Source organism: Alosa sapidissima, chromosome 12 (assembly GCF_018492685.1).
Source record: "Alosa sapidissima isolate fAloSap1 chromosome 12, fAloSap1.pri, whole genome shotgun sequence".
Lineage (NCBI taxonomy): Eukaryota > Metazoa > Chordata > Actinopteri > Clupeiformes > Clupeidae > Alosa > Alosa sapidissima.
Genome location: NC_055968.1, coordinates 19016490 through 19123941, shown reverse-complemented (window position 1 = coordinate 19123941; position 107452 = coordinate 19016490). Strand labels below are relative to the sequence as shown.

Below are 107452 nucleotides of genomic sequence, written 5' to 3'. Positions count from 1 at the left end.
ATTGCACTGGCCACATAGCATACAGCGCGTTTTAAATAATATAGGCCTATGAACTTTTATGGAACTGTATCATCTTTTAAAGAGGCGCGCCTATCTTTTTCTAACCCGAACTACAGGTGTGAACTGGTTGTGTTTATTACAACAGGTTGGTTGCAGCATAAATACGGGCAAAGACAGGCGATTTTACAGTTGAAATTAAGTATCTCAACACGTATAGCTCTTTTAGCTTATTCACTGTTTTTAACAATTGAAGCCTACGCTTCCAGATGTGACGAGGAAAAAAAATATATTATCGAATTTCTAATATCCAGGAAAGGTTGAAATATGGTGGTTACTGTTTCGCACCCAAATCAGGTTATCTGCGCTCACGATGTTTCAAAATCAGCTCATAAACAAGACTCAACTGCATGACTTTTTTTTATTTTCTAATAGGCTATGAAAACAGTAGAAAATACAACATAACAACAACAACGATAGTGATAATAATATGCCTAATAAAACTGGAAGCTGCACTATTAAGACATTTGCCAGTATTCTCCAACAGCCTGTGATGGCGTGGTGGTTTGGTGTAGGCTATATTTTAACGGCATGTAACGGCTCCATAAAGTGCTTTTTGCCTTTGGCTATTTTACTGGAAATCTGATAGCAGACCACAGGAATAAGTCGAGTGTCACAAAGACTGTATTCAGGAGCCGTCAAGCCCTGGAAAGGATTAGATTTAGGTTTAGTGTTCTTTTATTATTTATAAAGCGCACCATCTTTTCAAAGGTGAAATGAAACATAACGATACTTTTAGCTTTTTACTGGTGAAAACCGTTTTGCTAATATTATAATTACTGATAACATTAGAGCTCAATTCTTTTCGAGGAACTAAATAGCTTGGCCCTCCAGAAGAAATCGGATTCTCATCCTTGGTTTTCCATTTTAATAAGCTTTTAATCAGCTGAACACATGTAGGCCTACTGACCAATTGTTTGTTATAAATGGCAAGACCCGTAGCCTAAATAGCCCAGCTAACGCAAAGTTTCCAAATAAGACCTGATAAATCTGAAACAATAAATCGGCGACACGAGAATTTGACACGAGCATGGGCGCCTCTTAGGTAAGACACTTTGTTTTTACAACCACAACAATTTTTTGTTGGTGTTTATACTTAAACAACCCTGATAGTTACCTGTTAACAGGTAAAAAAGTGAACGTCTATTTGACGGTTAGAGTTTGTTTCACGCCTGCGGAACATATGGACAGAGGCCAAAACATTAAAGGTCTCACCCATCACAACATGCCCCCGGGGCATGAACTCTCCTCGGGGAAACAGTAAAGTGTCCATTCCTCATAGTCAGCGCGGCCCCCACCCCAACTTCATGATAAATTGACGCATCGTTATTAATATAGCCTAGTTAAATATATTGACATCCACAGCACATAGCAAACAAGTCAGTGTGCAAAGAGAAAAGCGCATTCGCTTCATTTTAAAATAGGCCTACAAAGCACCAGTTTTGCCATTTTGGTCTGTCTCTGTGGCAGCATAAACAGAACCGTGCCTAGCCTACTTAAAGACACAATCACACTACTCTCCTCTACATTGATTGAAATCACTGACTCACAAGGATTTTTAATGCCTCAGTTACCCTAAATCTTACAACTTCGCGGCCTGCGAAAATACTGAATATTTTAAACCCCCGAAGAATATACTAAGAAGAACAGGGAAATGCATCGAAAATGTGTGGTTAGTAGAGAGGGGGATAGAAAGAACGAAATAGATAGAGAGAAAACAACACGGGAAGCCTCCACAGCCTACTTTATTCAGCTGCCCTGCTGATAGCCGAACGGATGAACGGAATTATGGAGGGTTCCCATAACTGCAGTCTGTGCCAACCTCTGGAAGCTCAATATGTTCGGATAGTGGTGCTGCCAACAAAACAAATGAATTAAACCTTTATTTACCTTTATTTACCTTAGAGTGTAAATAAGGACACAATTAGATGTTTCTCTCCATATGTCTGAAAAATATTATAGCCTAGAGAAATATAAATGTTGCAAAGTGTTGAATCATTTATCACCTTGAGCCATGTTTTTAATGACTGAACATTAGCCCACAATAAGTTAGCATTAAAATAACAAACAAATGCGTTCTTGCAATGTGATCTGCCCATAATGAGTGAACACATTACCAAACAGAATATATTGGATAGTGACATGTTGGACTCACTCGTGGTAGGCTAGTAATTATGCCATATATTGAGGATCCTCTGCTCTTAGTCTTAGGTGCCCTCTTTCGTTTCCATTCAAAGGGTTCATTAGGCTGACTGTTGCCTTTATTCATCTAGTCAAAGAGTCATTTGACGTCCCAAATTTGCAATAAAGTTATAAAGCAGCATAAACATCAAAGACGGAGTGTGTGTAGTCACCATCATTAGGGTCACATTTCAGCACATCTCATTTCAGTGACCGGTTTGGCCATTTGCTCCCTGCTCACCTGTACAGACTGCCACAAACAGCATGACATGACGTGACGTGAAGGACTGAGTCACAACAGTGGAAATGTCGCTGTCACCGATGGTCATGTTTGTGACAAACATGGCAGGATGTTGATCACTTGACTGGAAGAGAGGTCAGAAAATGGAAATGGCTTCCAGTCATTTCTGATGATATAGCCTACTGAAATGTGTGTCGTGTCTCAAATAGGGTTGAACCTAGCACAGCCACATGTCACAGTTCTGAGATGTTACTGTCTGGTCACAATTTCTGTTGTGATATGACATATATTACATTACATTACATTACATTACATTTGGCTGACGGATATATATATATATATATATATATATATATATATATATATATATATATATATATATATATATATATATATATATATATATATAAATAATTCGTTATATTAGTTATTATATATTCACACTGAAAAACTTATATTTAAAAAAAAATCAAGTAAAAATATGAATTATAAAAAAGTAGTGTTAGTGCTATAATAAACATCACAAATGTAGTGATTTTACTGTCTACTAATCAACTACCAAGAGGAGACTACATGAATTTGTTTCCACTGTAGACCTACATTATAAGTGTATAGTAAAAGACTACTAGTAGAAATGTGCTCACTGTATTTAACAAACAACCCTTAAAAATCACATCTAAAATGCCTCTGCGAGCGGGAGCACTTACACTCATCCAGACAGTAGCTTTTCCCTCCTTCACCCCTGGCCTTTTAAGCTCCTGTGTTTGTTTACGAGGAACAGGCCAGCCTGAGCCTGTGCAGCTTGATTAGTGTATGGGGTCCATGGGCAGGCGAGCCATCAGGCGGGCCAGATTTCTGGGCCCAGGGTTTGAGAGCTGTTAGACCACTGCCCCCAGGCATATGAAATATGAATAGGAGGTCTTGAAACAGCCCGATCAATTGGAGTGGGCGAGTAATCAGAGCAAGGCATTCTGGGGCCACACATCCAAGCTTTTTTCTCTCTGTCTGAACCCTATAACGCAAACTCAGGCAACAACACTGCTTTGTATGCATGCACTGATATGTGTGTGTGCTCACACAGAGATGCATGCATGCATGCACAGACACACAAGCATGCAGGCATGCAGTGACACTGGGAAAACAGAGAGAAACAAACTAACAGGCTAAACATAAACATTAACACTCATAAAACAGTTATTTGTAGTGTTGTGGAAGTGCACGATGTAAAAAGTAAACAGGATTAATAATATCTCACTGCTGGTGACAAGATTGTGCAATTAGGCTATGAAAAAAATGCAGCGCTTCATGGGTTTTTGGCAACATATATAATTGATGTGAAACATAACATGAAATATAAAAGAGACTCTGCTTATTTTATGACCAATCTTTTGCAAGACTGAAAAGATTCATAAGCCTGTGCTTGTTGAATTAGTGTAAAGTTTGTTTTTAACTTTAACTTTTTTAACTTATTGATAAATAAATGAGAATTAAACACATATTGTTGCAATTTTTTTTAATAAGAAAGACCCATCACCATCACCAAGGGCATCTTACCCAGGCTCCTCAGGACATATGCTGCCTGACCAACAGTCCTCCAGGGACTCACAGCTGACATTTAGCCCATGCAGCAGCTTTTCTGCGCCCCACCGGCACTCCAAAGCCCATGTAAACAAACAGCCATATCAGGGCCACAGGGCCTACCTGCCGTGTTGATTCAGAGGTGCGTGATGAGTCCTACCTGCAGCATGAAAAGGAAGACCAAATCACACACAGCCACCTGACTCAGCAACAGAACAATACAGGCCCAGTCACGGATTGGGCAGAGCATCTGCAGAATGGTGACTGGCACAGACAAAGCACATCACATCTGTTATCAGCTATGGGGACGAATACAGAGAGAGAGAGAGAGAGAGAGAGAGAGAGAGAGAGAGAGAGAGAGAGAGAGAGAGAGGGAGAGAGAGAGAGGGAGAGAGTATGCGTGGGTGGGTGTGTACTTGTGCAACATAATGATAGAAAAGCCCTGAGGCCTCTAAACATTAAAGCACACCACCTCATTGGAAGTGTTTTGACTTCATACACACGTCACACTGTTCACACTGGCACCTGGTTAAAACTAAGGCCCTCCTAGAAAACTGAAGTCTAGAGATAAGAATCTCAGTCGTAAATCTGAATCTGAAAACTGTTGTGTCTTGAGTACCCTCACATGGAAAACCTCTCCTGTGTTCACAACAACAGAGCCAAGATGGAAGTGAAAAGATAAGAGGATCCCAGTAACTTTCGACTGAGATTGATCAGCGTGTAACGCATACATCACAGAAAGGAAAAACTCAACAGTATTCAGACAACTCTGTTACCTTAAAAGATAAGTGCAATTGAATACAATGGCTAGTTTGTTTGAACAAAAATGAGAAACCCCTGACTGTGATGCCTTTTAAGAACACTAATTAATACCTCAAAACAATAATAATGATTAAAAAATCTGCCAGTACTGTTTAAAATACTACATTTTATGCTATGACATGAAGTAAAGGCGCAAGTCCATTTCAGTCTACGCAGGTAGGCCCACATCACATCACAAGGGATGGAGAGTGAGAGGGCAACTTTTAGCCCCTCACCTGTCCATCCCCTCTGTCCCCCCACCTCTCTGTGTTGGATGCGTGGAGAGGAGAGTTACACAGCCATCAGGGAGGTGGGACTCAGCCTAGGACAGGTTCTTTTGTTGCACGAGGGCCTTATCCATTATTCACCTCGGAGCTGAAAAATAGACTGCAGGCCAGCCGCACAGCTGTCACCAGCCAGTGAGGCGAAGGCACAAATTATTCATGATTCTGGATGTAGACAAAAAAAAATGGAGGAAGAGAATGAGACGTAAAAAAAGACAACATAGTCTTTAAACAAATTAAAGTTTCTTTCTCTTGAAGTGTTCTGTGATTCAGTTCAAGTTGTATGGACTTCACTAACTCCTACTGAAGATTATACAGTGGTTTTGAAGAAGCATACAGATTTAGGCAAAAATACTGAACAAGATTTTTAATTTTGTGATAACTGTATCAATATCAAGTCATGTTTTTTTTTAAATTAAATGAACTAGAGAGTGGGCCAAACTGAATGGTTTGACAGTTAAAGTAAGTTTATGTCCTCCACTCAGAGCCTTGGACACCTCGAGGAGACAGTGCCCACTCATAAGTCAAATAGGCAGCTAACAACGGCCTTCTGGGCTGGCACCATTGCACTAGAATTTGGACCAACGCGTCCCTCCCCCAGCTCATCTTAAGGCTGACTGGCGAAGGGGTTTGTGCCTGGTCATCAACGCTGCCATCACACCCACACCCCACCTCCAGACTTCCCAGCTGGAGATGACACCTCTGTTCTGGTGCACTGGGAGAAGGGTGGCTGGCTGGCTGGCTCACAGGACACATGGTTCCCCCTCTTTATCCTCCCACCCTCCTCTCTCTCACTGTCTCTCCTTCTCTCCTCACACACGCATGCTGCACACTTTGTTCTGCAGTCCTTGTTGTTTTCAGGACTGTTTAACATGGCAGGTCCCTGGGCTCCCCCCTCACTCCCAAAGCACTCTAAAAGTCCGTTTTGAGAGGAGGGGGCTATTGGTTGAGTGAGTGTGTGTGTACGTGTGTGCGTTCGCGTGTGTCCTCGGAGAAATTGAAGCGGGTGGGGACAGTTTTTGTGTGTGTGTGTGTGTGTGTGTGCATGCATGTGCGTGAGCACATGTTTGAAGTGGGGTGGGGTGGGAGGTGACTTAAGAGTAGGATGGGCCGGCAGCAGTGACCGCAAGCCAGTGGCATCTCAGCCTGGCCACAGTGGCCCAAATGTGAGCCGACGTGCTTCTGGAGCTTAAAGCTCTGAAAGCTTTCCATTAGCCCCCCAACGCAGAGGGGGTCTCCAGGGCCTCAGACAGCATGCATCCGGCAGAAAGCAACCCCCCCCCAACCCAGCCCCGATGAAAGGGAGGTTTGCAAGGTCGCCTGCTCATTTAAAGACATGTTTATCCGCCTGGTTTAGCATTACATATCACTACACTATTTGGATGCTAGCTGTCGCTCTGGTGGAGCGAGTGTGTGATGTGTGTGTGTGTGAGTGGGTGGGGAGATTGGTGGATGGAAGGGGAAGAGGTTGTGAGAGAAGTCTCTGAATCTGCTTTGTTAAGACAAAAACACTCTTGCTTTCTTTTATATCATTTTTTTTTACAAAGATGAGCTCAAACCAATTGGGCTACAAATTTGTCAATATTTATTTTAAAAAGACCCATCATAACTCTTAAATGTTGTGTAGGCTCTAAGCCTACTGTCAGAATTTTTGTCTGTAGGACAAGATGTTTTCAAAAACGGTATTTTAGGCTACAAATATTCTACTCTTGTGTGTTTCTCATGAGTAGGTCTGTCTGACAGCTGATGAATCTAGACTTGGGAGCTAAAAGGATTCAGTTTGGTAGGCCTAAGAGGGTTGAATAACAAAGGACTTTTTTTTAGGAAAAAGATACGATGTGACAGCACCATCCTAGAAAACACACATGCGACATGGATAAGAGCTTTGTACAAATCTTTTATGTAAGAACCACACTCGCTTTCCGTCGATAATGATGCTGAGTCGTACGTGGGCTTGTCAAAGTCGGGTATGCACGAGCACAGGGGTGGACAAGCACCAACGAACAGTTACACATCCCTCCTCACGTATCAGCATGGGGAATTATCAGAGCCAGCGACCAAAAAAAAAAAACAGGAAACTTGTAAAAACCCTAGTGTGGTTTGCTGTCAAACCCCACATTTACATCTTTCAAATCTCCTCAAATCTATTCCGCTCAAAGTGAGTGTGATTTCATGAGGAAGGGGAGTTCAAGCATGTGAGAGCAAACACAAGACAGATGATTTTGCCCTCTCGTACACTCTCTCACTTAACATGTCTGATTGCAGCTATGAATCTCATTGAAAAATTCATAAGATCCATTTCACAAGAGTAGCAAGCCAGGCATGCAGGTGGAAATATGAGGTTAACGTCAGAGAGAGGCAGGTAAGATGAGGGGAGTGGAGGAGCAAGGATGACGGAGGAGTGGAAAAAACGAGAGAACCAGAAGAGCCTGAGAGAATGTTAGAGGGGGTGGGGGGGAGTAAGGAAGAGAGAAAATGACAAAAGATTTATTCTCAGAGCTGATAAAAAATTTATGCTGGGGCATTCAAGTAAAGTTGCTTTTGATGTTGTGATTTAATGAATGATTGGAGCATGCTGCAGCACTGTGGTGAGGCCTATACTAATGCCCACCCATGTGTCATTCTCCACCAGGATCAAATTCCCTATGACACAGAGAAAGAAAGACCTAGGGTGAAAAAGAGGAAGTAAAATATAGTAAGAAAAGGGTGGTGAAAAGGGAAAAAGGACACTTTACCAAAGTTGCTGCAGTTTTACATATGCACTTACCAATATCCACATTCTGTAGGCCTACAGCATCCTGTTTGCCAGGAACACCATACAGCCCATCAAATTCTCAAATACCATGGTATAGCGTGTATTTTATGCATTTTTAGTAGCTTATTGAGTGCCGATAAGCAGGGGTTCCAGCAGAGAGGGTGTGGATGACAAAGGGCCCAGAAATGACAGGAGGCCCCCAGAGAGCCCCCCCAAGAAAACTACCGGTATATATTATCAGGGGGCCCAGAATTATTGTCTGTTACAGGGCCCAAATTATTTAGCAGCGCCCCTGCCAATAAGCATTCAATTGAAGGATGATTTAGTTTGTGTTTTGTGGGTTTTAGCACCCTCAACAGAGACTGAATAAAATGTATGCAGGTTAATTCAAATTGGATCAGAGCCATGAAGCAGCAGCCCATTTGCATTTACACTTTTAATCTGATCAGAGTAAGCTAATGGCTCAATCCGAATTTAAATGCCTCATGTAGCCTAAACACCTCAACCGATCAGATTCAGCCCAATCTGACTCCATTCTGATAATCCAATCGATTGAAAATTCCACCCATGTAAACAGGTAGGCTACTCCGTTTGTGGGAGGATACATTTCTTATTTCTGTGCAGGTGTTCCCTATGTGTAGCGTAAATGATGCACAGTGACGTAATCAAATAAGTTTCCATGGCAGCAGTACAGGACAAAGATCCTTGATTTGTCTACTTCAACACTCTATGACAGCTTCTAAAGGACTAATGCTTGTTCCATGTAAATGCATATTCCAAAACCAATCACTTTATTTATCATTCATGTAAACAGTTCGGTTTAATCAGGTTAATTTCAATCTGATTGAAAGAAAAAAACATCCACGTAAACGTGGCTAAAGTTACACATTGTAGATACCCCTTTAACATTTACACTGAGAGAATAGAGTCTAATAATGTTTGAATGCATTGTATTCCCCCAAATGTAGAGGGTGCCATTTGGTGATCAAGAAATCTTGATCTCCTCACAGAAGGTCATTGGTGTGGTGAAGTCCACATGTACAGTGAAGTTCTTGTGAAACGACCATTCATCACTGTACAAGAGGAAGTGCTGCCATGTACTGTCTTTTGAGTCTGCCTTCTGTGAAAAAAGGAGCCAGCTGCACTTGAGAGTGGAGGCAGGAAAAAAGAAACAAAACAAAGATGTTTACGGCAGCATCTCCTTCCCCTTGATAGAGTAGCAAAGCCTACTGCATACCACAACACTATTTAAACAAAACAAAATGTACAAAAGCAAGGGACATAAGCAAGGGAATCACAGTCTCAATAATAAAAAAAAACATTGTAATCCAAAAAATCCATTGTAGAATTTATCTTAAGTACATCATGTAAATGTTGAAAAAAGAAATCCCTCCCTCTGAGTAGAAAACTGCCAAATCAGTTTGATTAATTGTACCTCAGCATTTCCGGAATGGAAATCTACCTATCTGGATCAAAAAGGACCTATCCTCCTATCCCTTGGTTAAGCTGCCTGATCCCGAAGACATAGGCAGTTGATATAGATTGGGGATGCAGCCAGCATCATTCATTCCTACCGCCTCCATCCCCCATCATCCGTACAGCGGTGAGCTGAAAAGGCGAGGGTGGAGTGGCCGGGAGGTGGGGGGTAACAGATCTGCAGTGCCAGTGGGCTGAGAGACATATCTGTGCCAGAGTTGTGACTCGAGCCCAGGCCCCTGTTTCCCCGCTGGCGGCCCGTTAAACTTTCATGATTGCAGGAGGAACCCGATACGACCACAGACGCTCCTGAATTTTCCTACCGGCAGGGCAGAGATGCTGCTCCTCCCAATCTGGGAGAGGAGTCTGGTAAAGGCTGTGTAGTCATGGTAAGGGCTCACAGGGTTGGCCTCGACCTAGCTGTAGCTGTGCACTGGTATGTGTGCATAATTGAAATGTGATTGAAAGCAAGGTGAATTATCTATTTATTTATTTTTTATTTTCTAAAAATAGATACATTGCGTGACAATAAAGGAATGCAAACAGTTGTGTCAGCATGCAAGTTCAAATCTGGAAAACATCAATTACATTTATATTAAGATTAGCCCATCAAGTGAATCACTCAGTGACAATTGCTCTTAATGAAAAGATATGGTCACACCAACACAAGAATGAATGAATGACAGTCAACTGTCAGCAGTTCATGAAACTGTAAATCTCCCAGCTGTATGTTTATGAAAGTGCAAATCTCCCAGCTCCAACAATGGAAATGAAAAGCAAAATGCAGAAGATGAAAGACAGAAAGCAAGCAAGAGGGAAACATAAATGAAAAGGCAAAAGGTGTTCAGGCAGCTGGGTGAATATACAGGAGGCGACACGGAGACATGTGCAACAGAAACACTAACACATGAGCAAGCACTCAGCTGGATAAAGGGAGTGTTTAGAGAGAGAGAGAGGGGGGCAGAGAAAAAAACAGAAAAGGCTAAAAGCCTCCATCACATTGAACAAGACACTGGGAGCCCCCACTCCACTCCACCCCACACCCTGCTCCGGTGGCCCCCTAAACGCAGTGTGTCAGCATCTCCAAAAGGCGGTGGGGAGCGGCGGATGACTAAATCACTCTGACAGCCTGGCTCACATGTAGCGGCCCAGACTGGGCCACTGCGGGGTGCTGCCATGGGAGACGAGGCTCCTTCACTGGGGGTAACGAAGCCTTACGCACCAGCAGAGAGAAAGACAGAGAGAGGGAAAGGGAAAGAGAGAGAGAGAGAGAGAGAGAGAGAGAGAGAGAGAGAGAGGGATGGGTAGGGGAGGAGGAAAGGAGGCAGGCATGAGTCGGACTGCTAGGCAACACAGCTGGTTATTGATCAGTGCCAGACACGCTCTCACAAGCGTGTGTCTCTCTGTGTGTGTTTGTTGTCTATGACTGGAGTATGCTGTTCTCTGTGTCGATAAAGTCCTCCCGCTCTATACTATATTGATTGGGAACAAACTTGACACTGGTTATTGCCATCAAAATGCTGATTTACAGACAGGCAAGCAGGCTTTGCAAGGACTGTCACAGTGCAGGACTATGGATCCGTTGTACCCTGTTCCTCCCATTGGCCCTCTGACACCTGTAGTGTGAGTCAAAACAGGAAGTGTTTTCAGGTCTTTTTCCTTATCGAACACTGGGACGAGAGGCCAAAACTTAGCATCTTTAACCTGACAGACAACTCAGGCAAACACAACTGGGATGCCAATACAGGCAAAAACACTGTAAGCAAGTGAAATGTTTTATGTCATAAAGAATGGTATGTGTGCACAAACATAGGTTTTCTTTCTGAATCATTTGGTTTGTATGGAAATGGCAGTTTCACAGAAAAGACAACTGGGCTGTTACTTGAGGTATGAGAGTTTCTTTTCTTATTTTAAACAAAGGCTGTAATTATTGTTTGTTTCTGTTTCTATTATTAAAGGACTGGGTCTCCCTGATAGGTTGAGACTGAAACTATTCATTCCAACAGTTTAAACTCCAATAAAACCATTACAAAATGTTTTTGTCTAATTCTAATTTTGTATATGAAAATAAAATGATTTTGCCACTCTGAATTATGGATTGATGCCTTTCTGTGATCTATGAGGACAATGAAATCTCAACATAAGCTTTAGGCAAGTGCATCAATCTTTAGAAAAGGGGAAAAAAGATTCATGGGTAAATAAAATATGGTGGCATGATCTTTCAATCCACCAAACTGCAGGCTACATCTCCATATACATCTTCTATACCTCAGCCTATCCACTCTCCAAAACACACATACTTGTCTGAGTGGTTCAAATCTGGGCCGAATGAATATTTCCTCTTTCTGAAATCAGAAGAAATCCATCGCTAGCAACCAAAAAGCAGACCGACAGGCTGGAGCAGTGACCCAGAGGAGAGGCCCTGAGCATGGCTGTTTTTCCTGACATGTGGACTGGGGCCTGGGGAGGTGGAGGGCAGTTAGGCAGCTCTGGCCAGTCTCCCGGGGGTCTTTGAGACTCACTCTGGTTAAAAATGGCAACTCTCACATAGACACAGCTGAATGGAGATATATAATGGAAAATGAAATACAGTGCAAAACCTAAAAGTTAAACACTGCATTAGGAATCAAAACAAATTAAACTGTTTTTAGATAGCCTATTCTGTGTAAAGGTTTGTTAGTAACCAATATGATGAGATAATGATAAGATGATATGATAAGAAATTAGTGAATTCACATTCACTAAATACATTTTCCTATGTTATTTCCCGGTCCTCAGAATAAGACATCTCCACATATCCTTCTTTTTCACAACCTTTCAGACGTTCAGCCCTGAACAGTGATGAGTTCATCAGGTCGTCAGGTTACACAATTGTTTTCTGGTTGCTGGTGCCTATTAAATATACAGCAGATAGCCATGTGATAGCAGTGACCTAAGCCTTGCCTCTCAGTGGCCGGCTGTTCTCTAAATGCCTTCAGCCCACTGACTCTGATGCCAGATCAGGTGAGGCGCAAACACAAACAGGGTTTAAAATATATTTTAGGAATGTCAAAGAGTGTGCCCATTTAATTAACAAAACCATCAAAGAAGAATGAATGCGACTACTAGAAGTTTGTTCATGAAGCTGGCCTAGGCCTACCATCTATTTTTTTACATTCTTGAATCTGGGCAGCATTGAGTAGCCTACATACAGAGTCCTGATCACCTCAGTGAGGATGGATGATAAATAACCACGAAAGGAATTAATGGGGTCACCATAATGGCATTTCCTCCCTAGATTAAAACACACAGCACAAAAAGATACCACTGCCCTCCAGAGTTACTGCAAGTTACTGCAAGTCTGCAGGATGAATTTCGAGCTGTAAAATATTCATAAGAGTTTGAGTTGATCCTTTTCAGAAGAGAGCGCAGACACAAATAGGTACGTAAACAAGACCCCGTTCCCTCTATTCCGGTCATATTCACACCCTTGTGTGTAGCCTAAAGAATGTCTATTCAACGAACTATTTCTGAAATACTTGAAAGCCATAAACAATTCACATTAGCTCTCCAGGCAAAGGATTTTGTTAAATGTGTTCAAAGTTAATATCGCATTAGAGAATTCAGTCCTCCTTCACAGGTGTCATTAGGCATAGGCCTACACATCTGACCTTAAATCGGATCTGCATCTTATGGTGGATAGTGAATGATTGTACCGGTAGGTCTACAAAACCAGAATAACAGCACCGACCAGACCCCTGACAGCTGTTGAGCTGTGCTTCAAAATCCCGGTGCTGCACTGCTGTCCTTGAGTAGGCTACCGCTTCCTCAGTGGCCTTTCATCTCGTGAAATATGATCAACACGAAAGCCGTGGGTCAACATCTGACAATGTGAAACCCCATGTCTGTAATATATCTTTGTCCGTGTACCTAGGCCTACAACTAAGAAAGTGTCAATAACTGCAAAAACAACAAATCACCAGTTTGCAATTAACCACCCCCCTCGCATTTGACTGGACAGTCTTTTGTTATCAGCCTTTCAGCGGAGCGCAATAGATTGAGCAAACCAAACCAGCAGCTGTGGACAGAAATCCTGGCGCTCAAACATACAGGCTTCTTCACTTTGAAATCAGTAGGCTACATTGTCGAGGGCCTCTGTGCACAGCCATCGGGCCCGTTACAGGAAATTTGAAGGATGCGCGCGGGTATCACCTTACGCGCGTGTTTGGAGAAGCATCATTGAACGAGGCCTGTAGCCTGCATGAAAGAGACGAATAGACAAGCTATAACGACCTGTATTTATTCTGCACACAATGCCACCTGTTTGAACAACCAATTGCTCATCCATCAAGAGGTCTCATTAACTAGACTATAGTTGGTTGAAGGTTTCTTTCAAGCTCAATTCTACACTCTTGTTTTTGATAGCTAGGTTAGGCTATCAAACGCATGGCAAGAGGCAATATATTTTCTTTGGTGGGAGGTGTTGCGGGTAAGTTGGTTCACCTTTTCAGCCAACAGCATAGTAGGCCTAACCTAATCTAAGTTTTAGTTTACCAATGGGTCGCGAGTATGCCACCCAGATAGGCTAGAGGCTGACTGACCACTGTCGGCCCACTGGGGGCAGATCTGGCGGTCCGCTGACGTTTTGTGCATCGGTTCTCTGGCGGTCCGCTGGAGGGTTGCAGACAAATTGCCCAATATTTTGGCACTATTAGTCTAAAATCTTTTTTATTTGTTCAGTTATACACTGCAAAAACTGCTTATCTAACAAAATCTAACCAAGTGTTATTACTCTTATATCAAGATAAAAACTAGTTGGTATTGTTTTCAGTATAAAGAGACTTACCTGGCGCTTTCTTGTGAAATCATTTGACTTAATTAAAAAAAAAAAAGACTTATTTTAAGACATCTCATCTTGAAAACAAGCAAATTTGTCTGCCAGTGCGTTAAGCAAATTTGTCTTGATAAGACTCCTTAAAATAAGTTAAAGTCTTCTTAAATTAAGTCAAAATGATCTTTTGAGGGGGCGCTAGGTAAGTCTTTTCATATAAGATCAATAACACTTGGTTAGAATCCATTTTTTGCAGTGTAGGCCTAATCCATACATCATTTTAATAGCATTTCATGTATTTTCTTAATATTCATGACAAGTTACATTTAAAGAGATGGTGGTACAACGGCGGACCACAAGTGGCACACCGGCGGCATGACCAGCGGACGCTATCTGCCGATCTGATAATATTTGCGTTTTTAGCGGCAGTTGGGAATAGGCCTAGAAGTCTAGCGCTTGAAATGTCTTGGTGAACCAACCTAGGTCGCACGTCTTGTCCCACTCGTCTCGGCTCTTCCATTCTAGAGGTTTCTATCCGCCCTCTGTCCATGTTACATCGCCCAGTCATAATCCTATTAGTACTCAGGCACTCTGCTTTGATAAGAGCTTTACAGAAGAGCGCCTGTCATTGCTCAGTGTCGACGGCTTACTTCAGCTAGTCGTGAGCTTAGCAACAGGCGACGCTTTGTTTTTAGAAAACATTCGTTTTCTCTGGGCTGTGCGTATCTGTAGGCTAATTGTGGTCTAAATAAGTGGTCATCACAAGAGGAATTGGAAAGTGTACACTTTATGCAATGCCAAAATTCAAAGACGTCGTAGAGAAATGGGTGAGTGAATGATCTACATCACCAGAATGACACCATTGTCAGAGAATCGGACGTTTTCGCTTTAGAGGGATAAAACAAAACTCAGTTGATCTAGGACCATTGCAGTCATGGCCTGTGGCACTATGCTGGGCCGGACTCCCTCAAGTATCAGTAAACTTCAGTAATTTTATTTCTTCTTTAATAATATAAAATGAACTCAATCACCAACACTGTCAAATAATTGTATGCAACTGGTGTGCTAGAAATCACTAAGCCTATTGCATTTAGGCTACCAATTGGTCTCTCATGGTTAAAATAAAATTGCGGTTCTTCTTCTGTGATGATCACAGCGGAAAACGCCAGAGAACAAATTCAAGCAAAAGGACCGTGAACTCTGTATCCAAATTGGCAGTGCCTGCATTGATCAAGGAGAGAGTGCTAAGGTACTGGACTTCATCAAAGAAGAAAAGAACCAGGTAGGCCTAAATATGAAATATGTGAAATATCAATATTCTGGGTGAAAACTGCAGTCCCTATCTTTTTACAGTGTTCTTCAAAAAAAGGAAACCTACAAAGAACATGTGAAAGATACATAGGCTATTGTGCATTATGAACAAGCCTCTGTTCTGCTTTCTTAACTGAACAGGAAATCCATGCCTATATGAGGGAAATCTGTGGCTGGACTTCATCTTTAAAGAGGGATGTTGGAGGGTAATAGTGCAGGGCCTCCATTCTCCTTTCTCTGAGAAATACCACAGCCTTTAAGTCATTAGAGTGGACAAAATGTGCTGGTCCACTGGGAACAGACCAGGACCTATTTCACTGATGCCCTGGATGCACTATGCCTCTCCTCCTCCTCTTGCCCATGGCACTGACCTCTGACCCCAAGGTGTTTTTGAGGTCCAGTCAGATTTCTCGCTCTGCTGGCAGCCTTAAGGGACACTCAGTTCAGAGTGTTGCTATATGAAAAAGGACAGAATAGTTTAGGGATTTTTACAAAACATTGTGGTTCCGAATGTGTTTAAAATATGCAATTTCCTGTCAATGTGCAGTTTTAAGACTATCAACGAATGCATTATTTCATTCCATCCATCCATTATTCTTTAGTCCTTGCTGTTGCTACACACATTTTTTCCATTTCATTCTCCCAGAGGCATCCAAGCACTAAAGTTCCATACCTACATTGTAGCTTTTAAACACATGCTGTGTTAACTCTTTTTGGTTGTTGTTCCCTCTACTTTCCTCCCTGTGTTGCAGGGTATAGTCAGGGCTCTGGGTCTTGGGCTGCTACAGCCACTGGTCAAAGAGGTTCTGAAGAGGAAGCGGAACCCTGTGCACTGTGAGGCTGCGGTCACCCACCTAGTGCAGGTAAATTATTTTTTTGGTGGGCATTATAGAACATATCCCGTACCTCTGCAATGTAATCGTAATACTAATGTGAATCTCAATGCTCTGTTCAGGCTTGTAAACCAAAGGAAGTCTTTGACAACTTGTTTGGACAACTGGAGGACTGCGATCCAGGATTCATTGGCGAGACAGTTATATTTCTCCTCCCACATCTCCAGACAGGTGATAAACTGTCAACAGCCTACCTGCCTGACCCTAATCTTTGCCACAATCATATTTTATGTCAATATAGGTGTGCCATTTCAAAATAAGCCATTCATTTGAACCAGGAGTAAACAAATGTCAGACTTTTCTAAAGAGGGCAACATTGTACCCATGACACATTGCCTCTGTGTCCCCCTGCTGGTGACGAACTATAAGTGCAGCTAACAAGTCCAGGCTTCTTTCTCATTCGGCAGTGATGCTGCAGCTGGGGGATGACAGGGGCCCGTGTGTGGGTGCCGTGCTGGAGGTTGCCCAGAGGCAGGTGGCCCGGCTGCCCGTGCCCTACACTAGGCAGCAGGAGAAGACCGACGTGCACGGCCTGTGCAAGTGCTGCGCCGTCCTGCTGGACTTCCTGCAGCCCTTTGTGGTGGAGGTGAAGACGGTCGACTCTAAGAAAGGAGCAGCATCTGCTGCAAAGGGCCCAGTGAACGACAGGCTGAGAGAGGATATAGTCAAATTGTGAGTCTTCTCTGTGTCTCAGTGCTTTGCCATTTATGAAAACAATGCTAAGTTCAGGAGAGGAGATAACTACAGGTGGGAGAAAGCAATCAGTGTAGTATCGCAATATTTTTTCAGTACAGCAATTCCATATTGGATTATCCTATGGATTTAGAATAGGATGTCTTTAAAGTTGCAGTGTGCGTAGTGGCAGGGGTCTCAATACTTTTGTCTACATAGTGTATATGAATACTAGGTGTTGCTATATTGATTTATTTAATTTCACACTCTGATAACATCGCAAGTCCGCAACATAGTGCAAGACCTCATTCTTCTGTTGCATCACAGTGGAACTGGAAAAGGAAGTCAGAGTTGACAACAATTTTACCTCCCTGAAGTTTGTTTCAGAGACTCACAACATACAACTCATGATATATTTTGGAAATAAATCCTGATGCATCAGCAAGTATTAAGATTCAATTTTATGATACACTAGGATTTATTAACTCTGACTTCCTTTCCATGTTCCACTGTTATAAGCACTGGCCGTGTTAGTGCAAAATAAATTGACTGATTGACTGAGACCTTTTCGCTCACGGTCTCTTCCACTGCCCTCAGTTGCATGATGAGCCTACGAGAGCCGCTGCTGCAGGCGATACTGCAGGATCCCAGTAGCCCCTTCTGGACCTTTGCCACTGGCATTACGGTAAGCCACATCTTCCACATGATACTACAGGGCTGGATCTCACTGTTCACAGAGAGCTGCGGTTTGAACGGGGTCTTGTTGCAACCCATAGCTCGAGTGAATGAATTAAATGTGTTGATTGACCTGAGGGTTATTTCATCTTGTGTGTGGTCAGACTTACCACCCAATGAAAAGTTAACTGTAGATGAGAGCTTCAAGGAAGGGTGTTTGCCTGCCTCTGCAAACCTGTGTTTTGTTTCTTCTGAGCAATGCCATTTTACGACAAAATGTATTTTTATCACAAAAATGATTAGTTGTCCAAGTTGTCCAAGTTGTCCAAATAGTCGGGGTGAAGTCCAGAAATAAACTGTTCAATATGATGATCTAAATGTGACACATATCCTGTTAAAAAGTGACAAATGACGTGGCTACAGTATGCACTCGAAACCAGTAGTTTGTTTGAACCCTTTTAGGCCATACTAACTGCGATCCATAAGCCCCTGCCGGTCCTCCTGTTCCACCAGCCAATGAGGAGGGGAGATGAGTTCATCTCTAAGGCTGCCAGCTACTCTGAAGAGTCTCGTGCCTGTCTCGCCTACCTCCTCTTTGTCCAGCTTATTGCCATGGAGACGTTTCCTGCCATCTTTAGGTAGGTAGGCCAGCAGCCAGACCAAAGCGCTTTGGGTGCGTTGAAAAGCACTTTATTAAAAATGTTGTTGTAGCAGTTGTAGATATTTGGAAAAGATTATTCGCTTTATAGTCTGCCAAAAGGCTTGTTTAACATACATTCATCCAGCATAGGTCAAGAGACTGCATAGTAGCTGAACACACACAAATCAAAAGTGCACTGGTTTGAAGTCAACTCCCCTTTCACATTTTGAATGCTGGAAGAAAAGGCCAGTTACTGTTTTAGCCCTTTTTAGCATTATTATGACCGCTGCGCATATTAACTGACTTAACTGAGATTTTTTTTCCTAGTTACAAATGAAAAAGCAAAAATGAGGTGTTGTAATCGCAGGTATCTCTGGCTGACAGGTTCAAAATTGCACTGAATTTGAAGTGTAGGATCATTATGACACCCAAGTTTTGTGGAATAAACACACGCAAACACACAGATACATGCATGTACACACACACACAGAGACACAGACACACAAACACAGACAAGTGCACACACAGACACACACATAAACACACACGCATACACAAACAGTAGACATGCACGCACGCACATTCACACACACAGGCATGCATGCACAGACTCACATGCACATACTTACACACACAGGCACAGAAAAAGGTGCACGCACACACATACATAAACACGTGCACAAACCCACACACACGCACGCACACACAAACACATATGCGCACACACACACAAACACGCACACACACATGAAGGCAAGCACACACACACACACACACACACACACACACACACACACACACACACACACACTCACAAGCTCGCACATACATTCCTGTAAAACTGTCAGGTGTCCCTTGTGGCCTACTGTGCGTACGATGTTGAAGCCACTAGAACAGTCACAGACAGAAGACAGACGTACATATCTCTAAGTGGAGGAGGTTAATTTGGCTTGGTGTCCTAGGCTAAATTTAAAAGCCTACAATCTTGCTTCAAAATGTCACACAAAATAACTAACACGTGACTTATGTACTCTCTCCTCTTAGCCCTGTTTATCTACTGCAGCGCAACATGGATTACGTAAACCTTTTGTCAGCTAGGTATGCTGCCAAATGCATGGAGTTACATTATGTTAACTTATGAAAATTCAATAATAACAGAAACATCGGTTCCAAGTGATAATATTGATAACAGTGTTAATTATTTTTCTCTGACAGGAAAGATGAATCTTGGCTTACAAAAGGCCTGGTAAGGATACTTCAGTCCACATTTGGTATCTACTGTAGGACAAGGAGTGTTTGAGGTTTTGAGTAAAACCCCTCGATCAAAGTTGAAAAAGTATGCACACAGAACGCACAACCCTTTATGTGTGTTGTGATCTTAGGATCTGTGTGAGAAGAGTTTGGAGCGAGTGGAAGGCTGCACCCTACCAGTGGAGATCCTGGAGCTCAGGTCCTTCTACACTGTCCCCCAGGTGATTGCAGGTGTACTGAGAAAAGAGGCAACTAGATACATAAAATGTAAAACACAGATTGCATATCCTCTAAACAAACTGCATAAAAATCTATAGATCTGTATCCTTAGATACCCTTCAAAATATGCAATCCCATCCCTTCAAATGTTAAATACATATCTACTTAAAATCCTTTTTTTTAGGTAATAATATTTTTATCTCCTACAGAACTTGGTGCAAATCATGACTGTTTGTCCAATTAAGCATTTGGTAAGTTTTGCAACAAGACTATCACAAATGAGAGTGTATGACCCCAGATTAAAACTAGCCTTGGTCATGTCATCTCTTCACAGAAAACAAGGGCACTGCATGTATTCCAGCTCTTCATAGATAAACTGAATGGGGAAGCCAAACACAGATTCTTCAGGTAAGAAAACAAAAAATCTCAAGTAACTCCAAATGGTGATTTTCTTTTTTACACTTAAGTACTCACACAGAAAATAAACACAGTCTGTATAGTAGGTTACCACAGGTAAGAGATTGTACTCATCTATTATTTAAATGTATGTGTCAAAAATCTTTATTCATTAAATTATATATTCAGGTCTTGAGTATACTGTACTTGTCTCGTCTCTTTAGATGTACTGTGTAAACATAATGTTTAAGACCATGCTGTCACATATATACTTACAAATGTTGTGTCCAATTGAAGGTGCATGCTGACAACCAGCCATCATGCTGGGGTGGAAGGCCATGTCATCAAAAACATCAAGAACCAGGTGGACCCTGCAAATGTAATGTGCCATTTTAGTTTCAGTTTAAATGATAGTGTCCAAACTTACCAATTGAGGGTAAGATAAATTGAGTCCAGTTCGGTAACACATGCTTACCGGTAAATGTTTCAGTCAGTAAGAATACGGAAAACATGAACATGAACATTCAACAAAATGCAAGATCTTTAAAACCACACACATTGTCCAAATTGTACACAAAAATATCTGTATACGGTGTGTTTTTCCATGTACACATGCTTCATGCTTTATATTCTGTGTCTGTCCAGTGTGGACAGGTGAGCTGTTGGTTCTCAGGGGAGCACCTGCTGTCCCTGCTGCAGCTGGCCCTGTGTCTCCCACAGGGAGCAGAGACTGACCTGCTGCATGGCATGGACAGGTAAGACAGGAGCACTCCGTGGGAACAGTCTCTGCAGGTGGCAGATGTTTCCTAGTCTACCCATGTTAGACACATAAACACCATCATCATTTCTTGATAACTCAATGCGCAGATTTCCCATACATGCTAGACTTATACAATTTCAGTGAAAATCTCCACTGAAAATAGCTTTACGTCTACGTCTACAACTAGGCTGGATTAATTTATGGGCAACTAGCTGATTGTGTCCATACCGTCAAGTCTCTTGTACAATTACTTGTGTTTTCTCACTTCATTAGAAAGACTTCTACTGATATGCTTCTTTACTCAAGCTCACCACCATGTGGAGAGTTGAGCCCATTCTAGACCAGTAATAAACTGCTCCCAGTTAATCTCCCATCTACTGGTGTTAGGTACATTTCCAAAACCATTTACTTGACTTTTCCAAGTTACTAAACCCACACTCTAAGAAGTGATGTGTCGAAATGACACATTGCGTGTTAGCTCAGAGACAACACAATTTTGTGTCAAAAATGTCAACACCGCAATTGTGTGGCTGGGTGAAAGGTGAAAGGCAGATTTCAGCTATCTAATAAAAAACAAGCAAATAAACAAACAAACAAAAAAACAAAAAAAATGTTGTCCCTGAGCATACACACAGATGTGTCATTTTTAACAAATGTGCACTCACATCCCTCTTTCTCAGTAACCACTTACTGCCCGTAACAGGCAGACACTCCACTCCCAGCACAGTGGTAACAGAGGCTTGGCAGGCATGTAAGGCAGCCCTGTTCTGCTTCATCATTAATGGATGTGATGCTGCAGAGAGTATCCTGGAGAGTCATGCCAGTGAACCAGCACAGGGCAGATGGCAGACAGAGACACGAACACACACACACACACACACACACACACAGTGCATCCAGGCCCAGGGACTCTGGTGTCATGTGCAGGACCACTTACTGTCCATGCTTATATAACATGATAAATGGCTCTGGTTGTCAGTCCCATGTCAGCTGATGAGGCTTTCTCCAGTTAATGATATGAGCATCCTCATCATACACCTTGCCAAATGGGATGAGGGGAGTTAATCTTCTTTTGGGTTGGGCTCTGTTTTTCATGTTTCCCCTTGGTGGTGCAATGTTTTGAGGCCAGTTTGATATGATCTGAAATGTGTTAAAGGAGAAAAGTTAACTTCCAAGGTGTAATGGTAATGTCTGTCTTTTCAACAGAGTCATGGAGTCTCTCAACTTGCTCCGTTTCTTGCTTATCAAAGAGAAGGAAAAGAGTTCTTCAGTAAGTAACCGTCATGACATATTGTAGCAATAAACTGGTGCTGAGGGAAATGTATAAATCACCCAATATTGTATGTAGTAACTGAAGGTCAGTGATCATGAAACGTTTAATATGCTCATAAAAAAACATTGATTAGAGAATGAAGATGAATAGTATCAGCAGCACAAAAGAACCCAACAGTTTCATAACCAGATTATGCGAGCACCCCATTGCTGTCTAGTTTCAGTCAGTCTCACACACCTGTTGCACACTTACCATGCTTTTCCCTCTATTACCTCCTCTTCTACCACTTCTTCTACTATACTTTTACTAGTAGTTGTAAGCACTCATATCCTCTAGTACTAGTATTGACAGACACAGAATAAATGTTAAATGAATAAATATAATTGGTTAATATGCTTGTATCTTCCCTAGAAGAGCATGTGGGCAGAGTTGTGTAAGCTGGCTGACAGCTATCTGAAGGTCCTGCGTGTCTGCCTCAGCATGTCCAGGTCCTATTACGGCTCCGAACTCAAGACTCTAAAAGAGAACCAGAAGAACAAAGCCAAGGGTAGGAAGAACCAGCTTTAGCTTACATAATACACTATAATTTTCATTGAGTTGCATCAATAAAGGTAATCATGAGCCTATGTCCTAGAACTATCAAGAAAACATTTATATAGACATAGTTGATAATTATGTGAAACATTCCACAGAGAGAAGAGAAGCTCGGAAAATTAAGAAACCAGTGCGTGAAATCAATGTGAGAGATGAGAAGTTGTCTGACATGTCTGAAATGGAACAACATCAGGTAATGTCAAGCATCAATCTCACTAAACCATCACTGATACACTAACCCTAAAGCTGACAGATACTGTGACAGATGGAAAGAAGGGCCATGTGGTACCTGTGTGTAAATGACCACACCCACACGTTGACCTGGAGACCACCATGATGTTTGTTGGGGTTTTCCTTGTGGTGCCTTTGCAGGTTCTTCAGTGTGCCATGGTGACCTTTGACCTGATGGACAGCCTGGCGGTGAGGATAGAGGAGCTGACGGAAGACAGAGCTGCACGAGAGCCCTGACCCCTGACCTCAAATGTTCCAGCAGCTAGGTTACAGCATTGAACAAGCAACATCTACAAATTACAGTCAGTCAATCACTGATAAACCAGGACGGGGCCCAGAATAATGTATCCAACGACAAACTCGTCGTCAAAAATTGATTCAAAAACAATGAAAGCAGATAGATATATCGAGTGAATTCAAATCGAGTGAATTCATAAAATATGCAGACCCCTTGTGTTTTGTTTTACATTTTCTTATGTTGCAGCCTTCTGCTAAAATGTACAGGTATAGAAACTTTCTACAGGCTTCTCTTTTCGGGTTAGCAAAATATACGTCCAACAATCTGGTTTTCATGAAAAACATATACCGGTAAGACCAAATGAGCAAAGTTTGCTGTCTGTGTACTTGCGTCTTGTGCAGATGACATTGTTATGGCATGACTGTTATCTGTAAATTCCGAACTTCAACCTGTGCAAGTTTGGATTTTGAGTTTAGGAGATTTAATTAGCCTTTCCAGTAACTTTCGGGACTTGTATGTTTCTGAGTAGTTTACGAATGCTGTGTCCATACCATTGGAGTTTTGATTTTATATTAGTGTAGTTTAACCTAATTTGTTCATCACGCTTCTATACAAGTAACTTGCCATGTGAGGACATTTGTTGTTTTATATGGCTCGGTTTAACAGGAATATAACAAAACAGGTGTGTTGTTAATATTGATTTTTATTTTGTTAACAACTATTAAATATTTAAACTTGTCATGCTTGTCATTAATTATTGAATAACTGCTTTACTAACTGAATACTCTGAACAATGAAATGGTATAACTTGATTATAAAGACTTATGAATATGTTATAAATACACATTTGATCATTGCTGACACTTGCCGTCAGACACCCAGCTTCTGTATACCTGTATAAATGATCCATCTTAAATAACAGCAAGGACTGAAGACACTAACTCAAAGGAGTGTAAACCAGGAACTATCAACTCATCAATCACCCTTATCTTGTTACACTAATAAACAGCCTCAGACTCCAGGGGTCCAATTGCCAGTGGGGACTGCCATCATCTGAGTCTGAATGTCCCTCAGCAGCTCCCATACAGGACTGCGCTCGATGAGGTGGGCACGAACCAGGGACATGCGGTCCCTCACAGTGTCCACATGGGGCTTGCTGGTGGCCTGAGTAAATGAACAGATGCTTAGAAGATTGGTGGCTTAGTGATTAAATGTTTGTTTAGTGTCAGTAAGTACAGATTTACACATAGACACAGGAGTGCAGATGTCCTGCAACTTCAGTGTTGAGCATAAGCAATGTGGTGGTAAAATAAATCAATGAATCCCTATTCATTTGCAAAACATTGAAACTATTTAATTTACTTTACTATTAATTTACTATTTAAAACACCATTTACCAACCTTAAGGTTTCTTTTCATGTGTATATTTTCCTAACAACACGAAATTTGAAATTTCAAATCTTTATTAAATCATGGCAGTGAGGTTTAGGCACAATGTGCTTAAGGTATTCAGTTTTCAATCTAGCTTTATCTGTGCAGTAGCTTTTTTTTTTTTACAAGACAGCCCTCAGTCTCAGCAGAGTGTGCTATACCCCTGCAATAACCTGATAAGGGTGGTTAGCTGTACTGAACATTGGCCCATTGTCCTTAGCCCTTAATGTAATTGCTGTGTGACATTGTGAAAACCCCAGGGACAATGGCGTTCTTATATTTGGGGTTTATTCTTGGACTGGATGACTGACTTATTGAATGAAAGTGTATTGTTGTATGCCTCTGAATTTGTCTTTCCACTCATTTAACCTCACCTTTGCAAGAGCCAACATTCCCTTGACCATGTTTGCATTACAGTGGACTGGAAGAACACGGAGGTTAGTGCCAAAGAATCTGTTGTAAATAAATACATTACTAATATGATTACTTACTGATATGGGTTATGTTGTAATACTCTCAATACAACAGTTAATATCATATAAATATATATATCTGGTCACCTGATCTGTACAGCTGCCATGATATCCCACTCTTTCTTCCCGAACACGGGAGCCTGGAGCAAGAGGAAACTATTTCTGTGCACCTGCACAAACTTTTGGATTTTCTCATACAGGTCAGTGTTCTCCAGTGACTCTTGAATCTCCTGAGGGACCACTAACATGAAGGCCGTACCTGTCAGAGAAGCAAAAGGTCACATACATCGACCAAGCATCCACTGAAGACCCTAAATCACAATAAATTCGAAGTAGTTGCAAGAGAGCTGGCCAATTTTCTTTCATAACACACCTACTAGTTTACACTTGAAAGGGTTATGCCTTCATTGCCTTGGTCCGTTTCATAGGTCAGTTGCCTAATCTCAATGTACAACAAAAAACCTGCCAATGCCATAGGGCAAGGGAGCCTTTTACCACTCCTTCTTCCCCACCAGCAACAACGACACGAGGATGGAGACACATGATAGGCCTAAGGGTAGCGGTGTAATATGTCTCCTCAGAACAGCTGGTAGGTTGCTGAGGCTCATCATGGCAATAGAGATAAAGCTCTTTATTCCTCCATGAAAACTGTCTCAATGATCAGCATTTCAACGTTACAGCAAGCAGGTAAAGTCTGAGTTTGAGAAGTGAATGAGCATCTTATCAACTTTGATAAATAATGTTACCTCACCTGAAAGAGGGAAAACGAAGGATCCAGGTTCGACACCATCTGAAAACCGAATCCGATGCTGTTGAGCGCACAACAGCCTAGCCGACTCGTGATTCTGCAAAGAAAAGCCTAGAACCTCAGCTGCTGGAACTGACTAACTAGAAAATGCAGTTACCATGTGAAAAAAAGCCATGGGTTTTCATGAGTAAATGGGTAATAAAAAAAAAAAGAGTAGGCTGGGTATATCGCTAATTTTGTTTAGATAATGTTAATCACCTGGTTTGGGGGGAAATGACAGCAAGCTAACGTTAATGTTAAGTTGCTAGTTTCTCCATTTAGCTGAGGGAAAACTCAGTAATGTCTGGCGTCCCGAGACATCTAACTAGGCCTTTCCATTTGTTACACATCTGCAGAATAAGAATTACAATTACAGTTTAATTTCTCAGTTGTTACCTGAAGTGATGTGCTAACTATCACTGTAGTCTGCCATGAATCACACTTTTGCTGATCTGCCATGATCATTTACTGCACCGTGTGTTATGCCATACTTCCAGTAGAGGGCACTGTCTCTATCTACGGCTTTTTCATTGATGATTGTCGTCATTGTCATTGTTGCATGAAACATGGGGACAAGATTTTCTGCCGGATTACAAGCATCTCTGAACTGACCACATTTCAGCCCTCTAGGTCACTTGATATCACTTAGAAACACAACTGAGCCCTAGCACAAGGTCTTGTGAAGCTGTGTGCAAAAGTAGATCAATATAGAATGAAAATATGAGTGCTTTAGACCATTATTTGCCAAGGTGCTCATGCGTTTTGTAAAAGGCCTATGGAAACTCCCCATAGGACTTTTGGTTATCCAAAATGCATACTGACAATCAACTGCTTACTGCACATGAACCCCTTTGTGTAGAAGCATAATCCTGGTCTCAAATGAAAGGTAAACATGCTGTAAACTGTATAAGGTAGAAGCAAATTACATAGTTGAAACCACATTTTTTATTGGCTTCATCACAACAGTGAAATGTAAACCAACAGGCCATCTACATGTTCTTTATTTTCTAGCAAATGCCATCTAACCAACGCCATGAGAAAGACATACATCTTGTCTTTTTTTCCTTTTGGTTTTCTAATAAAGACTAAAGCAAACACCAAGTAAACAATTCTGAATTACAAAAATGTCTGCATGCAAAACAAGTTGCCTTGGCGACAATCTGTCATTTTTTTTTTTAATAAGGAGAACCTTTCAAGAGGAGAAGCACGGCAGGTTCTGGGCAAAGTGGCATGAGATGCGGCTTCGAAGTCCATAAACAAACAAACAAACATACATACATAAATAAACAACAGAGGTGACTCATCGAAAAAAAGAATGATCCTTTCAAACCGATGGATAGGAACTTTAACTGATATACTGGCTACTGTCATGACCAAAGAACTTGAGCCTAGTCCTGATCTAAACCCTGATGTTAATGGACAATCTCGACACAGATGGAGTTCAGAGAAAGACTAGGCCTAGCTCTCATCCCAGGATAGCAACCCAGAGTCCACAGACCTAAAGTGTCGGTACCAGTCCAGAGATAGAATTATGAGAATGTCTCATGGGAAATGGGAAATGTTTTTTTTGATGACAAGAGTGAGGTGTACTCCTGCCTCTGCCAGGGTTACGGATAGTTCTTTTTGGGGGGGTTGGGGAGTGGGGGTGGGGGTGGGGGGGGGGGGGGGGGGTTGGTCAGTGATGAGTCTCCAGCTCCAGGATGGTCCACTCACCCTGCGGGGACGCGGCGTCTTCAGGCGAGTAGCTGGTGACTGTGATGCTGGCCGTGGACTCGTCCAGCGGCGAGATGAGCTCGGCCCAGCGCTTGAAGCTCTCCTTCTCGTGTGGCAGGAAGGCGTGCTGGGCCAGGCAGTCACGTGACAGTGACAACGTCTGCTTGATCAGGTACTGCGCCAGGTTCAGGTCCTCAGGCACCGAGTTGATGACACCCAGGCTGGCATCCTGCTCGGTCAGCAGCTGCCGCAGCAGGCGCCAGTCCCGCTCCGCAAACTGACTGTTCTCATCCTCGTCCGCTTCCTCGCACACCTGGTTCTCAGTCTCGTACTCTCCTCCCCCTTCCTCCTCCTCCTCCTCCTCTCCCGGTCCTCGCTCCTCACCCTGCTGTCCTGTGACGCTCGAGTCCCCGTCAGCGTTCCCCTCCGCGTCCAAGTTCTGCTCAAAGGCCTCGCTCACGTCCATCTCATAGATGGGAGAGAGGGCTTTGGATGGACGGCGACTATGAGTGCAGCTTTGATCCAATCTGTCACAAGCATCAAAGTCCCCTAAAAGCAATTGACAATACTGCACAATGACCAACGTGATTCAGCGTTTGGATTTCATTTTTTTTTTGTACTTTCTTTTATGTTCTTTGCTCTGAAGTGAACACACAGAGATAGAATATATACATACATTTCATTTAAGAAGCTTTGTGATATGATCTATTCCCAGCATTGGTTGACATTAGTTTCACCCCTAATGCAACTGTGTCCTCTTTAAAATGGTCACAAATGTCAAAATGATAGCTGCTGGACTGCAACTGGAATTCACCATTGTCATTCACTTGGATGCAAATGCTGGGGAATGAACAATGGTGGTTTACTTGACAAATCTGGAACAGAAGCTTAGTGAAAAATAAACCCAAAGTCTCCAGAGATTCAACTGAACTTTGGAAAGTGTGGAAGGAAAGAAAGAGAGAGAGGATGGACAGCTGCCCTAAAGGTGATGCACAGAGGAAAAGGGGGATGCTTCTCTTCAGTGTGTCTCTTTTGTCCACCACTACCAAGACACCGCCTTTCTGCCAGTGCCAACGTCAACTCCGCCTGCTACGGCAACTCAAGTTTTAGTCAGGCACAAGAGATATGTTTGTTTCTGTTGTTGCTGTTAACTTATCATTGAGTCCCGTGCACAAGGTTATTGTATAGATCTGAGACTTTTTGTTACTATAAAAAAACAAATGCTGTAGAACACACACTAAGCATAGTGTTTTCACTTACAAGGACTCGAGTGCATATGTTCTCTGACCATGAGGTCACTCATAACACAGTTAGAAGTTTGCTTGCAATTTGTTGCTCTTTTTTTTTTTTTTTTTTTAACAAAATCCACTGGTTGCAAACAAATGAGGATCATGCAATTAAATGATACTTCACCACTTATTGCTTTTTCAGGATTAAATGCTAGAGTGGTTTTCTGCACTGGAAGAGAGCTATGAAGGGAGTGGTACCATACCAGTGAAAAAAGAGAGACATAGTGGAACCGTGAGTTTTCTAGAAACATAGCATATACAGAAAGTTCTACCGGCACTACAAAATTACATTAAAATAAAAGAAAAGTCTACAGCATAAAAAAAAAACAATAAATAAAATAAGAGATCTACAATTAAGGAGATGGGTACCTACGGACTAGAGACACCATGGTCTAGTGGAGATGCAATCCAAACAGGCGATAACACATGAAATAATAATAAGAATAAAAAAAAACATCAATGACACAAGACGACGACGACAACAACAACAACACACACGTAAACTAAAATAATAACACTGAGACATTTATGGGATCGAAAAATTAATTAACAAAATAAAACATGGCTTTCTAAGTTAATGCTGAAAGTGCTTGTGGGGTTCTTTAAACTCACAGAGAGTTTATATGAGGAACAAGTGGAACAGCTGGCGCAGGAGAAAGGTGGTCTCACTCGTATATATCACATTATACAGGTGAGAGACTCACCTTTCTCATGGAACAGTGTGTTGCCACAATGGCGGTCACAAAGTCACCTGTACAATATTTTTTTTGTTACTCTTTTTGTTTCCCTTTTTTTTTGGAATGCATCCAGTAGGATGAGTGACTGTGCCACTTGTGCATATAGTGAATCTTAAGTTGCTGCAAAAGAGGCGGCATGTCTTAATGTTAACAGAAAAAAAGGTGATAAATAAATAAACAAAGCTCAAAGAATAATACCAGGGTACGAATAACTCAAAAATGTTAACACAAAAGTTGTAATGTTTGCATTTTCTTCACTTCGGTACGTATATCAAAGTGCATTGATATGACTAACGCTGACTGGCCTTGCTACAAAGCAATGGCCTCTCCCCGACAATCTGTCTGAGCAGGTCCCTAACGGTTTGGAACAAGGAGTCCTGATGGAGCTGCTGTCTGCGCTGCTATGCTGTAAACTGAGGTGTAAAGGGCACAGTGGCTCTGGATCAAGGTAGTTAAAGTTGTCAAAGTTGACTGAATAGTGTGGTCAGCTTAAAACTACTGCTGATTGTAATGTGCCATCTTCCCATGTATGTCCTGATGTTACGGACTTAAAATAACAGAGGGCGGATATTGAATATTTAAATTGAGATAGGGAGCTACCTATAAGTTATATGAACCTGGCCCTATGATGATACTAGCTGATATAAATATTTACTCTTAGGTAGATGATTAACGTCCTTCAAAAGGACAGACAAGAGCCAACAGCATTTGACTTTGAGGAGCCTGTATCTTGCAGGGTGAGACTACACTACACTGTACTGAGTTGTGGGGAGCCTGGGGTTGGAGTGTGGTGGTGGAGGTGGGGGACGAGTGGGAGGAGTTAGTTGCTCTGTGGGAGTGGCTTAGGGGTGGGGTACAGACTTTGGGGGGGTGGGGTGAGGGTTGGGAAGGGGCGGGTCCTTAGATTATACGTTACCTGCAGGGGAGTGGGAGGCCTGGGAGGGGGAGCTGGCTGTGTGCTGCGGCGGTTCGGGTAAGTCCAGCCGAAGCTCAGCCCGCTGTGTGCTGTCGGAGGGTCTGCTGCCGCGGTACTGCTCAGCGTGCCTGAGGTCCAGGTGGCAGGGCCTCTCCTGCGGAGGCGGGTCCTGCCCGTCCCTGCTGCTCTCTCCCAGCGCGAGCTCCTGGACCTCGGTCAGGAACACCACCCCCTTGGCCTCAGTGTCTTGGCTGGATGGGTCAGTGTGGTTATTGGCAGGGGCTTCAAAGACGTCACCTGTGCCCCCCTCCTCAGAGCCCAGCTCCTCACACTCGTCCACGGAGAGCAGAACAGAGCGGCGGAAGCCTGTGGTGCTAGCGGCCGCGGCAGTGGAGGAAGCGGCCATCTGGAACTGGTTCTCCTGGTCAGCAGCGTCCTCAAAGGCCAGGTTGATGATACCCTGGAACTGGGGCGAGGGTTCAGCCTGAGCAGGCCCCACTCCTCCCGCTCCTCCTCCTCCCCGCAGCACCTCCACCTCAGATGTCTCCTCCTCAGACTCCTCCTCCTCTTCCTCTTCCTCCTCTTCCTCGGATGAGAAGAGCTGATGGTCAGGCACGTTCTTCATCTCCCCAAGGTCAATCGCGGGCACCTCCTCTTCCTGCGTGGGGGTGTCATCGCCACCACCAGCCAACCATGAGCGAGGCCTTCCAACAGCCCCGGCGCCACCTCCTCCTCTCCTCCTGGCGGCCGCCACCTCCTCCTCGCTGGTGGTGTCGGGCTCGCGGCCCCTCAGCCGCACTTCCACGCGGAGCGGCCCCCCTCCTGGTGCCGTGGGGCCCTCGCACGTCTTCAGCTCCTCGGGCGTGCTGGTGTCGCTGCTGCTGCGACCGAGGAAGTCCGGGCAGCGCATGGTGCCGCAGCGCCAGGCGCCCTCGCCACGGCCCTGCGAGCAGTCGTCGTCCTGCGAGCCGCCGGCATCGTAATCCTCTGAACGTGGCTTCATGTCGTCCGATGAGGTGCTGGCCGCGCTGGCCGACTCCGACTCGGGGCTAGCCTGGAGCCGGGGGCGCCGCGGGCCGCCACTCCATGACTCCTCCTGTGGTGTGCTGCCCAGGCTGGCCAGGCTGCTTGGGGTGCCCGCGGGGACCGGAACGGGAGCGTCCGAGTCCGTGGAGCGCTGCTGAGGAACAGGTTTCGTGGAACCAACGGTGGACGATTCTTGAGAAATCTGTTGGGTCTGGTGTGCTGTTTGTCTACTGGACTGGTCAGCGGTGCTGGTTGATTGGGCAGGAATGTTGGAGGTGATCACAGAACTGAGTGTTTGCTGATCGGCAGCCTTCTGGTGTTCTGGATTGGCCTCTGTTGTGCTGACAGACCCTGCTGCTGATGTGCTGATTTGTGACGACACCGGAGTTTTTCCAGAACCTTCTCCCTGTTCAACTAGAGAGGGCGCCTCCGTCGTACCTGGCTTGGCAGCCGCCGTGATGCTGGACTGAGATGCAGCCGCTTTGGTCTCAGGGTTCTTGGAGCTTGTGGTCTCCTTGGCTGTGGCTGCTGTCCTCTTGGCCGTGACGGCGCCTTTGGCCTGACCAGCTGCTTTCGGCGCCTCGACGGAGCCCTTGGCCTTTGGTGTGGCTTTGCTGCTGGAGGCAGGGGAGGTCTTGGAGGAAGCGGCGGGGGCTTTGGCTGCTCTGCTGGCAGCCGTGGCCGGGGCAGGCTTGGCCACGCGCCGCTTGCTGCTGTCCTTCTCCTCCTCTTTCTTGGGGGAGGCCGGTTTCCTGGCGCTGGGTGCTGAGCTTGGTCTTGAGACTGCAGAGAAAAGTGGGATACCAAAATCACTGAAAGACAGTAAGAGTTGCAACACAGAAAATATTTCTAAACCAAACAAATCCAATAAAATAACACAGTTGGTGGTGTTAGTGAGTATGGCAAGAACCGGGGGGTGTAAATGCACAATGCAAGAATGTCAAAGGTAAAGCTTAAATGTGCGTAAAAGGTTGCTAAAAGCTGAGGACATTTACATGGTTACAATTTTCCACAACAAAGACAGAAGGTGAAAGCCTCATATGTGATGACTCATAGTGAGAGTGAAAGACATGTCTGAGCCAAACCAGTGAGTCAGACAGGAAGCAGCAGTGGTTATAAAGTGCTACAAAGTAATAAAACAGTGTGTCGAGCAGACATGAAAGGAAAGGAAAATAATAAAAAGACCAAAATAAAATGGAAGCGGTAAGGAGGCAGACGTAACGGACTGACTGACCGTGGTTGTCAATGGGGCCAGAGGCGGCTGAGGTGGCCCGGCCCTTGCTCTCCGTCCGGCCTGCAGAGGGTGCTGTGGTGGGCCTGCTGGCTGCTCCGCTCTTGGCTCTGCTGGCCTCCCTCCCAGTGGCACTGTTGCTAGGGCTGAGTCACACAAACACAGAGATCCGTTGGCATGGGGGCACCTTTTAGAACTGCTCAGAACCTTCAGAATGGACCCTCCGTAATAGTTAAATGTCAACCATAAATGAATCCTCCTAAAAAGTCTTCTATGTGTAACTGACATTCTATATTTATTCATACTAAAATAAGCAATGTACCACAATGACCTTACCATAGGTAGACTTGTATAGTACAGTTATGGTGGATGACATCTGCACTAATGAAAAAAAAAAGTGTTTGAAACTGTTGTTGTTATTCTCGTACTGATGTTATACAACTAAGTGAAATGGCAACTGCACACCAGAGGGTGGAGCTAGTGTTCCTGATGCAGTCCTACGTTGCTGCTCATAAGCCACTCGCTCACCTGCTTGTCTTCTCCGCCTCGGCTTTCGGGCTGGTTTTGCTCAGTGTGGTTTTGGACATGACCTTGGCTTGTGTTTTGGGCCTGAGACCTGCAAAGAAAGAGCAGATAAAGAGAATTACAAGCAAAACCAGACGGTGCAAGATCCCTGGGTAATATGAAGCCCATCTCGGCTAGACATTAATTAATTAGACAGAGGACAAAGCACAGAGGACACTTGTCAGTTCTTCTAATTAGTAGAGATTCACTCTAGCCAGGAGGATGTGTTCCTGTGGAGATTTGATTAAACATGAGGTCAAAAACTGATTTTAGGTTAAAGACTGCTTACATAGCCAACTGACTTGAGCAAAACGAGGCTTTGAAAAGACAACATTCAGGAATTTCATAATGTTGTGAGTGTGTGTGTGGGTGACTACTTCAAGTGGGTGTAGACTAGGCAGATTGGACTGATGATATATGGTCTGTGATCTGCAAATCAAACATGCTAACTTGCACAGTTGAGGAGTGAGGAGGAATTAATCATCAAACACACACACATGTATACACACACAAACTGTGATAAATAAGTAGAACTGAGTAAAGTAATTTTGCTCTCAATAAAAAATGTTTGAAGCTGTTACTACAGGAAATAGACCCTAGCTTGTTTTTACTCCGGAGTTACACTTCAATACTTCAATATTTAGTCCATCTAAATGCAGTAAGCAAAAAGGGCCGTATGCCACAGATTTTCTTTGCTACTGGTCTCCCACAGAAACACACATACACAGAGCTAGTTGTTGATGTTAGAGCAGATATGTCTCAACAGGCAGACACTTCCCGACGTATGGCCTTGCCCTTTGTGTACTGAAAGGTTATGAGCACAAGAAATGCCAATTGCAAAACAGGCAAGATATGTCAATTACTCATGCTAATGAATAAAGCACACTGGTACCATGCAGGAGTAGTTCACAGCAAGGAGGACAAATAGCAGAGAGGAAAGGAGAGGGGAGGAAAGGAAGGAGACAGGAGGAGAGAAGAGGGGAGGAGAGGAGAGGAAAGGGAGGGTGGAACGCATGGCGCTCTCTCAGGATCAATCTTTTGGCAGAGCTGTGACAGAAACCCTGTTAACCAGAGGATCCTGTTGTCATCCTAAACCATATTACCCTCTCCTGCACTTACTATTCATTTGAGACACTGACTAACACCATAACACACACAACACAGGCAAAATAAGTGGTTAGTCATAGTGTGACTGTGATGTGTGAGAGTGTGTGTCAGTGTGTGTGTTGACCTTCAGCGCCTGTGGCTCTGGGTGATATATGTGTGTCTGCATGTTTGTGTGTTGCCCCTATTCTGTCATGGCCGAGTCAGTCCCTTCCACCCAGAGACGATCAGATGGGGAGATTAGAGAGAGAAGGACAGATGAGAGCACCAGGAAATGCAAATGGAGCAGACAGGACAGAGCAGAGACAAAGAGAAGGAGAGAGAGAGAAGAGAGGAGTAAATGATCTGAAAGACGCAAACAGAGCGAGGAAAAAAAGCAGGCAGCGCCTTAATATTCTTGTAAAGCAATGAAGCAGAGCTCTCCAGTGAACTGAATCTCATTCCCTCCCACCTCATAGATCTGTGACAGAGAGCCACTGAAACACTCATAAACACATAAACACACACACACACACACACACACACACACACACAGTTCAGTCACAAATATACCAATCTCCAAAACATTTGGGCACATACAAATTACTGAAATATACGAGACTTTGACACACACACACCTTTTGTAGATAACAGCACAATGAAGCCCCTTTACAGACACACTCCACCCAGGTCTTGTGATATCCCAGTCACATCAAAACAGGGGCAGAGAGCACAACATAACCAAGCCCACCATTCAAACAAACAAGCACACCTCATGACATGACACACAAGAGACACACAAAAACATCTTTACTGAACCTGCATGGTCTTCCTACCTGCCTCCTGAGGTCCAGTGAACCAGCTAATCTGCTAAACGCTCACTCACGTAGCTCCACAACAACCTGCAAATCTGTCTGTGAGCGAAAGCTATTTTTAGCAGCTGAGACAGAGAGAGAGAGAGAGAGAGAGAGAGAGAGAGAGGCCAGCAGCCAGAGAGGTGAGGAGGAGATGGGGCTGCTGGACTGAGGTGCGGCATTCGCTTTTTACTGCCTGAAGATGTCTACCTTTTGTCTGCCCTCTCACCAGCCTGCCTTGTGATCTTCATGCTGTGTCTGTGTGTGTGTGTGTGTGTGTGTGTGTGCGTGTGTGCGTGTGTGAGGGGTTGGGTGCTGAAGATATTCAGTTCACATAATAATATGCTTTGTTGTTGATGATGGTCTTCCAAAAAATATCGGCCCATTTCTAAGAATACGAATTTCACAGTTGTTAAAAGCTGATTGTGTAAGAGGTGTGTGTGTGTGTGTGTGTGTGTGTCTGGATCATGGACAGCCTGAGAGTGTGGGTAGAAGGAGTAGTGCAGTGTGGTGCTCCAGGAAGAGCCAGTGAGTCGGGGTGGGGTCATTCTGTGAGCTCTGACCTGCTGCCGACTGGCTGCCGTTGTGGCGGAGGCTCCCAGAGCTGTTGTCCGGGGAGGCACTGCCCGACGTAGAAGGTGTTGGCTGGGCCTCGGTGCCTGAGGGCGAGTCCTTGCTCGCGGTGCTCGGCTTGGAGGGCTTAGCCGTCCTGTTCTGACCCGCTGTGGTGCTTGCCATGGCAGCCGTTGCTTTGGACCTGGCGCCCGTGCTTGTGGTGGCGAGCTTCTTGTCCTGAGCGTCCTTCGAGGCCCCTGCTTTTCCCGTGGGTGACCCCTTGGGCCCGTTGGCGGTGGAGCTGCCATCCGCCCTCCGTGCTGCTGCTGTGCCGTTGACGACTGGTTTGCTGGCAGTAGCGGCTGAGGAGGTCGCCTTGGCTTTGGCGGTGGCGCTCCTGTCGGCGGGGGCCCGGGCCTTGTCGCTCTTGGCCCGCAGAGAGTCTCCGTTGCTGGCCCTGCCAGCCGCAGAGCCCCTCCCTGCCGGGGAGGTGTGGGCAGGGGTGCCCAGGCCATCCGACTTCATGCTGCTGCTGCTCCGGGCAGCCGGTGACGAGGGGGAGGAGGAGGAGGGGCGCTGAGGGGGTCTGGAGGCCCGGAGGGGCCGATGTGGGGGGGGGCTCTCAGACGGCGACTCAGGACCTGAGGCGCATTTCACACGCCTTTGCTGTGGAAGAAAGAGAGAGAGAGAGAGAGAGAGAGAGAGAGAGAAAGAAAGAAAGAGAGAAGAGTAAGACTTTAAACGGCTGAAGAGATTCTACACATAGCCGATGCCATCTGCTCGCCGTGTAATCAAAACAGCCTGTTGCATGACTGTTGCAAGAAAAGAGCTCCAACACGCCTCTTTGTCATATCAAACCCTGACGATGAGGTACCATTTAGCAAGCACAAGACTTTTTTCCCTGCTTCTGTCCTACTTCACAATTTCAGAACGCTTAGTTGGCATGGAATGAAAAGTCTCAACAAGCCAGGCCAAAGAGTCTGGCAATTGTCACCCCTGTGAGCGGACTCATACGCCAGGCCAGCCCAACTCTGACGTGGGTGACCTTTATGAGCGAACCCACAGTGGAGCTCTTGTTGTCTGACCGGATAATGTGCTCAACCACCGGCCCATAATTACAGTCCTTCCATATCACTGCATCCCGTCTCTCGCTCTCAATGGGACCTCCCCGTGCAGAGTTAATCAATGGCCGAGTTAGGAGAGGGCTTTGAATTTATCACTGTGAACGGAGAGAAGAGAGAGAGAGAGAGAGAGAGAGAGAGAGAGAGAGAGAGAGAGAGAGAGAGAGAGAGAGAGAGAGAGAGAGAAAGAGCGCAATGGAGACAGGGCTTTCTCTCAATGGGAGGAATTACAGCCCGTCAGCCAGGCTTGGTCCGGTTCAGCCATGCAGAGCGAGAGCCTTGGAGAGAGCCAGGGGAGGGGAGGAGGAGGAGAGCATCACCCTTTACATCAAACGACTTCCTGTCAGCGGCCATCAGGTTGGCGTCTTCTCCTCTCGTTCATTCTCCTTTTCTCTCTCTCCCTCTCTCTTCCTCGCTTATTCTTTTTTCTATTTGGTAATGAGAACGATGAGGTGATTTCCATTGCCAATAAGCACCTAATGGCAGCTTCAATTACTTCAACTCCTGCTTATTACACACACACACACTCACACACTCCTACTGGAGTGTTTCCCCTGGAGTTCCACACTTTAAAAAACCAAGCCTTTCACAGCTAGCTTAACACTCGTGGTCCACTCAGACCCATGCGAGGCACAGATTGTTCTCTCTCCTGCTCTCGGAGTGGAGTGCTCATTTAGAGATCTGGCGTGAAGACGCTGCGCTTAAGTCCGGGCACGAGCATTCCTGCCGCTGAGCCGCCGGCGGACCGGCTGAGTGCAGTGAGGTGTGCGACAGGACGACGGACGGAGACTGCCGAACAGCTGGCCAATACAATATGGCCCCATGCCTTGTTACTCACACTCACCCAGTGTATTCGCTCGCTTCATTCATTCAAGGATGCAGCAGCTGCAATGGAGGAGCTGCGCCGATGTTTATTAAGCAGTATGATGTGGATTCATTAAATGAGATGCCTCACAATGAAAAGGAAATGAAGACGTACCTGAGAGCTGGTGAGAACAGGCTTTTTGCTGAGTCTCTTGCTGTCTCCCTTATCTAGCGCAGCTGTGGCACAGTAAAGGAAAGAAGAAAGAAAAGGAGGGGAGAAAGACAGAGAGAGAGAGAGAGAGAGAGAGAGAGAGAGAGAGAGAGATTGGGAGGGAAGAGAAGCAGTCGGTTAAATCATGACAAATTAGCTTAATTACACTGGTTTGAAATAAACCACACTGGCACTGCCATATCAAAGACGGTAATAGAACAGCACTGTGGCTCAGTACAGAATAGTGTTTACAAAATTCTGTCTTACACAATACCATTCCATCCTCTATAAATCCCCCATTACACCATCCAGGTGTCTCTGAGTGCCACCAGTTCCCATCACCATCCCATCACTTGGCTATTATTTCCTAGAAGCAGCCCATCAGAGGTCCATCAGCACCACATCAGAGTGACGCCAAACCTGGATCAACCTGCTGCCAATCTTCCAGCATCCTTTCATCCAATCAACTCACTATTATTTCTGCTGTGGTCCTTCTGTTCTCTTTAGGTATCTGTCAGTCTCAAATATCAAATGTCTTGCCAAAGTCTGAGCTGGTCTGTGTTTACACTCAGTGGCCACTCAGTGACCACAGTATAAGCTGGTAGGTCAACTCAAGTCTGAAGCCATAACCCTCTTCTCTCACAGCTCTACAATAAACACTAATCATTCTGAGAAAACAGAGAAGGGTAAGGAGAGAGAGAGAGAGAGAGAGAGAGAGAGAGAGAGAGAGAGAGAGAGAGAGAGTGTGTGAGAGAGAGAGAGAGAGAGACTGAGTAGGAGAAAGGAATCAGCATAATGTGGCCATGTTTCCATTATCTCTTCCCCCTGCTACCTAAATCTGTCACTAAAAGCTGGCTGAAAGGGCTGCTATCAAAGAACATCTGACTCCCTGGAGACGCAAGCCGTATCAAGACCAGAGCTGTTGCTGTTCTCATGATTGTGTGTGTGTGTGTACTGTACGTCTGCATGCTGACGTGTGTGGATACTTATTTGCATATCTTTGTGTGCATTTGTCTCTGTGTGCAAGTGTGTGCAAGTGTGTGTGTGTGTGTGTGCAATGATATATGTTCTCTAACGTGCATATGTATGTGTTTGCACATGTGTGTTGGCTTGGATGAGAGAGAGTTCTTCAGAGCAGGAATGTCAGAGGGATGTAGAGCGTCAGACAGATGCATAATTCAGGCCGTTTGTGCACACATGCACTGACTGAGAGAGAGAGGGGCACAGAGAGAAGAGAGGAGAAGAGAGGAGAGGGGGAAACAGAGCAGGGCATTATTCATCTCTCATTATAAGCAGATCAGATCCACGCTGCCGGACCACGGCTAGCCCTTCTCTCCTTCTCTCCCTCTCTTCTCCTCTCCTCCCCCGCCTGCCTGAAGAATGCACAAACGTGCTGAGCCCAGTGCCATTGGCACGCTAACGTTCAACAAGCTCTCCCGTAACGAGGCTGTTGACACTCTTGCAGACAGGAAACTGAGAGAGAGAGAAAGAGAGAGAGAGAGAGAGAGAGAGAGATGGAGGAGGAGAGAAAGAGTGAAGCAAAAAGGGAGTGGAAGCAAGAGATGGGACAGAGTAGAAATGAAGAGAGACTAAAAACAAAGGCAGATGATATGCACATACAGGGATAAAGGGGTGAAAGCACACAGGCAGAGAGAGAGAGAAAAGGAAGAGACAGACCCATCTGGTCTAACAATAGCATGACCGACAGTGAGAAGGCTTTACAGCTGCCCCCGTCAGATCGTTAGCCAGTGTCTGCTTGGCGGGGCTCTGGCTCCCAACATCAACAACACACACAACACGCATGCACGCACGCATGCACATACACACGCACGCACACACACACTGCAGTCACTGAGCTGCAGTCAGGGTGTGTACCTGTGTGTGTGTGTGTGTGTGTGTAAACATGAGAGAAAGGACTGACCTGCTTGAATCCGCTCTCGGTGACGTGCCGGCAGGCTCTCCCATCCCTTGGTGTGGCGCACGGCGAAGTAGGACTGGAGCAGGAAGGTCCAGAGCTTTGCACGCAGAGCCCGCACCTCTCGCCTGAATGGCTGCCAGAGTCACACAGAGTCAGAGCCACGGAAAGAGAGAGAGGGAGAGAGCAGGAGATGGAGAGAAGGAAGGAGGGAGGGAGAGAGTGAGAGGGAAAGGGAGTAAGGAGGGGAGGGAGCAGGCGGTGCAAGAAGAGGGAGGGGAAAGACAGGAAAAAAAACACTGGAGCGAATCAGCAGCTGCTTAAAGAGACCCCGTCGCCATGGCAACCAATCGCCATGGCTCCCTCCTCCTTCTCCTTCTTTCTCTCGGTCTCTCACACAAACACGCAAACACTCCACCCCTTTTTACGCAGGAGCCCGAATCCCACTCAAGATCCAGTGAGCTAAACTGATGATGTCACCAGCCAGGACCCCAACTCCCACCTCCTCAAAACAATTAAATGAAAACAGACAAACAAATCAAAACAAAATAAAACCCAAGTCCAGCACAGCTAGGCTCTCTGGGACTGGGGGTGGAGAGATTAAAGAAGGCCACACCCTTGCCATGTGGCCCTCCTCCTCCTCTCCCTAATCCAGCCCGCCTCTCTCTCCATCTCTCGGGACATGCCCCAATGCTGCTGTCCAATCTCTGCTCCTTATACTCAATAAGCTCAGCCAGCCATGTCACCCTACCTAGTTGTTCACTTTTTGCCTAGGTTGTTCACAATGTTTGGTAGGTTACCAAATGTATCTATTCCTTAATGTGAGCATGTGTGAGTGTGGTACACTGATAGATAGAAGAGACAGATAGATGGGCAGAGATACAGAGGTAAAGGAGAGAGACAATGGGAAACATGTAGTGTGTGAGCTGTGTGGCTCCCCCTCAGTGTCACTCCTTTATAATCCAGTATGCCAAAGGACACAGACATTATAGGAGGGCTTAAGTCCTGGGATCAGAGGAGGTCCTTAGTCACCAAGGCAACACGTGTCTCTCTCTCTACACACACACACACACACACACACACACACTCACCTCCACTGACTGAAACTCACCTCTGAACCAAACCGCAAGTGGTCAACTACATGAACTTGGACAGACAGCATTGTGCTGTGTAGATGCAAGTAACAGATTAAATGTCCTTATCAAACACAGATCACTAAGTAATCTTCATTTATACTTGCTCAATAAGACAGCTATATAACCGAACAATATGATGTATGCTTACATATAGGAACATTTGAATAACATTTTCTGATAATCACAATTTGTTTGAGCTGAGGATTTTAGTGACTTGATAAGAGACTTTGAGCATTCATGAAATAGATTGTTGACTAGCAAAAACAGCCCCAGATATCCCTGAGCACTGCCCAGCCAAGATGCCACTGCCATCATCCACTCAACCAAGGCACAAAGGCCTTGGTCATTTGGAATCAGGGTCAGAACAGATCTGACACTCACCAATGGTCAGTGACACAATTTTGAAGTTGCTGTTTGAAGTTGATAACCCCAGAGCTTTCTCTCTCTCTCTCTCCATCCCTCTCTCTCTTTTGACCCAACGCCCATCTACTCCAAAGTGCTTTCATCTCTTTGACGTCTACAGCCTTACTGCAGTATTTTTGTTTCAGCAGTGCCTTCACAGACATGGTGCATTGCTGTTTTCAGGGCTGAAATGTACACCCTTTTCTTCAGGCTATTACAATCACCCAAGTCAGCATCTCCGCTGCGGAAGGTGTATATCTACTGTCCTGACTCTTTTTCAAGTGACAAAAAGCATCTCCAACACCTTTAGTTCCTTTAGGACATTTTCAATGACCGTTTTTGTACATGTGTGTGTTTACGTTAAACATAAACATATCATCATATTAATAATAACGATTAATAAATTACAATTCAGTTGAATTAGCCAGTGCATATTCAATTATGTTAATTCTCAAGTTCTCAGAAATAAATGTGTTATTACGAACATGACCATGATGTGAATATTAATGTGTGTGTAATATATGGAGGGCCTGAACACATTTTGCCATGTCATCTCTCGCCAGTGAGCCTTAAACTGGAGCGCGCGCACACACCTCCACTTCCTCCTGCTGCTGGGGGTCCTCGGGGCTAGAGGCAGAGGCGCAGGCGTCCAGCAGCATGGCTGTCTCCTCGGGGCCGTCACCGCACAGCTGCTGCACCGCCACAAACAGCTCGCAGCAGTTCTCCACGGCAACCGCCTCCCGCACCGCCGCACACAGCTTACGCAGCAGAGCTGGGTCCTGGGTGAACGTCTCTCTCTACAACACACACACACGTACACGCGCACGTACACACGCACACACAAAGACATTCACATGAGGATGATTATGTTTTTGGCTTTTTAATTTGATTTGCTATACAAGATTTTTTTTAGATATCCTGTGACGCCTAATCTGTAAAATTAAAGTACAGAGATATGTCATGGGATTCTTTACAATCCTGTGCTGTCACACTCAATGAGAATAACAACTGTGTGATGGTCCAAAAGAAGTCAACTGCTTCTGGTTCTGTGTAACAAACTAAACAAAATGTAGATTTAGTTGTGCTGTGGGGAAGTATTCTCAGTGATTTTGTAACATCTAAACTAGATGGGATCTCCACATTGAGCTACATACCCACAACAAAGATAAGTGGCTGACATGGACCATGAAGCAGACCAATTTGAACACTGTTTTTTTTTATATATACTCCAAGTGTAAAAATATGCACATCCGCAGTTCAAATGGATAGGGACATCAAAGCACGGCTTTGCTGCAGACAATTTTTGTCATCAAACTAGAGAAGATTCTCAACACCCTTGTGGCAATGCCACAATAAAAGCACAATGTACTCTGTCAATCTTTCCATACAGTAGAAATATTCACTAGCTTCCCTTTGAACTGCATGTTTTTGAAAGCGCTACTATGGTGGGATGGCATGACCTTCTGCTTGGCTGACACCAGAACACACGACTGCTACAGGACATTAAGAGCAGCTGCAGACGTACGTATGTGTTTCCATTTTTGAACACAGGGAAGAAAAGGCCTGCCCAAACCCCCCCCCCACGTCAGGCACGGACTACTCTACTGGACTCTAACCCACTGAGGGTTAACCTATGACTGTGTGAAGATGGAGCATTTGCTGGCCAAATGGGATGGCTAAAAGCCACTGACTGGAGCATGAGTGCATCTCTCTTTCTCTCTCCATTTCTCTCTCTCTAGGTTGACGGGCTGAGGGCTGAATGTGATGAAACACCCCGAGACCTCTCGCTGCCTCTCAGGGACACGCATCCCCACGTGCACGTCAGAGCCTATTTGCTGGGCAGACGTGAGGCGTGTCAGCAGAGCCCGTGCCAGAGGACAGTGCATATTCTCAGTCCCAGTGACAGTACTGCTCAGCTCAATCCCACCAGCTAAATCCTCACAGATGTCTTCAACATATGCATGCAATGCAACCTGTTTATTGTGTGAAGAAATTCTGTGCCAACATGTAGATCTGCATGTGTGTGCGTGCTGACATGTTTGTGTGTGCATGCTTTGGTGTTTCAAGTGTCATGATGAGCAATGCTATTGAAGTAGATGTAGAAAGCCACAAATGACCTTTGTATGTCTTCACTATACCATAATATTAACCGAAGGTGTAATGTTCTTGTGTAAGCAATATTACATGAGAAGTTGTGATGGGTATTATGCTGAATATTAGCACTGCCAAGTAACATGCTTCTTATTTGTTGGGTTGGGTATCCTAAAATTGCATTGATTCCGATTCGGATTCCAATTCTGTTTATCAGTTCTGGTTCCTATCAATTCCTCATTCCAAAATGTGAAGTTTTTTTTTTTTTACATTTTTTAATCCTTTTCTTTAATTTTGGTTCTGCTTATCAATTCCTGAATGCAATGACCAGTCCCACTTTCGGTTCTTTCTTATAGATTTTTCTCAATTCTAATATTTCGGATTCCCAACCCTACTTATCAGATCAATCTCTTTCCCGGAGTTGACTATTTCAATTTCAATACATTTCACAGAGTCATCAATAGACATCACCAAATGACCAGCGTTGAAACGGTGATTGTGTTACACAGCACTGGGGAGCACATAAGATACTGTGTGACTATGTGCGTTTGCATGCAGTGGTTTCAGCCTTGGAGAGTGGTCTGCTAACTAGCATCTGGCAAAGCAAGCCTAAGGCTTCAGCGCTCCACTCTGCTCTGCTTGGACTCTCTGACTGACAGTGATTGCTTTGGGCAGGGAGTGTGACTTGTTAGCTGGTAGCGGTCATGTAGAAGAGAACAGCTCATTTGGGCGTTTTATCACTGCAGAAGCTGTATAAGAATATACATAAACCAAGGTACCATCCTAAAATGTTAAATTCTGATTCCGATTCTGATGTTACTGTTACTGGACATGTAGTCATGGGTGTGTTTCTGTTTGTTTGTTTGTGTGTGTGTGTGTGTGTGTGATGTGTGCACACGTGTTTATGGTCTGTGAAGTGCAATTCTTTAGTGCGACTGGAAGTACTACCTGGGCTAGAGAGTGTGTATAGAAATGTATTTGTGTAGAGGTGGAGTCACCATCATTCACTATATTTTCAGCTGATCGTTGCATTCTGTCTGCCAGTAGGAATGGATGCCTGCTGCCTCACATATGCTCACCTACGTGTATGAGAGCATGCATGTGTGTGTGTGTGTGTGCGCTCTCATCTATTATACATTTCAGTTTCCCTGAATAACAACACGGTAGGATACTAGCCCTAATAGGGTCATACGTTTTCATTTACATTGATCTGTTTAAGTGTATACTGTATTCATGTGTATATGTGCTTGTACTGAGTGTGTATGTATGTATGTATGTATGCGTGCCTCTTACCCTGCGGAAGTTGTGGAAGGCCTGTGTGTGTGTGACCTGGGGCAGGTAAGTGACGGTCAGACGCAGGCTTTGCTCTTGAAGCTCATTGGCCAAACTCAGCACCTGCCTCGCCCACTTCACCTCTGGCAAACAGCCAATCAACTGATCGCTCCCGCAGAGCACCGTCATTGCAGTCTGCACAGTCTACACACACACACACACACACAGTTACATTGTTTGTAAGATGACCTTGGAAGAATAATGAAACTGCACATTACTTTTAATTTTCCATCACATATGCATGCATACACTGAATAGCTCTTTCTTTCTTTGTTCTCTACCCTCTACTCATCATCCATCACTCAGTTACACCTCCATCTCTCCCCTTTTAGTCATTTCTCTGTTCTGAACGCCAATCACATATTTATTATTCCACACAATCAACACTGCAGTTACCTAAGTAATTCCGCCTGAACAACCACTACTGTAGAAAGACATTCATGCCTGGATTATGCCTGTGATTGAGTTATTTTCACGAGAGCCACTCCAGCATGAATAAATACCCTGTTTGCATTATGTCCATGGCTGTGCCATTTTCAGGAGGGCAGTGATATTAGCCAGTGGCGGCCAGTGGAGGATGATGTCAGCCATTCCATCCTGTGTGGAGGATAAAGGCTGCTCTTACACATGTCCATTTATAATCCCCTCTGTTGCACTGCTGTTTTACATCAGAGCTGGCAATCAAACCAGCAGCAAAAATCCACGTCTGTACAAGAGCTTTGGGCTTGTCGTCTCAGTGCCTCATTCTCTCTCTATCGCACAGTAAGAATAGCAATACATACACACATAAACAAACAATTTTTCACTCAGACTTCATCCAATTATTTGCCCAAAATATTAAGGGAACAGAAGTTAATATGGCATGTCAGGCTGTCTTATTTTCATGTGCACAACTCCAATGCGTGTGCCCCTGTTTGTACTATATAGCTATGATTTTGTTACTTTAATAAGAGAACAAATACTAAGGAGTGCTCTCTCTCTCTCTCTCTCTCACACACACACACACACACTCCTGCAGGATATGGCCAGTGGGTCATTCAGAGGTCAGCATCTGGCCTGTAGTTCAGCCCATTTCCTCTCCAGCTGGAGCAGAGCACCCACTCAATTACAGCAGCTTATTAGGCTCTGTGTGTGTGTATGTATACATGTGTGTGTATGTGTGTGTTTGTGAGCGTGTTCAAGCAAGAAAGAGAGAAAGAGAGTCTGCCTGTGCGTGAAGGTGTACGTGTGTGTGTGTGTGTGTGTGTGTGTGGCAGGGCTGCAGCTCCCCTCACACGTGTGTTGACGCCTGGGAGAAGGTGTTGACGTGGGCAGACTGCATGTCATCATCTGAGACTTCCTCTGAGTGTGGGTGGGGAACTGGGATTGGCCATGGAAAACTGGGGTGTGTGGTGGCAGGGGAGAAAGGACTGGGGATAATGCTATGTGCATGCCAATGTGCATACAGTGTGTGTGAAGACTGGTGTGTAATTCACATGTTTGTAAATGTATGCGAGTCAGAGAGTGTGTCTGTGTGTGTGCGCGTTACATACCATAGATCGTATCACAGCATTAAGGCAGTCTCTTTGGAGTTCTGGCGGCAGCAGGGCAAAGCTCCTTTCACACCAGCACTTGACAAAATGTTCTGCCTGCCACCTACAGTGTGGGCATGTGCACACACACACACACACACACACGCGCACACACACACGCACACACACACGCACACACACACAGAAAGGGAAATAGTTGTGTGAGCTGGTATGAGTTGTGGGGCGGTCGTCTTGGAGCAGAGGTGGCCGTTATCTGTCTCCAGCAGAGTGGGCTCGGACAGCGCACTACATTAAAGGCTCATCACCACGAGGCCAGGCAGGCCTGGCTCTGCTCTCTGCTCTGCTCTGGACCGCTGCCCTGTTGCTCCCTGTGAATGAGACTCCATCGTCCTCACTGCATACAGTTGTGCCAGTGCATGCGCACACGCGCACACACACACACACACACACACACACACACACACACACACACACACACACACACACACACACACACACACACACACACAGGCATATGCCCACACACAAAAACACTCATTAACACTCACACAAACTGAAACAAGCCAGTGACAAATTATTTTGTTTAGCCAAATGCCTTGGCATGCAGTAGTTCTCCCCACATATACTTTCATTTCAATTTGCTTGTGTCTAGCCAGAATGGGAACAACCTCCTACTGAAATAGAGAAGATGGATAATAAATAATTCATGCATGGTTGGAAAATACAGTACTTGGAAAATACACTACTCTTTTCAGGGCTGTATGGTGCTACTTATATGTAACACATGCTACAAAAAAAAAAATCAGCCTGTGCTATGGATGATTTACTAGCTTAGCAACAATCTTTTAGAATGTCGCTTACAGATGAGGTGTTTGTACAGTAACTACATAACGATGCTAGAGACATTGTGCATTGTGCTACAAAATGATACAATTCCTGTAGAACCAGAGCGATGAGCAAAAAAAGTTAACATACAGCCCTGTTTTTTAACATATATGGCTTCCAAATGTCTAATCAAACCACAAACCATAAACTATAAATTAATGAGAAGCTGCGTGTCTTTCAGAATCCTAAACACTGAGTGTAAATATCCCTTAAATCCTCCTCTGAGTCCTTCACATGGATGGGTCAGTAGCAACACTCTGACTTTGGCCCTGTTCTTGTGACAGAGAGCCAGAGGGGAGGAGAGCTCCACTAATCTCCAGATAAGAGTGGTCCAGATAAACAGTACTGTAGGATGAAGAAGTGGAGGAGGAGAGCTATGGGGTGACGTCCAAATGTTAACTGCAGGAGACAGCAGCTAGGAGATGAAGAGAGAAACGTATATAGAGCTGCAGTCTTGGAGAAAAAAAACTCCAACCCTCATACTTCTCGCTGAGCCTGATTCATTGTCATCACCATACACACCACCGCCCACAACACTGGCAGCACACAAACGCTGGCAGGGAGACACAGTCACACACACACATTCTCCCTCACGCACACATATACACACACACATATCTATATCTATATCTCTATATCTCTATATCTCATATATATATATATATATATATATACACACATACATACATACATACATACAATAAGAGGTACAGGCAAGGGAAGAAAAAAAACCTAAGGCTAAGGGAGAAAAAACTCGACCTACATTTTTACACGTTCACTGTCTGCTTGTTTACATCGCCACGTGACGAGAGAGAATCGTGACCAACAGAGCTGAAAACTCCAGTCGTAGCGAGCGAGACTTGGACAGACACAAAAAACTACTGCAGAATGAAGGGCGGAGGTTTGGGGAGGGGGGGGGGGGGGTTTGCACTCATAACATGGAATTCCAAATGCGCTACTGATAGAACGCAGTTTAAGATTTCAGAGTCATGCGAGTTTGCTCCGTTCCATTTTTCAGTCTACCACACTAGTCAGTGGAGGCTGCTGCCTGAAACAGACACTGTAGCCAAAGGAGGACAGGACAGGATCTCTTGTAAAGTGAAAAACAGCAGTCAGGTATTGAGTTGATGGAACACAAACATGACTCTGCTCCCATGCTGCCAGACCGACAACAATGTACCCAATGACAAGTAACACTGGAGCAGGATCCACACAGAGCACTCAGTCCTCTCAGTCCCAGACCTCTCAGCTGCTTTGTCTGATCTCAGTCTGCTTTATGACAGACCCAGACTCCGTCCTGCACTCCAATCAACCCGAGTCTCACAGTCCAGTCATCCATTTTAAGAGAAGAAAATACACACACACCCAAAACACAACAATCCTTTCTTCCTTCAGCTTTTTTTTTTTTTTTGAAGTCTCTGTAGTGATATTTTTGCTCTGGAGCGAAAATAAGGCAGCTCTCCTCCTCCTTGTTTACCACAAAAAAAGGGAGTGTTCTTCAGCCCAAAACGAGGTCAGACGCTGCATTTGGGCTGCGTAAGGGGTACGGTGACGTGGGAGGTGTTCATTTAATGATAGCTGGAATGCTGTGAGGGCAGCTGCTTCTGTTGATGCTGTTATTGGTGTTGTTCTGGAGGAGAATGGCCGCGCTGGGCACCACCTCTCTCGCACTCTCTCTCTCTCTCACCTTGGCAGCCCCATTAGGGCAGCGATTCCGCCGGCCACAGCTGCCAATATGTCAGCAGGGGTAATTTACTCAGCAAGAAAAGGCCCTGTGACAATGAAAGACTGATGTTGCCCATTCAGTGGTTTGTCTATAGTAGTTAATTGGATCATGACTGAGATAGTGTCGTGACCAAATTGTGTTTGTACACAGGAAAACCCTCTCCCTCCTGCATTACGGATATGGATTAGATTTTACAGTGACAGCATAAATGTGTCACACTATGTATATTATATTACACAAACATGTGCACAGACAGACACACACACACACACACACTTTCACATAGTGCACTTACTTCAGACATGAGTTGTAAAGGTTGTGCAGGCCAATGGACTGGCAGATGGACAGACACTCCAAGACGGTCTTCTGCACTCCATCCATTGGCTACAAGAGGAAAGACAGGAAATGTGTCAGGATGTTCCACCAAGCGCCAAACCGTAACTACAACACACAGAAATCCAGCGCCTCCACACTATATCTAAACTGGAGGGCTGGAAAAGGGAGCATGGACACACGTCTATGGTCATGTACCCCATGAAATTATGCTATAATGTAGAAAGTTGACCTCTGACGTGCAAAGTTAGAAAAACTCTAAAGGACACACGCATACAAACACTCCACATGACTTTGTGGAGACTGTATGTTCCACAGTCATGCTCATTCTGTATCCAGGGAAAAGTCCATTCCCTTACCATGCTGCCATGACAAAGCCCACAAGCAGCAGAGGAGCCAGGCACAGAGACAAGCTTTCTCCTCCTCACACTAGAGCCGGACTTCTGCAGTGCTGATATTCTGAACCGAGACTGATGGAATAAAGCACCCCATCTCTCTCTCTCTCTCTCTCTCTCTCACACACACACACACACACACACACACACACACGGTAGCCATGAGACCAGTTCCGGATGAAGGGCGGGCGGATACTGAGGGGCTGTGGTTGTGGGCACTGCATAGTGACGGAGAGCCTGGCAGCCTTGGGCAGAGGTGGCAACCCTCACCCACCCAGTCAGAAATCACCTGCCACTGATATATTGCGGCAGTGATTTTCTGGCACATACTAAACCCCCAGTGTCAAACCAGGAGGGGGGGGGGGGGGGGTGCAGGAAGAGCTCCGACACACTAGAGCACTGCAATGCGAGAAAAATCCTTCTCACTTTGAGAGAGCGAGAGAGAGAAATCCTTCTCGCTTTGAGAGAGAGGGAGGGAGAGAAAGAGCACACATATTGGGGTGGGGTAATAGATGACAGTGAAATGTTCACACAGGGAAAAAGTGGGATGTGTTATTTTCTCCCTGCTGACGCACATAACCAAACAATCCTCCTGATTTTTGAACACAAACAGCAAGTTCAACAGTGACCTGGTTGGGCATCTTTTGCTGATATCACTTGGAGTAGAAAGGCAATTAATGGAAGGCAAAAAAGGGATTGTTTACTAATGCCTTTGCTGTTGAAAAACATCCTATAATGATAAAGTTGCTGGCTGAGTCAATAGCCATAAGCACCAGCTTCCCAATGTGACCCTTATGACTAACAAGGATGCATTTCTATGGATACTTGGGTGATGACTGGGCCGCCCTTGAGACAAACTGATATCGACTGCATTTTTATTACTTCCATGGTCATATATTTATGGCAACGCAAAGCTTTAGATGAAATGATAGTATCTCATTACTGTGGAGGTGTGAAAAAGGGCTTTGTCAAAGCCAGCATACCGCAAATATAATACAAAAAAAACACATAAATGTAAAAACAGATGTGTGCATTATCTTTACAGCAGCATTTGAATATACATATTTACATGAATGGTCAGATCCTGATAAATCATACAATTACAACTCCATACAACTCTGATCCCAGTATCGAGTTATAGTGCACTTTTAGTATCAGAAGAAAACTATGAAAATGGAATCTTTGATATGTTTCTTTCCCTGACCTGTGATGGAGGAGCAAAAAAAGTAAATGTGTGCTTGTGTGTGTGTGTGCGCACATGTGCTTCTCATTTCTGAGAGACAGAAAGAGAGCAAGAGTAAGCATGAGAGAAAGTGAGACAGAGACAGAGACAATGAGAGAGAGAGAGAGAGAGAGAGAGAGAGAGAGAGAGAGAGAGAGAGAGAGAGAGAGAGAGAGAGAGAGAGAGAGAGAGAGAGAGAGAGGGTAGAGTCGCTCACCTTGGGGAAGAAGCGGCAGTAGTCACGAGTCAGCACCATTTCAGCCACATCCTTCAGCCCCTCCAGCCCCAGCATGTCTGCCGCCATCACCACCTGACTGAGAAGCGCGCGCACACGCACACGCGCACGCACACACACACACACACACACGCACACACACGCACACACACGCACACACACGCACACACACACACACACACACACACACACACACACACACACACCCCCCAACAGAGTCAGGGTCAGAGGTCAAGGACAGCCCCATCATCATCAAAGATCTAGGCTCCTCCAAACACTATGCTTTGATTACCTGACACATACACCATACACATTATACAGGAGCACCGGTCAATAAGCCCTGATGATCAGTGGTATGTGGCCTTAAGTTTATTTATGTATGTTGCCGGTAGCAACCGTGTACATCTTGCGGTACTATATGCTGCTACAAGTTACCTGATGTTGGTCCCTGGCGGCAAGTCCAGAATGGCTCCATACATAAAATGAAGTAACACGTCCATTTCATCTGGACCTAGGCTGAAAGATGCGGACAGACGCACACAATCAACATACACATGTATACACACAAACCCAGACCTCTACATTGCAAAGGACTCATGTTTCATGCCAACCACCCCAACAGGTACCAGATATTTTTGTATACAAACACAGGAAGTAACATCCTGCTAAGCAAAAATCACAGCTGCATGAATCAGCCCATCCCCTCCTGCCTGGCACACACACTGGAGTGCCGGGAAACTCAGACCGTGGTGAGGGAACAGCTGCTCTTCTCTTCCCTTCTCACACACGGCGTTGGGGGCACAGCCATTCAATTATTCAGTGGATAAAGCCCATTTAGCAGGGAGGTAAGCGAGTGAATGGGCTTCAGGGCTGGAAAGGCCTGTGGCTGCACTGGCTCTATGAAACCCTATATGTGTCATGCCCTGTGTGTGTGTGTGTGTGTGTGTGTGTGTGTGTGTGTGTGTGTGAGATTTAAGGACGCAGATGAGCAGAGCATGCATTATTCACAAGCTCCAGGTACACTCCGAAGATCCGCTGAGCCTGAGGAGATTAATTGTACAGCGCCGCAAACAACAAACAGGACAACACTGGTGTTTTGTTGAGGCAATTGGGGAGGGTTCCGGAAAGGGAGTTGCTGCTTACGCAAGCTGATGTCTTTAAACATTCCCCCAACAGCAAACATTTCATACTGCATGCACAAATTCTCGGTAGAACTACAAATTCTCGATAGAACTACTGGAAAATGATTTTTTTCTCACACTACCCAATAGTGTGAAAAAAAAACCATTTGTGCTTTTAGATGCTACATGTAATTTGATGGAATGGGAGTCTTAGAGATTTACAGATAACAAGGATTTCAAGAAGCCTCAAAGAGATGTGGGCTGTTAGAGAAAGCTCTTTTGGATGGGGATTGGATTCAGGCCCTCTGAAACCTACCCTTGGAGTGTGATGCTCTGTCTCGAACTCTCCATCCAGCTCCCGCATAGCATGGCTCTGAAGTACTGTGAGCGTGCACACAAAACAGCCCTGTAGAGAGAGAGACACACACACACACACACACACACGTAAGTCTTTACCATGCCACTGACCTCTTTCACTTCAGTGCTGACCCAAACAAAAACAAGTGTTTGTCTGGCCACTGCCACATCTGCCACCCAGAGCACTAGGGACAGGACACCAGACCCCGAATGACTAGCTATAGGGAGAGGCAGGCCGCACGCTATGGAAGGGTATTAACCCTCATGATTTTTTAATCTGGTTCTCAGAATATCCTCAGAGTATCTGGGGACTTGCATCAGGGATAAGATAACATATGGAGAACGACTAAAGCCCAGCCACGCCATCCCTCCTCTCCTCTCCACTCTCATAAACGAGTGCACACACATATTGCATCTCAGTCTTACTCAGCCACCCCCCCCAAACACACACACGGCTTGTCCATGGCTTGTGTCAGGCAGGCGGAGTGAGGTACGACTCTCTCTCTATGTAATCATTAAAGGCAGAGCTGGCGGAGACAGCGCAGCATCCATCAGAGCGATGGGCGGCGAGGGAGACAGCAGGGCTTAACCAGGAGTGGGGGCCTCTCCACAGCGAGGGCGACAGGACCAGGAGTCTGTCACAGGAAGGGGGAATGCTGTGATCATGAAGCCTACAGCAATGGGAATCTATTCAACCATCCAGCCAAACGCCAACCATGGTCAAACTAAACACAACTAGATATAGATTTCCCCCATCTGTGTTGCTAAAATGAGAACATCTGTAACTAAGTGAAACTATAAAATAGAAAATAATAGATCAGAAAAATGTTGTATTAAAGCTGCAGAAATTGTTGTAATAATAGTTTCCTGCTGTACTGACTGATTAAAACAGCTAGAATGTGACATTTTGTGGCATTGTTTTGTAGCATTTCACAAATATGAAGACAATTAAAAATTAAAGCTAAGCTGTGGGAATGAGATTGTGCTGATCACAGGAGGAAACTAGTAGCTACTGCTGCTTCCTCCAGATACTGATGCTTACTCAATCAAGAATGATGCAGAGGAAAGAGACTGTGCCTACATCTTATGGAACCTTCGGGAGAAACAGGCAGAATTAGTTATACCTCCACTTAATAGCTTCACTCAGAGAGCTGCATAACTAAGAACTAATTATAGGCGTGTGTGTGTGTGTGTGTGAGAGAGAGAGAGAGAGAGAGAGAGTGTGTGATGCTCAAGAATAAACAAAATAAATTCCCTTAATATTTGATGGACCTGAAATTAATTGACATCAAGCAGGAAGGAGACAAGGGACATGGAGCTGGAAATAGCTTCTCCATGCCTGTAAACAAAACACATTACCACAGATGACTCTAAATACCAAACACCTTGGGCAATGTGATGAAAAGTACATGATACAGACTCACAGAACATAGAGGTCTACTGTTTTGCCAAATTAAATGTATTTTTGAGCAGCAAGCGCTTACACAAAACCCACTTAAGGCATGTAACTCAAATAGAGGCATGTGACTCTCTCTCTCTCTCTCTCTCACACACACACTCACACACACACACACACCTCTAAGAGAGAGGTGAGAGGTCATCAAGACCCACACACTGTATTGCCCATTTCACACCAACACCAAAAACATACACAAAAACACCTGCGCTCACAGTAAGGACACCAGAGATTAACATCAGGCAGTGAAATGGCGCAGGATTAGCGCTGGGTGATCTAGTAATGGCTGAAGATTACGCCAGCCCAGCCCCCGCCGTCACGCTGGCGTAATTTATCTGCACTGTGATGTACATTTCTGCGCCTAAACGCAGGTGGAAGAGCTCAGCATTCATCAAACTGTGGAGAATGTGCTCTGCGGCATATGATTCACTACCGTCTTAATAAGGCAGAAGAGGACAGAGACAAAGAGCCAGACAGATACTGTGATGCTGATAACTCATGAGAGAGACAGATTGAAATCAATTACTATTGATGTAGGAGGAGAGATTATCAAAAGAGGCAAGACAGAGAATATGGGAATATACTCGTGCGTGTGTGTGTGTGTGTGTGTGTGTGCAGAACAAGCCGAAAGGTTGGGAGCAATTTTGCAGCAAAGCAAGAGGGACAAAATGAGAAGGTAGGAGAGGAGAGAGAGCGAGAGAGCATGCATGGGTGGGAGAGAGAGAGAGAGAGAAAGAGAGAGAGAAGAGGAGGAGAAAAAAGTGAATGAAAGATCACACAGATTAGCAGCCTCTGGTGTAGCGCTGAACTGCAGCAGGCACCAGTGGGCTCCCATACTGATGAGTGTCCTTATGAGAACCAACCCACCCCACTCCTGCAGCGCCCACAGAGGAGGAGGGGGGAACAAGAGGAAAACAGAGGAGGAGAGGAGGGGAGAGGGAGAGGGAGAGGGAGAGAGAGAGACAATCTGGGCAGCCCTCTGTGATCCAGCTGCAGTGGAGCTGGAAGACCCGCATTCCAACACTCGCTTCTGTTCACTGCTTTTGCCCCGCAAAAAAAAAAAAAACCTGCCCCTAAAGACCCAGTGCAGTTGCCATGGTTACAGAGGCAACTAAAGGTTCCACGGTGAGTGCTAACTGCCCTTTACAGCAGGAACCCTGTGCATCATGGTGGCATGCATCTCACACAGATAGAAAAAGTCAGGGCATTCATATTGTTTTCCAGAATTTTCTGTGACAGAAGTGTGAAAGGGCCTGTATGCGGAGTAAGGTCAGCAATTAGGGAGGACTTCCAGGGTAAATCCCCCAGAGGGCTTCAGACTTCCACTGTGTCTTAAGTCACGACAAGAACAAAGAGCATGTTGTCAGGTAAAGCAGGGCATCTGTGACTTGAACTCGATAGCCCATGTGAGGAGAGATTATTGTGTGAGTAGATATATGGTTGTGTGTTAGATAGAGGACTCCAGAAATAGATAGAACATCAGATCCTATTAACTTAGCTAGCTAGCTAGCTAGCTAGATAGATAGATAGATAGATAGATACTTTATTGATCCCCAAGGGGAAATTCAAGGGTCTCAGTAGCATACAGACATCACACACAACATTACAGCAGAAATGGTAAACATAAGTATAAGTATAAACATATAACTAAACTCCACTGTACAATAAAGACAGTAGAAGATAAGAAAGATAAGAAAACTAACAAAACTAAATACTAAATACACTATATAAATTAAATTCCAATGTGCTTGAGCTAACCATCTATCAATGACAAAGGCAATTAATGGTGAGAACACATCAGTAAAACTGTTTTGGTACAGGTCCAGTGCTATTCATATATATCTGTGTAGCATCTGAACTATAGCATGTGCCTTTTTATCCAGGTACTCTGTGCATCTGTTCTCAATAATACCATGAGACCACTGATGGAAGTTTGCAACAAGTCTGCCATCACTGTTACATGTAGCAGTTCCTGTAATTCCATGAAAATCTATTGCACCATTTAAGAAAAACGTCCAGCTTACTGGTACCATTAGGCCTGTATTTTTAACTGGAGCTCATCTGAGCTGTGCTAAGTGCTTACTGGTGGTGGTCTCTTTACTCTGATCTTTCATGATCTGTGATGTCTGTAATTGTCTGTGGAGGACTCTGAGGTGGGCTTTGGGCAGACAGAAGCTTGTGTTGTAGGTTGTGATAAGGTGTTGCTACCTGTGGGCGGAGAAGTGCTTCTCTCCGACCTGGATAGTGATGTCACATGCCTCTCCGCTCTCGTACAGAGCCAGCAGGTCACCTCCGAGCCCAGACGCCGGCTCCAGGACCACCGCGTCTGCAGGAGGGAGTGAGGGAGGAGAAAGAGGTAGACAGGAAAAGAGAGAAAAAAAAAGAAAGAGAAGGGGGAAAGAAACAGAACTCATGAGGTGCCAGCTAAAGGTCAAATGACTTTGTACTCATGTACTGTTGCACATCACATGAATATTAAACAGCAATGTCCACTACAGCCACAGACTACAAATCACAACAAAACAGACACAACAAAAGGGGTTTTGCTATATAATATAGTATAGTATTCTTTATTGCTATTGACTCATTTTAATTACACAACCAAAACTGTACTGTAAAAGGCAGGAAATGGAAGGGAGAAAATGATGTGACAAAGGCTGCTTACTGTAACCTGAGTATGTGCAACTGAATGCTCTGGACAAGGCCTGTTATTGGGAGCAACACTAATACAGTTAGCAGGCACGCTGTTTCCCTCTAAAGTGACTGTGCAGTCTATCAGTGAGCACATGGAGATGTCCGCTAATGCGTGGCACAGGAGAGGTGGAGAGGCTAAACACGATTAGCGCTTAAGTGGCTTAAGGAGAAAGTGTTTACCACTCCTTCGGTGGTCTTTAAGGTTGCATGACCTCACACAAACCCACCACATTTTTTTTTTTTTTCAAATCATGATTGATGTTTCTTTTATAACAAATGACAAAGTTGGTACTGGTTGGTAATTGTGCATGTTTCTCATGTTGTATGTAGAACATCTGTATGTAACATGAGTTGGTTTACATTGAAAGGCCCCCTTGTTTTGTCAGATGTGGGTCTTATCTGAGGAGTTCAGCTGGGTGTGTGACAGTCCTGACTTCAGAAAGATCCAGGGGCAAACAGATATATGTTTCATGTCTCGATATGATGAAAAGCGGAGTATTCTCGTTTATATTCACTTGTGTAACAAGAGATAGTTATAAAGACCAAAGCATTGTAAATAGAGAGGAGCAGAGCATGTGTTCTTTCCCAGTGCTTTGTTCTGAGTGAAGGGGCACTTTTATGAAGGAAATACAGGCATGAGACGCCCTTCACAGGCTGCTCCTGTCTACTGTAGCTCACCTGAGTCTAAGCAGGAGGTGGAGTCCAGGTAACCAGGCACGTCGGCATGCACCCCATTCATCTGCGTCCCCTCTGGTAGCCCTTTGATTTTCCCTGGGCAATGGTCAGTTGAGTACACCCTCCTGTGGGGTAAGAGTTCCACACGCCGCCATATTGCAGCAGGGAAAAGACATAAGAGACAAGTCAATGGACATTGAGGAGAAGGATGTGAGTGTTCAGAGGCAGGCACATGCACACACACAGCATGCATCAGTGATTTGCATGGGGCCTAATTAAAATTCCCTCCTCTCTGCTAATCCATTGGGTGGGTTATTTAAATGAATTACATACAATACTTGTACATTTTAATTTTACAAACAATATATTTTATTATCATACATATAATTTCTGATGATATTATATGTTCTGATTCTAAAACTAGGATTTAATTTCATGGCAATGTCAGTTATACAGGGTACATGGTTTGCCACTCCAAACAAAGACACAATCACCCAAAGGATGGCAGTGCTCATACACTGACAGAAAAGGAAGTGATTGTATTTGCAGACATTGGACTGAGTGAAACTCTTTCTCTGGTATTCATCTTCAGTAACACGCATTCACTCTCACATCACTATACTACACGACACTGACATCCTTATCAACACTAACAATACCTAACAGCACCACTACAAACACCACAACAAATAGCTCACCTACCCACACTACAAAGTGCATGTTTGAAGTGTACAACTGTTTCAAAAAGCAGTTATATGCTGTGGATAGACTAACACTGCGGTCATAACCCATGTCAGTGCAGAACCTCCTTAGAGCTTCCAGTGCACAGCTGCACTGCTGTTCCTCTAATGCATTTCTCTATAGATGCTCTATGGCGCCATCTGTCAGACAATAAGTGATACTGCGTTTCAAAATACAGACAATTTCAGTGGTATTGTAATCACTGACTTGATATACATGTACTCAGTGATGGCAAAGTCTAAAAGGAGCTATCTGATAAATCACACCACTATACTAAAAAGGGAAGAATGTATGTGAAATGTCTGCAAAGCTACTGCTGGTAGATCCTATAATTTCAACTGACTAAGTTAATCATTCAAAATATACTGGTTTTAATTAAAATTACCATAATACATTTTTGAACAATTTCCAGACATCATATCAAACTTGGTCATCCAGTCCTCTCCATGTATTGGGTGTGACTTTGGGCTGACAGCAACCTGGAACAGCATCCACAGAGTTCTAATCCTACATCCTTTCGTCCCAGATCCGGCTGTATTTGTGTACTGCGTGGTGTGGGACGCACTGGCGCATCGGTGTACCAGTGAGAACGCTGTGTGAAGAGCGGATGGGTGTGGAGACACAAGCGTGGCCAGAGACAGAAGGTCACACTGAGACACAGCACACTAATTAAGTATCGGCTGAGGCTCTGACAGGGACGCTCTGAGAGAGCTTGCTTGCGAGGGTGAACCAGTGTGTGTGTGTGTGTGTGTGTGCTTGTGTGTGTATCACACGAACGTGGTGACACCATACTCTGTCAGTGTCAGTACTTTTGCACATACATGTCCTTTAGCAGAAAGCATAACACCATACCATGCTTTATTATCAAATACACTTATGGAAGTATTGTGTTACTTATATACTGCAACTGCAAGTTTGCAACTTAGAATGTGTTAATGTGTGAAAAACGCTGATTTGAAGGAAAAAACAATCTGAATTACATACCGGATGAACTCTTTGAGTTCAGCAGCATCGCAGTCCTCCAGGCTGACCTCTGACTGGCCAGGAGCCACGCCTTTCAGCAGGTGAGCAGCCCTGGCCAGCAGCACCGCCCTGTGTACCCGGAGACGGGCCGAGCCCACACACAGAGTGACATCTGCTTCCTGCTCCTCCGACAGCAACCTAGAGGGAATGGTCAGAAAGGGACGGAGGGAGAGAGAAAGAGAGAAAAAGAGAGAGAGAGAGAGAGAGAAAGAGAGGGAGAGAGAGCAATAACAATAGTGAGTTATCCATCTGTGTTGCCACGGTGATCCGAGCGCAATGGCTACTCTGCAACTAACATCTTAAAATCCAAAATAAATAGTATTGGTAAAATACTGATAGAATAAAAAGCACTACTGATGCACCAAACATGAATGGAAAAACAAAACATTACAGGCCAAAGAAATGCATATATGCAATTTCATCCCCAGTTAGGGAGGATCTGTGTCAGATCTCTAAGGACATGAAGGATTTGGTCTGCTTTCCCACTAAGGTAATGTGCTCAAGGTCATTGCAGTAATATCATCTCTAGATGTTCCACTGAGCCTTCTAGAAATGCTGAAAGGTTTTTCATGTTTACATAAGATAAATACTTCTCAAAATGAATAGCTATTAAGCTCATATTCATATACTATAATACATTTTACTGGTCTATGGCAGACAAACGGCTTTTAAATGGATCATAAAGTATAAACCCTCCCTAGATCATGTATGACTGGAGATTAAGCTCGGACATGAAACAAGGATCTGAACTCTGAACATTGGGGCTGTGAAACTGTCTGACTGAATTACATGACAAAAGAAGAGTAGAGTTGGATGTGAGAACAGTAATTTCCACGGTGTGACACATGAACACTTCAACACACACCACTATCACCATCATCATCACACATACACTACATTTTACTCCTAAGTGACTCAACTGGGTGACCCAGAAATATCACTGAGCCCTGAGGCCTACACACACACACACACACATTAGCAGACACGTAAATAGCAGACATGTAAATAACACACACACACACACGGTTACTTCCCCACGGCAACAGCTAGCCAAGTGGGTCATGAAGAGAGCTGCAAAGTGTGGGGAGAAAACATACTCCCTCCTCCAACAGCCCACCCCTCTCTTCCTGCCCTCTGTGTGACCTTCCCCTTCCCTGTGACCCCCCTGAGTCAGAGAGTTCACTCAGGCTAGCGTGTGCCAGAAAGCGCTTTGCAAAACAGGCCATGATCATCTACAGGCCCAGCATTGTAAGCCCACCTGCACCTGCTGTAGAATATTAGCATGCTGTACCCTCTGCTTTAATCTTCTTTTAATCTGCAATTTTTAATTGTTTGTTAATGTGATCCTCTGTACCACTAGGTCAGGAGAAAAAAAGAGGGAGAGAGAAAAAGAGACAGAAAGAGAGAGAGAGAGAGAGAGAGAGAGAGAGAGAGAGAGAGAGAGAGAGAGAGAGAGAGAGAGAGAGAAACAGAGAGAGATACTACACCAGAATGTAGCCATCAAACTGGGTTTTGCCATTGGTTCTGAGGAAATCAATCAACATTGTTGGTTTTGGACAAAACCAAACCACAACTCAATCTTTTGGCCAGCTTTTATCCTTTTAGACCAACATTTTCTAAATGCTTTTCAATTGTGCTCCGCAAAGCCCAAACCCTTAGAGGGTTTTAAGAAACACTTCCTTTCACTAACCATTTCAAAGCATAGCTGTGGCAATTCAGTCTGAGAGCAACAGGCTACACTGGCTGTGCACCAACCCGCCTACACAAGTAAGACAAAGCAGAGCCAGTACAATCCAAACATTTTTTCTACAGACTCTTCATTCCACTCATGTAAACAAAGACAAAACAAGCATATAACATAACCTATCCACTAGCCTACAGTTTAGTACTCAGAGTGAAGGAACATAAGATCTGAATATAAACAGTTGCTATGCAGCAAATAATCAAAAATAGAGAACATAGGCCTACATTTCAAAATGTAGGTTTCAATCTTAGGTTTTGCTAAGAAACTTCCTAACTTTGGAGGGAGGCTCACATTTTGGGCCAGTTTATATTTTTGTGAAACTTGAATTGTGCCTTGGGTTATTGGCTCACTGAATGGACAGCTGAGACATACAGTATCGTTGATTATACCCGTGCCCAAGATGTACAACTAGAAACGTTGCTGCCCACCACAGATTTCATCACTGCCTATTTTACTCTCAATACAAATTTAGCCTACTTGTCAGGGATGCATCAAGGAGGCATTACGGTTTACACTGCAAAAGATATGTAAGCAAACCCTTGGTCAGTGTGGTCAATCACTGGTAAATGTGGTCATCCTTGGCAAGTGGTTTGAGTAATTGAACCACAGCGAATCTTGGAGGCCGTTTACACTGTCCACTTGTGATCAGATCAGCAAAGACACATTTTAAAGTCTATGCTGCGTTAATAACATGCATTATTTTCCCACTATTTCTTTTGTTGTTTGCAAACATCTTGTTACCTTGTGAAATCCTCTGACAGGGCACGAGAGAGGCACTTCTTGACACTGGCTCTGGTCTTTCTCTCTTTTGCTTGGAATTCCCGAAGTGCTTCCGTGGAGTGCATGGTGTTCCCCATTGATAAGGACATGTTGTGTTGTGTTGTGCAAATCAACAGTATTGTGGCCACAACATGCATGCAAATCTGGGGAGAGAATGAACATTCTCTCATTAGCTGTTAACCTAAATGAGGAATTGTCAGTCTTTACTTGAGAAGCAGTGTGCCTGATGTTGTTGTCCTTTACAAACAAATTATGAAATCCTATTGAATGGCTCCCTGAAGGTCTTACCCTCTCCAACACTGGCCGTGTTTCAATTGTAATTTACCACACCTCAAAGAGGAGATAAGTAAGAGAAGTGCATGTCAGTATTGCTTTGTAGGACCTATATGCCATTCAGGAAACACTGATAAATATAATGTGTGACCTTTGAACAAAACTAAGTTAAAGGCTAACTATAGCACATACATAGAACTGATCAATTTATCGATACACTACAGAGTTTATAACATACACTGGTGACAATCAATGACGATTAAACCAAGTGACACATAATACGCAATACAAATAGTGGTTCTGCTTATGTTCACGGGAAACAAACAAAAAGTAACAACAAATGCATTGTGCATGATTTCAAGAGCACGTTTGTTTTAATTGCCAAGCTGAATTATACAATATAGTCCAAACGCTTGGTCACTCCTTCCTCGTGAAAGTGAGTTGCAACCATGAACGTGTTCATTCATTTCAGGCTAATAAAGCTAAGTATGATTCAGAATACAAGTACAGTAAACACAACAACACTGTGGCCTAGTCTACAACGCTATAATTAACATTTAAATATGTAACTTTACATTCTTCAAACATGACAATACATTTTACAGTTTTTTCAAAACAGTTTTTCGGTTCGACCTTATTTCAAAACTCTTCAACCAGCAAGGCAACCGAGGCAATTTTTGAATGGGTGGTGGGTATCACATGTTAACAATGTGCTAACATGAGATATATTGAGCATTGCAACTCCCCGATATTATATAATTTCGGCACAGACGTATACCGAATGAAGTGTTAAGTTAACAGTATCTTGGCCCCTTGGTTGCCTACACTAAGTACTCAAGAGGGCTGTACCTGTCAGCAGAATATGCTGCTAGCATCCCAAGCTAACGCCCATGCTAGCGAGTTAGCTATCGCCGACAGCTAGGCTAGCTACCCAAGCCAAAGCCGCTACTTTCAGCAGAAATTAAGTTCTGTATTTGCACATATCTATATCGCATAGGTAATGTTAATAAAATAAAGAAAGGTTGGCTAATCCCATAGCAGTCAAAAAATTCACTTACACATTTCGTTCCATATGCCTCCTCCTTCAAAAACACAAATCAATGGTAGGTAGGTGTGTAAGTTGCTGCTAGTTACCAAGCTAGCCAGCCAACATGTTTGCAAGCCTTGGTAACGTCAGCGTCACTAACTGAACTGATAAACGGAACTACAGCGCTCCACGCAACAACAAAAAACCTATTGCAATCAAATCCAAAAGAAAGGCAGTGGTTAGTGTTTCTGAATAAACTCGTACATTGCTCACACCTCTTTGTGTCTACTGGACCCACAACAAATGGATAGCGTCCTTCCCTGTCATTTCACTACACCACGCTGCTTCACAACAATGACGTCATCAAGTATCCCCGCCCAGGAGGTACCCCATGCTGGATGTTGCGCATAAGGTTTGAATCGCATTTTTATTTTTTACAAAATGATTGTGTCTTCTCAGTGTGTTACTGACTATGTTGATAGGATAAGCATATAGGATCCAAGGGTAGCGCATAATGATGCCTGGTTCAGTGCAGTGGTATTTGCTGTCCACAGGAGAACTGTGTGCAAATCTTTTAGCCTACATGTTTACCTTACCTGTAAACACAGATTGGGGGGGTCTCCACGAGGCCTGCTGGATTCTTTGCTCATCCTCATCCTTGCCTTCCCTATTCCTCACAATACTGGTTATTTAGCTGTCATTAGTCTACCATTTCCTCCTCACCAAAATAACCTAGGCCCAGTTGGAAACTTTCAGTTTCCAGGGACTAAACCTCATTTTAGACTATATACTTTGGTCCACTAAAGAGACTCTTAAATCTAGAACTAGGTCTCCCTGTCTGGGAACCCACTCCTCAGTTGTCTGACAAATGGAAGGTTACTGGAGCACTAACAGCAGTGATGATGGCTTTGACCTTGAATGTGTTACCTACTGCCAACAGTAGGCCTAGTATAAGAAGGCAATCAAAATTCCTTAAAGAGCCTAAAGCTGAAATGAGCATTTATGGTGCGGATGACAGACAGGAGCATGTTATGCACCCAAGATGGCTGGCATTATGCTCTCTATCTGTCTTGGGCACAGATGGGCACACCTCATGAGGACAAGAAAGAGCCAGTCTGAAGGAGGACATGGTTGTCCCCTCTCCCCTCCCATGCATCTAAATGCCTGGTCCATGATGTGATTCTGCAACTGGGTCACGCTTGGCTGAGAAGGGCAGGACAAAGACACCATCAACGATACGGCTCCCTGTAAGTCCCCAATGCCTGTCGGCTGGCCACCAGCATGTGGGTCTTGTTTTGATAAGAGGATGAATTACCATAACTGTTTGACATCCTGAAAAGCGGAGTCAGCCTGTGCATGACTGTGATACTAAGAGGGTCTTTGAAAGTGCTGGCTTTGGTCTGTCAATTTGTCGGAACATGGATGAGAAGAACAAACATGGCTCTGAGAAGGCTTCTAGCTAGTATTTATTTGCTTAGAAAATCAAAATGGTGTGCAGAACTGGCTCAGTGAATTTCATAAATGCAAGTGTTTAGGAAGAGATACAAAAAGTGCACAATATTTAACCATCACTGTTTACAGTAGTTGATTGTTGCCCCTATCATACAGGAAGATCAAAATAACAACATTCTGAAATATCTGCGCAAAAAATCATTAGAATATTACAAAATAATAGATTTTTCTTGTTCTTTAAGACAACACTACCTGATAGAGAGAGGGAGGGGGGGGGGTACAGTGAGATCCCAGAGGGAAAGGTGTCAGAAGAGAGTAGCGATCTGGTGACACTTACAGGATAGCAGACACACGCCACAGCTCAACCTCAAAAGGACATGGCACAACTTTACATCGCAAGAAATGGTACAATTTTAAGTCAAAAAGGCACCACACAATACAAACTCATGAGGAGATTTTGCCACACACTTTAGTTATTTTTGTTCTCTGTAAAATGTCATTACCAACAAACTCTTAAGGCGAATGTCATGTGCAAAAAACATCTGGGAAAACAGGTGAAACACGCTACTCTGTGTTCCCTCTGATAAAAATGTGCTTTTTCTCTAAACGTTCGTTTGTTTTGTTTTCTCCCCCTGCTTTAACTTTGACATCTTTAAAAAAATATCTGAGATGTGTTAAATTGAAAAGAACGATTGCATTATCTTAATGTTGGTTGAATTTTTTCACAGGCATTCTCTTATCCCCTCATGCATCCCACCACCCTCTTGCCACACTCCCTCACATGGGGAACAGGGGAAAAGGGAGGAGGGGGAGGGACGAAGAGGAACAACCCTCTTTGGCGAGGAGGGAGTGGGAGGGAAAAGGTTCCGTCCGGAGGCTCCGTTCAGTTCCTGTAGATTTTACGGCACTCTCCCTCCTTGAGGAAGGTCCATATGAGGGTGTTGACGATGTCGGGCTGGTCTTGCTGGAGCCAGTGGCTGGCCCCCGAGATGATGTTGAGGCGGAAGTGGTTGCGGATGTAGATGCGGCAGGCCTCGGCCATCTCCTGCTCCATGAAGGCATCGCGCTCCCCCCACAGCAGCAGCACTGGAGCCCTCACGTCATTATGACTGAGCGGCAAGTAGCTGATGATGGAGGAGAAATAAAACAGAAAGAAATGAAAACAGACGCACCCAGAAACGAATGCTAAATACATTATGCAGAGATACATTATCATATGTGATGTACATAATGTCAAGTGACATTCTTATATGATGTGATGTACTTTAAATTATTTTAACCTGAGCATAACATCTCTTATGCTTCTGCATGGAAAAGTATCAAGTCAACTGGAGCAGAAACACACCATAGGATGTAAATCCTTTTGATGTATCTGTAAAGCAAAACCCATGGACCATCTGCAAAGCACTCCCTGTCTTTTCCAACACATTAACCAGGATAGTAGCATATTGACTAGGCTTGGTTCAACAGTTTTAAAATGACAAGGTACCTACCTAGGTGCAAGGTACATTTACTTTCCTCATCTTTACAGAAACATAAAAAAACAATTACTACAATTACAACAACTACTTGTAATAATAGACAACACATGATATTACACTGACAATATATTACAGCATATAAATACATTATAATGTTTATGATAATATAATATAATGAGACATGGAGAACCTGCATATTTGCACCCAGCATCTGACAAACCTGCGCCAGCCTCAATTTCACCCACAGACTTCTATTCTCATACCGCTCCAAGCTCCAACTAGTTACGCTTGCTTGCATTAGTGAATGTTTTCATATGGCACACTTTAGAGCAGATATACAACCATCTGAGTTCAGCTGATTTCATACACGTCAATTCCCCGCCTTGAGAGGGAAAAGGACCCACACCACAAACAACTACTCTGGGAACAGATGGAGGGCTCAGCCATGTATGTTCATCTCACATGCTCGTAAACAAATGTTGTGAACTACTTGTCAAGTGAGGAGGAAACAATCTGTGCAATAACGGACTGAATATACAGGATATTCTATGTGCATGCTGTAGGTGAATGCTGAGAGTGTAGTTAAAGATCTGCAAAACAATCATTAAAAAAAGGACTTTGTACTGCGTGTGGCAATGCTGAATTGAGTAACTACACTTTTGGCGTATGTCTGCAATCTCTCAATCTTTTAAATGTATATGAAAAAAACAAAAAATAGTATTGCTTTTGGTGAGCTTTATCATCTGTCTCTATTTGGATGGTTGTAACAGATAAATTTGTGCATAGTGCCTCAAGTGAGCCTAGTTGTAAGCTAACACTGGGCGTCCCATCTGACAAAGTCAGGCTAGAGAGTTCAGTGCATAGAGGGCCGTGCATGTCGAAGTCACAAAGCTCACAGCAAGACAAAAAGCAGATTGTGACCCAATTAAATAGTTTCCATTCCATTCTCCTTTGTAATGGAACAGATACAAAGATACTTCTGACCTCAAATTGCTCCTTGTATCATCAATGGAAGCTTTGTACCAAAGAGCTTGGGTCACTTGGTTGCAACTTGGAAACCCCATGAATAATATGACTGACATAAAATAACAGAATACATAATTGGAAACTGTACTATAGATGTAAGTTGGACCCATAGAATTTAGTCAGCTGGATGTATGTGCCAAATAAAAAATACAAAATGCAGAACCACAAGCATGCACATGTTTCAGTCTACAAACACTAGAGGGCAACAGTGAAACAACCTCAACACCAAAACAGCTGGCTGGGTAAACCCCCAATACTCTACTGATTTAGTAACACAGCTGTGCACTTTCACCCAAGTGTTTATTTATAGAATCCTGGAGCATGCCACTTACTCAAAATTAGATTCATTCCCCCATCCAACCAAACCAAGTACTACTGTATATTATGTTTTATTGTCTGCTGGTCGGCTAACTCACTTAAAGATGCTCCTGAAGTAGTTGAGTGCCCCAGTCAGGGCCCCGGGCTGGGAGAAGTTGTAGAGGTAGGTCTCCAGGTCCTCAGTGGTTAGCCAGCGGCCCTTGCGTCCAATCCCCGTGTTGCGGCTGGTGAACAGACTCTTTAAAGCCTAAGTGCGGATGGGGACAGAGAGGAAGAGTAGTGGGTAGGGAGTTAAGAGTATGGTGTAACAGAATGAAGTATAAAAGGAGAAAAGATATTTACTGAGCAAGGATGACATAAGAGGTGGAGAAGGATAAAGGCAGAGTGATAGAGGAGGATTAGGAAGAATGGAAGGAGTAGGAGGAATAAAGCAATAGAGCTAAATAGAATAAAAACACTAATAGGAGAGTCCGGAAGCTAAATAAACTGAGAAAAGAGAGACTACTTTTTTGTGATGGCCAAACTCCCTCCACAAAATCCTATTCAATTACGCTCTCGGCTTCTCTCCGGGTTATCGAGGCGACAGTCCCTGACAGCCTTACTCACATCAGTGCCACCCGCAGCTCGGTCAGGCACCTGGCCTGGCTAGCCCCCACTGCCATATTAATGGGTCCAGGGAGAAGAGGAAGCCTGAGGGGCGGACCACAGAGCCAGGATGAGGCAGAGCTCAGCACTGGCAGACACAGCAGCGCTGCTGGAGGTCAGCTTGTAAGGGTACTGGTGCCCCTGGGTCACACCTCACCCTGACAGGAGTCACAGCACCTTGTGGTTGATGTATACAGAGAGTGACTGATTCCAAGGTGTAATATAACATGATCTGATGGTGCACCACTGAATGTGTTGTCATTCTGGACATTTTCATCATCTACTGTATGACAATACCTGCAAGGAATGTTCTGAGGTAAAAAGTTTGTGATTCCACTGGTTTCACAAAGGCATAATTGTTCAACTACACTATAGTCAAACAGCAAAAATTCCTTCCTTCCTAGTGCTGAGGCAGCAGTGCTGTGTGGTGTAACTCAAGCGTGCGTGGCAGGTGTGTTGTGTTATTACAAGGTAATTAGGAGAGGTGCACTGACAAGCTTAGCTGACAAACTTGGCATCATAACATAGATCTCACAGTTTATGGCTGGCTCTCTGTTGAAACTCACGAAAATAGCACCACTGCATCCCTGAATACAAACTCTGGATGTACCTACTGAAAATGTATAATTCACATCAATATCACTATATTATCCAAATGTTCATAACGCTCATTACAGTTTAGTTGTGTCTGAACAATTCACTCCTATTCCTATTAATGACACGTCATGTAATCACAAATCTGTATTTCATGCTCCAGTCACACCATTGTGAGATTATAAAACAGAGTCACATCATTTTCTTTAACCTGACCATAAAGGAACATTTGTTTCATTATCTGAAGGATTTCAGCATTGTATCTAATATCCACATTAAACATAAGAAGTAAACTACAATCCAATAAACATTACATAGTATTCATTTAATTAATCCCACAAAACAGCCCATCCCAGTTCCGATTTTCACTTGATTAAAAGTGCTGTCTGCACTTTTTTGTAACCAAAACTAGGGCACCACAATGCATTAATAAATAAAACATCTGATTTTACCAGAGCAGTATTTTTCTTTCCATGTTGCCTATTTGACTTTTATAACAGTGGTTGTTTAGCCATTCATTTCAGTGCTATCTAACATTAGTAGTAGGTCTAGAGCTATTGATTATTATTATTTCCCTCACAGGATCAAAAGAGTATATATACTTATTAGGATGGCAAGGATCGTCCCTGACTATCTAAATATGCTGAAAGCAGCATTGTGGTCCTTAAAGGAATTTGACGAGATCATGTCATCATGCCTTGCTAACTGCATACTTAGTCAATTACAAAATGTACATGCAAAACATAAATGTTATTCTGTCTCTCCCCAGATGACACATTTTATGCACAAACACTAACAACAATTCTGACTAATTTTAAAATCCAACTGGAAATATTTAATGTTTACAATCTGACATATTCCAGATTATTTACAACAAATACACAAATCCCAGTGCCATATACCCTAGGGTATATAATGTTAACAATATAATGTTAACATAACAATTATGTACTTTCCTTGATGGATAACAAGCATATTTTTTGGTTGCATGGCTGGTGAACCCATGTCTCCACCACAAACCAGTTGTAGATTCATAATAGGTCAGTGATTCGATTAATTACCCAATAGAGATAATTACTTTGACCAGGCCTCCAATATTGCTATCCAAGTCAGCACAATGGGGATCATTGATCCAGCCCATCCTTAGAGATAATTGGTCTATGCACCCATTAGCAAGAGTCATTGCTGCTGTTTTTGTCTGCAGTGTGAATCAGGAGTGGAAACAGATGGGAGTTTCTACGGTGTTTCTACGGTCACAGAGCTACCAGTGTTACAATGCCTGGACACTCTAGCATAATAAATCAAATGTTTTACAATTTTCATCTCAAATGTCAATGCTTTATATTCTTGGACTTTGTATTCTGACCACTAAATCAAATAGACAGCTTTGGTTTTGCTTTGATGCTTATGTGTGCCTCGTCACTGTGTTTGGATGGGCTCCCAGGTCCTTTCGCATTTTGACTGTGAGTCTCGTTCCTCGGTTTGAGGATGAGACAGAATCACAGGCCTGGCCTCAGACAGACAGACAGATTCTCTTGGCAACGCCACAAGGTTTGCAACTGACAAACTCCCACAGCCCAACTTGAAATACAGTAAAGGCTTGCCTTCGGCGGTAATGCCTTTGCGACGAAACCCGTCTCGTAAGATAGATAAAACATCCCAGCAATGCGCCGAAGGTAAATAAATGGCAGCTTTGCTGAGCACCAGCGTCTCCCTCACCCAGGGAGTGCTCCATCACGCGGTTTATGGGGTGGCCATCCACCAAACAAACGACGCTGGGCCCTGCCAGTGGGAGGCCGTCCAACACTACGACCTGGGACACCCAAAAAACAGCACTTAAAAAGCCTGATGGGATATTCATTGATCGAAAGCCAGAGCCCCCTTTGTCATCTTTCTCTCTCTCCCCCTTTTTCCTGCCATATGCAACAACAAAAAAAAACATAACACTAAAACACACACATAGACACACACCCACGCACACACACACACACACACACACACATTAGTAGCCCACCTTAAAGTCGTTGATAGAGAGCATGAGCTCAGGGAAGCGGGGCAGCTGGAAGAAAAAGAAGTGACTGGATTTGAGGAGCTGACTGGGGTGGCGTAGGGCATAATCTGGAAAGAAGGAGAGAGAGAGACAAAAAAGAGAAGAGAAAATAAAAAGAGTGAAAAGAGGAGAAAAGAGTGGGAAGTAGAGAAAAGCACAGTCAGCCAACAGGTGTGGATAAAACCAGCCCTTCACATAATGCATTTGGCAGAGAAAGAGTCACATGCGTGACAAACAGCACAGACACAAGTGCGTGAGAGGCCTGTTTTAAAAAGATGCCCTCCTCTGCCCATGCCAGCCATATAATTACAAGTTCAACCCAACCCTAAAGGAGGGAGGGGGGGTGACAGGGAGGGCAGGCAGGGAGGGGTGACAGATGGGAGGCTGGATCCACTCGATAGGATCACTTGGAGGGCGAAATAATAAGGCCTCCTCCTAATGACTGATGCTAATCACATTAACGAGTTTAGAAACACATCTCGCCGCTCGGACAGATACTCCAGGCACGCCTCACCACATGAGGGCCATTCAGGCACCAGAGAGGAAGACAGGAGAGGAGAGGAGAGAGCGGGCTAGAGGGAAGGAGGAACAGTTGGAGAGGGGAGGAAAGCAGAGAGAATGAGGGGGAAGAAGGGAGGAGAGGCAGTGAGAAAGAGAGGAGAAGAGGAGAGAGAGGGGAGGCAAGGAGAGCAGACTAGCAGAGAGGAGAGGATAAAGAGGAGAGAGAAAATGACAAATTTTGACTTACTATGTGTCCGTGTGTGTGTGTGTGTGTGTGTGTGTGTGTGTGTGTGAGAGAGAGAGAGAGAGAGAGAGAGAGTGTGTTCATGTGTACCTGACAGAGACGGCTTCTGAGACACAGAAAGCTCACCTTGGAGGACAGAGGGATGAGGGCTATTGAGCACAATGAGTTTGACCACCATCTCTGGGTAGTGGATGGCAAAGAGCCACGCAACGGTCCCGCCCCAGTCATGCCCCACCAGGAAACATCTGTTATAACCTGGGGAGAGAGAGGGGTGGGGGGGGTCAGCGAGCGTGAAAGAGAGACAGGGAGAAAGAGAGGGAACCATCCTTTATTCTTTAGTGAGTGACTATCTTTATGTGAGTATTTTGTGTTAGTGCTTGTGAATGCCTGCAGGCCAACACATGTGAATGTGTGTCTATATTAATGTACTTTTGTATTTTGGTATCATTTTGTGTATCTGTGTTAGTTGTGATGCATCTCTGCATTTTGAGCATAACTGTAAGATGGGATGGGACAGGTGTTGGAACAGAACGTGTGTTTTTTTATGACCTTTGAATTTGCAGTTATGAGTATGAGTGTGTGTGTTGTGTGTGTGTGTTTGTGTGTGTGTGTGTGTGTGTGTGTGTGTGTGTGTGTGTGTGTGTGTGTGTGTGTGTGTGTGTGCGACAGTGTGTGCATTTGATGAGGGCACATTAGAATCAGTGGAGCAGAAAAGGCCCTAATATGAGTTCACTTAGCGCAGCGGGGAGAGGAGGGCACAGGGTGGAGGGGAGGCACCAGTCCTTAGCAAGGTCCTATCAGGATACCGCTGGAAAAGTACTGTGCCTGCCGCCCACCCCACACACTCCTACCACCGGTCCACTCTCTCTGCTACCCCCCGTGCCCCCCCGCCCCCCTCACTCACACACACACACACACACACACACACACACACACACACACACACACACACACACAATCTAATTTCAGCCACTTAAGATGGCAGATCAAGGTCACCATTTCCTCCCCGGAGGCACTCTGATCATATTAACCAGCCTCACTAAATAATCTCCTCATCAGTTCATCCCGTCATTCATTCCTTCTCGCCGCTGGACACAACACTGTCCCCATCTCTGTCCCTTATCTGTCAGCGGGCGACTCAAACGTTTGGAATCAGGGGTGAGGACGTGCGAGATGCGTGATACATCTACTGTATGAGGCTCTGGGAGGGAGTGTGAAGGAAAACCAAGTGTCATGTGCACACATAATGTGTTGTCTGACTCATACGCAGAAGTGTGTAAACACACTCTGGACACCATGTCGGGCTTTTAGGGGAGAACAGCCTGGTTTTAATTTAAGGGGTTCCCCTGAACCCTAAGGGAAGGCAGAGTTGTCTTATTTCATAAGGAGACTACAGAGGCTCTAGTGGGGGAACATGAGTCAACTATGAGGGGAGAATGTTTGGGACATGGGGCATGAATTAGCCGGCTGGTTGCTCAGTGACCTGTCAGAGGCAAACGCTGCCCCGTGCTCTGATGAGTCGGACTGGAGCGGGTGCTGCGGAGCCCGTGGGCCCGGGACAATGCCACCAGGGGAGGATGAGTTTCACCCTGATGTGCCACGGCAAGTCCTTCAGCAGCCCTCCCTCTGACCTCATCAGTGAGTCAACGACAGACACTAAAACAGCACTCCAAGACATCGCCATTTGTCTTTCTTGACGGTAATGATGAGGAAGACTGATGGGGTCAATTAAACAGCTTAAGTGACTAACCGAAGCCATGCATAGGGAGACAATGAAACGACAAGGAAGACCGAAGTGAGAAAAATTGAGTGTAGGCCAGAAAGGTATATTAAGATATCATTACAGCATATCAACACTGTAGGTAGCATGATATGGGCCAGACTCCAGTTCTGGGAGCTGTAGGGAGAGGAAAGAAATGGACCGAAATGACCTCACCAAGGTCAAACATGCTTACTGAAAACCTGCCCTATCTTATCACCTCAGAGCAACCTTACAGACTGGATAATTATTCAACCGTTATTTTAGGGCTTGTGGATAAGGTGAGAGAAAAACAGGGACAAGAGTAGAAGCAGAGAGATAGAGAATGATAGAGTGAGAGAGAAGGAGAGAATAACAGAGCTCACCCAGATATTCCACTATGTCCTTCACATCAGTGACCAAGTAGTCGAGACGGTAGCTGTCCGTAGAGAGCGGCTGGTCAGACTCTCCATAGCCTCGCATATCCACAGCAACCACACGGAACTCACTTTTGAATTCTCGTAGCTGGTAGCGCCATGAAAACCTACATAAACATAATACACAGACTGTCAGGGACCTTTTATTTTCACACTGCGTTTAAATGAGTACCGTCAGATGAACACAAAGTTGACGATGTCAAGAAAATCAGCCTTATGCAACTCTTTTAATTACAGTAAAGAATTGTGTATTCCGCTATTTAAGAATGTCTTAACTTTACTTAGTTTTGCACTAGCTGTCACCCTCAAGATAATCTCAAGCCAAACTGTGTTTCCACAGAAGATTTGCACTCAACTCCTCAAGACATTGCCTTTGAACTTGAGCGGAGAAAAAAAAAACATGCTGCTTGGGATGAATGATTAAAAAAGCAACGGCTGTTTCCAGTGGAGAGGGTGACCACTGACCAATGAAAAATTCAGGGTTATAGACATTGGAGATTCTGCTCAGTCAGACAGGCAACGCTCTTCCTGCAGAATAGGAGGGAGAGTGAGTGACAGATGGAGAAAGAGGGAGAGAGAAAGAGAAATACAAGAGAGAGGGAGGAAAAGAGAGAGTGAGAGAGAGAGAGAGAGAGAGAGAGAGAGAGAGAGAGAGAGATCGAGGAAAAGAGAGAGTGAGCTCCCTAATTGAAGATCTTGTCAGCCGTGAAGCTGGAGCTGAGAAGAGCGGCAGAAGGTGGAGAGGCCTGACTGAGATTCTGATGACTCAGTATCAGCACACAGCAACGAAAAAACCCAGGATGTTAGAATATAGATGAGGTTTAAAATAAAACAGGCCTGCCGAGGCTCCAATACACCACACACTGATACACACACACACACACACACACACACACACACACAAACACACACTCACACAGAGGCTCATCCATAACCGCCCACATTTCTTCCTATTCTTCAAACGTCAAGGTAAAACACCACTTTGCACTTATGACTTTTTTCCATAATCCTCCATTTTGCATCAGTAGCAGAACAGTGGACTCTCTCTCTCTCTCTGTGTGCCTCTCTTCCTCTCTCTCCCTCTCTTTCTTTCTCTATCTCTCCCGCTCGTTTTGAGGATGTCCAGTGGAGCAGAAAGCAGCCACGCCATGGTAATGAAGTGGCTGTCCACTCCTTCTCTCTCTCCCTCCCTCCATCTCTCTCTCTCTGTTTCTCTTTTCCTCCTCCGTGAGCTACGGTCAGGCTAAAGGCTTCTGACAGCACCCCCGCTCTCCCAATGGTGCTTGCCGTGGTTGTGCCTCATATCACTTAAAGTGAAAAATGATCCGGAAGAAAATACGCCTTTGGAATCAAAACAAGGGCACAGACCGAGTAAACAGCAGAGATAGTCTGTGGTGAGAGACAGAGCAGAGAGTTTTATTGGGGGATTTTTTGCAGGAATGGTTTCAATTACAGAACTACAAAACAATATGCAAATAATATGAATGAGAATAACCTATATGGAATATATAATAAATAAACATGCCATGGCACAGCTGGTATAGCTGAGTGTTTGAGTCTCAGTTGGAGCATACATTGGTATTCCTATAAGCTGGCTTCGAATAAAGCCATCTGTCAAATATAAAGGAAATTATTTTTTATTGACATTTTGATATGGACAGAGAATTCCCAAATGCTCTCCGATCTCTATGCCATCTACCACTGTTGTGAAGCCACACTGAGATATTCACTATTTGATTAAAAGCCAAATCCAAAAAATCAGACACCCAAGTCCTATAACAGTCAGTGTTTCCCACATAATTTAATTCTATTTGTGGTGGTAGGTTTGCAGAATTAACTTGAATGCAAAAGTTTTTAACAAATTAGCGCAGGGTTATGATGCTAACCAGATTTAAGCACAATTTAGCCTTCTAGTCATCTTCTATGCCTTGCAGGATTATTAATGTTGCCTTTAAACATGCATGTAGGTTCGTTGAGAGACAGAGAAACAAGGAGGCTTTACAAAGGTGCACATACCTCTACAAGGAAAGAATTCCATCCAATTGAAATAGTACAACATTGATAATCATTGCGTGGTGGTCAGTGTTGATATTGTGGTGGGCCGCCACAAATAAGTCAATGTATGGGAAACACTGACAGTGTTAACCTACATAGTGGAGATTTCTCTGCGGACAAGTGATTATAGCATCGTCGGCTATGTGCTTTGGTGAGTGCAAGCGTGTTTCAGGTACTTTGTTGTGTGCCATTTTCACAGACACATGCACATTACATACACACATGTCTCCATGTCTTTAGCCTGATGGACAGGTGGTACGGTGGGCAGGTGCCAGGTGGGTGTGCTGACTGCGTGTCACATGGACTCCCTTACCAGAACTCTGGGAAGCCGTGCAGCAGGAGCATGAGTGGCCGGCCCCTCTCCCCTGCAGCCACATAGTGGAACCTTAGACCGGACTCCTGCGGTGGTCCAGATGATGAGAAGCACAGAGAGAAGAGGAGGAAGAAGAACGAGAGATGGTGGTGGACAGTGGCATGGAGGGGGGAAGAAAAGAGAGATGGAGTTGGAGAGCCAGTTGGGCGGGGGTACAGAGAGAGAAGTGAGAAGGACGCAGAGATACAAAAAGAGAAAGAGGAAGGAAAGAGAGAAAAGGAGAGAAAAACATGAAAATGAACAGTGTGGCAGAGAGAGAGAGAGAGAGAGAGATGAGAGACAGTTATCAGTCACGCTTAGAAACACAGGCCAGTCTTTGATGTTTATGCCTCGGTGCCCTTTGTCACGAGCGGCGTAACTGTCAGCCCTGATGCAAGCCTCATTTCCACACAGCTGTCTACTTTATAGGGCCATAAAACATATGCAGGTTGGAGACCAGACTTGTAAACACTTTGTGGCAATATTAACAGTCGCAACATTCATTATCCCAACTTTGACATTTATGTTCCAATTCATATCTAGTCACTGCCATAATACATTTCACAATATGGATTGGATTGTGCCTCCCATAGTTATAGGATCTGTAAACCATGATCAACATTATTCAACTCTGTACTCTGCTCTCTGAGAAATAGTTGTTACATATCCCATCTCCTCAGTGTTGCGCACAAAACTGTTATCCTTTATTTAAAGCTGTATACATTTCTTTTATTAATTGCTTGCTTTACTCATTCTCTAAAGTGCTTTCTGAAAACAATTGTTAAAAACAGCCAGTGCCCAACATACTGTATGTGACGACGGAGGGAAAACACTGTAGCCTAACTACTGTTAAGTACGTCAAATACCTACTGATACATTTAATATTAGTCTAGGCGAAGTATTAAATCTGTTTTGATTTTTTCTTTCTCACAGCGTTGAAACGACATCGAAAGTTTGAGTCAGAACACAGCGCATAGAACTGTCAGTGACCAATATTCATCCCATTGTCATTGTTGATCAATAGCACTAGCAGATAGCAAAGCCCAATTGCGCACGGAGCTGTCTTCAGCACCACGGGGGGAACGGTTTGCGATTAACATTGAGCAGAAAATGCAAGGCTTCAACAAGCGGGGAAATAAACCAGTGTTACAACAATATTCAAAAGGGGTTCGTCAATAAATGTCTCACGATTTCATTTCACGCCCGGCCCGCCTCTGTTGATATCGTTTGCGTGTGCCTCTAGCACAATTTGTCAGCCTAGCCCACACCAAGCTCGGAGGATTCCATTCGTACTACCCATGCAAACAGAACGTCGAGACTTTCGTGTAATATAACGTACACCTTACCTTTATTCTCACGTAGCAATGTGTTCCCAAGGACGTGTCATTCAGGCAAGCAGGGGGGTTCTCTCTTATTGCCCACTGAAAGGTTGTTGACGGCCTTATGAGGATGCTCCACCAAAGTTTCAGAAGCGCTACGGCTGTGCAGAGGGCACAATAACCGTATATCAAAGACCAATATCCTATAACTCTGATCTTTAACGTGAGTCGAACTGTCAACAACAGCAAGTTGTGGAGCAGTCTCGCCATCTTTACATTACCGCGGGAATATTGAAGTCCAGAAGACGATGTGGCTATGTATCGATTTGTTGCGTTAATTGGCAGTCGTTCCATAAATGATGGACACCATTGTAATCGTCTAGCTCCGTTGGTAGAGCATCCACCGTACTAGGTTACTTGTCCACCGGGGAGGATCTCAAAGTAAGGGCTCAATAAAAATGCTCTGGAGCGCAGGACGTCAGAATTCACGCTTGCGTGTGACAGCAAGGTTGCTTTGTCCGAGAGGTGTTTAACACCTCTCTTTAAACCCCAAATTGTGACGTTAACATCACAGAACGTACCAAATCAGCTAATCTCTGCAGGCGACTTTGCTCCGAGCAAAAACCTCTCCACGTGCCAGGACTGCAGAGCAGACTGATAGATTATTATAATTAGCATTCTCATTAAAAAGATGAATAGGACAACAGACGGTCTTAAAATTGGGCTTTCCTCCCTAATTCTCACGTATAGTCTACAATGTTCCTTCTCCGCGTAAATTATTTACCAAATGCTTAATTATGAAATTAATTTATCTTGGCGATAGTCATAGTCTATAGGCCAGTGAACAATCAAACACATACTGTGAATCAATCCCAAGATTACCTATATTGGACATAGGTCTACAGATAGCGTTTCATTCCAATATGAGCGCATGGGAATAAAACTGGAAAACATCATTTCTATTCTTGGAAAGGGCATGGACCAGCGTCCATAACGCCGAGAGCATTCCACGCGGCGTCATCAGATGCGAAGAACGCACAGGAAATATTAAAAGGATGAAATCATGTCTACTATGCCTAGGCAACTGCACGTTCCCATATGGTCATTTTACAACTGGAGCGTAGAGACTGCATATAATAGACTATAAGTAATCAAGTAAGATAGGCTATGGCTTAACTTTCAGTGTTGCATTAAGGGTCAAACATGAGATTGACCTTTAAACTCTAGGATGAGTATTAATGAAAGTGCTTCATATTTACCACTCCATCGAGCCTACCACTATAGATTGTAAATAAGCCTGATAACTTGTCAATCTAATTAAAACACAGTGGTTAGACAAGACGCACATCAGATTAGGTCGGTCTGACTGATCAGGTTCAAGAGCGATGGAGTTGACCTTGTAGTAGTGAGAGTAGCATCTTGGTCATTATGCGCCATCCATTGAAACCTGGATAGAGGCTATCGAGTCACGACCCTCCCCAGACCTATGACAAATTATCTTTTACATTAGAAACGTTTTAGATTAGCCAACACACAAAAGACAAGACAACGATTTATACGGAAAATACTGTTTTGTTTAATGCGTTAACCTCTACAGTAGGCCTACGATTCTTTTGTAAATTATATATTATTTTATGTTTTTATAGCATGGCATGCTCTCATACCGTGAGATACAGAATAAAGTGCTAATGGAATAAGGAAATAGACGATAGGCCAACCGTACATTTGGACAAAGAAATAACAAAAACACCTCTACAACTTGAAAAGGTTCTCACTTGCCAAAACACTTAGAACATTCTGCAAGAAAGTAGACATTTTAGGCGCACAGCTGAGCGTCCAGGGGGGCACACTGATTCTATGGCACCTTACTTTCATGTGCACAGGAGCAAAGGGATATAAAGTGGCCGTGCTATGGTCAAATAGCAGATTCTGACGTAAAATTGAAAAAAAAAAAAAAAAACATTTTACAAGGGGAACGTGTTTGAGTGTTGTCTTGAACATAATGCCTTCTTATTGGTGTTCAAAATGTACATGAAGATACCAAAATTTAACATTTCAATTAAGTGACAATCTTTCATTTGAATGAAGCCCTCAGAAATCCCATGCACTGAAAACTGAGATTTGGCAATAAAACAGGCTACAACTAAACAATATTAACCCCCCCAAAAATACAAAATAAACCTTTAACTGGTACTTATACAGTAACAAAATATGTAAACTCTTTATTACAGATTAACAAACACTTCCAATATTTACTTGCATGTAGCCTATTGAGTTATTTGACAAAAGAAAAGGAAAATAGAAAAACCTTTTTTGTCCCTCAATTTAAATAAGACAAATATAACACTTAACATACTTTAGTGGTGCATCACTGAAGAGGAGTAAATGAAACACTAGGGGAAACAGACCGACCCCATTTATAACAGTTCACTTATGGTACTGCCACTTCAAAACTCCAGCAGAGAAAAATTGGATATAACATTTAAGTTGCAACAACTGGAATGCAATTCTTTTTTTTTCTTCAACTTGATACTTTCCAGAGTTCAGACCCCTAGGTTAAATGCTCTACCAAATAGAGAGAAACGGTAAGATTCAAAGCACTAAATGAGACTAAGTTCAATCAAATAATCACAAACTTACTCTGTGTAGAACATTTTTTCACCCCCCTCCCCAATTTCCCTCTCAAAAGGTCTGCTGTTGAACAAATCAACAGCGACTCAGTGCAGATGGTTCCTGGAACCCCAGGAACGGGTATGAAGGAGAAAGGCAAGAATCTGGTCCTCATTCAGCCATATACATACATGTATATTTATATATATATTTATATATTTAACACTGTACAATATCTACAGGATGCATGCTTTATCACACCCTCTTATGACAGAAACTCCACCCTCACTTAGTTTTTTCTTTTGTTTTACAGTTTCAAACTCAACCACCTGTTTCTAACACTGTGACCCGTTTCTGTCGTCAAAGATGTTAAGTTTCAAAGTTCAGGCATCAAGCATCTTGAACTTCTGGTTCTGAGGTGGAAGGTGCAGGGCATGTGGGAGTTGCGAAGGGGGACAGGATTCCAGTCAGTTTGTAGCTGAGTGAGCTAGAGTGGCTCTTCTCAAACGTGGCCATGATGTCACTTTGCATAGTCATGTCAATCACACCGGACATCTGGGGATAAAGGAAACTCAACAGTTTAAGTATAGAACAAAATACAAAGCCCAGCGAAAATCTAGAGGTCCAGACATGTTCAGAAGTCCGAGAGGGCCACACAGAAATCCCATGAAGATAATTTCTACAACATGCCCAAACACAGAAACTAGACACTCACGGCCTCTCGCCTGCGCCGCTCCTGTTCTCTTTTGCGAGCCATTTCGCGCTGGCGGTCCATGCTGCTCTGTGTGCCCGGCTGGGGAGGCGGCGTGGAAGGCTTGGCCTCAGCTGGCTGCTCCTCCGTGACCTTAGGCTGGTCCAGGATGGCAGCGATTATGGGCAGCTCACCAGACTCCACCGAGTCCTGCCTGGTTGGAGGTTCTGGCTCAGAGCGCAATGGCTGCTGGGGACTGTATAGCATCAAAGAGGGAAATTTTTATATGATTTAGTAGAAAAATTGGTGAAAGAAATATATTAAAGGTGCTTAAACAATGGTTCTTTATACTCCTTTCAATAAGCAATTCTACAACTTTACTTCTCTATCCCTGAAAACTGAACACTCTTTTGGCTCCTGTTCCTTTAAGAACTTTCCCTGTACATGAACTCTGTTCTGACTGCAACTAATCTCGTCACATGTGAAATGAGTCGAAATTATCACATTCTTGCTGGTGGCAACAGGTTTGGCATTTTATGAAAGTCACTGGGTTAGCACACAAAGCTTTACATTTACAGCTTTCTTGCTTAATTTAAGTTAATTTTCCCATTTCTTATGCCAAGAGAAGATGCATTCATATGATTACTAAGATCCTGGATGGTTTTCTTAGTGTCAATGTGGGCAGCCGTGGCCTACTGGTTAGCGCTTCGGACTTGTAACCGGAGGGTTGCCGGTTTGAACCCCGACTAGTAGGCCACGGCTGAAGTGCCCTTGAGCAAGGCACCTAACCCCTCACTGCTCCCCGAGCGCTGCCGTTGTTGCAGGCAGCTCACTGTGCCGGGATTAGTGTGTGCTTTACCTCACTGTGTTCACTGTGTGCAGTGTGTTTCACTAATTCACAGATTGGGATAAATGCAGAGACCAAATTTCCCTCACGGGATCAAGAGAGTATATATACTTATATACTTAATGTTTGTGAGATCTTTAAGATATTAGCTGACATTTTCAAATATTAATTTACACTGCTGGCAATTTATTAATGTGGCGGTTAAATCAACATCCACTTGCCAAGTAGGCAGTGGCACATTTAGGGAGACATTTAGCATCAGGAGATGCATAATGGGACCAGAGCCAGGCAACTTGTCCAGAGCATAATCTTCAAATGATCTATACATTGTAATAGCATTTTCATGCATCCCAGGTATTTCTTAACTGCCTGCCATACCCATTTCTCTCTTGTGGCTTTCGGTCACGACCCGCATCCAGTTGCTGTCGCCGTAGCGCCCGCTCCCTTTCCTCCTTCTCCATGGCAACCTTGCGGAACTGCTGGAAGCTTTCTTTGGAAGCTTTGAGTGTAGAGGGGGCCAGCGAAGCCATCTTAGCCAGACTTGCCCAGGAGTCGGCGTTCTTCAGTACTATATCCTGTGTGTGGTTACCCAGATTGAGAACAGCGTTTAGGTCAGCTTAAATGGGGAGATTAGCAACATACTGGAAGTGAAGAGCTTAATGGAGTTGAATGTGCACCTTTTTGGGCTGACTGGGTTTGACCAAGTCCGCATTAGGTCTGAGTTGATCTTCGCCGTCATGATGTCTAGTGCCTACAGAGGTGTATATAAAAAAAGTCCATTAAAAATAACAGTGAGGGGAACTGCAGTGCATGGAACTTACTGCAATGGAACCCCCCTCCCCTCTCTTTCTCTCTCTCTGTCACACACACACACCCTGCTTACCCTGCAGTTTGGACTGCAGTGAGGGATCTCCTACAGGCTCGTCTTTCTGTGGAGCAAGTGTGTTGGGCTGCAGCAGGGACAGACAAGTTTTGGATCATGTTTCTGATCACGCCACATTGTAGTGTTTAACAGTTTAACTTTTCTATTTCACTGGCTTAACAACTGCCTTTGTGAAAGGTCAAGGCAGAAAAAAAAAAAAAACAGCCAACAAAACCATTTTAACAAAATCTGAACAAAATCCAAGCATATTGTGGATCAATCCAAAACAGTTCAACAAAAAGGTACAGTGACCCTATACTAACCCAATACAAACCAGTCCGAACACAGTTTAACCGATACAAATCCTTGTCAAACTTGTCATGACTGTTTTTACACAGGTATGAATTCACTGGTCAAGGACAAGTATGATGACCAAGTTCTTACCTCTGTGGGGGTGGTAGCCACACAAGGCGGAGAGGTCAAAGGTGACAGGAGAGGTGGCACTGAATGGAAACAAACAGACAAAGAGGAGAAATTAGCCCTTCGCCTCTCAACAGATTAATTCACCAGCACAGGGACACGCAGCGCACGAGTGCAGGCAGGGAGCAGCTGGGGGAGAAGAGGCATCCAGAGACACCAAAACACTCGACGGAGCTCCAGAACATGCATGTAAGCAGGCGGCCAGAAGACACACTAGAAATCATGCAAGAGTACAGAGTCTGTATCCTGTTGAGGAGGTAAAATTGTCGGTGTTGAGTGAGAGTGGGGGAGAAGCAGGGAAGGCATGAGATGGAGGTTGTTTGCTGACACGGGTCAAGGTGGATCCGTCTTACCTTCCTCCTGCTGGGTACCGCTACTAGGCTTCAGAGGGTTCTCCAAAGGACCAGGAGAACTCGGCTCCAGTCCCGATTCCTGTGAGAGGGGCTGAGGGATGGGGGCAGAGGTATCGGTTGGGGACAGATAAGGAGAACTGGTGGCACTAGTGCCACAGAAAAGGGGAATTGTTTCAGCAGGGGTGTCTGACGCATCTCTGTGTGAAGGTGTGGGGGTATTGGGATTTGGTGTTGTTGGTGAGGAAGTGGTCATCACCGAGTCCTGCTCTATGGGAGGCTGTGTATGGGGGCCTGTCCGGTTTTTGCGAGGTAGAGGGGCTGCTTTGGTGCTGGGTGGAGCTGGCTGTGGGGGCAGGCAACTATGTAAGGCTGAAGGAGACAGTGGGATCAGAGGGAGGAAAGAGTCAAAAACAAAAAGGTAAATAAAAAACGTGTTTGTGTTAGTCGTCAGCATATGGCCTAAAAATGTCACTTAAAAGGAGGCAACGTCATCCGATCTGTTCCCTTCCAAGCAGACCAAGCCTTTTTAAAAACAACAGTCTTAAATAAATCTTGAAAAGGATGCTTCTTTGGGATAATGTAGTTCTGTTTAATGCAAACACATAAAACACACACACCTGGGGGTGATACAATGCACTCTGTTGGAGGCAGAATGCCATGCCGCTTCTGTGTCAGACTTTTAGACTCCGCAGTGGAGGCTGAAACCTCCCGGGCTGAAGGGGGAAGATCTGATGACCCGCTGGTCTGAAGAGATGCCTGTGATGGGTCCTCTCCTACAGGGCCCTCCTTCAGAAGGCCTGCACGCTTCGACTCCTGTTTAAAAATACATTACAGCCACCCTTTTAAGAAGTCTGCTGCAGGTCTCTCATATCAAACATCCAGGGGCAGTGACTACTGTTCCTACACGTGACCATCACAGCATTTCTTGACCCAGTACATCCAAATTCCAAACAAACAGACATTGTCTGGATTGGGTCATGACTTTAAGAAATGAATGACTATTAGTACCTTTGTTTTTACTTTCTTTTTGTGTGCGCTGGTTTTATGATGCTTCCGCTTTGCTTTCTTCTCTGCAAGACACGCACACAAGGCACATGATCACCACTGCAGTCGGAGAATTGAGCCAAGCTTCATAACTACAAAGGAATGCCTATGCCTATGCATCAACACCATGTGTGACTCAGCTTCCCAATGGAAAATGTGCAATGAGGTATTTTTACTACTCCAGTCCAGTATATACAAATCGCCATAAAAAAGGAGGATCGAATTGAACACTCAACAATGACAAAACCACCAAAAGCACAAACTAGACACAAGACACAAACTAATCAAAGTAACTTACCTCTATAATAAATTATATAATTTTGAGCCAATTTCTTCTCATCACTAGCTTCAGCTAATACGGAGTACCAGTAGTGTGTGCGATGTCAGTGAATACTAAATTTGTACTATGTGACGGGACATTAAATACAGAGAATTTTGTGAAATAAAAAAATAAAAAAAACACACCACTAATCTTAAAATGTACACCAGTCTATGATTTTTTTTTTTATTTGAACCTCAAAGTCCAATGAAAAAGCTTCATACCTTTTTAAGGTAAAACGCAAACAATTTGCACAAAGCTACATAACAGCACATTCTCCTGCTTTTTGATGTAAAAGCATGACAGTCTCTTGACTCTAGTCTAAACCTTCATTTGGTCCAGCTCCTATCCTGCTTTGTTTACAATCTAGTGGGTACCTTTAACATAAAACAAGTGTAATGTACAGTGTATCCTTTGTTTCTAAGTCAAACAAACTACATATAAAACTTTGTATAACAAAAAATAACAAAAGAACGAGAAAAGAAAAATACAAAAACGGGTACAAAGGAAACTGATGCGACAACCAAAACCCAGTCTACAATGAAGTACAGAGAGGTGAGCACTGGGGCCTAAAGAAGCAGCACAGAGATGAGGGGTGGGCAGCACAACTAGTTGGATTCCAAATGGGACATTTTTGGTCACATGCAAATTAACATCAACATTTTAAATGGCTGATGGCATTGAGGCTGTTCAGAGGATTACAAACTATTTTAAAAAAGGCTGCCAATAAAGGGCTATGCAATAACTCCATAGGATGCCACTGTAAACTGGGGAGGAAAACTGAACTGTAGAGGCATGTTTGTCTACTGCACCACAGGACATTGATTGGCTTTTCTTTATGCCCCAGCATTACCATTACTGATGTGGGTGAGACAACATAGAGCAACTGCAATGTTAACAAATCAAAACCTAAAAAAAAAACAAATAAATATAGCTCTAAAATGAAATGTGAGGGGAAAATAGTTTCATGTGATAGTTTATTCTCTTAAGGAGAGAGGAAAAAAGTGCTTGAAATACAGAAGAAAAAAAAAACACCAATTCAACTAAATGAAATCAAAACGACAAACACACTAAAAAATAAAACCTAAATGAGTTAAACTTTCAAGTATTTGGTTTTACCAGCAGGAGATAAAAAAAGTGACGTAGGTGAACTTTGCAAGGAGGTGGATAGTGGTGGGGGATATGTGTATCCACAGACACAGATTAGCGTTTATTTATTCATAAGTTCGTTTATTTCTCCGCTCGTTTATTTTTCTCTTGTCCTTTTTTTGGTGGAAGGTGTAACAAAAAAACGGTGCCGTTGTGCATCCTCGCCCTATGAAAGACAGAAAGCGAGGAAGGGAGGGGGGGGGGGGGGGGAGAGGTGAAGTGGAAGGGTGGAGTGGGGTTGGGGGGCGATGGATAAGAGTGCCGAGCGTGAGACAGCTAACCTGATTCAGAGTCACTGCTATCAGAGGAGCTAGAATCACTACTACTGCTGTCGGAGCTGGAGGAGGAGCTACTGCTGTCGCTGAGGCGCGAGCTCTGGCCCATCTCGGAGACCGCTGAGGGGGCCTCATCTGTGGGGAGGACAGGGGGAGGGGCAGAGAGAGAGAGAGAAGGAGACAGAGATAAGCTTCATACACAAAAACATGTCAACTATTACCACTGTTTTGAGTGGGCTTGGGAAAGAGGTCTCAACCCACTGATTTTATAAACAGGCTTGCATATCTAGAATTAGAAAAATACTTCAGTGGAATAGTTAGGTAAGTTGACCAGCGACATGAAGCACACTATGCCGACTTATATAGCATCTTACAAAAAATTACAAAGTCTGCTGCAACCTCATTTCAAACAACCAGCCAAGTTTATGCATTAAGAACAAGGACAACAGCGAAGAACAATCCAAGTACACACGCTTGTGATTAGTCTTTGCTAGTATGTGTCTGCTTTTAGTCAGCATGTGATTTTTCATAAAGCAAGCTGTGTCCTTCACCATCAACTCAGCACTTACTCTTGGCTTTCGTCCTCTTCGTGAGCTCCTCGCCTCCGTTCTGTTTGTCAGCTTCCTTCTTTGTGTCGTGCTTTTCTCCTTTGGGCTTCGCCGCCTGTTTCTCTGCGGAGGATTACAACCGAGAGGAGAGTGAACTTTTTTCCGCTCAATGGAAAGAGCTGACACAGGCAACAGTGACTCATGGTTTCAAGCACAGGGACCTGGGGGACCCGACCGAAACTACACATGACCTCCACTCAGGGAACATCATCAGCGCTACAGTGTGCTAATGCAATGCATGACTTACTCAGAGGCAAGCTATGCATTTTCCCACAAAAACCTCTCTGGTTTGGTATGATTGCAAACTTTGGTCTAAGTGAATACAATATTCCTAAGAAAATGCTTTTCAAACAGTGTTTTATGTGCTACTTCAAAGGCATTTAAAAGGCACAGTATTGTGTTATCATAAAAAAAAAAAAAAAGAAAAAATGTACTCACGGCTGGAGCTTTTGCGTCGCTTTCTCAGGCAGGTCTGGACGAAGGCCTCCAGCATCCGGAGTGTTGACGGCTTGAGCATCTCGAAGTCGATCTCGATCTCCTCTGGGTTGGTGTCACGCAGCGCAGGCTCACGGGCCTTGATGATAGTCACCACCTTGCCCAGCTTGTCCCCTGGCAACTTGTTAATGTCCAGACTCAGCCTCCGCTTCTCCTCGTACGACATGGGCAGAGCCGGAGCCTCGTCCTCCGACAGCTCAATCGCGTCCTTTTGGCGACTGCAGGAGGACATTCCAAAAGGAACACAACTTTTAGTGACTTGGATCTCATGATGCAGATTATGAATTTCTGCAGGAGAGGAGAAGAGATGGAATGTTGGTCTTTTACCTGGCCTTGCTTCCCTTCTTCTGGCCTTTGGTCTTGGTTTTGTGGCCCTTCGTGTCGTCCCATTTGCGTTTGGTGGCCTCCTTCTCCTTTTTCCTCTTTTTGTCCTTTGACTTTTCTTTCTTCTTTGGCTTCAGAAGGGGCACTTGTGTTAGCAGCTGTAGCTGCTCATGGACGGCCTTCAGCTGCATTAGATATTGATGAACAACAGTTGGCAAAACTAATGATAATAATCATCGTCATCATCATCATCAAGCGATCCGCAATCTAAATCTTTGGAAAGCATACTATGCTTGATCATCACGCTACTAACAACCAGCCAATCTAATTTGTTTCTCTGCCAACACTCGGTGCCTAGCAACAGATTTCTAGTGAAGGAGCAACTCGAATTAGGAGTGCCCATGACACTGACAATATTAGTGCTGATTTTTTTAAAATCTTACAGAAACACACACAGCTGACAGTGGCTTCACTCAGGCACACATACATTTAAATTACCTCAGAGGATGGCAAAGGGAAAGAATATTATGTCAGCCTATTAGACCTGGAACAGGAAATTCACTTATACAAAGTGATCTACCAATTCATTTTTTTTTGGAGAAAGTGACATTTTCAAACGACCGAAGTTGCCATTGCTCTGAAAATGGACAGTAATGTGAGCGGACCTGCTCCTGGAGATTGGCCAGACGCTTTTCCCGCTCCTCCTCATCCTCCTCAGATTCCGAGGAGCTGTCCGAGTCAGACGAGCTGTCGCTACTCTCCGAGCTGGAGGGGCTCTTCACTGGCCTCTTCTCCTTCTGGCTCAGCGGCCGCACGGGCAGATCACTCTTCACCGGCTCCGGAGGAATCTTGGCAAAGCGAGACTCAAACACCTCCTATAACAAGGAAACAAGTAGTGCGTCAATTTCAGGCTTTCCGGCAGCAAAATTCTGATTCTTTCCCCCCCCGCACTTCTCTTCTCACATCAACGTAGGTAATATTTGATGTTCTTGAAGGACCCCATCTTGGATTTTGAGCTTCTAATAAAGGCTGATGTCCTTGTGACTTTCTGATTAAAGGCTGACGTTGTCTAAGAATCTATAAACCATTGCTGGGATTTGTGTTTATTTCTTCAGCTTTATAATTACCAATTCACTATTTGAGTATTAGTTTCATCATGATGAGGGTGGAGGGGAGACATTGTCCTAACAGTTATTACATCTGCAAAAAAAATATATCTTTGATTTTGACCTAAGATTTTTTACCCATTTCTTAAATATCTGTTGGCATAGCATTATTAATAACCACTGCCACATATATTATTTCAGATCACACTGAAGTAATACAGTCTTACATTACAACACATGTAGGTTGCGATGAGCTGAAACGCACCTGTAATCTCTGTGCCATGGCAACAACCTCGTGAGTGGGGGGATTGTATTTGTAACAGTTAGAGAACATAAGCCGAACGTCCGCCGCAAACTGCAGGGCATCTGTATATTCTCGGGTGTCCATTTTTCTCTGCAAAGGCAAAAAAAATTGTATATTCAAGACCACCCACATATACTTCCACCTACGCCAAGTTAATCCCATGAGTGCTTACAGGGGAAAACGCACATCTGACTAATTCACAGCAACTCTGAGGGTATCGCTGACAGCAATGCTGACAGTCATCATATCTTAGAGCGCCTTTTATTAACCAAACATGCAATGCTTATTGACTCTCACGATACACATACATATTCAAGTTACATGCAATGAAACATAATTATGAAAGCAGTCTTGTGTGTCAATGAAGTTAATCTTCCTAGAGATATTCGATAGCCAGCTCACTAGTGTTACACAATCTAAAGAATTTTTCCTCTTCAAAGAAGACTGAGCTATTGGTTAAGGGCTCTGACCTTTATGGTGCCCATGTCCATGGGCTGCTGCACAATGTCATAGTAATCATGCAAGCAAAGTCCCTCCACGTCCACGGGCTTGTAGAAGGGCCAGGCGTAAGCATAGTGCTTCTTGGCAAACATCTCCTTCAGGATGGTGTTGCAGTGCTTGAGGCGCTCTGACAGCTTGGCCCTCTTGGCACCATGGTGATGCTGCTGAGGCGAGTCAGGCAGGTCCTTCCTCGGGGGCTTGATGGGCCGGCCGCTGCCCCGCCGGGAGATCACCTTAAGCGCCTTGGCCTCGTCCACGCATGGCGACGGCTCGCAGCTGGGGAGCGTGGAGCCCACAGGCGTGGTGGTGTCTGCTTTTCGCTTCACCCCTTTCTTGATCTAATCGGAGATGGGACGAAGAGAGGGACAGCATTTGTCACGTGTGTGTTTACATGTGTGCAAATAGGTGCATATCAGACACAAATCATAAACACCAAAACACTCCACCTTTAGAGGAGGTTTATCTGTCTGTCTGAAAAGGGGACTAACTTTTGCAGAGAGCTGAGCAGAGAGAGGGGTACTGGGCATGGTGTGAAGCGCTTCTGGGGGGATGACCGTCACTGTCTGCTGGAACACAACCTCTGACACGGGAGACTGGGGCCTCTGTTTCACCAGGCCTGCAGGCAGAGAGAGAGAGAAAAGAATCGCATAGGAAGAAAAACAAAGGGAGGGAGGGAAAGAGGGATGGAGAGAGAGGGGGGGTGGAGGGAGAGAGAGAGTGAGAGAGAGAGAGGACAAGGGGCGGTTAGAGGCCCTCATGGGAGGCAGTATGTTTCCATGAATGCAGTATAATGGTGTAGACAGCTTTATCTAGGGGGACCCCCTCGAGGACAAGACACGCTCAAGCACCTGACAACGACTTCCTCCCCTTCCCCGGAGCCTTCGTTGTCACAGCACTCATCTCGGTCTCTTCCTGAGGCATATCCGCTACCTTCTCCAGGAAGTGCTTCTCTAGAGCCTGGGCCATCAGGACAATGTCGTCTCCAGGCTGTGTAGGGAGGATAAGACATCATTAGATTACACAGTATGTTCAACACTGCTTAATGAACCCATTTGCAAGAGACAATAGTCTGCTTACTCTATTGTACAAATAGCAGTTGGTGAACATTGAGTTGAAGTCTTCGATACATTCCATGGCCTTCCAGTAATAGTTGTTTTCTAGACGTTTCTTGATTGTGTTCAGATCCATGGGTTTTTTAATGATTGTATAATAATCCTTGGGGAAAGAGGAACACAAAATATAATACATAAAAATGATTTCTACCATATTAGATCCAACAATTGCCCAGAAACAGTAAATGACCCTTATAACATTAAGGATAATTTAACTTGTCTTTCAATTCAATTTAATCAGGGTATAATAGACAATCAATATCATATCCAAGAATCCACAGACTACAAAAAGAAGTCAAAATTGTTCATTATTACAGTGCTTGACCATACTTGTTGTTCTTATTGACACCCTGGTAACCCTTGCTATGGGGGGCTGGCACTACTTACAGGTAGCTGGAGCCTGACTGCATCCACAGGGAATCTGAAAGGCCAGGAGAAGTGATGCCTCCACAGCGCTCGCACCACCACCTTGTCCAGGTACTGCAGTTGATTGGTGAGACGGCCGGGCTTCTTGGGGTTTTTGTACTCTGGAGGCGGGGGATTCCCGCCCGTCGTGTTCATGGGAGGTCGCATCACATCCGACATCTCGAGGGGGACAGCAGGGGGTGGGAGCCCAGAGCGGAGGGTCTGTGGGCGTTTTTTTGAAGGGGGCGGTTCAGTGCTCACTGCACATCTTCTGCCTGTACCACTGGATGGGGAGGGGGAGAGAGGAATGTTCAGCACTGGGGCATGTTTTATTTTTGCTGACGCAACCATTCCACTCACACCATTACTCATGAAAAATCAGAAATGAGAAAAACAAAAGGACCAGTTCATTGGGACCATTGTAAAAACAGGACTGCCAGAACTAAAATAATAATAATTTTAAAAAAGATAAAGAAGTATCTGGTCACGCAGTGCTGCCTTACCCAAAAGGGATTACTAAAGCCCTAAGAAATCCTTTGTCAAACAGGATTCATACTCTGATTAGTTAAGCCAGCTAGTTGTCCAGCCATGGACATCAAATTCAGCTCAGCAGACCAGAGCACAGAATTCTACCACTGGCAACTTAACTTATGCCGTGTCAACCCTAGACATGTCCCACCAAAACAAGTAGCAATATAGTACAAAAGAAACAACTCACAAAGAGCAAACAGCTCTGGTGCTTTATTTAAAAAAAAATGAAATGGCTTTAGATGGATAGGCATTAAAATGGATTATGGTCTGCAGTAGCATTCATCCCATGAAGTTCTGTAATACACTCAAATCCATTCCTTTTCAGATATATGGTGTCATAGAAGGACATTCACCACGCATGCGCCTCTATTAAACTAAGGATACACTGTTTTTGAAATTCTGTTATTTTAAGCTTGAAGGAAAGTTTTCCAACCCGACACTGGCCCACAGCTAAGCAGATTAAATGAAACACTGCAAGCACTGCTTGAACACCATGGTAAACAATTGATATTTTGAGAACCATACATCGCAGAAGTGTATATATATATATATATATATATATATATATATTTTTTTTTTTTTTTTTTATTATAGGTTTTAAGACAACATAAAATACAGTATAATCTATGTTCAGACTTAATTTCCAATTGGCAGACATTAAGCAGCCAGAAATGCTCATCCTGTTAGTATGTTTTGCCCAGTGATGCCAGTTTAACAAAGGACAATTTTAAATGGTTTCGGGGATGGTCAACAATGTAACACCAGCATGCCATTACATGGAAGAACCCAGTACACCAACATCCTATGTCTACAAGTCCTGCTTGAGTGGTGGCCACTGCCACCTACTGACTCCACATATGTACTTCCTCCACAAGGAAAACCAAAGACCTAAGTGACTGACAGTACAACCAATCATAACATTGCCTACGTAAGTGGAGAAAAACTTAAAGGCCCCAAGTTGATCCATAATTTAATGATGCCACTCTGGACACTTTGTATTAAAAGCTTACCTGCTCACCCAGACCAGTGGACTAGAACAGAACTATGGCCCGATACTTTATGGAACATACTCAGAAGCAAATATACACAGTGCTCTTCCATCCACAAAAAGTGGCTACTGCACCGAATATTCAGACAGTAGTGGATGCACTTGATTGGGGGAGGACAAGGAATTAGGATAAAGAGGGCAAACTGACCATACACTCATGGACCAAATAATGAATGTGTTACCATTTGGTCCCAAGATAAGGCATGTGAAAAATAACAACATCCCTGACAAGTAATCAAAGGCCAACAAACCTTCCACCAATTCATACCACAATACTGTTGACAACATATATACATGGGCACAACACTGGCTGGCTGGACATTGATTGTTCATAAACTCTTTGAACATAAAAGTTGTTGCCAAAAATCTAACACATTATCCAGGAAGTTCCAAAAACAATTGAAACACTGGACAACTATGCAAAGACTGAGGCAACATTGCATTGGGCCAACAAAGGCTAAACGGAAAGAATGACTGTCAAATCATGATCAACCCATGTTGATGATCATTCTACATCCACAACACCTCTCCAACACTTAATGCAACATTTTATACCACTTACCCCGATCAAGAACTCAATTCTTCAAATTGGGCATCTTCTGTCATAATGGATTTGGCCCATACCCAATCAAATAATTTACATTACAAGTTATGTAGAGCTTTCTGTTCAGTTTATTTGCAGGAGGTACATTTGATTTTACATATGAACTATTAGCCCTGCCAAGGACTTACAAATTCAGTTCAAAATAAAAACAAAGAGTATCATGTAATAAACAAAGGCAAAAATTTATTTAATAATCTATCACTTCAAAACAAAACAATTACACATTCGCATTATCCTAAAGTCAAACGTGGGAACAACAGACCTGTCATTTTAAACTTATGACGAGTCTGTCCGTTTGGAGGGGGGAAGAAAGGAAACAATTGCGGCATTTGTTTTTTATTTATTTTCTAGACGATTACAATTTGTGTTTGAATAATTAGAAGCCATTGAGATGCTACATGTCAAGCTTGTTGAGGGCAATTATTAACTTAGTTAACGTCGACAATGAACGATCACTGCCAACGTGTAGGGTGAGAGTTGCGAAGATGGAACACCGCAGTCATAACTGCTGAAAGTGTAAACAAACTGGCCAGTAAACTTGTAAGGTTACATATTCGTGGTCAACTTATGTGTTTAATACATTTTAACGGTTATCTTTACAGATAAGCATGTCAATAAGGTTACCTGCATGACGTTACCTATTCAAGTTAACGTTACTTTACGATGAATTACCAGTTAAAGACTTTTCGTACAAGCAGTAACGTTATATTTGACAGAAAAGACAGCTGCCAACTTCTAACGTTAAACACAACATTAATGTTTAACGTTACCATTTTCGAAACTTAACTGGGTAACTTAAAATACCGTTTATCGCTTAACATTAGCTTGCTATTGATACCTTAGCCAATGTTATCGTTCCAATAAACCTTAACGCTGGTTAATGATCGTTGCCTGGAGATAAAATAACGTTAATGGATACGCAACTTTGCCTAACTGCGTCAATTCCTGGGCCATCAGCATAGCAAAAACGTGTTATCGATGACCATCACGTTGGCTACTTGCAAACTCCATTAACGTTAAATAACCATAGCCATGCCCCAAGATTGCATGATGCAATCAGCACCGTCAAACAGTAACAGTTGTGGTTAACGTTAGCTAACGTTAACGTTACAGTGCACGTCAACACGAAAACAAATGGTTGTTAGCCAACTGATCATATGCTTAATAATCAACGCTTTATACCTAAATACACTTCCCATTCTTACTAACTTAAGATAGAAACATGACATTTTAATCATAGTTACTTTCTTAAAATGGGGTCACTGAATACACGTTTGTCTCCATGTTTGGATATTTTGGCTGGCTAGCTAGCAACAAAATGGCGACAGGAAGCACTGGCCTTAGCGTGTCGCAAGACAACACGTAGAGAATTGCGTCTTTTAAAAACTAGGCTAGTGGCCCTCCACCCTCGCAGATATCAGTCCACCCCAGCCAAGTCACGACATTCACATACAGGCTATGTACAGAAATAGATTTCTGTCAACACAGATCGCTTCGTCAAACGTTAGTTAATGTTAACTAATTCAACCTGATCTCAAAATTTACCTTTCCGTCTCTGGCACAACAAGAGTGTTTTTACTGCCGAACTGAGACAGACGTTCTGAGCCGAGATGTTCTGCTGGACAGTTGAGACGTGCTGGATCTTGACGCTGTTACTCGCGTTTATATAATTACCCAACTTTATATTGTATTTTAAAATAATCAACTGAAAAACAACCAATGTACAATCTTGTTTTTAGTTTTCGCAGCAAGGCAGTCTTCAATGGCGGACGTCTCTTTGACTAACCGCCTGGTATTTATACCCTTCTGTTTGGAACTCGAGCTCCAATTGGTCAAAACGCTTCACGTGCCACAGTGCTCTTCGTTTTTCAAGACGACGAGCAAGTAACACAAACAATGTACCCTTGCAAGATTTTAAGTGTTCACCGTCGACCTGACAGACTTTAGTTAAGCATCCATCCCTTAAAGAGCTACATGTAAGGTTGCACGGCGAAAATACTCGAAAAAAACCAAGGACATGTACGTCAGAGTATTTTTCAAAAGTACGACATAACTGGTCTGTGGACATCACATGACCATTCTAGAACATTCCATTGATTTGTTGGGAAAGTACTGGTTAACTTCAACTAATTCATCCAGTCAGTTGTTTCAAAATTACAAATTACTACCTATCAAACGCCTAAACTTACGGAAACCCTGCATGCTTGTCTCCGCGTAGCTTCAGTATTCTGTAAGCGCTAGATATGATATGATAGCGAAGACAGCCTTGACAAAGGGGCGGGTAACATTCGTCATGCGCATGTGTACGGCGACCGAACTGATTGGCAAAGGGATTGACGCCAGGGGTAACGTCATTAGCCCTGTTTTTGGAAAGGCTAGATCGCATTTAAAACGAATGCTGCTCTTGGGTTTGGAGTTTTTGGATTTTACTCACTTTGCTAATTTATTTAAATGATGGGAGATGTCCTCAATCTTTTCAGTTCCATGCCTCATCAAGATTTTAACAAAGGTGTCTGTTGTTTTAAAATGCTAATTTTTCAGTCTAAAATTAGTCTATACTAAATTTAGTGTCTTAATGCTTGGAAACTGTTTTATTCACAAGTTTTCTCCTAACAGAATGCTTGGGCCAGACAGCCCTATAGCCTAATAAAGTAGACCTGAAGCAGATTCAGAAATTAGCCTAGGCTACTTATTTTTTCCCCCCCAATGACATTAGCTCTTTGTTTCGATAAACTTAATAGGCCGAAAGATTAACTTATTCAATTTAATTAAATTCAACTAATTCAATTTAAACTAAATTATTCACTCACTGAGCAAATTCAAATTTAGCTCAGAGTTCCCGCTAGAGTCTACAAAATACAGCCAAAGCTTTTCCATATAGCAAGTCTATGATATGGATAGAGATAACACACATTCCTTTTGGATAATTTGTTATATTTTAATGTGAGGAAACAAAAGCATTTCTAATTGATTTAAACGGTCACCTCATTCAAGCTGAAAGAAAGATCTGCTTATGCAATTTTGCAGATTTTGAATGCATATATTCACATTCGTATTGTTATTAAGATCAGGGATGGATTACTGCACGGGCCTACCGGGCCCAGGCCCAGGGGCCCAAGGGGTCAGGGAGCCCTGAAGCCCAAGCTTTTGCATGGAATCATTGCCTCAATATCAACAAATCAGGATGTAGGCTATGAATCTGATTGAATTTAGTATTGGCCATCCCCAAAATGCACCAGAATACAGGAAATCCCATCAAACAAATTAAAAATGGACCCCCAACCCCCCCCCCCCCCCCCCCCCTCCCACATATACGACAATAAGTGGGGGGCCCTTAATACATCTGGGCCCAGGGCCCCGAAAGTTCATAATCCGCCCATGATTAAGATGCATTATTCAACATAATAATGATAATTAACATTTAGGCTACTCCATCATTTTTGTTAATTATCTTGTCAATTTGATTGTTGAAATAATATGTGCACAAGCCTAATATAATTTCCAAAACCTGTTTAAGCCAATTTACTAATTAACTACATGTATGCATGGATGCCTGAGTGTAGGAGATGGCCTAATACAAATATTTTTAAATGGTCCACAAGAGAGCAGCATTGACCACATTTTCAAGTATATTGAAAATTGGACCTCTAGATTTAGTTTGTACCAACCAAATTCAGAGAAAGGAGTATCCTAGAGGGTTAGAATAAAGTGTCATTTTTTTTGGTGAATTTATGTCTCTCCAACAGATGTTTTTTATCGCATGTTTTTCTTTTTTTATGGGGGAAAGAATTCAGCAGCCATTGTAAAGTGCCCTCTTTGTTTGCTTGTATTTGAGATGAAAGACCCAATCATTCTTTGAGACTCAAGAGTTCAAGGGTTAATGCTCAACATTCCAGTGAGGTCGTTCGTCATGTATGAGAAACAATTCAAGAGACAAGATGCTTGAGGAAAAGAGGCAACAGCGTGAATCAGATGTTCTCTTTTATTACTATAAAATACAATTAGATCATATGGTACTTTTTAACACCTGATAAAATGAACATTGTAAGCACATTCATGAGAGCACTGCACAGAGGTGGTGTTCATGAGGGTAAAAGACAGTGCATTTCTTTGGCAGAGGCATGGGTTGTTTTTGTAGAGCTTGCTCCAGCAGCAGTATCATGCTCTCAGTGTCCATTCCATGTTTCTATTTGCTTTTTCACTTCTCCAACGTCTCTACCCATACCTAGAGTGTGAAACAAAGCTGCTGTGTTTGTTTTGCCAAGTAATGCTCTCAAGCCCCTGTTCCTCTCACTGACCTGTCTGTGGTTCTGTGCCACAGAAGGCAGACATCTGCAACTTTCCTTGGTGTGTATGTGTTTACTTATTTACGTGAGTGTTAATGCTATGCCAAACGATCCTGCTTAGTAGTGTTCAATGAAGGCAATGAGGTGTCATGGTGTCATGTTACCATGCTAGGTCCCTGTACACCCAATTCAATAGTTGAATGAAAATGGATTGTTAATATGAAAGCACACAGCATGTAAATATGCTCAGGCCTTTTATGAGGCCACAAATAAATATCAAAATACAGAGGTAGCTCTCTCTCTCTGTCTTTTCTCTCTCTCTCTCTCTCTCACACACACACACACACATACACACACACACACAAACACACACACACTTGCACACTCTTTCTCTGCCTGTGTGTGTCTCTCTCTAATAATCAAAGAACAAAAACATCAGGCTTGTGTACATGATGGCCTCTCATCTTCCCTCCTTGCCTGAGTCGCAGTAGCGGGCGAGAATGCTGAGAGCACACAAACAGACATCAGCACAGCGGCCTGTGCCAGCCAGGGCCATACATATGCATGAGGTTGCGGAAGATGCTACGAGGAGCCCTTTGAGTGGATGCTCCCGCCGACACTCCAAAGCGGCACATCAACATTCTCAGCTGAAGCACGACAACGCTCCGAAAACAAAGTTTCTCTGTCGAATACAGGTGCTGTCTCATTAGTGGGATATCACTTGCTCTGACATTTAGGTTGTAACCAGCCACAAAGCTTATCCATTTCCCAGAGATGCTCCAGCTAAGCGACAGAGATCCTGTTTGTTCAGGGCGATGCATGCTCAAGCACCCTTCCACCCCTCACCCCCACCCTGAAAAAGGTACGTGTATAATGATAGAGAAGGAAGCAAATAAACAAACAGCCCAAAGACAACACACATGTAAATGTGTGAAAAACACAAAAATACATCACCCTGCCACCCTGTTCCCCAATAGGAGACACTTGAATAATGAAAGAAATTGTAAACAAGTAAACAAACAAGGAAAAAAACAACATGATTCAATACATAAATGTCTCTTTATTTCTCTCTTTCACAAACACAGACAGACACAAATCCACACACACACACAATGAGCAATTCTGAAAAAAAAAACATTCAACTTTAACATCCAGCAAAGTATCACCAGTCTGAGTGATATTCATAAAAGTCAAGGCTGAAAGCTAACATTACATGACCTTTATGTGCCTTATCATGGATAATCCACCTTGACTTAAGGATGGCCCTGGCATTTGGTGGGTGTGGACTGACTTCATCCTGCTTGTTGCAGTGCAGTGATGTTTCCTTCTGATAAGTGCATTAGAGGTAGTACAGCGCCAAGGCCAGACTTTTTGAAGCCACACTCAAGGCTTGAGGCCTTGAATCAAACCTCCCGAGAATGATAGCCTTATCACAGATTATCTTTCAAGATAAAAAAGTGCCATGCAGTGACAATTTATTAAATTGATTTATATTTTGTGGGCATGTTCTTTCAAGTCACTTTTCATAGTGTTTTTTTTCCCATAATGTGTAAATCCGATAATCTGCAACTGGAATATCTGTGTGTTCAAAATGATGTTGGCTGAGGCCCAAATGTATCACTGTTGTTATGCTCCTTTTAGACGGGAGAAAACTGACCTCATAGACTCTAAAAAGAAACTGGCCCTCAATTAGACATTGTGATGGGATTTATTCAAGGCAGGTTGCTGTGTATTTACATGGCTGGATTGTAGCAGACCAATGTGATAAGGTTCAGATAAGAGATCTACAGCTTAGGTTACTCATATGCCACATCTTTTAGAGAATATGTCCAGTGGTTCTTTACATTTTCTTTTTACTAAAACATTATGCACACAATACCCAATGGGATAGTATTGACTAGATGAAATTAGGTGTTACCTTGTGTGAAACAGACAGGATAAAATGTTTGAACATCCAGATACAGATTCTGATTTTTTAAAAACCATCTGCTTCTTTCACATGCATGTTTTTCATTCTTTTTTTCCATCCAAAAGTAAGACATTAAGATTTTTATCTATGATAAAACTAGTTTTGTCCTTTGTGTAGATTAGTCCTCTGTAGGCTAGGTATAGGTTACTTTTTAAACTGGAGGGTACAATGACAGTTTGGCAGTAAACATCTTTTAACCCCAGTTTAATTTAACTTGTAAACAACTATAAGAGTTCTAACAATATATATATATATATATAGTATATATACACACACAATGGATTGACCTTTTTTTTTTATCTCAACATCACTAAATTTTTGCCCAAAATAAAAAAGAATAATTTCGTTTAACATGTGCAATTTAAGCCTAATTGATTTCCCAAACTACAATCATTGACTTAGCTCGAGAGCAGGCGTCCATGGTCGTGCACGAGCCAAGATCTGATCATTCTCCAATGAAAAGCAATAACTTGAGGTGATTGATGTAGTCCTCAGCCTCCTCCTACTGGCCCCACCTCCGGCTGAAGCACATAGCGAAAGCGGGGGCAAGGGATTTAAAACTTTTTAGCGAACTATTACCGTGACTATTACCCCATCATTTAGGGAATACTGTCGCGCTGTTTGTCATCACATGTTTAGAGGAAGAGGGACGGCGTGTTCATCAACTTTGAGAGAAAAGCGAAGACACGTCCCATCTAGAGTTTCGGTTCATGGGCTCGAGCGGCTCCAACAACTACAGCAAAGTTCACGTTGACAATTCTGGAGAATTTCGGGGTATGTCCGTTTTCATGTTTTTCAAGCACATCGAAATATGATTCTCTCAGTAGTATGTTTTGTTCATATAACAACCCAAGGACGAGTTTGTGTTATGACAAAACTTTACATAGCATCTGAGAGCTCGTTGCGCGCTTAGTCAGGACAACTTCTGGGGTGATGAAGTATCTGCATAGCAAGGATGCACGTTTCTCAGCACGTTGTTGTCATTGTGCATTTCTAAAACTCTCTGACGTATAACACAGTTTTGAATGTGTTTGGCATTGTCCGGTGAGCTGGTCTGTGGTGAAATATAGCCTACAACTACGTTGGACGTTAAAATTTTGTTTACAAGTCGGAATTCCAAGATTAGCTCTCCAGTGCGCGTTATGTTCTTCCAGTGCATACAGAGCCGTTCCTGGTGTATAAACAATGTGTTGAATTCCAGCCAATGATTATCTAAGTTCTGCGTAAAAGATTGTTTTGGTTAATTCATTTTTGATTATTAGCGCGCGCTTAGAAAGAGCGCAAGAGTGTGAATGACAGCCGGCGTGAAGTCTTGACGCATCGATATCTCCTCTGGTAAAATGCCTCAACATATCATGTGTAATGCGTGCTACATCTTTAAAATACAATTGGATAGACTTAGCCTATATACAGATAACTGCTAGTATGTGTACTAGTAACAGTCAATAACCTCTAGACAATGTCATTAAACATTTGTGTTCTGTAGGCCTATAGTATGAATATAATGTGTGCTTGTTTTATAGCCTATTCTTTAAGTCGTTGAGCTGTCCAAACTCTGCAGGGTCTGCAACCACTCCGCTGACTCCTGTCAAGCCTCACAGGCTGTGAGATAAAAAATATAATTTGCCCTGACCTGAGCACAGAGACTAAACTACAGAAACAGCAAGTAAGCTGGACGCATGCAGGTAAATTACCTCCTCAGAGAAGGTTACACATACAGTACATCCAAATTGTGGTAGATTTTCGAGAGTTAGAACAGAAGGTGATTTTGGCATTGGCAGATCTGCTAATAGTTGCATGAGCTCTAGTGAAGTCTGATGTCCTACTTCTGTTTTCCAAAGAAATTATGCATTGCCATAGGCTATTGTCCATAACTCGGGAAAGGATTATGTTTTCAATCGTCTTGAAAGTGTAATAAATTACCAATATGATTTGTTGAATGGGAGTTTTCGATGACATTTTACATTTTTTTTGTTAGTTGTCTTAGGACTTATACTGACAACAGTTATTTATAACAGAGATATATCAGGGATTTTACTCTCTCCTACTGTCTGTATTCATACAGGACACTCAAGTTATGGTGTGAGGGCATTGCAAAGCGAGATTACTGATGTCAGTATAGAGCTGCATGTACTCCATTAATAGCAAGGGCTGTCTTGGGTCTCACCCAGCCTCCTTCAGTATTGTCTCTGTGTGCTGAGCCTTTATTGTTTCAGAGAGTGATGTGATGCATGAGCAGATTCTCTGTGGAGAGAGAGAAAGGACAGAGAGAGTGAGAGAGAGGTGGGAAGAAGAGTGATATTGGTGGCTTTGCACCAACTTTTTGTTGGCATCCTTAGAAGAAAGCAAATAAAAGGATAAGCTTACTGATGATATTTAATGAGCCGTACATGGAAAATAATAGGTTTCATAAGGCCTCAGTTTTTGTGACTTTTCTTTTTCGTTTGAGTCTGTTACCTGTTGATATAGCCTATGCCTAAAATGAATCTCTTGAAGATAGTATACTTTGCATTCTTGTTAGCTGTTAATATTAGCTACCATTGTCCTGATGCAGCTGTTTACTTGAAGCAGTATGGTTTGTGCAAATGTGGAGAGGGTTTGTGTGCAAGGGACAGAATTTATGTTTGTCTGTTGCATGCATCTTATTTGTGGATTGATTTGTAGTTGTACAGTGATGCACAGTGCTCTATAATCTGGCAGGTATTCTCTGTATGATGCTAGGAGAGGACAAGCAAGAGAGCCTCAGAGCAAAGCAAGTCTCTCAGGGCCTGTGTGCATGAGCTGTCTGCTGTGACTCACTAATACGTCTGGTGTGTGCTGTGTGGGTAAGCGCATAGACAATAAACACACACACACACACACACACACACACACACACACACACACACACACACCCCTCTCTCTCTCTCTCTCTCTGTTTCTCTCTCTCTCTCTCTCTAATGCACACACACACACACACACACATCCCCCCCCCCCACACACACACACACACAGACACATACACACACAAAACCACATCCAGAATACTGCAAGCTACAACACCTACAGTATAACTTTGTTGGTAGACAGGGCTATGACCGTGTCTATTACTGTGTGTGTAGTGTTTATCTCTGTGTGTGTCCCCACACGCATTTGCATGTAGAAGCATGATGCAGGTGCGTGAGCGTAGCCTCGCGCAGCTGGCCACACCATGCGTCCCCAGAGAGTCGCACTTCGACACGTGGCCACGGCCCTCGCCAAGACACAGAGAGAGAGAGAGAAAGAGAGAGAATCCATTTGGCTCGAGCACCCACGTCCTCGGCCATAAACATGTCAACTGGGGCTGCATCATCAGTCGCTTACGCAATTAAGGAACAGGACATTGTTTAGACTGAGCATCTTTGGCAAAGGGGCAGGCCAAGCTGTGCAGCCAGGACTTATCATTTCCAGACAACAGCAGTCTAGTGATGTGTGCATGGTTTCCAGTCATCAACATTTTCAGGCCTTTTAGCCGATTATCACTTGTTGACACCTGATTGATTGACCCTGTTGAAGTCGGTGTGGTACTGTATGAACTTGGCCAGTGTTCTCGGAAGGCATGATATGATCCTTGTTAACTTCTAATAAATTATGAAGTTTTGTTAAAACTTAGAAATTGAAATGAACAGGATATTTACTCTAAGATTACTGAGGAAGAGCAAGAGAGTGATAAATGTAAGAATTCTCCTACAGGGCAGAGCAACATACATCCAGACAACAACTACAAAAATAAGATCTGGTGCTGTGATTGCATGATTAAAAGCTGACAGCTCTTAGGGTTTTGAGTATTGTAATCTTATACATTTTTTTATGACCGATATTAAGAAATGGTTTATAAATTAAGACATTACAGAATTCTCTCACTGCGTTACCTTTAAAAGGTCTATGTCACTATCTAGATTTTTTCTCTCTAATGGATGGTGAAGGACATGTTTGTTTTGGAATGATCAGAGGAAGCTGGTGGCATTGGAGAGATAGGCATGTGTCAGTGGGCAATGCCAAAACCCGACAGGTCACCCCGGCAAGATTGTCAGCTGCCCCTGACCCCACAGAGCTTTATCTGTCATCAAACGATGGACGTCAGGCCAGTGAGATAAAAAAAAAGGAATGTTTGAAATGTTACCAGAACTGACCACACATGTGTGTGCCCTCAAAATGAACCATATTACTGCATCTGTTTTTTGTATGTTGTTATGGATTCAGTCACCACTGTGCTTTCATGTGCGTATGTGCTCTGATCTGCTCCGAGTGTCTAAGTTTGGACAGAGTTAGTGGGGGAGAGAAGGAGAAAGAGAGAAACTGAAGAAGAGAAAGTGGAGAGAGATAGAGAGTAAGAGACAGGCTTAGAGAGAGAGAGAGAGAGAGAGAAATAGAAAACTACACACGAAACCATATGGCGATCACGGCTCCTCCTCCTACGCTCTGACAGTGTGGAGTACTTCATAGCTACTTATTATGTTCAGTCTGGGGTCTGCTGCCTGTGCCGGGGCGCTAATGCTTTTTCCAGGCCTCCCCTCTCCTCCCCTCTCTCCCTCTTCTCCCCTTTCTCCCTCTCCTCCCCTCTCTCCCTCTCCACAGCGCCGCTCCTCTCAGCCTCTCTGCCTCAGCTCAGCTCTGCTCTGAGTGAGCGCGCGAGGGCCTGAGTCAGATGAGGTGACCCTCCTCCTCCGGCTCGCCGCAGATGCATTGTTTTCTGTCGCCGCCTCCCCTGTGATGGAATGCCAGCGTGATCCGGGCATCGGGGGCTTAGCTACCAGTCAAGGGCGCGGCTGCCCGGCAGCGTGTCCTGTGCGGGCCCCGCAGTGGCATCCTGTCAGGGAGATATTTACAGAAGCAGGGTCGAAGGCCCGCGCTGGCTGTGAGAGAGGAGTGATGGTTTTTGAAGTGTCAGCGTGGGCTATTGGTGGGTAATGAGGGGAGAGTGGGCAGGTGTACTAATGATGTGCTAAAGACTAGCAGCTGGAGTGTGTCATGTGCTTAAGATGTGCTGGACCAGAGGGCCTGTGGTGGTCACTGGTGCTGGTGTGACCTGGAGCGTGGGAAATACAACTCTCCATGGTGACCGCCCATCACTGTGGGTCAGGAAATAGCAGTGCGTGTTTATATATGTGTTTTTTCGTGTGCATGTGTTACTTGCTTTTGATATACCTTTGTCCCAAAAGAGGAATAAAATGTAGTCTACACTCTCTCTCTCTCTCTCTCTCTCTTTCTCTTTCTCTCCCTCTCTCTCTCTCTCTTTCTCTCCCTCTCTCTCTCTCTCTCTTTCTTTCCCTCTTACTTTCACTGTGTCAGTGAGAGAAAGTGATATGTGTGTCTGTGTGTGTGCATGTGCTTGTGCATGCACAGTATGTGTTTGTATGTATCTGAGTGAGGGCTTATGAGAAATTGAGTGTGAGAGTGAGAGAGGAAACAGATGTGTGAGTGTATGTTGTGTTTCTGTGGATGCGTGAGCATGCTTCAGAGTGAGAGAGAGAAAATGTAAAAAACATGTGAAAGTGAGGTGTGAGTGTGTGTGTGTGTGTGTGTGTGTGTGTGTGTGTGTGGGGGGGGTGGATGTACATTTAAGTGAGGGAAAGCTGTATGTGTGGGTATGGGAAGATGGGGAAACTGCAAAGGAGTGGGAGTAGAGGGGATGTGAGGAGGGGTGGGGTCACAAATCAAAAGAAGGGGTTACTCTCCCCGGCCAGCCTGCTTGAAAGTGTAGTATTTGTCAGGATCCTCCAGGAACGATGTGCCGCTGGCTTTGGCCACGGCAGCAGCTGCCTGCCGCAGGAGTGAAAGGTTCCTTTGTTTCGGCAGCTGTGCTGCGATGCACCGCAGCGTTAGAACCGCAGCACTGCAGCGCACCTTCATCAACCCCACCTGCCACAGTGCACTTTGCTGCCTGGCAGAACTGCCACCCTGTGGTTTCGCCCTCGTGGGAGGTGGAGGTGTGTGGGAGTTGGGGGATGGGGAGGGGGGCTTTCTTTTTTAATGTTCTGTGAATTACGGTGATCCAGTAGTTCGAAGTTGCAGAGATATAGACCACACAGCTTAATAGAACACACACACACACACACACACACACACACACACACACACACACACATATATAGATTATTTTAGGTCTCCTTTTAATTTAACTCGGTCATGATCACACTAAAAGGGACATTTGCCCTCGCTTTGCCAACACGTGCCACAGAAACACACATCATGCTTAGTGGTGTGGACAAACGGCAATAGACACAGTACCAAACATGTCTGGCAAAACCCCGTGGAGTAAGAAATAACATTTGCATCTAGTCTTTAGACTTAAATGGAAAAAAACTCCAAACCACCAAATGTAACTATACACAGAACGGCACAGGTGTGCACCAAAGCTGGAGATTGGTCTGGCTAGATTGGGGCTTGTTGCATGTGCATGTGGAGCTGTGCCATGTGCTCGTGTGGTGGTATTAGGCTTCTATTGTTCGGTGAATCCCATGCTTAGATAAGGACTTACATGGGGGATGTGGAAGGCAGCTTTATCCAGTCTGGCTTGGCAGTTTGATGCTCGTTTGATTCTGGAATGCCAGTATGGCTATGCATCAATCAGGCCAGTTCCATATGAAATCATTTCACAACAATGCTAATATCACAGGGCTTTTAAAAACTGATCTGAACTCGCACGCAACTGTGGTGGCAAAGATTCACTGTACTTGTTGTTTCATCTCCTGGTGTCCCTGTGGACTAGAAATGGAAATAGAAATGGAAAACTCAAATCGGGGTGAAGATGTGGAACCAGAGAAAGATGTATAGTGTTTCCAAGAGCTTTCATTCCTGCTACAATAAACTCTGAGCAATAATTTAGAATCCAGTGTCTGCCTGTTGGAAATATTAAAGTGGAATGCTGTGATTCAGTATTAATGTGTTATTAGAGCAATTGAATGGTTATTTACTGGTTTATATTCCATTGTTTTTTTAACAGCACCAGTGACCATAGTGTTTTATCATCGTTATACACACACACACACACACACACACGTATGTGTGTGTGTGTGTGTGTGGGGAGTGTACACCCTGTTGGTCATCATCTGCTCTTTCCCCCTCTTTACACAGTTCAACTAGGGCCAAGTCCGACCCCTCAGACTAGCGCTGGGTTGACCGCTAATCCCCTTAGCCAAAGACCCCACAAGAACGGGCCAGCATTTCCTTGCGCTTCCCTCTCTGCCTGCCCTTGACCAAGGCTAGTCCACCGCACAGCCGAAAATACAGAGAGCTTTCTGATGGCGACCACTGTGAACCAGCCCAGATATGTTATTGAATGGAATGGGTGATCAGTATCTCAGTGTGTGTGGTAAGGCATACCACAGCAGCAGGTAGCCTTCATGTGTCTTCAAGCGTTTAATTAGCCGGCTGGGATTAACCCACCGCTGCCCTGGTCAGCAGGCTGCCCCACTGCCTCTTTCGTCAGGACACTGCAGAAAGACCCCCAAATTCCCCATGGCCACAGGTTGTGCTTCTGTTGCTAAAATGCCATCAGACTAATCTGACAAGTCATTCTCTCTCTCTCTCTCTCTCTCTCTATCTCTCTATCTCTCTCTCTCTCTCTCTCTCTCTCTGTCCATCCCATTCTCTGTCTTTCTTTTCATTCTTAGCTGACTGAAGGTGGAGGGGAGAGAGCGCGTAGCTGCAGACACCTTTAGGAGAAGGCTTTATCCCCGACGCACTTTCTGGTATCCTGCGTATCCTGCGGGTGGAAAACTTCCTGCCTGTTTGTCCAGGTGGTCTCAGCGATGCCACATCGACAAGCCCATCCTCTGTTCTTTCTAGCGCTCTGCAGCGTGGCCTCTGCAGGTAAGAAGTTTTTTTGACTCTCTCTCTCTCACACGCACACACACACACACACACAGACACACACACACACACACACACACACACTTTCTCTCTCTTCCTCCCCTCTCCTCTTGTGCAACATATGCGGTAACACTTTGCTTGCATAGTCCACCCACAGATACTTAACAGATCATCTGTTAAGATTCAAATTCAGTAAGTTCATTTAAAATTGTGAACATCACCTTAACCAAATTCAACCGCTAACATAAACCTTAACCA

The 107452-nt window shown here is 44.0% G+C and overlaps 6 protein-coding genes across 9 annotated transcripts in view; 2 read left to right on the top strand and 4 right to left on the bottom strand.

Moving 5' to 3' along the window:
* Window positions 1–14834: 14834 nt before the first annotated feature.
* Window positions 14835–24064, top strand: glmnb (glomulin, FKBP associated protein b). The gene is made up of 18 exons (XM_042058132.1): window positions 14835–15010; window positions 15340–15465; window positions 16247–16357; window positions 16450–16558; window positions 16795–17059; window positions 17657–17744; window positions 18197–18372; window positions 19419–19472; window positions 19590–19620; window positions 19757–19846; window positions 20054–20095; window positions 20179–20252; window positions 20538–20619; window positions 20886–20995; window positions 22207–22270; window positions 22685–22820; window positions 22966–23060; window positions 23240–24064. The coding sequence occupies exons 1-18, from the start codon at window positions 14978–14980 to the stop codon at window positions 23333–23335; spliced, it is 1782 nt and encodes a 593-aa protein (XP_041914066.1). The 5' UTR covers window positions 14835–14977; the 3' UTR covers window positions 23336–24064.
* A 9-nt stretch (window positions 24065–24073) lies between these two features.
* Window positions 24074–26544, bottom strand: LOC121678529 (protein SPO16 homolog). Its single transcript, XM_042058136.1, has 5 exons — window positions 26424–26544; window positions 25992–26085; window positions 25328–25499; window positions 25142–25220; window positions 24074–24500 (listed from the first exon to the last, which is right to left on the bottom strand). Exons 1-5 carry the CDS (start codon window positions 26490–26492, stop codon window positions 24348–24350), a joined length of 567 nt encoding a protein of 188 aa, XP_041914070.1. The 5' UTR covers window positions 26493–26544; the 3' UTR covers window positions 24074–24347.
* A 408-nt stretch (window positions 26545–26952) lies between these two features.
* btbd8 (BTB domain containing 8) lies at window positions 26953–63566 on the bottom strand. Its single transcript, XM_042058128.1, has 21 exons — window positions 63258–63566; window positions 62215–62225; window positions 61888–62069; window positions 59364–59540; window positions 57642–57763; window positions 56478–56595; window positions 52773–52862; window positions 51771–51851; window positions 51318–51414; window positions 49446–49534; window positions 46540–46642; window positions 44969–45151; window positions 42178–42381; window positions 40053–40182; window positions 38096–38157; window positions 36004–36661; window positions 33468–33555; window positions 32943–33085; window positions 30683–32491; window positions 27698–28289; window positions 26953–27658 (listed from the first exon to the last, which is right to left on the bottom strand). The coding sequence occupies exons 1-20, from the start codon at window positions 63259–63261 to the stop codon at window positions 27703–27705; spliced, it is 4938 nt and encodes a 1645-aa protein (XP_041914062.1). The 5' UTR covers window positions 63262–63566; the 3' UTR covers window positions 26953–27658; window positions 27698–27702.
* A 1110-nt stretch (window positions 63567–64676) lies between these two features.
* Window positions 64677–78040, bottom strand: ephx4 (epoxide hydrolase 4). 2 transcript variants are annotated; one of them, XM_042058135.1, is made up of 8 exons: window positions 77720–78040; window positions 77466–77599; window positions 76081–76166; window positions 73662–73819; window positions 71664–71792; window positions 70757–70860; window positions 67602–67750; window positions 64677–65802 (listed from the first exon to the last, which is right to left on the bottom strand). In XM_042058135.1, exons 1-8 carry the CDS (start codon window positions 77790–77792, stop codon window positions 65562–65564), a joined length of 1074 nt encoding a protein of 357 aa, XP_041914069.1. In that variant the 5' UTR covers window positions 77793–78040; the 3' UTR covers window positions 64677–65561. The 2 variants fall into 2 exon arrangements, with proteins under 2 accessions (XP_041914069.1, XP_041914068.1); XM_042058134.1 differs by having other exon boundaries at window positions 77466–78040.
* A 950-nt stretch (window positions 78041–78990) lies between these two features.
* Window positions 78991–95388, bottom strand: brdt (bromodomain, testis-specific). 3 transcript variants are annotated; one of them, XM_042058130.1, is made up of 21 exons: window positions 95296–95388; window positions 90906–91206; window positions 90484–90621; window positions 90255–90393; window positions 89895–90022; window positions 89376–89744; window positions 88867–88995; window positions 88161–88370; window positions 87499–87680; window positions 87115–87389; window positions 86638–86739; window positions 86075–86203; window positions 84290–84351; window positions 83899–84094; window positions 83282–83650; window positions 82893–82951; window positions 82470–82536; window positions 82264–82337; window positions 81965–82161; window positions 80764–80995; window positions 78991–80603 (listed from the first exon to the last, which is right to left on the bottom strand). In XM_042058130.1, the coding sequence occupies exons 2-21, from the start codon at window positions 91101–91103 to the stop codon at window positions 80439–80441; spliced, it is 3420 nt and encodes a 1139-aa protein (XP_041914064.1). In that variant the 5' UTR covers window positions 91104–91206; window positions 95296–95388; the 3' UTR covers window positions 78991–80438. The 3 variants fall into 3 exon arrangements, with proteins under 3 accessions (XP_041914064.1, XP_041914063.1, XP_041914065.1); XM_042058129.1 differs by having other exon boundaries at window positions 94652–95351; XM_042058131.1 differs by lacking the exon at window positions 83282–83650 and having other exon boundaries at window positions 94652–95350.
* A 4479-nt stretch (window positions 95389–99867) lies between these two features.
* The window catches only part of tgfbr3 (transforming growth factor, beta receptor III), a 111954-nt gene continuing 104369 nt past the window's right edge, over window positions 99868–107452 (top strand). Inside the window, exons 1-2 of the mRNA XM_042056642.1 lie at window positions 99868–100135; window positions 106996–107194. Of these exons, the coding sequence (XP_041912576.1) occupies window positions 107134–107194 (61 nt within the window). The 5' untranslated portion in view covers window positions 99868–100135; window positions 106996–107133. The remainder of the gene's footprint in view (window positions 100136–106995; window positions 107195–107452) is intronic.

Coding starts and splice junctions, on each gene's coding strand:
- brdt (XM_042058130.1), bottom strand. CDS start 91,103: ATGTCGGATGTGATGCGACCTCCCATGAACACGACGGGCGGGAATCCC. Junction 90,023..90,254: donor GGGGAGGAAGTCGTTGTCAG/GTGCTTGAGCGT, acceptor CTCTGCCTGCAG/GCCTGGTGAAACAGAGGCCC. Junction 82,338..82,469: donor ACTGCAGTCCAAACTGCAGG/GTAAGCAGGGTG, acceptor ACACCTCTGTAG/GCACTAGACATCATGACGGC.
- glmnb (XM_042058132.1), top strand. CDS start 14,978: ATGCCAAAATTCAAAGACGTCGTAGAGAAATGG. Junction 17,060..17,656: donor AGAGAGGATATAGTCAAATT/GTGAGTCTTCTC, acceptor CACTGCCCTCAG/TTGCATGATGAGCCTACGAG. Junction 23,061..23,239: donor CTGAAATGGAACAACATCAG/GTAATGTCAAGC, acceptor GTGCCTTTGCAG/GTTCTTCAGTGTGCCATGGT.
- LOC121678529 (XM_042058136.1), bottom strand. CDS start 26,492: ATGATCATGGCAGATCAGCAAAAGTGTGATTCATGGCAGACTACAGTG. Junction 26,086..26,423: donor TAGTTAGCACATCACTTCAG/GTAACAACTGAG, acceptor TTTTCTTTGCAG/AATCACGAGTCGGCTAGGCT. Junction 25,221..25,327: donor ATGGCAGCTGTACAGATCAG/GTGACCAGATAT, acceptor TATTTACAACAG/ATTCTTTGGCACTAACCTCC.
- btbd8 (XM_042058128.1), bottom strand. Junction 56,596..57,641: donor CACCTCCTGCTTAGACTCAG/GTGAGCTACAGT, acceptor TCCCTCCTGCAG/ACGCGGTGGTCCTGGAGCCG. Junction 42,382..44,968: donor CCTTCCACAACTTCCGCAGG/GTAAGAGGCACG, acceptor TGTGTGTTGTAG/AGAGAGACGTTCACCCAGGA.
- ephx4 (XM_042058134.1), bottom strand. CDS start 77,792: ATGGAACGACTGCCAATTAACGCAACAAATCGATACATAGCCACATCG. Junction 73,820..76,080: donor CACGGCTTCCCAGAGTTCTG/GTAAGGGAGTCC, acceptor ATGTTTATGTAG/GTTTTCATGGCGCTACCAGC. Junction 65,803..67,601: donor TACTTCAGGAGCATCTTTAA/GTGAGTTAGCCG, acceptor CTCCATCATCAG/CTACTTGCCGCTCAGTCATA.